We start from the raw sequence: 144,179 nt of genomic DNA on the forward strand, positions 1-144,179 counted from the left end.
AATAGGTGCGCTTGGAGAGGTGCGCTTCAAAACAGTTGCGCTTCGAGGAATACCTCCTGATGCCTGATCCGGAGCTGCGGGATTACCGGGGCTCCGGCTCGAAAAGCAGGAGTAGGAACGGGGTGGTTTTTAGTCAGTAAGACTCTGACACTCTCTCTCGCCTCGCCCAAAGCATGTTTACCCCTCAAAAAAGGCTACATCGCTACACTTTTTGGATTCATTACGATTTCTTACATACATGTTTACCGATGACTTTAAAAAAACTTTATATAAAATACTTAAATGTACTTGCATTATTCTCCAACGATTTTACTGCAACAATGTCGAATTTCCATCATCCATGTATTTTATTTAATATTTAGGTATGTATGACGCTATCCCAAAATTTCAAATGACTAGAAAACACAATCAGTTAACATAGGACGAATCCACAACACTGCGTTGCGGCGACGCATCGCAAAAATCTACGAGGCCGCGTATCGTGGAAATTTCCGATGCGACGGCGCGTCGTAAGGCCGCGAACGCACAGACGGGTGGCTTGCTTAGCGCCTAGTGTCTAGCGCGTCACCTAGCGAGTAGCCCAGTAAAACGAACGTTCTAAAATGAACATGGATGCACGCCAAGCGACTAGCTAGGCGCTAAGCGCGCAGTGCAGCCGGTCGCGTTCATTTTAGAACGTTCGTTTTACTGGGCTACTCGCTAGGTGACGCGCTAGACACTAGGCGCTAAGCAAGCCACCTGCCTGTGCGTTCGCGGCCTAAGAGTATGCGACGCGGCGACGCGCTAGCGTTCAGTGGATATCGTGGGTAGGTCGTATCCGATGAAATTTTTGCGTTGCGACATCGCATCGCATTGCGGTTCGACGTCGTTTTTGCGATGCAACGCCGCAACGCAGTGTTGTAGATTCGCCCTTCTACAACAGATTTCTAAGCGCACCAAGGTACTTCAGCATCAAACACATGTCTTGGAGGATGAATGGCATGAGACGCGTGGTGAGGTTGCGGAGATCCATGCAGCAGCTCACACATGAAGCTGATGTAGGTGATGGCCAGCCTCAGGGTCTCGATGCGGGACAGCCGCTTCTCGTAGGCAAAGGTCGGCACCTAGACAAAGATAAATCATTAAAAAAGCGTAATAAAATGGTGTTAAGTAGGAGAACTGGGGATAAAAGACCTGGTACTGGCCACATATAACCAATACCGTGTCGTGTGCCGTGTCGTGAGTTACATAGTAACCCGGTTATTATGGGAATAATTTTGATTGTTGTAGTAGGGACTCCCGAGCATTCTTTAAGACGGTTAGTACTATTGTACCAAAGTAGATTGATATACCTATCAAGACCAGAGAGTATTGTTTCCTCATCATGAGGTATCACTGTAGTCACAATAAGTGTAGTTCTTTCTACCTTCTGGCTTTCCTTGCACCACATTAACTTTTTTGAATCTTTATTTTTTTACAAGGTTCTTTCTTCACCACATTTATTTGATAAACTAGGATAGCTTAGCCGTTCAAATAATATACAATATATACAAATAATGTATTGATGATTCAAATATAAGCTATCAATTTTGCCTGGGATATGAACAATGAGTATGGCTTAAAACATTGACAAAAAGGCACTTACCTCTTCTCGCGAACGCTCAGCAGTAACTGGATGTACTGGTTAGTAAAAACATGCAATACAATGAGTATCAAGTACAAACCTTCCTCCGCAACCTATCGAAGCCCTCATTGAGGTTGAAGGTGCGACGTTGCTCGCGGATGTTGGCCGCGCGACGTTGCGCGACAGAGGCGACACGGTGCCGCGCCTTCTTGCCACCTGGCGACGACACGCATTCGTTTAGCTTAATAATCAATACCAACCTTCCTACGCAATTTATCGAAGGCTTCATTCAGATTGAACATGCGGCGTCGCTCGCGAATGTTGGCTGCGCGTCGCTGTGCCACGGACGCGACACGGCGACGTGGTTTCTTGCCGCCTGAAGGTACGCGAGCACCAGCGCGGCCGCCGCAACCCGCCGCCGACCACACTAGTCATGTTGATTGGTGGATAAAGTTATTATGCAATAAAACAACTGGGTATTCCTACAAAGTATATTAGAAAACTTGACAGTCTACAGCATTTTAACACAAACTCTTAAACGTTTCCTTATTAATGATCTACAGAACATTATTGAAGGAAAATCTTCCAGTATCGATGTACCGATGCGGTGTACGCACGCTTGAGGGTTTCAACGAAAATTAAATCTAGCCAGATGGGCAAGTCTGATGCTAAACCTAAATAAAATCAGTTTCATTTCAGTCAACATCTTCATTACTCTTATGGTGGCCATACGCGTTAGGTTTTGCACCACGGTTTTGCCCCTACATGCAAAACTGTACAGGCATAACCGATTTATATTGTACTGACAACTGTACAGTTTTCCCCATACACGCTAGGGTTTGCATGCACAGTTTTACATGTAAGGGCAAACCCGTCATGTAAAACCTAACGCATAATATGACTACCATTACAATGAAGAGTTTCATGTTGTCGAATAGTAAGCAGGTAACGCTCAAAGGTGTTAGAAATCCAATACCTTGTATACCGTATAATTTAACCAAAGTAACCGTAGAATTAAGGAAATAGTCTGACTGAAATTACCTAGGTCGGCCGGCGGGAACGCCAGGATGTCGGGGTACGGCACGGGTGCCGGCGGAGCGTCCCACAGCGGACCGTATGGAGACACCTCGCTACCCTGGACAGAAGAACAGCAAATAAATACAGATGAAGTTTGGGAGATCCATGCTTCAGCACGAATGGGCCGTTCGACCAGAGTGATATCAGAGCTTCACAGAAAACTGACAACGTTTTCATTGTGTGCATGAGGTTAGCGGAGGCCCAATTATCGCCCTTCTCAACCTTCCCAATCTCCGATTTCACAACAACTCTTCTCTCTAACGCCTCCGTCGTTCAGGGGCGGCGGCGATTGCTTACCATGAGGTGATCCGTCTGCTCGTTTACCGGGTTATAACATAAAAAAGAGAGATATATGAAGCTATGAAAGTACTGGGGTTGCAAGTAGATCACCATATAGGTAACGCGGCCCAGACCCGGAGCAGGTGTTGGAACCGGATGATTTTTAGTCAGTAAGAGACTTCTCCCGTCTCATTCAGTTGTCACTCTCACAAAAGAGTTGTCATTGATATATCATCTTATATTGGAATACTTATAGATACTTTCTGAGTCATTTACCAAGCCTTACGCAAGAGTTTTGAAATAAATGTTCTAGTATATTTGACCTTTTTTGTAGGGGAATTCATTGAAAATTACCAAAAAAAATAGATACTATTTTAAGATAATATGGAGAAGCAAGTACCTAATAATGATGAAGAAATATTGTTTTCCTGCATCATTTGACTTTTACCCAGAATTTTAATCATTCTGCTGGTCATTAAAATATTATAAACGTCTATTCCTAAAAAAAAACGCTCCACATAAAATGACAACGACATAAAATTACGAATTGGGACAGGAAATAAAGTATTCGACATTTTAATAAAACTAAGCAGATTTGATTTATTACAAAGACATGGAGTTATTTTTAAGGTATATCATATGATATTAAAAATTAAAGATAGTAAATCGGGAAGAAAAAAAATTAACATACTGCTGAGCTGCTCCAGACGTGCGGCGTCTCGCTGCCGTAGGACATCAGCGGGAAATGAATCTTGATACCTTTGCACAGACCCTTGGACAAAACTGACACCACCCTTCAGGCACTAGGGACCACTCGAGGACCTCACAGACCGACCACAACCCACGAAGCACCAAAATGAACTAAATCAAAATATATCTTCACGCTCTGGACTTGCAATTTTATTAATTTTACTTGCTTTACAATAATACACCCAAAATTTGATGGTATAAAGACAAAATTGCAATATCAAGGCAGAATTTCACCCCTAACCATAGTTGAAACAGTCTTCACGCTTCTGATTGGCTAGTTGAAGGGAGAGATGAGGGTGGTAAGTTGTGATTGGTCGCAGCAGGCGCAAGAGGCGGTCTGTATCGACCTCTGATTTCTGAATTCTGCTGTAAAATGTGAAAGCTGTGGAAAATACATGGCTGACATGGTACAGCATAGGTACAGTGATATAAATGTTAAACTATAAAACCAATAAAATAGTCAGTAATTTGTTAAACGTTTTGTATAAACCTTTAGGTAACTATTAGGTACCGTACTTATCTAAAACCTCAACCATTGAGTAGATACTTATATAACTTTATTTTCATCAAATAAATGATATTTCTTAACAAAATTTAACAACAGCTTTCCGTCTGCTTCAAGAACGTAGTTAGTTAGGTACTCCACAAAAGCTAACCGCGGGCCCACGATGTCGATGCACAGTATGTATTTTTGATTGGCTTATTGATATTTTTCATCTAAACTTCCTACGCAAGTGATCAAATTTTCTTTCACCATAAATAACAAACATCAAACAACCCGTGAAAGTCCACTGCTGTATTACGGGCCATTTGTAATCTCTACAAAAGAGGAGATTACCATAATCTCCACGTTTGGTAAACGGATTGGAGATCTCAGTTGTAAAGGATCAGGTTTATAAGAGTACGCTGCTGATGCCCGGTTACCTACAGTTAAATATTATTTAGTCGACTCTTAGAACGACACCCAAGACCAGAATACTCTTAGATACAAATTTTAATGTGTTTATTATGAAATTAAAACTAGGTAAGAACTTGTCATAAAATCTAAAGATACACCTGCAACCTGCTACTAATCGTTCCAGAGCTACGGACAACGTAACAGGTTACCGGGGCATCGGCTCAAAGCAGAAGGAACGGGATGGTTTTTAGTCAGTAAGAGTCTGACACTCCCTCTCGCCTCGCCCATGGCGGGAGACGTCATGGGATGAAAAAAAAGTTATTCGTAAGTATTAGCACGTATTAGCAACCGCCAATCCATTATTGAACTTACCTATCACATTACGAGTACCTATGCAAGAATTGGTAAAATTTTCCTTCAGATGCAATTCAGTACTTAACTAGTAATAAAATCAAAAGATGCACCTGCAACTAATAATATTCGTATTGGCTAATCTGTTATTGATCATATCGCATTAGCTAGATAGGCGTGACCGGGACAGATGGCGGATTAGCCACGCATGCATTGTCCTGCTGACGAAATTGACGATATTTGTCAACTTTGACACAAAATTGGTGCAGATTGGGTAAAGCTTTTCATTTCTTTCGAAGAGGGGTTGTATTGATGTGTTAATTCTTTTTGTCTGTCGCGTTGATTTCGTAAAACTGCTGCGAAGTCCTATATTTGAAAGTTTTATTAGGATTTTAACTCTCTTCTGTGCTAGCTCTGGTCGCTCTTGAGCTCGCTGTCGTTACAGCGGTAGGTCACCGCTCTGAAGAGTGGCTTGAGAGGCGCTATAGCGTGTTTACATACCGCCCGACGCAGGTGCTTAGGTACCGATCGGAAGCTGCGGACTATGCAGCGGGCTTGCTAGAGGCTCTGGCTCGAAAAGCAGGGTAGTTTTTAGTCAGTCAGAATTTGAATCTGTCGCCTCGCCCAAGGTGGGAGGAGTAATTAGATGATTGTCCCCTTCAGAAAAATAAAGCTGTGCCTGCTCTGGACTGATCTTCCATTATATCAGCAGAATTAAAGAGCGATTAACTACTTAGGTAGGTACATTCTCTTTAAGATATCTTTAACTAAATCTATACCTTCGTGCGCCTAACTTTTACCTACAACCGCTACGCCGTCGGCAGCTTTAGATACGTGTTCTCATTTCTCAGAGTCCGTCCACTAATCACTAAACCCAAACTCTTAAAAGATCAATATCTAACAAGAGTGTCCAATACAATACAAATCCGTGTCAAATTATGAGATTTAGAAAAACATGTCACCGAATTACACGCTTCAATTACAAAGGGTAGGGCTGTTATTAAAGTCAGGGGGCGTTGGAGCGGCCGCACGTGGTGCCGGGGGGCAAAATATGTTTTGATATGATAACTAATGCGTCGCTTTGTGAACTAATTGTTTGGGGTAGCTGCGTAACAAGGCGGTGATTGAATGTGATGCAAGTGCATCGCCACCGATGTGGTTTGTTGATGTAAATTTGTATTTTGTTTTAAATGGATTTTTGTATCGAGTTACTGTTTTGTCAACGTGATAAGCGATTCATGTTTGATCTACCTAACTATGGTATTAAATGAAATATTAGTTTTGATATTAAAGAAACTTATTACTTACTTACTTAAATAATTACCTAGGTACTTAATTTGAGGGGTGAAAATAATTCACTGACTTCTCCCGCCTTGAATGAGGCGACAGGGAGTGCTAGACTTACTAACTAAAAACCACCCCTACTGTCTTCGAGCTGGAGCCCCAGTGACCCGCTAGGTAGTCCGCAGCTTCGGAATACTTAAGTACTTTGAGACCCAAACGGCGAAATGAAAGTGCAACTGCAAGTGTAACTTAAAATCAATAGCTAGACCTTTCATCAGTGGCTTTGTATAACTAGCAAAAAGTATTGGTAGATCAGATAATACCTAGTCTAGTAGGTAACTATACTGCCAATGATTCTTTTTTTTATTCAAGTTTGGTATTAAAAAGTCAAATCGTAAATTGTATTTTATACTCTTCTAACAACCACACGAGCGTACAATCGCCTTTTCTACGCAAATGCGCTAATATGTTTTTAATAAATCGGAACCGAAGATAATGCCTCGTTTGGACACACTCACACAATGCGAGGATGACGCGGGACAATTATGAAGGGTGATCCCAAATGGGGGTGATCTTTTAATATTCCCGCGAGTTATACTTTATTGAAAATATTGTATATTTTTTTTATTCTTGACACAAATAACAGTGCTATTTCCAGTCAAGAATCAGGTGGTGCAGAGAAATAAAGCGGTTGAGGTGTATTTGTTTTAATTGGATAATTAATACTCATATCTAGTTTACATAATATAGGGCTTTTCTTACGGTTTAAATTACTTTTTTATAAAGAACTACGCCATTATGACTATTTTTATGGTATAAACGCCCCTAAACGAGGCTCATTCGTGCCGAAGCATGGCTCTGTCACACTAACGTATTATTCCAATGTGTATTAATCACTTGTATGTCGGTATATAAGACACAATAGAAAAAACATTGTGACTCGCGTAGATCTGCGTTCCGACAGACAACGGGTTAATCCGTGTTTCGAACACAACAAGAAATAAAGAATTGGGTAGCGAAAACGGTACAGCTATTCACTTGTCGTTACTAATGGACATCAGCATTCATCATGCATAGATATTTTCGATTTTACATGTATTTATTTTTCACCATTTGAATACAAGTCCACAGGAGCGGAGCTATAGTACCCGTTCTTCTTTAGTTCACTTACGACTACTCGATTATCAAGATAGGTTCATTTTGTATCTGTTTAAAAAGAAAATAAATAAGAACACGTTGTATATCAAAATGATCATTTAATATACTTCTTCATTATAATTAACTATATTAAAGTTGTCTATGTATTTATCTAAGGGCGTGAGTCGCGCGATATCTCGGACCCCGCGTCATTTGAGCGTCAGGAGGTTTCCTTGACCTTGCCGTTTTCGGGTGCCTTAGTCGTGATGCGTTCCATCACCTCGTGGTTATAGGTTGAATGTAGCATTAGGCCTAGGACTCCAGCTCTGTGGACAAAATAATAAGAGGATTAATAAGTTGTTTTATATGGAATCTAGCTGTTAATTTCTCTGTTGGAAATCTCGTTGTTGTCTTTGAAATAAATTGAAATTAATAATGATGACACCTTATTTCTTCAACGTTTGATTTTAAATTTTAATATTATTAAATCTGGTAGGTGTAATTTCTTTTATCACACCAACTTATCTAACAACTGCACCAAATTGGATAATGGTTAAGAAACCATATTCATTTATTCCAGGAATATTATATTCCAATACAAGTATATTTAAGCCTAAAATGTACAGTATGAATACCTATTATGAGATAGGCGCCAAATATTAGAAGCTAGGTATTGGCCAAACTATTCATGTCTGGTGTTGCGCAAACCAACATAGCAACAATACTAAACAGAGACATACTAAATTAACTAAAAATCTCGGATTTATAGTTAATACTAAACATCTGCTAATGGGCTACACTATACAAAACTTAAAAACATACCTAGAAGCCATAGCCAGTCTAATGCTCCTCTCTTGTTCCACTAGCTCATCCAACTTAAGCCACTGCCGCACTCTCTCCATGTCGATCTCAGCGCGCCGCAGTTTCTCCCACTGGTAATGCTTCAAGCAGGACTTCTTGGGGGCTCGGCAGAAGTCCCCCGTCGGCTTGAACACGTTGCGGACGAGAGGACAGCCGCAAACATCGTTGTCACCGACTTTTGGGTCTTTGAAGTGTTCTGGGCACATTACCTGGTGAAAGAGAGTATATTTAAAATAGTATTTAATATGAGACTAAACAAAGTTGTGGTGTATTGCTCTTCGGTTTACTTTTTCAATACTCTACTCTCTAGTGAAATGGTGTAGAGGTCAAAAGGTAGTATTATGTGGTAACTTTTGAAGCAAACATTATTACATTAATTGGCTTCCAATTTAAAATTTAGTTAGGTAAATATTACCCACGCAATGGTGGAATCTACGTAGCATCTATTTAAGAAACCTTATTAGTACTTAGGCTAGACTTGCTTTTCATCATTTGTCTATTTTATTTATTTTATTGACACGAACTTAACTTCGTATCGCTTCAAACATTGTTTTCTCACCTTTTAAACTTCCACAACTAATTCAAGACTATAATTTGGCGAATCGGTCCAGCCGTTCTCGACTACACGAAGTAGCGACTAACTAACGAACAGCAATTGATTTTTATATATTTATAGAGATAACAGTAATATATAAATGAAATTCCTCTCTCTTGAGCCCTGACCGCCGGTAGCTTGAATTTATCCCGTTACTGGTGGGCTACTGCTTTTTATATTTTTAAATGTTTTTTTTTCTAATTAAATATTTAAAAATGTAATGAACAAATAAGATAAATAAATAAATTATAATAGATAATAACACTCACCCTCAACCGCTTACAGTAGGTAGCATTAATAGGGTTGTAGTAGTCACAGAACATGCTCTGTCCGTCGATGCGCGTGCGATGCCTACTGCCGAACGACGCCTGCGCCTCGTACTTCACGAAGCATTTCTCCATGTGTTTGACTGCGGTGCGCGAGTGGATCTCATGGCCGCAAGTTATACAGTACATTGAAGTCTCGTCGTCTGCATCCTGGTGAAGAAATTATAATTGTAAATAAACACTTTAAAAGTAATAGAATATTGGATATTTAGGTACTAACAGTTAAGAGTAATAAAACGCGAAAAAAAAGTATTTATACTTTTTGAGGTTTTTTATGGTATAAGCCGGTAAACGAGCAGACGGATCACCCAATGGTAAACAATCGCCGTCGCCCATAAACACCCGAAACACCAGAGGCGTTACAAGTGCGTTGCCGGCCTTTTGGTGGTTATGAATTTAAGGTCTGCTAGAAATCGGAATTTGGGAAGATTGGGAAGGGGGGTAATTGGGTCTCCAGTAACCTCACTCACACAATGAAACCAGACATTTACTCCACGAAATAAACAATACAGGAATCACCTTAACCCTTAAACGAACAAACAAACAAAATACAATTTACAATAAAAATATATTATCAACCCTATTTACCTTATCATCGGTATGAACAATAGTAGCATTCTTCGCCCGGGCCACGATCGCGTCGAGGTCTGAGTGTTGCGTGTCGAGTGCACGTAGGGCAGCCTGCGCGCGCGCAATGCCCCCGCGCACCACTTCTAATGCTTTGCGATTCTTCTGCTCGGCCACGCACGAAGAAAGGGACCATTCTTGTATACGTTGTGGAAGGACCTGTGACGTAGAATACATGTTGAAGATTGTGATAGATGTTAAATTATTATTATATAATTTTATACATTTTGACGGAACTCTGGCTGCGCGAACAACGCTGCAGCGAGCGTCGCACAATGTTGCTAATGTTGTACTAGTTTCAAGCCATACATAGGGCTTGTAGTAAGTCCCATGTGTGGCTTGAAACCAGTCGAATTACCTTGTCCATCGTATAGGGTCACCATAATTCATTTACAAGATCCCACGAAAATTATAATATTAGCCATGGTTTCGTTTCTTTATATAATTATATAGAATTTGTGGTTGGTGTCTTTAATTTAGGTATAGAATTCGATCCTTACATAATAATAAAAATACTGTAAATATAGATCAATGCCACGACAGTACTATAATTTACACCTATAAAGAGTACCAACCAATACCAATCATACATAATGTATCTGTATTTGAGTATTTACCCTTATTGTTTTTTAGAATTATTATTTACTTGGTATATTTTCCCTTGTTACCTGGTAAATCCTAGCAGTAGCAAGCCTCATGCCGCACTGTGGGGAACAGTACTTGGACCCAAACTGCGCGACCCTGGTGCACTGAGGTCCATAGCACTGTCGAGCCTCGGCTGTTTGTAAGTGAGCAAGTGACTCCTCCGGCTCATGTTGCTCTCTTTCGTGGTGTTTCTTCTTGATTCTGTTGCTGCTGCTACAAGATTAAATGTTTGATATTCTTAAGTAGTCATAACAACCTAGACCTAGTAATTACTATGTAGTAAAACAATGTATTTTGTGGCTTAGTCCCTTTTCGGAAAGTTGGCCATGTAATGGACTTCTTCATTTTATGAGGGCGAATCCTTTAAGAGGCGCCTATATTTTAAACCACCCCGGTGGACACCCTCAGCACCTATAAAGCGCACTGGGTCCTCTAAAAGAACTGCTCTGGAACCCCCACAGTGCAACGCCTGTTACATATTCGTAGGGCGACGTGCGTGTCCCATGAGCCTCGTTGTGTTGCACGGCAACGCGTGGTCACTGTGACACCGTCTTCCCTATCTAATGGCCCCAATACACTATTCTTAACTTAACTTAACTTAGGGAATAACTGAAACCTCACGAGAATAGATAGTGTCTTGATATTCAACTTAATTGAATTCAATAGGATAAGTAAGCAATACTTGACTACAAAAATATACTAAAATTGTCGTAGAATTTCATCAAAATCAAGCAACATACAACACAAATGTATATTTACCTGGACTGTCTAGATGCTTTTTTACTCTTGATGCACATACGCATTTTACACTTCAACTTCACTTTATTACTGCTTCCATACTTGTACATATCCTCACAGACTTCGCAACTGAAACAAATATTTCATTAAGTCTCAGAACAAGAGTGTTACATGTCATAATATTATGTGCGATAATTAAATATTTATCTTTAACCATAATTGATTGTTATGATTATGTGCGAGTAACAATGCATGTTATAGGGCAGAATACTATAATATTATTATTATTTAATATTCCAGTCATTAATGGTATTTGACATTGAACTCTACTTCATAGGAGCTGCTTATGGTTTCGTTAGACATGTAACTAACTATGGATAGTAAGAAGAATGATTTATGTGATGCACTGCATTTACTAAGAACTAGCGACAGTGAAGCGTCCTGGCTTCACTCAGGGGCTACTTTCTAATATCCCCAATGGTAATTCCAGAATACACCGCAAATTACAGAGATGAGGTTAGTATCCTATACATATAAACACAATGAAATAGGCATTACTTTTATTTACCTTTAACCATTCAGTTAATATCAATTACCGTGCCCCTAGCATGCGGTTACAAAACGAAAAAAATCCCATTGTAGAAATACGACATCAGCCGCAGGGACACGGAACTATGTGCCACATATATGTGACAGAGGCAGTTAAAAAGCTGGTTAGTTTGTATTTAATACTCACTGTCCGCAATCATTAATCTGCAGACATCCCGGGCAGTCTCCGCAACCATCCTTATTGCTCTGTCTCTTCGAAGACTTGTTCTCTGAATGATCCTTCTCTTTCTTCTTCTTCTTTCTGTCTTCTCGGGGAGCTGAAGTATAATTTAGAGGTTAATCTTAAAATAAAAAATGTGATGAAGTGTATCTGATTACGAGAATTGTCAGACATTTCTCTGTAACTTTTTCAAAAATGGAAATATATTTCCCTTATTCTTTCCAGAGCTTACATAACAAAGCCTATCACCGAGTTATTTATTACTTTTTTTAAATAACTAAACTGTTTATGCTACATTAGTTGTTAATGTTGTCAATTTAACTAAAAATACCACAATAAACAAAAACTCACCAACATCTCCATCATTCTCCCTCTTCTGAGGTCTGAACCTGGTCTTGAGGGTAGGATCCTCTTCTCTGCAGCGATCACAGAAGTAGTTCTTAATGTATTTAGCTTCTCTCTCCGATATATTGATACAATCTCCGTGGTACCATTCCTCGCATGCATCGCAAGCTCTAAAATTGTTTAAATAATAATTAGGTTATGCAACACTAACAAAATTAAGCAACATAGTATAAAAAATCTAAATTAGGTTAAATTATTTGTCTTAATTGATTAATTCTATTCTTATATTTCCGTATATTGGCCCAGACACCACTAACAAATGACACCTGACAATAAACCTGAGTTTAAATTTCTAAATATTAGTTTGAAATCGCCAACCAGCTAAACCAGCATGTCAATGGGTTGTTTTGGGGTGTGTGGTGTTATCTATCCTTAGCCAGATGTTATAGGTAGAATAATTTGTTGTTTGGACAACCTATAATCATCCAACACATAACTATTTATGAGTAAATAATTGGTAAATATTATCAGTTAGAAGTACTAGTCACTTCACCGTGACAGCCCCCTTATAGTCAAATAATATACAAAATAAATAAAAGCAATAGAAATCGGCTTTACAACTCACATCATAAATCTTGAACTATCGGAAGATCGACATATGCAATACGCTTGTCCGGCTTGATTTAACAATGTCGTAATTTTAGATTGCCGCTCCGGTAGGTTAAATTGTTTAGCTATTTCTGCTTTCTGAAAAAAAGAATACTTTTTGTGAACCACATATTGATACAACAAATTTTATACTTTTATGCAAGCATTGTTGGTTAAAACTTACACTCTGTTTGTACTTCTTGTCACCCATCTTGCTAGAATTGTTTTTTAACTAATTTATTAATATTTACTGCTAAATAATACGATCTTTTGATAGCAACAAACAAAATCTCACGGACTTTCGTCCATTTTGGGCATTTTGATCATAGACAACTGACAACTTCACATTGACAACGACGTACGTCCACAGATAACATAATTGGTACAGATTGTTTATTGGGATCATAGACAATAATTTGTACAATGTTAGATCCGGGTGGATATTTATTTACTACATTATTGTATAAAATTAAATAAAATCATTATTACACATGTCTAAAAATTACTAAATAAACCATTCTTGGTTTGTGTATTCAAAATATTAAAATTAATTAAAGGCCAAATACATCCGAGTAATCTCAAGCCATATAAACAAAAAAACAAACTGTCATCTGTTGCCATAGCAACAAGAATTGTTTACTCGATAATTTGAGGTTATAAAGTGCACAATATTCTTACAAGATTACAAAGAAATAATTAATCGATTAATATAGATAAACATGGAAGAATTAGACACTCCCCAAGTAATTACACATATTGAACACAATATTAACCATTCCATATTCGATTGTAAATGGATTCCTTGTTCAGCAAAGTTTGTTGTTATCGGTTCTTTGCCGAGAGGAACTGGTACATTAGAAGTGTATGAAATAACGTCGGGTGAAATCAAGAAGATAAAGGAGATTGAGAGGCCAAACTCTTTTAAATGTGGAACGTTTGGCGCAAGCAGCGATGTAGAAAGAAGATTAGCAACTGGTGACTTCAAAGGCACTTTAGAAATATGGTAAGTTATTAAAAACCTTATAAAACTGTACTTAAAAAGATTGCAGGCCTTTGCCACCTGGCAAACGGTTATGCAGAAGTGGAGAAAGAATGCTATAATAGCTTAAAATAGTTTTTGTCATGCCCAAATAAAATGGCTATAAATAAATGAAAAAAGACTGTACTTCCTGTACCTCATTCTAATTATATTCCTTTTACAGGGATTTGGAGAAAAGTTGCCAAATGTATATTACAAAGGAGCATACAGACATTATAAATTCTATCGACGGGATGGGTGGGAATGTCAACAACTGCGGTGCTCCAGAAATCGTCACTGGCAGTCGTGATGGTAACTATTATCTCATCACTTCACAATTCCATATTAACTGCATATAATTACTTACATCCTTGCTTGAAACCCATCTTCACATTTTTCATAAGACTACCTATACTAATTTTATAATTTGCTGTGCCTGACAGGGTCCATAATTGTGACTTAAGACTGTATTTCCACTACCATTAAATACTTGCAGTGCCGGCTAGAGGGGGCGACAAGTTCTGGGGGCGCCGATACCGCTGCCGATGGGATCCGCAAAAAACTAACACTTGATATTGCTTCCCTCAAGTGGGCGCCACAATAATTTCTCCCAGGGTATCAGTGGCCCTTACGCCGGCACTAAATACTTGATTACACTATTTAAAATTTTCTGACTAGTCAAGAAGATCATAGTACTCAATCCTCAAATAATATTGTCACTCTGTTAAGATCAGTTTTATTTCAGGTACAGTAAAAGTATGGGACCCCCGCCAAAGAGGGAAGCCAGTAGCAAATATGCAACCAGTTAAAGGAGAATCTAAGCGTGACTGCTGGGCAGTCTCCTTTGGTAACTCTTTTAATGATGCAGAGAGGATTGTTGTTGCTGGTTACGACAATGGAGACCTTAAGATGTTTGATTTAAGGACTATGTCTCTTCGCTGGGAATGTAATTTGAAGAATGGGGTATGTAATCCTTTGTAAAATATGACAAATTTTTCAGCTTACTGCTTACAGTACAGTATGCATAACGGAGTTTCTGATTTAAATTATTTTTTTATTATTTACTCTCCTACTCTTTACAGGTATGTTCCACTGAATTTGATCGCAAAGATATTCCAATGAATAAACTGGTTGCAACTACTTTGGAAGGAAAGTTCCATGTGTTTGATGTTAGAACACAAAATCCTACTAAAGGTTTTGCTCAAGTAAGTCATTGCTAATCTGATTATGTGACCAATATCTATGTGATGTGAAATAATAATGTTAATTTATTTTAAGGTATTAAATAATGACGCAAAAAGTGGTACGATATGGGTGGCGCGCCATGTTCCCCAGAATCGAGATCTATTTATCTCATGTGCTGGCAATGGTCAGGTGTCTTTGTGGAAATAGTAAGTAAACATTTCATTAGCTTATGGCAATATAACTAGGTACCTAAAACTCCTATTACATAAAATAGAACAGGGGAGCGGAAGGCAGGGGAGTTTCTTCTTCATCCTCGCAATTTGGGTTGAGTTGTCTCAGGACTGAAAGTCTGTGGGATAATAAAGACAGATATGGATTGTTAAGTCAAGTTTCAGTATTGCATTTCTAACTTTATGTCAAAAGAATAAGGCTGAAAATCTGTTAAAAAAAAATCACAACCCAGTTTTGTCGTCATCAATGCCAGAACATGGTGTAGGCATGGTGACAAACTTCACAATACAACATTTTTACGAATTACTGGAGTCGAGTACTTAATGCAAGCTTGGATTAGGTTGATATTATACTCAAAATTTTAATTTTCTCTCTTCATTACAGTGAGTATCCTGAACACAGATACCATGTAGACAACCAAGGAGTCTCCAGCGGTGTGCCAGGGAAGTTGAAACGTTTGCAGCGCATGGTCGTCAGCTCCCAACCTATAAACGCATGGGAGTGGAACCGTGACCACCTTGGTTTAGCTGTCGCTACTGCCTACGACCAGTGTGTTAGAGTTCTAGTAACTACCAAACTTAATTTGCAATAGTTTAATGGAATATTAATTCTTTTAAGTTGTAAAGGTAAATGACTTATCAATTTAAGTTGTGAAAGGCCATAAAGATAGCTGCTACTGTACTTATTTACTTACTTATATACTTTATTCTTGGATTTTAGTGCCTTGTTTCATCAGAAATATAATTTAAGTTTTTATTTTTGTTATTAAGTTTTTTTTTTTATTTATATCAGGCCAGGCCTATACTGAAAAAGATTGCTGTATATTACTAAGTACTTGTATATTAGAAATATACATTCCTCAACAAGCATTTTACATTTGCACAAGTCTTTAATTTTTTATGTTGTATGTATGTGCGTGTGTATTTGTTCCACAACCGTTATTATGAGTATAACTGCAATTACTAGTTCAAGTAGTAACCAAATGATTAATTGCTGGAGTCAATTAATAAAAGATAATTGGTTTATCAATGTAAATTATTTCACTCGTTTGACAACTTTATAATAGCTTAATGGGGTCAATTGTTTTGATTGTAAGAATTTTCCACAGTGAATTTCCTGTAACTAGTAACTCGGGTTAGTTATACGAAGTCGCAGACAAAATCCCGCAGTTGTCTGTAGACCAGGATGTATAACCAGTGTGTGTTACCAGTGATGACGTACGGTATCGAGACATGGTCCCTAACTGCTGGACTTTTAGAAAGAGCGATTTATTGTCAGAGTCGCCCAGCGTGCGATGGAGTATCTTAGCGCGACAAAATCCGAATTATGGAAATTCGCCAAAGATTAAGAGTTTCAGACATAGCTCTCAGTTCTTATGACCACTAATGTTTTCCAAGTTAATTGATCGTGCGCGTCAAACTAAAGTCGTGTCGAGTTCATTATACCGTTAAATTAAGCTTAAAGTGTAGGTTTTTGGAGTAATTGACAATTTTACTGTGTATTTTGATTACCAAAATGCCTTCTATACTCAGATTATATTGATAGAAAGTGTGTGGCCAGTCAATTACTTGTCAAACCTAAACTTGCTTCTTTAAACAATTAGTAATTACTCGTTAAATTAAAATTTGCGTTTTCGCGTCCCACGACTTTAATATGCCGCGACGATTAGTCGACATAAAAGCGTGACTGACTACATTCTTCACATAACATCATCACCCTAACGAAAATAATGCTAATTAATTGAAATTCTTAATCAAAAACGCAACATTATAGTATAACACAGACATTACCATCGCTACAAACTTCATGTATGGTCCAGTATTCCGTAGCTTCCTTAATTATGCAACCACACTAATAAAATTAATTCAAAATCATCCCTCATTACATGGCTGATAACATTACTACGCTGATTTAAACGACTACATTATATCGACTCTTTAAATAAGCATTCTTTACCAAAATCTTACATTAATATACTAAACAATGACGTGCAATCCACTTGCATTTTGTATGTAGTACACATGTTAGTTGGAACAACACATTATGTATTGCGTCCTGTCTTGTTATTTTATCACTTGAAGGCAATATGTTATGTGTAACCCCTAACTAGTGAATTGTACAAAAACTAAATTTTCATACTCCGTAAGCTAATGTTCGCTACTTCTATAAAACTTACATTATTTTTACACTCTCATGTATGATGGACTTATTGTAATGATTTGCTTCTTATAAAGCTTATTCTGTTCATATCTTGAGATCGCATTCGAGCAAGCGATTGCATCTTTTGCATTGAGACCTTTACTAGATGGTAATAACAATAGATTGTATTATGGATTGTAACAACGTCCAATACACAATTTCTAGGAACTGATGTTTAGAGGTAAAACAGGTGGCGCACCAAATTGACTGTATTTTGTCGAAACTACTCAAAATACTCAAACGTTACTCAACTGTAGGAGTCTCTCTCCTCAGCTCATAACTCTCAATTACTTAATGAAACTTGAAATTGAGTCTCATTCAAGTATTTTGATCGCAGAATGTTTACTGACAAGACTATAAAGTGCGCCACTTGCCTAAGGCCTCAGTCTTCGCAAAGTTGTGTAGTCAACTGCGAAATTAACCAATATAATTATCCGATCGCCAAATACTAGTTAACCATAGTGTTCAGCAATCTTTGCACTTTCGTCGACACATATCTGTCTATGACTACACCAATATTCACAGCATGTAACATCAATCAACATCGCGGACATTGACCTCTAAATATTGAGACATAACAGCCATACAAACATAGAATATTTCACTCAAATACAAATCCTCTCTAAATATAACAATCCAATGTTTCCTTACAATACTTGATGATTATTGAAATGAAAATATAACTGCTTACGTTCTATTTATTTGTATATGTATCTTTAAATATATCCCAATATGTTGAATGTCAAGAAATGAGACCATATTGAAAGTATAATGTACCTTATTAAACATATACCAACTTATTGTTTGAAGCTAAACATTAGTAGTGTCTATGTGCTACTGCTAGAAGCTGGCTCGTACTTAACTATCAACTGTCTCACACGCTACGGAAAACCAACATAACTTACTTAACTATAATTATAGAAATAAACGTACATAGAATATTTACATTGGATTACCTTACGACAATAGGGCTGGTACTACACTACCGACGTGATCCGATAAATAATAGCAAACTGTCACAAACCATGCCGTCTGAACGTGTCTGGTAATGTAGTACCGAATAAAAAGCATAGGTGGATCCATAAAATATTGAGAAGCCTGTGCAATCAAAATTATTATAATCTAGATAAGTTTCGAACGAAACCTCTATTCATTAAATAATTCAGTTCATTCATAATTACAACAATCATTAATTCTAGCAATAAAATCAGCACGCAATGTACAAAGCTTTAAATATTTTTGTTATTTCCTGAATTTTCTCATCGCCTTAACGTATCTTACATGTTGTGTTCAACAAATAAATATTAATAGGTTATATCGCAAATGAACGATGAACATCAAGTTAACATAGACACCGAAACATGAAAGTAACATATTTGCGTACATTTAAATACATTGTAATTCAATTCATAGATAATATTCGATGCTAAAGACATTTAATTGGGGGTTAATATAAATAAATAGGTATTTGATGGTCAGGAAATGTTATAAATAAATGTATTGTCTAGGGGTGTAGTCGATGACATTGCGTAGGGTTGTAGGTGAAGCCACAGTATAGGGAATATGTTCGCACTGTGCTATGTAAGCCAGGGTTTAGTCATGCAGGTCCCTCACGTCGCGAGGGTCGCCATGAGCTCGGGCTGGCCGTCACGTTCATGTAACACGTCTCTTCATGCATTTTGTACGCACACGTCAATTTGCCGTTGGCGACCTGCAACAGATAATATGAATTTGGTATTACTTTCAAAAATAAATTAGGTAGCAAATTCGTAAAGAGATTTTGTGGGCTTTTGTAATTAAGATTTATAGAACATTTTCATACTATTATTTTATCTAAAACCTGTTCGTGAGGATATTAATAATGCATGTGTGTGTGTGTGTGTGGTAGGAAAATGTTTTTAATTAATGTGTATAATGCGTTTCCGTTTGTATGCGTTCAACCTTTATACATATTTAATTAAGTTCATTTACAATTTGTTTTGTTCATCTATAGTTACGTGTTTGAAGCTGTTAATGTAGTAATTACTTCTAGGTTGAGTTATCACTCAATAAACATAAACAAATTACTACTAGTCTAACAAAGAAATTACTAACTATATAGGATTTTATCATTAGATCATAGCAGTTGCTTATTTTCCCAAGGTTTCATAATTCGCTATCACTATGAGTATCAAAAACGTAAATATCTATTGGTATTCATTTTTTCTATAAATCCCCACTTCATATAAGCCACAAAACATGACACTGAATATAGACCTCCCTTTCAAATATTTGCCATTCATTTCAAAATGAAGTATGTGTCATTCCGTTAAATATTTTCATACCATCTTTAGTGTCATTGACAACACTTAGCATCTGTCTATTTACAAAATAAGCTCTACAGTGTCAGATATACTATTTACCTGTGCGGTTGTATCGAGATTCAGTCGAGGTTGTCCTGGAAGATGAGGCGCACGTAGCCGGGCGAGCCCTGCAGCGGCGCCGCGCAGAACGGGCAGATCGCGTGGAAACCGTTTGTACCGTGGGGAATGTCCACGCTAGCCCAATATCTGTGAATAAAGTACAAAAATGTTATAGTTATCAAATGACCTCTGGAAAAACAAAATGCGATAACAAAGAAAGCCGATATCTTTCAACAGGTAAAGTTTATGTAATGTATGCACTATATAGTATTGCAAAAGATAAAGAAAAAGAATGAAGAAAGTATCACGTACAAAGTATGACATGATATAATGACAAAGTAAAAAAGTACGATAAGCTGATCTACGCACTATTAAATGAAATGAAAATTAATCACGTACAACCTAGCTATCTCAGCTGACTGTACAACTGGCAGCTAGCTTATCAAGCTACACGAAGCTGGTTTTCATAAATTTTCAACATTTATTGTAATAAGTCGAAAATCTTTTGTATTTGCTGAATATGTTGACTGACAATATATTATGTTTATTGTAATCCAATTTATAGCCAGTGTTCAAAAGTTCATTTTAAAAGTTTCATTTTGGTTTGAATGTATGTTATTTGTAGGTATACTAACTTGACGGTCCTCTCGGAGGCCATGTGTCCGCAGGGGTTGAATGCGTAGGTGGGCGGGCCGGCGTCCACGTAGAATGCGGGTTCGATGCCCATACAGACGCGTACTACAGAGCCAGCTGTCAGACACATGGGGCAACGTCGAGATCCCGACTCACTGCCTTCTGCACCCCACGAATGTTCGCCTGTACGATAAAAAAAAAACATTATAAATTAATAAGATCAAATTAGCCTTTATGTAATATGTAGATGTAGATGCTCCCCATATCACACTAATATTAATTTGAAAGTTTTTTTCTTTGGATGTCTGTCCGTCAATCACACTGAAACTACTGAACGGGTTTTGATGAAATTTGGTATAGAGATAGGGTATGAGCTGATTTGGGTGATAGGTACTTTCCTTTCAAGGTCAACTCCTTTATCAATAGTATAGAAAATTTGATAATAAGAATAATTCGAGTAAAAAAACATTTTAAAGTAAATCTAATCTATTCTATAGCTGAATGATAAGTACACAGTCCCATTATTTGTTTAACACCACATTACAATATAACATTGCATACTGCAAAATAATAATGCACACAATTCTATAGTGATTGTTATCCAAAACAATTAGTTTATGTAAATGCTGTATACATTATATACAGACGTTACATCACATTACACGTGGCCACGTGGCAATAGAAAATGAAAGTAATTACTTTGTACATAAAGTTTCAAGTGCTTTGTGCTAAATAAAGTGATAATTCACTACTTCAAATGTTGCTTATCAAATTAGAATATTGTGTTAATACGTTTATATGTTAGATAATGTTTATTATTGTTTTGATGACGATGCGGTATTTCCTTTTCTCTTCCTACGTATCTGCGGTATCTCGGTGTTACAATTTTAATAGACAATATTTTGTAAAGGTAAAAAGTATAAAGTATGTTAATATAAAACGAAACGCATATTACTATCAATACTCAAAAAAATATATCGGAACCGATCTTCAAATCACCAAAGGCTATTTTTTTTTTTTTTAGGGAGGAAAATCATTCAATGACTTCTCCCGCCTTAGGTAAGACGAGAGGGTAAGAGTTAACTGACTCACAGTTTCGCGATTTTTATATGTATGTATTAATATGTGAATAAACGATTTAAAAAAAAAAAAGTTATCACCAAAGGCTGGTAACGCAATTTCTGATGTTGTAGGTCTCCATGGGTGGCGTGAATTGATCTCAATCGGATGATTCATCCATCAGTACCCTTAGCCCTTAGTACGAGTTTGCTTTACGTTTAACGAAATCGAAACGAGAGCGCGTTCGGTGCTCTAATTGGTTGGCTTGAATGAACCAACCAAACTAAACAACAAATATAAGAGAAAAAAAACTCGTGCCTGCCGCTTTAACTCCCAATTACCTTGTTCATTATATCACAACAAAAAGGATCTGACTAACGTCAGTAACACGTCATTTGTTTAATTTTATTTTTATTTGGATTACCAACCGCGACGCTCACCGTGGTTTGGTCATGTCCAAAAATTAGCTTGGAAAACCATAACTTTATGGTATTTCTTTGAAATATAGCTATTTTAGTGTTGCACGATAATCCGTTGGGTAATACAAATTACAAATGGGTTTTCCTAATGTCGTTAAATACCCAGTTGTTCAACTAATTACGAGTAGCTCCTTAAACACATGGTCATAACAAAATATCTTCACACTTAGCCTACATTATAATGGTGTAGGCAGAATAGAACGCCAAATTTAAACTGAACAGTTGGCGCAGTAGCTGCGTAACTGCCTGCTACAAATTGTTAGGCGGTATCATGGTGTAGAACCAAGTTAAAAAAACACGATTCTAGTGTACCTCTTTCGCTTAATCTACATTCATCACTCTCTTCACGCATGTTCACGTAAAATAATGTCAGTAAAACTAGGTTATCAGTGTCAACTTATTGACAAAAAACATTACATTTTCCCTAATAATATGCGAGTCACAAAAACAATATGTTTTTACCTTATCTTTTTATCTTGTTTTATTTAAATTTGCTATTAATTTATTTGTTTTATTCACACACAATACAATAACACCGCGTAGTACCTACATTTAAATTGAAACCTAATGTAAATAATATTATGTACATTACATACACTACTTCTGAGAAACTGCATTTGATATCTATATTTGAATTAATTTAGTTGAAATTAATTACACATAATTTTTTCCTGGACTTTCCGCAACAAGTCTTACTTTGGGTTTTAACCGTATTTGACTGCATGTTATTCACTCCAGTCTCCTCACTTTACATACATATTGTTAAGGCTTTGATTGCTTACAGAAAACTGTAGAGCCAGGTCAACCAGGCCTATAATGTTTAACGAGTTACTTAGCCGGACAGGCAGAACCATTGCCCGATTATTGACCTTAATTACTGGATCCAACGACTTAACGTGTTCCCAAAGCAAAGAAATACTAAACATGATTATTATCAACAACCCGTGAAAGTCAACCGCTGGACTATATGGATCCGGAGCTGCGGACAACTTAAGGTATTACTGTGATATCGTCCCAAAGCAAGAGTCTCACCCAAAGCGGGGAGATGGTTTTCCGACCTCAAAAAAAAGAAGACTATGTATGTACGTATATGGTCACAACTGTGCAAAAGAGGGATTTCGCTATAATTTCCACGTATGGCAAGCGGATAAACCAACGCGCTGTTTTGAAGTCCATATAAAGATTGTATTATAGTTCTCCGCAATTTCTTCCTCGTTTATCATTACAAAACGATATCGTATGGAACTTTGTCTCATTCTTTATAACGACGTAGAAGACTTAATAGGGACAAGTAATAATACATCTAATGTACTACGCCTACAGTAATTATCTATTGTCTGAACAATCTCTATTGTGTCCAGTTTTGATATCGATTCATGTCGATATCATTAAACGGGGATTATAGATAAGCAAGAATGGAAACAAAACAAATTTTAAATGGGGTTTTTGACATCGATATTTTGCTCGGGACTTTGACCCAACAACTTTCCTTCCCTGTAAGTCTAAATACAGAAGTGACCAACTGAGCAAAAAAGAGAAATATAATTTAACAGTCCGTGAAAATCTACACGTGGACTAAAGGCCTCATCTACAAGAGACGTTTGCCATAATCGCAACACTTGTCAGGCGAGTTCAAGATGTAATTTTAAAGGAAGAAGGTTTATCAAAAAGCTTTGCTGCCTGATCTCAGACATACTGTATATTCCCTCTGTCGCCTCTTACGTCACCCAGTGGAAGAGTAACAAATGTGTGGTGGAAACAAATGTTTTCGACTCTATCTTCACTACGCACCTTTACTTTCTATTTCTTTTTTTAAAAGACCCACACTAGGATTTTCTCCCATGTCGTAAGTACGTTTACAAACGTACAAGTTCCCATATACATGACACCCAGACCCGAACCAACAATTTATGAATCACACAGAGTTGTTCTGCGAGTCCGCTATACATTGCTCGAGAGTCTATTGCCAAGTCACCACGCCAACCAAGCAGTATAACAGCAGTTAATAGCTTGTTCTTAGCTTACCTTGTACATGTCCACAGTTGAGGTACACGTAGGGCTGGTTGAGGTCCTGGTGTGCAGAGGACAGCTTGCGCGGTATGACGAGCGTGTTCAGTCCCACGGGACACTGCGGTCGGCCCGCGTTCAGCTCGTCCACTAATGCTTCGAGATCGCGTTTTGTCTGAGAAAGGTACAAAAGTAATATTAATTAAAGACTTATATTGAATATTTCTATTGTAAATTTGATGGTCTTTTGGTACAATTTTGTGATGTTGTCTGCTCTTTTTTTAAACTGACATGGTCACTAGTAATATCCCGTAAAACATGGTAAATATCCCGTTTTAAGGTCTAATGACATTTGTTATCTACTCGTTACGAAATGTAGATTCCTATAGAGAAGATCATCGAGCAATCTATGACACAATAAAAACACAAACTTCCGACCGATTTGACGTAATTTATTAATAACAACAGGAATCTACACTGTTTCTAAATGTCACTAGCGGACGTCATAAATAAATGTATTTGTAGAAAATAGCAAATTATGACGTAAATAATATATTTATAAGGAAAACGAGAACCTGCCACAGGTTTTCCTAAAAATAAAACAATTTTACTTGGTATAGGTATTTGGCAAAATTTAAAATATTTATTTAATTTATTGCCTCGTTTGTCTTTTTTCCTATGGCGAGTTCAGGAAAAATACTAGCGTATTTTATGTATTTTTCGAAAATTCTCTTTATAAGTGAACCTGTCACCCCTGCTTTTTTTATGTTAAATGGGCCGACGTTTGGCCGCTATCTCGCCTGATGGTAAGTGATGATGCGGCCTACGATTGAGCACGTCTGTCCATAAGCAACCTATTCACTCGGCCTTTGAAGACACCCAGGTTATACCCATCAGGAAAGCTTAGCAGTTGTACCGGCGATCAGTCGAGCAAGGAGACAGCGGAGACAGTCCTTAGGTCCTTAAATCCTCAACTCCTCAATTACCAGAAAACTATAAGTGGCTTATAAGTAATTCACCCTCTGATTCAGAATTAAACTTTCATGTCCATTATCAAAATAAACAGTCAATGAATTGACACAAATTGTATCATTGAATCATCGCGTTTCGTCATCAGATACCATGTACGTACGACTGAATAATTTGGGAATTCTCAAGATATTATTCTTAGTCATTAGGTATATCCAACGCGTATTTTATCATCGACAACATATTATTGACTATAGCGATCATATCAAACTATCATTGAGTCAAAGTATATCATTGATTAGAGATAATGACACATAGTAATATAGTACTAGGTAAAAGCATTGTCTACGTCACGAAATATGGAATCATTACTAATAATCCTGCGAATTGAGTATCTGTTAAGTTTTTAATCATTGATAAGAAATTATCAGATGGTAGGTAGTACATGGTTTCCAAAATTACATCACACAAAATAACTTATTAATACAAGAAAAGTGTTTGTGCAAAAATAATATAAATGTGTTAATTTAAAACAACTAAACTAAAATGCTGAATTATTTATAAAAATATCGGAAACACCTGTTGTTATGTAATTAATTAAAATATTACGCATAGAAGTAGCAGAAATTATCATATTATACAACGACGAATTGATATACTTGCATAAAAAACTAAAAATAGTTGCAAAACAAAACAAAATTATATAATCTTATATTTTAAGCCATTTTATCGCAGTTAAGTGTATTTAATATATTGTCGAATAAGTTGGATTAATTTACAAGCAACTAGCTTCTGTCAGCGACTTCGCTCGCGTTCTCGTGCGATAAAAAGTACCCGAGTCAGATCATCGCGTCTGTGTACCAAATTTCATTAAAATCCGTTCAGTAATTTCATCGTGATTAACAGACAAACACTCAAACAAGCAAACTTTCACATTTATAATATTGTTAATGAATGGTTATAATATAGTTAAATAATTATTGTTGTTTCGAGATTTCTGTTATTTTCTTACGATTTATATTAATTATGTGTTTTTGTTAGGAGTTTTCGAGTCATTATGCCCCCAGAGGATGGCCTGGTAATCTGTATCACAGGTATTACCTATCGCAGACACCAGTCTCTATTAAGTGTTTAATAAGTATGTGACTCTATACAATTGATTATAGGAAAATAAATAAATTATAATATTCTTCAGTCAAAAACTTACCGGTGAGTTTTTAAGTCCTTCAGCGCTCCTCCATAGTAATGTAGCGCCACATAAGTCTATCATCGTCCCGTCTCTAAGGACATTTGTCTCGGCTTGACAGGGCAGGCCCTTTAAAAAACAAACTTAAGTTTATGGTCACGTCCACAGAATAAATATCGGCAAGTAAAAACGTTACAGAAATAAGATAATATATCCCAAGTGTGTTTCTCACGCGTGTTTTAAATTCCAAACGGATTCTTGGAATTTTTTATAGGTGTCTGGTTGAAAATTGAAAGGTTTCTAATTTAATTGAGTTTGAGGTGCATTCCTTTGAGTATCCCTATGGGCACGCGATTAAACATCTGCTCTATACTTTTTGTGAAGTTGGGTCAGAAATTAGATTGGGTTATAACGATTACCAGGTAAGGTACGCATCTTTATTAGATGATATGCATATAATATTTGATTTTTCAGAAGTTTAGCATACTAAATAGTGTATCATACTTTATCACCGGTAGACTCAAAAACTGTACACATCAGCAAAAATAAATTGACCCTTATTGTAACAACAGGTGTGCTGTTTATGACTCAGGTGACTGATTTTGAACACCTGTTTTAGACTGTGGATTGAAAACCTAGCGGTCCCAGCATACTAAACGATGACGTCATTAGTAACAGAGGCGTCAGGGAACTAACCACATGTCCAAAAAGAATGACCCTATTGCACTGATATGAAAAAAGAAACCAGATGTTAATATTTTGAACACCGGATATTTTTTATGATCTTTTTTTTTAATATCTGGTCATTCTGTTACCTTCTGTTGTGCAGAGCGGCTCTCCCTGAGCGAGAACACGGCGCCCCCGACGGAAGTCTCGCGCCACGGCCCACAGGTGGCGCTACCACCACAGAAGTCACCACGTGGATGCATGATCAACACACCATTCGTCGTAAGTCCATCTATTTCGTGATTCTCTGTCCATTTTGTCGCTTTTTCCTGGAAATTTTAATGATTCATTGATATTTCGTTTAAGGATAGTACAATTACTATCTAAATATATGTGGAATGACTAATAAGTAGTCCACATTCGTCATTTCCTGAAGTTGTTACCATGTCGCCAATATATGGGTCCCTTTAGTCGCGACGCGGGCATTGATAATATATAACCGCTTTATTACCTATTTTAGCATCTGATATTTAACCACACTCTCGACGCTCTCTATCCTGTTCGGAAAGAGCAGTGTTGAAAAATCAATCCAATCATAAGTGTAGCTTAACCCGTTGTATGTCAGAACGCAGATCTACGCAAGACACAGTGTGTTTTCTATTGTGTCTCATATACCGACAGACAAGAGGTGAAGTAAGTTACCCAAACTAAAAGCCCTTAATATTAATTGAAAAGCTAATAAAATTAAAAGAGCCTCTTAAAAGAGCAAACTGATAAGGCTCATCAATGAAAAAGTGGCGTGAGATGGGCAGTTATTGATTAAAGAGCCTATCGGCTTTAAGATATCAGATCTACGCACTTCCACCGTACAATATTAATGATCACAGATCAATATTAAGGCGTGGGTATTACGCAGCTGCCGTTTTCCTAGTTTCCTATAAATAGTACAACCCCACCTAACAGTAAATTAATACAAACTATTGTTTACCTCATACGAATTTCAAATGGGTTTAAGAAAAATACCGTCACTCACTACCCACGTAGATTTGTGTAGAAATACCAAAAATTTGAATGATTTTCGTCTTAAAATTCCATTCGCAACTGACAGGGAATGCGAATAAAGTGCAAAATTGCTTCAAAAACTCGTGAATGGCTAACATTAAAAGATCGCTGAATCTAAGTGGGGGCTCATCTCGAGTAAATGGCGACTAAATTATGGACATTAGTCGTTCATTTACGTGGAGCTAGTACGTCACGGCCGGCTTGGTGACGTCAGAGGCGAGGAGACGTTACAACTGTATAATGGATAACTGTATAAGGTTTATAAAGACTTGGAACATGAAGGCTGAGTAAGGTACCAGACTTGTTTGTGTCTTACTCAAGTTACAAAACATCCTTTGTATGTGTCCACCCTTATCATATCGAAATGTCTACAAGACATGTTAGATATCTCATGTCCACCTACGTTGAAATAAAATAAAAAGAGCTTCATAACAATCGACGATATTTACAAGAAATAAAATCGGTCCTGTTCTGTAGAATCAACAACCATTCAAGAACTATATTTCAGACATTTATCTGTGATAGCATTTTCATGCTTAACCTAAGAACCACCAGATTGTTACTGGTGAAATCTGCACAAAAAATGTTTAGCAGTTTTTGAGTTTATCGCAAACAGCCAGACACGGCGGCAAACAAGGATTAAAGGATATTTTGGAATTTTGTACAAAACAATTTGCGTCCAACACGTTTTACGGTAAAACTGCGGGTCACTTACCCCTAAAAATATATTTCTGGAGGAGTCAAAACCGGCTGCGTATATGCGGCAGTTGTTGACGTCGTTACGGTCTGCTATGATGCGGCAAGCGAACCGTGATATTGTACTCTGCAGCACTTTTGTATCGCCACTTTTATCGCCAGCCACTGTGTCCATCACCACGAAGTCTATCGGGGATTCCGATGATCTACCGATCTGGGGACAAACAAACAACAGTTGAAATAAATGGCAAATATAAATAATGGTGTTACAATTTGTATGTTAATGAACTAACTGTTCACAAGCGTTGCATTTCTAGGAAGATGTCTACTAATTAGCAATGCAAGTCTGTGATAGACGCAATTTTATACTCCTGAACAAGTTAATGGCACTGTATACCAAACGATACGGTCAGTAAGAAATACGTCAATCGAAACGACATGCAAAATAGCACTTGGAAATACCGAGCTATCAAAAAAGATAGTGCAAAATAAAATAAAGTTGAAGTGATAAAGATTTGGAATTTCCGCAACGCATGTAGGCAGTTTTTTATGAACGATAACTCTATAATGAGCTCATGTTTAATAAACAATATTTTTTATAACCAAAATATTTAATCTAGATTATCCTTCAAAATTAATTACTTAGCAACAACGATTGGCAGACATCGAAACCCAATTACTCGAGTCTTGATTTCTTAATGAAAAAAGTCGGGTGAAGAAATTGGACGTGACAAAAGGTTTTTTATTGAACTGAACGGTGATTAACGAGTATCCTCAGCTCAGGCATCAGTATCAGAGAAGTGTGAAGGCTGCGTTACGTCAGCCGTTCCAAAGAGTGGGTGCAGCGCTCTGATTGGTAATACCGAGGAGAATTCGCGAACCTCCTAGCAAATGCTCCTTAAAACCTCAAAGTGCATCAGAGGCCAAAGGAAGTAATATAAGAATTAATATTTCATATAAAATTATTTTGTTAGCTATAAACGATTCGCAACAGAGATTACCCGCACCCATCTAAAATTTGCCAATTAGAATTTCCTCTCCAAAACATTTCCACTAATTGATGGTAACTCTGAGTAGATTTTAGTTTTATAAAGTATAAGATTGTGGTTATTTTCGGAAAGCGGTCTCCAATTTGACGTTTTTATCTTGAAAATATTTAACAATTTCGTCAACGTCGTCGTCCTATTTATCGTTTGGCAATCATGCGCCTTATTTCATGAGCCAAATGGGACGTCAGCATCATTTTATTTTTGTACCACCTCCAAGCATTGTATTTACACATTTTAAAGTATTTTACATGTGTAACGTGTTTATTATGTTACTTTCAGAACTGAAAACATTCAAGTGATCCTCAATTAATGCTTGTTTGCACGGATCGTTCTCGAAGCAACCTGTTAATTCCCAATTACGAGAAATTGGAAATTCAATTTCTCTCCATGTTACGTAAGATGGAGTTCAATTAACTTATAATAACTTTAGGAGTTAACGGGCATAACGATTTTGATGGAAATATGTATTTGAACCGTGGCAACCATTAGATTACGTACTTGGTTACGAACAAATCGCTGAAGATAAGCGTTGAAGTGTAATAATCTAAATTACAAATTGATCGGGTAGGTTCACACGCGTGATCACGCACATCATGTTCGATCTGTCCGCGGCGTGAAGACAATGGGTACTGATCCGTCAACATCGGTATTTGTTGCGTTAAATGGTAATGTTTGCAATATTGTAGCTGGTATATCGTACTCTAGCATAAGAATGCAGATTAGCGTGATCGACGCCGCATTGCCGCTGTTGGGTAACTTGAGGCAAGCGACGAGGCATTTGCGTCACGAGCCCGCCGCGGCACAGGCCGACGCCGCATATATTACGAGTACACGAGGCCCTGCATTATGCACTTGTGAAATTAACTTTATGACAATCGATCCGATGGCCTTTAATTCAAGGCTGAATAGGAAATGGAAATCCTTAAGTATAGTAATTGTCTGGTTCTTAAGAATCGGTTATATGCTAGTTAGTATCGATTCTAAGCTTTCCAACAACAAGACATACTGACAAACATTCTTTAAGTCACTTTCCCAAAATGAATTCGAAGTTTGCAGTTGCATGAATCTGCTCCACGTAATACAATCGGTTGAGTTGCTATGCGAACTGCTATTGGCTAAAACATCATTACTTCAGTTTTATCGTGTCTAAATTCAATCGGAATGGCACGAACCCTATTGCACAGCGACAGCTGCGTCTAGGTTTCAATTGAGTAACGTTGAATATTTTTTCGTGTAAACCACAGAATTGGATCAGCGGGCGTGACGAGAGAATGAAGATGGTGGAGATTACACGCCATCCGGTTACCCATCCCGTTATATACTGCGAGTTGCGTCTAGTGCGTCTGTGGTTTAACACCAAGACTAATCTAATCTGACCACGGTTAAATATTAACCAAAACAATCGATAATTACATCTTGAGCAAAGAGATAAGAGCCGTATCACACACGGGTATAGGTCGTGCTTCGAATGTGTATAGTCCGCATGTTTGTGATTGCGTACCTAACTACGTACTATTTCTAATATTTTTATTGCCATTCCAAACGCTATTTTAAACTCATCTGTTAACATTGAAAACAGATTGGTGACAGATGATAAAAAGACTATCTATCGTTCAATATGAAGCAAAAAGAACATTGTTCCTGAATAAACGAAGGTCGAATACGGTCAAGGCTTACTGTCGGAACCGTGTTATGTAAATTCCGTTAACACTATAAACAATGCACATTAAACTACCTTATAATCAGCTATTCCGTCTTCCGAAGTGTTATGCTACGATTCGGCAGAACTACAACGAAAACAGTAGATATCCATTTACAGGTACTTGTGTATTATTTAACAGAATCAGCTGTAATATTAGAAGTCAGGCTGCCATATTGGTGTCTGCTATCAGTAAGGTAATGCAGTGGCCACCAGTAACTGATACTAGCTGACCACAGTCTGAAAAGTTAGACGCAACTACCTACGTAAGAAAACCACAACTAAGCGAGTTTCATTAGAAACATACTTTTTTAAATGATTTGACATATTTATTTTTTCATTATTCTTTCCGAAAGGTAGTCTAGACTAGACGTGACTGTCGAATTAAAATTCTACGTGGTTCTATAGAAGCTCGTAAGAAAGACTTATTTGAATCGTTTAGTCCTATAAGGTCCATTGTGCTAGAGTCTGGCACGTGCTGCATCCTTAAGATTGCTTCCAAAGGAAATTCGATTTCCTTCTACTAGATATTGCCTCCAGTGTTATTTTCGTCCAATTTCAGTCATAGTTTATGTGAAAAGCGTATTGAAATTGAATATTAAACTAAATTTTGTCAATGTGGAGCCGGTTTCTCCTCGTAAACAATTGAATTTACCGTTTTCAATAATGAAGCCATGTAAGGGGAAATAAAATTCCCCCTTTAAACAAATTCATAGCGACCGCAGGTGTGAGCGGTTAATACCGGGGGTTGTTCTTCAAGCCGGCAAGCAATGAAGCCTCCACTCGGAGGTAATTTCCTTTACATAAATTCGATACTGGCGTTATCACCACGCTTCGCTTACTTTATAAACTAATTTGAAACAGGGAAGTGGATATCACGCGCACGGTGAATGCCATTTGACTGCCATTATCATTGAAATAGACATTGTTTTTGTGGTGGAAATTTTCAAATAACCGCCTTCAAAAAGTGATACATTCTAAATAGAAAAACAAGATCATTATAAGCAGAAATTTTACTATATTAAAAGTGAAATGAAACAGCCTAAATTCATAAAAACGTTATGAATGTCCTGAACCAAAACAATTGCACAATTCTCGAAAATACCCTCGTTCTGTAGAAAGTACTGGCAGTCGTCGGTTGGCGCCATTTACCTGCCCGACGCCCGTACATTCATCTGCTTCCTGTTATTCGGCACTCGGCACTCAAAGTGGGGACAAAAACTCAGGTACAGAACAAACACCATTAAAGCCATTGTTCGTACAAAATTCACTATAATTTTTCGGTAAATAATGAAGAAACCGTACATTCCACCAGTTTTCTGAGGCGTCTATTTTGTTCTCGTATAACAACAGTTTTGAGAAATTGCAGAAGTTTTTTCCCCGTAACGGATACTCGGTCTACCGTGTAGTATCCATTCATATGTTACGATCGGCACATAGTTTTGACTTACGAAGGGATGCCAATGCTTGTTGAAGCGCCGTTCAACAAAGTTATGGTGCAGATTATGCTCGTACAATTCAACGCTTTGAAAGAATTCCCATTAATTTATTACCGCTGCAAATGATTCGGAAACGGTATTACCTTTTCAATGTCTGGCAATTTCAGAAATATTCAATTCATCTTGCGATTGGACATTGAATTACCCATCATTAATTTTCCGAAAGCTTTTTCCAATAACGTTTATTTGTAAAGTAATTACGTACAGCAACGAAAACAAATGCGTAATTGAGTACGAAATATATCAAGTGGATCCCTGGCTTGACAGCGTTCGAACAGAGCATTCGATCGGTCGTAGGCGGGACGTAGGCGAAGATGGAGGCTGCTACACGCCGCTATCTCCAAAACATTCAGTATACATAATTAAATCACATTATCTGAACAATGAACCTAGATAATTTGGCTTATTCTAATCCAATCTGCATAATTAGATTCGTGCCAAAAAGGAACGAACTATTATAGCCCCTGTATGATCCAGATTTTATCGGCTGTTATAAGCACAGTAGCCTGTTTGTGCTTTTATACGTCCAATTACTTAACGTATATGAAGTTTGCATTTACAAACACTGAACGTGTAGTCTAAGTTAACACTTTGAGTATAGTTTCGCAACTACATTATGTTCAACACAGCCAATATAAAGCTTGTTTGTATCTATCACGTAGTTCCTTGCATGTCACAAACATGTTACGGCACGTGTTCTGCTCAGTTCATCTTGCTATGTCGATATTCGAATACATTGGCCAACCTGGATTTTCAGGAATTGAGCTCCAAGCTATTTTAAGCTTTATACCTTACAGATTCGGTTTACATTTCACGTTTCGTATATTAATATTAAATAGCTTATGAAAACGTGAATAAAGGAAATTGTGCGGGGTTCCCGTTGTTCGCGATATGCCGCTGGCTGACTGTCAACTGTCAATAGACAGCTTCCTCCAATGGAGGACGTATGAACGGAAGGCTTTTTGAAAAGGTCGAAAGTGATTGACGTAAAATGTGAAAGATGTCGAATTTGTTGTGTAGAATCATGAGAATAGGTGGCCATCTGGCTCTTTTAGCGTGTCATGTCCATTACGACAATTGTGTCGTTTGATTGACCAACAAATATTCGAAAATAAATGTTTAGCTGACCTCAACCGCACACGGTTTTCATAGAATTCTATTTGCGTGATTTCTTATTAATCACTTCTTTTTGCTGATCGAATAAAAAATATACAAAAACAAGCCTAATTCTGGTTAGTCGACGAGAAATATGTAAGTACATACAATGTATCATCGGAAAACGTCACGTAGCGACCACATTGCCATCCTTGACACAAAGTTAAACCTACATAATTTCACATACATTACGAAACTGCGAAGTTCCGTTCAATTTTGAACCTGTAAGGCTAATGTCAATTGAATACTGCCTACACAGACATTATGCTGCACTGGCATGGAACATTCACCATCAAACAACCGATAATCAAGTAGCTAGGCAAAGTGCAGTGTGTGCCTCGGGGTATTGTGTGTTAGCTTGTCAAACAACTTGTTCGTTCAGATCGTATGGTGAAACTAACCATGACGTATCCGGGAAGGAATTAGAACTCAGATCAGATTCCTTAAATGATTTGACGTAAGAGAAACGGAATATCTGAATCATAAATTCTTTTGTGACGTAGATATCATCAATCAACATTTTTATTTTAACCAAATACAGAAAAAGTTACCGAATCTGTTTGTAATTGACCACTTGAGATTCTTAAGAGGAAAAGGTTTATTATGTAAGGAAATATGTTAGTCAAACTGCCATGCCTTCCGAATTTGTCTTAGCAGTTAGAAGTTTCTTACAGAAGTTACATTCTGGAAACTTCTGAGAAATTGCACCAGCATTGGTCAAGCAAGAAGCTAGTGTGGTACAATGCCAGGTACAGATAGATATTGGACGAATTCCGGCGCACAATGAGGTCGGCCCACGCGAATGGCGCGAAATGGGACATCCTTCGTTCTAGTTGCACGAGTTGCATTGTTGTTTCGCAAGCCACGCTCGTAGTAGAGCATTAATTATATTAATTTTGTTTACACAATGATCGGTACTTTCAGCAGAAGCACCTTGAATTATTTTCTAATTAAATTCTAGTTAACGAAGCGTTTGCAAAATAACTGTATTTGGTTTTAACGTAACTGGATTTCGAAGTGGAATTTTGTTCGCCTCTCTAGTGTTATCTGATCCTTACTGTAAAACTATTTTACCTCGTTAAAATACAAGTGCATACTAATATAAAAGTAAGTTTTTAATTATAATTACGTGAGATTCATGATGAAGTAATTTATTGGCCATTTAAAATAAATTCAATAACTCTTGCATAAATTATTTATAATTACATAGCATGTTAGTTACCCCGCACGACATTAGGGGAATACGTTACACACGACAGTGTGAACGTTCAATTTCCCTAATTAAAACCAGATAACATTTTTGGGTCTTCTACAATGACGCATTACCAAAAACCCAAGCGAAATGCTGAATCATGGAGTTAAATCTTTCAACATCTGAAACTGGTATTTTATAAATGCTTACGTATTTAGGAAAAGGTGATTCTTTAAGTCACACTTCATAACATTTACGAAGAAAAACAGTCAGACAGTTTAAATAATTATTGGGTAATCCTGATTTTTATTAAATCAAAAATAAAGGCTGCGTAATCTTATTCAGGAGATAAAATAAAATTAATTTTCCCCGGACACCATATTTTGTGGTTTAAGGTTTTACCTATAGGTAACTGAAAATATTAGTAGTTCAATGAGTACCTATGAGTTAAATTTACCTTCCTGACTAATTATAACAATGACGGGAAACAGGAATCATTGAACCTAAAATATCAAAAAAAATATAATAAAATGTATTCAGTATTTTCCCGATGGAATGGCGTTGGGGGATTCCAATACGGCTGGCGTGCGTTTACTTGAATATCTGAATATTATCGAATTGAATAAGTTTCGAGGCACCTGTACAATCCAGGGTAAAAATCTGTTATTTTCTGACTTTACTTTATGTGTGACATTTGATTTTATTCACAATTCTTCTATAAAAATGCTAGAAAAGTCTGTGGTATTGTTGTAATGCTGAATACAAGGTAGGTAGCCTAGTCAAAATTACTTTGACATGATTATTTGGTAATACGCATGGCGCACACATTATCTCCTAAGTATGTGTAATTTACGTCTCGTTGTAGGACATTAGATACCGTCGCGATCCCAGCATTGTCTTCCACCACTTGGCCTTAAGGTACGAGGGTCAGTACGTAAATTACCGAACACAATATTTAGTAGAAAAACCTGTGAGTACAATACCTACAAAACAAACGTCCTTTACAAAATAAAATTATCCTCACAATGATTTGTAATGAGTGGCTGAATGTTTATTGTCCACACATTCGCACATGTTCACGACAGACCATCCCAATTCTCGGCGCCATTGTCCTACGAACAAAGGCTATTTCCAAGATGGCCGGCGCTAAGTACAATCATATCCAAGTCCTTTACTTGCGATCTTAAAAAAAAATGAAATTGCCTGATGGTTTGCAGCGTAAGGAAGCGTTGGAAGATGACCCAATTTGGCGTCTCCATGGTACTAAATGGCCCCATTGTCGAACCCAGCACCGCGTTTCAAGTGTGAAAGTGCTTTGATTGCATTTAAACTTTGGTGTGCTCTTGTTATGTTTTGCTTTTAGTGAAATGAAAACGATTTGTCGCCCAATTAATTATCGGCCTGACATTTGCAACGCTTTCGTATGTTGGGCTATAAGCTTAAACATTCCAATGAATTAACTAAATCGTATAATTTACCACGAATCTTATTGAATTATTTTAAAGCCATCTTCGATTTAAAGACTGAATACAGCAAATGAAAATGAATTACACGGTAAATAATAAATCAAGCACTGTCCTAGATTGAAATGAATACTAAGAAAAAGTCAAAGTAAATGAACTTCAAATGCTCCACAAAACTTCGGGACGGTTCTAGGCTTTTATGTGTTCAAACATTAAATGTCGATGACATTAGTGCTACCTATTATAGACAACAAAAATCCTATGTTCCAAAATGACTACACAAAGTTATTATGTTACAATATTTAGGCTCTACGTGTCTATTGTACTTAAACATATTCAATATTTTGTCTATTGTCTGCTTAATGATTCACAACTTAATCAATAAAGTCTACACTACATGAGGTCAATAGAAAGTGTAAGAAATGTTTAATGGATCTACTGATCCACCGATATTAGGTAGACGATATTTTTATGCAAGTTGATATGTGCATTAATAAACTACAAGTGACGCCTATTAGGGAAGTCGATTCAAGTGTCAAACCGTTTTACAGTCGACCCACAAGGAGGTCAAATGCACAAACCTAACGGCACTCTTATAATAGTCTTCGTGTGGGGAATGAATTATGGACTATGGGTTGTTCCGTTTTTCACGCTATATCGTCCTTTACTAAATTACCGTCATCAGAATTCCCTATTGTTTTTTTATTAATTCGACATTTTGCATAAACGTCATTTTAAACAAGAAATTGTTTTAAAATGACGCTTATGCAAATGAGTATCAAATTATAGATGTATCGAGATAAAAATATCGATTATGCGGTCCACGAAACTGGCATTGGCTTGTAAACTTTAAAGTAAAAACAATTTGAACTTTGCAATACCATATCATTAACATTATGAACTTTCCGTGTAGTTTTTTGGGCATTCCATAACGGTATTTAAATGTTGGATAAGAAGTGTGATGTTGTTTTATACATTAATAATACTAATGCAATAGGGAAGATGACTAATTTTTATTTTAACGTCCGTCTGGTATACTATTTTAAAACATTAAATAGGTATTTTTTATTTTCTAAGGAAATATATTCTTTTGGCGATTTATCAATTCGAAATATCGCGTGTGACGTCAATTTTGTCAATTTTACGTGTGTTTTATACTTAGAAATGACGTAGTAAACCACCATTCCTAAACTTTGATTCATTTTATCCAAGTATTGTTTTCCTATAGAACAAAATAAAAAACTACGTGTCTAATATTTCTTTTATTACCTTATTGACGTTCTAAATAGATTTTTACTTTTCATACCCCGTCATCATGCCTATTGAGTATTGAACGAAACAAAATCAGTGAAGTATACATTCTAGGTGAATCATGTATCTGCATTCTACATTAATCAGTCTTAATGTTTACGGCAAAGACAATAGAGCGGTGTTTCTTTTTTCCAGCGTCTGTCTAGTGACCTAGAAGACGGTGATAATATAGAAACTATTCACTGAACCGTGCTAATAAAGGAAGGAATAGTGATAATAAGACAAGATCAAGATTACGGCCGAGTTTGTTGTACATATTTTCTTCTCAGAGCAATAAATTAGTGAACTGTTATTGTTATTAATTTTGAAGAACATATACCAGATACGTACATAGAAATGAATGAAGATTTTGAACCGTATTAAGTGATGTCAATTAAGAAAAGAATATGATCAAGACGAGTGTGTTCAGATGAGCAGTATCTTTCGTCTAGACGTGAGAGATAATGAAGGTGGAGCGTCGCGTCTTCTACTTATCCTAGGGTCCGATGAACCGTCTCGCCGCTGCCCCCTACCGACGGTACCCTTACCCACCCCATTGAGACATCTAGGTGAACAATCTCCCAAATATTAAAGTTCATTGTCTGTGAATCCGATACGAAAGGTTATTTTTTGGTATTTTATATTAATGTACGGTTAAGCTAATCACGGTTGAAATTACTTGGAACTCTCCAAAAATAACAAATTAATGTATTCGTATGAATGTAAAGGTTTATAAAAACGAGTTTATGATGCTCTCATTAAACCAATGGCTACAATAAAAGACATCTGTTTCAATAATAAAAGAAATTTCGCAAACGAAGTGTAAATACCGTGACTATTCCTTATTATAATCACGCTAACGTCCAAAGCAAACAGATTACTTAAATCTGTTTCATATAAAACATGCATTGTTTATTCAAACAACACGAGCTGTTTACACAATGTTTGACGGTAATTTAAAAAGTTTCCATTTTAAAACCGTATAAATAGTCTTTTGTGAACGTTTCTGGAGCTTTCTGGAGAGAAACACTTCATTAAAAGATAAAAGGGAAACTTAGACTGGAAAGCACTTTGTTATAAGAAAGTTTTGTTCTTAGAACAATATCGAAACAACCTCCAAACTTCCACTGGGTGAAGTATTGCTTCAATTTTAGTCTGCAAGAGAGTAAGTTATGCGGTTTCCCTGGGAGTAGTAGGACAGTATTAGGCTTGAGGTATAATGGAAAAAGTTTCAGTATACTAAACATGCCGCCGACGATGATAAGTATGACCCCGCCTTCGTAAAATTGCAGTTCCACGTTATTTGATTTGCTTTGTAATTTAAATGCACCTTAGATTCTTTGCACATGCAAACGGAAACGTGGTTCTTGCCGTGCGACTACAAAATTATCAAAAACCCAATGAGTTTCCAACACGGTATTGTAACTTATGTTATTACAGCCGTAAAAGTCATCCGAAAAGAATACTTTCGCCAGTATAAACGGGATATTTTCTGGACAGCGGCCAAGGCTGCACTCTCGATGATAACGGCGAGGAATTCTGCAGAGGGCTATTTTGAACTGTGATAAAGGTTTTGTTGAATTATCGGATATCCGAGGAGATAACTTCTTGTATACATTTACTTAAGTATAATAAGTAACAATTTGGGAAAGCATTTACTTAAGACAGTCCTTTCCATAATAGTCTCACTGTATTGCATTTTACTATTTCAATAGTACTAGAATAGTAAATTTTTACGTGACATAATTTAGATTAAATTCATGAGAACTAAAACCAGTTCTCTTCGTGATCTTGAAGGTTACACGAAGATAAGACATAAGTGAAAGTAAGTTAACCGGGGCGGGGTGAACACGTAGCAAATATGTGCACAAAAGAGACGGCGAACCACCGTTAGATAAATGGGCAAACCACAACATGATTTCCGAAGGAACCGCAATAAAATCTCCATCTACTAACATAATTTAACCAGAATCGAGGACTTTAGAAACTAACGAATGGATCCCCAACGAAACCCTACTATCGCATGAAACTGAAATTGCAACACAGGTCAGATTTACTCCTAAAATGCAAATAAGACTTGGTTGTAAAGCAACCGGTATAACCTTGAAAATTAAAATGTTTGTATTTACTACAGAACAAGTTCGGTGATGGACGGCTGCTGTCGTGTCACGTCGTATGCGGGTTTATTTAATAAGTACTTTGGGGTTTCCGAGACGTCGTGAGGCGAGTAAAGGGTACTAGAAGGTGGCAGTTAAGTACCAGTCGCAATTATCTAGATATGAGAATCAGCAGTTGATTGCAGATCGCGGTTGTCATGCCACGATATCGATTGCGGCGGGTGTTGCGCGCCGGTCGGCCCGGCGACGTCCTTGGCCCGACCACGCCGTCTCTTACTCCCACCCCTGGCCTGACGTCACAGCTCACACCCCACCCTCGTTGACATGCGGATCGGGTCATCTGTGACGTCACGTGTCACCCCGTTAGCACCACCAAACATGATGCATCACTGAATTTTTATGACTACCGGCAGCAATGTCAATCAGCAGTAACAGGGTTTTGTACAAATATTTTCACTATGCCCAGTATCGCGAGGAACGGGCAATCCATTTAGCAGGATCGGAATTTTTAATTTAATCGCTATTCCAAAATTTTTAGGATGACGAATTCCAAAATGAAATCAACGACAAGCTACTTCATATTTCACCCTTTATGGAATGAAAATAAATTACATTTTCCAACGTTAAGAGGTTAAAAATTATGAATTTATCATCGCACGCTGAATTTATAACGTCGGAAACTCATCACTGGCTCGTTTATCGGTATTCATTTCATTCAAGCCGTTCTCAAAACTTTGTGGAAAGAAGCATTCAGTTTTTTATTGAAGTTAAGTGTTTTGCAGTTATTTATGTATGAAAAAGCATTTAATAAGTCATTCCTCCGTTTAAGGTTTACACACTTATGAATGACTCACATTTTATAGACTTTTTTGCGGATATTGCATATCATAAAATAAAACAAATATACTTACAAACTTTACATATATTTGTTTTGGCGGTGTTTGTATTATTTAAGTATCAAATATTGAATTTGTAATAATATTTTATGATATCATCGGCCTGTGAAAGTCATATTTTAGTGTTATGTTTTCCTTAAGACGTAATTTGCAGAGAAACATACCTAAAATACGGACATTAAAATTAGCAGAACATATTTTTCTAACGCTGAAAAACAATGAAGCATTAGTTCTGTGTCATTAGGTCATTAACCCGTTTGTTCTAGAGGTGTGGCACATAAATCCATCGCAAGATGCCGTCGTGCACCGTTCACCTCGACTGTATTATGAAGGAGCATTAGCATATTTACAAAAACTAACGAGACCTAGATCTCAGGCCAACGAACTTGGAGACACACAAACTATTAAAATACTGTAAATATAGCTTATAGTAGCATCATGGATGGAACACGGCCAACGTCTGATTAAATATAATCAGCAACCCCGGTAGAGATTGTAAGTGATGATAACTTTAAATGGTGTGGCTGTGAATACCCTTGCCTTTATGTGATGCTAAACATCAAAGAAGTTTTAATAATTGTTTAAACAATTGAAAAGATTGTATCTACAAGATTTAAACAGACACCAAGACCTTGTCGAAATCGGTCAATGCTTATATACTTCGTTGTAGTTTGCAGATAATAACAAAAGCCTAGACTCAGTAAGACGCAAAAACCGTCGGTAATGCTAACAATTTATTTTTTACAGTCGTAAACAAGTTTTGATCGATGAATTCTGTTAAAGAAATAATCCAGATGAAATACGGCGCAGAAAAATATGTAATGGAACAAGATTACGAGGCTCGTGTTGTGATCTTATTGAATATGGATGGATTTTTTCCCGCGAAATGAAGGATATCATTCACGACTGTTAGCATTAGTGTGTATCTAGGCGTAAACAATGACGCGCTATATGCTAATGTTTTGATCACTTCCGGAGCGCAGTATGCCACTGGTCACTCCAAGCAAAAATAAATATTTATTTTGGTGTTCGGATATGATTTTACGGCAAGTTTGCAATGTGTAAGTGGTAGCAACAATGGAAATGGCGCTCAATCAAATGAACAGGATGTGGAACAGTGCGTCGACCGCGGCGGCAACGAACTTCAACGCTCCATAGAAATTAGCAAGTGCGGCTGCGTCAATTGCCAACAGATTAAGGTTTTACAACAACGGTTTGGAACAAACAACCTCGTTAATATTACAGTGGAGGTGAACGGTTTCAAACAGTTACAGCTGTACAAAAACAAGAAGATCCGCAAACAAAGGCCAAAACTATTAAACGACGCTTAATTTAACTGCGGCCAATCTTACTCGGTGCCTTTACTTAACTAGTAATAACGTTAAGAGAAAATAAATATAGATATTTACAATAGAGACAGCTGTCAAGATCTACGCATCACAAAATCGTGAGCAAATAACGTTATCATAAACTATTGTTGTTGATCAATTTCACTGGACGTTATCATAGGCGAGTGTTTACTACATGGTGTGATAATGTGATTGTGGCTCTGCATGGGCTCAGCTCATCAATGACGCTCGTAGGGACCAACGCATTGTTCTCCCGGGGGGCACTAACCCATATGCGCCGATTAGATATGAGACGCCACGACACGCTGCCGCCGGGTAAACACACTGCCTCATGCGCAACGCGAACGCGAATCGTAAACAACACGATTTATAACAACAAACACTCTGACACTTTGCAAATAATTTTATATTAAAAAAGGTGGGACCCTTGTGGCCCAATTTCGATGCCCAATTTAATTATTCAGAACGTTACAACATTAGGCCGTTGACGTTTCCATTTGAGACGACATGATCGCAGCATTTATTTTGGCACCAACCCAATTCTTTTTTCTTTATAAAATCTTGTTTTAATCAAAGCATTTCTCATAGAAAGGCTTCGTGTTTCTACTAGCGCATTGCGAAATTTTAAAAGCGTTTCCGAATCGAGGGTGTTATCCATACCGGTGTAGATGAAATACGCGTCCCCATTTAGCAATCGCATATCAAGGCTCATTGTTTGTGCTCGTGTACCACATTGTTCTGATGTTTTGTAGTGCAAACAGACATCGTCTGGTGCCCGATAAGAGGAGCTGACACGAGGGGATCTTGTAATATAATTTCGAAACCAAAAGCTATTTCAGTGCTCCCTTAATGTTGCAATGTGTATAACAAACGTGTGAGAACACGTAGGTGTGTGCCCATTCTCCAAGGTGCTAGAGAGAAAGTATTTACGGCCATGTATAGCCTGTACTAAACTCGACGGATCAATTAAATGTGCGTAGTAGTAGTAGCTCTCAGCCTACTACCTACTACCCATTGAGTAAGCGTACGCCATTTACCTCAAGATTAACTTGGAAAAACCACAATTGTATAGCGGACAAAGGCAAATCCTGTTGATATTATGTCTTTAGTCACGTGGCTCAAGTATGGGACAGGTATAGTTTTTTTTTTTACTTTTAAAATCAAAGCAAACAGTGAAATCATTCGGGCCTCCCATAGAGTATTAATGAGAGTCAAAGGTCAAATAAAATTGAAATGTACTCTGTCACATTTTAGAAAAACAAATGGATCTGCCCAGCAACGTTCACTTAAGATTGTCTCGCACCTAAGCGGGCCCTAAAATATTCTTCTTGAATGTCACTGAATAAATTGAGACGAGACGAAACACGCAACTGCCATTAGACCGAGATAATTTGACTTTCTCGAAGGTTTATATTGGGATTTGAAAAATTAAAATTGTATGACATACCTGGAACATATCCGTGTCTGGGTCTTCTGTGTATTCGACGATAACCGCTTGGCTGCGGCTGAGTGTGTAGGATATTGAGTGTTGGCTGGCATCGAGGATCGCCTTGCTGCTGTGGGGAGTCTTGACAACATAGTGTTTGGACCGCCTCACACCATTCGCAGACGGTCGTCGATACAGCACGAATTTGCTTCGACGTCGACCTCGCTCTCCGGCTGGGAGGTATCCGTTGTAACTGAAATAATAACACTTTCTTAATATTTGAAGGAAAATTATAATTATTTACAGTAAGTTATTTTCATCATTGGAAAGTACCAACTTTGAACCGAACCTAATTTTAGCAAGAAAATGAAAGGAAAGGGTTACATACAACTCGGGAAGTTATTTTGAGACTTCCAAAGCTACGAGATTTTTCGGCAATACCAAATGCCATTTGTCGTCAAGATCAGATATTATCAACAGATGTATTTGGCAATGACATTGGAACGATGACCTTTAAATGTAATCTGTGAGAAACTACGTATTACGTATATTCCTGAATGGAATAACTTTGTCAAACTATCTTCTATTCATAAATGATTCCTGAGGTCAGTATCAGGTCTCAATTACAACAATAAGTGTTTTACGTATAGTTTAGTTATAGCAATTATATGCATTAATAGTCGATGGGAAAGGTTAAACTTCCGTGAGAATTCAAATCGAACAATCGACGCGTACTTTGTATCTCTGGCTTCTATTCCCACAGAGAACAAACCAAATAAATCTAAGACTTTATTTAGATAGTGAAAATGTTTAAAAGTTAAAATGGAAGTAAGTTTTAAATTACATCATTTACATAAATATTTACAAATCGATTGTTTATTTACGAATTCCAATAGAACAAATGACTGTAGCAGTTTCAAGTTCACATCGCATTTAAGACAGGAATGACGTCAAAATTATTGTTACGACTTGAAATGTAAGTAAGCTGCATACTTCAGTAATTGAATTCGAGTAGTTCACGGTGGTATGTAGAATTTTTATAAAAGTGTAAGAAATCAGACAATGTTGACGGCTCGAAGCATGGGAAGCTGAACAAGTGCAAACCTTTGTGTAGTGTTATATAAGTCTGCGTAACACACTATCTGACATAAGACGTTTTTGTTAAAAACTTTATTCTCGCGGATTCCCATCAGATAAACCTTGTTTCCGCACGCATACTGAGTTATTTTCACCTTAGACAAATATCTGTATAGCAAATACCTATTTCCACTCATTATCGTTTGGTTAGTTTTTTCTGAATAAAATTACTTCTCGATATCAACTGGGTTTATCCACCAGTAAATAGATTCGAACTGCTTACATCATTATGTGAAGAATGTGGTTAATAAAAATTGTCCTGTACTTATACATTATTAATGAAATTGGTTTCTTATGGAAAACAATTTTCTCATCAAGTAAAATATTCAAAGCAATCCAAATAATCAAAGGGAATCTCGGAATTCAATAGTACCTAATGTAACCTTGGTATTCGAAATAGAGGCAATCAAAACTTCCCCGACCTATGGTTTCACCCCGAGGCTACTGTTGTGAAGGAAAATTCACGTTGTATTCAATATAATTAACCACATTAAGGTCTCTAGTCTACAATTTGTGGTTGCTTAGTGACCAAATATAGAATAGAGAGGTTGAATAGATTGGTACAAACACAGCTATTATATGAATGAATGCCTAAGAAAAACAAGAAACAAACAGAGAGAAAGCAATGAATTATGTCCGAGCAATAAAACGGTTAAATTGAGTAAAAGCACTATTGTTCCCGTTAACAGCATTGGCCAATCATAAATCGGTACAGTTACACAATACCTAAACGATGGTCGATAGGTTTGGACTATCTTTACATGTGTACATGGTGTTCTATAATTCGTACACGAAACATGTAGAAAGCTGGTAGTTCACATGTTTAAAATAGAATAGTTGCCACATTGGTAGGGCGTCGTCGCTGGTAGGAAAATCCTATTATGAATAAATCGATCATGACGGACACATGAGTCCTCAGCACCCCTTGTAGGCAAACGATTGCATTACTTAAGGCAGTAAGAAAATAGGGATGGTATAGCGTTTCACTGTAATGGAATTAGTGCGCTCGCATGCTTGTGGTTACGCAACCTGCAGCTAGGGGCGATCGTACAGTACTATATTGAATAATATATCTTAATTATAGACAAGTTTGTTGTAGATTGCAGCTCGGAATAGAGTTCATAATATAAACATGGTTTAATACAAAGTGGCTTTATGCAAGCACTAACGAATTGCGTGTTTGTACAAATGGTATAAACACATTTTGCGCGATTTCTTTATAATAGTAGTAGTAAAAAACTAGTATAAACCAAATATTGAAAGGCCTGGATCTGGTCAAACAGGAAAATCTATTTCGACAGTACTGAAAAGGGATAAGTACATACGATATTTTAGATCAACAAAGGATAAAACAGTATTGATTTGGAAAGTAACGGCTGACTACCGGATTACGTATTATGATGCATCGTTTTCGTCCTTTTTCCCTTCCCTGATATGAACCCGAGTTATGAAAATTTTATTAGAAGGAATCTGTGGGATATTACGAGCCCACAAGGGGAATGATGTATTGAAGCTCTCGCTTCATTTCATTCACTTGAGTTTGCTATATCGTAGGGAGGGTAGTGAAATCAAAATCATGTTCTTCGAATCGAAGTAAGAATTTGAGTGTCTGGAAGATTTTCAAAATATTTGAATGATTGATTACACAAAGGTAAATTGGTAGATTTTGAGGTTAATCAAGTACTAGTAATAAATTGGAAATCACTTTACTATATTTTGGGAGAAGGAATCTTAATTTTCTTGTGCTAATCATATCTGGATTTCTTTTCAATGTGGAGAATCCCAACAAATGCAGATTTGATTACTTTTCGAAGATTCCGTCGTGACGCAACGGTTTTTGGAAAATTTGTTTTGATGTTTCATACTATGGGAAGAACCGCATCCTAAAATGTACCTAATTTATCACCACTCAGTTATGAAACGCTTTACTGCTTACAATAATCAGTGTACAGATTATTAGGAATACTGACTGAGTCAAGACAAGATAAAGAATAAGATAGATTTGAAAAAGATACAAAAGTTTTTTGATGAAGTGAACATACCAATCAAATCGCCCACAGTATAAATCATGACGTTATTTCCTTTGAAAGGTACACAGCTCTATTATAGAAAAGAAAGTGATATCAATTATTTAGACTATTTTAAGAACAGTGTCAAGATAATTGGTAGGAAGACGAAAGCGATCACATCGGTCGATTCCAATTAAACCCAATTGTATCTTAAAGTCGAATGTCACGGGTCAAAGAGTAAAAGTACCGCATTGATTTAATAATATTGGTTTTCTCGAATTCGTTACGAAATATAAGTGTTTTACTATTTTATCGTTCTCGTGGAAAGTGATTTCACGCTCGCGTTATTACATTTTAGTGAAGTCAGCCACTTTCGAATACCTTGAATTGTGCGCAAACAAACCCTAACGTCTATTTTTAACCCCATTTTTCGCGAAATTGTAGTCTGAAATATAGGTACGCCCACTCTTCGCATTTTATATTGTTAGACCTACGTAATAGGCGAGGATATTGCCATAAATAACTTGGGTTCAAATACGTACTGGGTACTACTTGAGAATATGAATACCGAAAATCCCTACAATACTTGTCTGATCGATATATCAACCGTACGACAGCCAGACTAAAATGATAGACGTATTGGAAATAACGTGCCATCAAACCGATTTTAATCACACCTAATCTGTCAGCTAGAAATATTCCGATGATGCGGTACAAGTTTTCATTTTAACGTTTTTATACGTTCATTTTCATTGTTAGTTTGTTGAGATAACACTTTGTCATGGCGACGACAGAGATGAAGCACGCTAATCTCTAACACCAGGCTGATGACACTGAATATAAATAAGATTGCAATAACTGGGTTTTCTATGGATATTCCTAAATATTGTTTACTTCATAATATTAACAAATAAGAGTTGTTTTGTTTCTTCTTGGTACATAAATCACCTATTCCGAAAAATCCATAATCTTATGATAAACTAAAAATGTTGGTAACGAAAGTACAAACTACATACTACTCGTATAACTAATTTAAATATTTTTATTACATTTCAAATACCAGACCGAATAGTCCGCACGTTTTCGATATCGTGAAAAAACTTGTGCTCCATGCACGTGATCGAATACTGTGATCAAAATAACTGAAAACAAAGGCAACGTTAGCACAAGCCAAGCGAATTCGTTCGACCTTTGTGCTCAATTAACTGTAAATCAAAACAAGCTAACATCTAAAGTTTCAACAAACTTAGACTTCAAACAATTAGTACTGAAAACTTCGTAACAAAACCTTTCACAGCTCAATCAATAAACTACTTGGTTTAACTCTGGAAGTGAAGTCGGTGCCCGGTGCTTCACAATATTTTCGGCAAAATCGAAGTACATAATTAAGCATCCGTTAGACGAAAAATGAATTAGAAAACGTGTTTTTCTGTCTACTGTGTACGGAACATGCCAAAGGAATATTAATAGTACACGAATGAACGGTTATGCACATGCATACAAAGATATAAAGTAAATTATTCGGTGCCAAAGAAGCGACTGCGATGAAAAATAGCTGGGTTGGATTATTTTGGAATAAACTTAAAGGAACTTGAAGCCCTGAAGATAATGGCATCGATAACTCCACATTGAAATATGGTGTTTAAACATTTAATTGACCTTAACGACACCTACGAAAGTTTACAAAGTATTTCTGGACGACCACACAGCACCATGATGTAATAAATAACAAGAAGCGATTTAGCTTGTTATGATTTTAACGCATAGACGGCGAGCTATTTTGGCAGCATCGCCCGTCTCGCAGAGTTACTTCCGCACCACACATCACATCTTGTCTGATACAAAGAAACAAGTAAAGCATCCAAATTACATCAGTCGGCTGTAAACCATACGGGATGTCTACAGTAATGGTTACAGCATTTTACTACAATAATAAAAAAATACTAGTAGCGCCGTTCATAGATACGTGTGTGTACATTAACAGAACATTAAAACTGGCATACTAACCTATTAATCTGATAAATTTGTTGCATTTAATAGCCGATATTCGAGAGAATATGCTCGATGATGTAATGGTTTAATTCAAATTCAGAATGCGCGAGCGGAATCTGTACGGCAGCGTGAGGCATATCATTAACATTGAAAATGAACAGTGACTTTGGCAGTGGGCAGTAAATATGGCAAAGCGAATACGTTACCAAACACTTAACAATCCCAGTACACAGAAAGTTCGTGATGAAACGAGAAAATAGCGTCTGCGCCATATTCGTTTGCGTACATAATTAAAGACCGGAGTTACGTTTCAGCAATGCGAGCCCCGTCGCTATTTCCACTCTTCCTCTCACATCAAATTTAAATCACACATGCCTTGTGTCTGGCTTGTGTATTTGGGTCAAAAAACGAGCCGTAACGAACTGGAGGTAAATTGCTGAAACGTGACGTTGAAGAGAGATGTTCCATGTTCATGACCTCTACATAACATGAGAAACCAAGTTTTGCGGTCAGCTGGTCTTGAACTCGATATACTACGATTATTATGAATTCATGTCATGACCGTGATTATGAGAATCCACATGCGTGCTGTAGATTACAGAAACTAAGTGCGTTGTTTGTTATGATCATGGCGATAATTTATGCAGCTATTCGATGAATAAAGGTGTTAAGTGTTAATATTAGATCTCAAAGTTGTGTGTACATTTCGGTGCAGTAGCAACAAAAGCACATTTTCCTTGAAGACGACAAAGTCATGGCCTTTCATCAGATGATAATAAATGCAATAAAATAGAAAGTGCGGCATTAATGCTGTACGTGTAAGATATTGTAAACATTCTTCAAAAGGCAAGGCATGCACGATAACCGCTGTCCCTGAAGATTAAACAAGACAACTTTGTCTTAGTGATGTCATCAGACAGACCATCCACACATAAAGTAGGATGTCTGATTGGTTTATAGCCAGAACTTGTATAGATAAATTGTCATTTAACTGCAAATACAGTATATTAGACGGTTATAAATGTATTCGCTATGAATATGAAACCTGGAGAACTCGTGAAAATTTTGTATCAGTGATAAACATTTCCATATTTATTCATAAGAAGACGTCGGAAGTTTCCAAAATTCGATGTGCATTATGGCAGGGAAGGGACTTAGGGGTCTTTTTCTATGTCACGGAAATATATGACAAGTATTGTGCACAACCCTATCTAAGGGTAGTCTAACTTGATCGAGTGTCAGTCAATCACAGTTTGAATGTTTTGCTACTCAGGAAACCCCTTTTGCTTCAAGTGTCAGATACGTCGGTAAGGGCCCTGATGTACAATGAAAACCTCTTCACTAACAATAGAGTAATTTAAGTTGTGCAACATTTTCTCGTTCAACGACCGATAGCGTAGTAAAAATCTTGAGAAGAGACGCAAATGCTAGATAAACAAAAATTTCACCAAGAATGAGGTTTTCTTTAGCGGTACTGTTTAGCTCACCGGCAAAAATATGATAAAAGGTAACAAAGGTTCTTTGTTACTTTGAACATGTAAGTAATAAGGACAGAAGCCAGTTTTGTGATTGGCATTCGTTTCCAGCTGAGGAGATTCTATTTAAAGACAAACAATCAACCGCTGTTGCGATATCAACAAGAGCAGAAGTAGAAAAGACAGTTGTATTATTATGATACATAAAGATGAACGTATAATTACTGAACAATGGAATGTTAATATAAATCATTTCGTTTCAAACAATACGGAAGTAATGGTAAAATGTATGCAGAAGTGATTGTTTTCTGGGTTATTGAATATTATGAAGATGTTGCATGAATAATAAATAAACGACTTTGTATGAAATGGTCAATGTTTTGTTTAAGTTTCTTTTGTTTAGTTGTTCTGATGTCTATCAGATAAACTAATTCTATCCAGTTTACAATGACCCATCTTGCTTTTGGTTTTGTTAACCTTTACCACACATAAAATGCTTCGTCATCTAATTTTCTTCTTGACTTTAGCCTTGCTAAAGTCAAGAAGTTGTTTTTTTTATCTGATAGGGAATTGGCAAATCATTTTGCAAGACAATCTGGACTGTGTCGTAAAATTGATGTTGATTTGCTTTATTTCTGTTTTATTATTGAAACGGAATGCTTCGCTTTTCTCCTTTTGTTTTAAAAAGAAACCGTAAAACGTTTTATGAGTCCTTTCGAATAGTATTATTAGGAGGCTATTAAATCTATTTGTGATTAAAGACGAGATACATATATTATATTGATTAATGTTTTATTTAGTATCAATTCTAGTTACCATAAGCACTTTTTGTGGGTAATCGTGGCTGTTGAGTTCGACATCAAGAAATTATTGCGACATTTTAACCCGTAAGGACTCGACACGAGTAATTTTGTTCGACGCGGTAAATGCAGCCGTAGGCGTAGAAAATAAACAATCGAGAGCAAGACGAACAAAGGAAACTCAGATAAACAATAACGTAATTACGTTTATCAAAGCTCTTATCACAGACGCCTCAAACCATTAAATCCAGACATAGTCGGAACTCAAATCAAATTGAGACCGGAAACATCTGTAGGCTGGCAATAAAATTCGTTCAAGTGATATAATGTTGCCAACATTCATGTAGGTAATTAGGTATTTAATGCAACTTTGTGGTTTTTAAGGCAATTAATCACTATACAGTTGTGACTGGTCTGGATTTCCAAGCTTTTATACGAGGTGACATTAACAAAACGTGGTATGTATCATTTCGAGGTCAAAAAGAAGATTACCGTAAATAATATCCACGGTTCTACATGCTTAATGGATTATATTGATTAGATTTATTGCTTGCGTGCAATATGGTTCAGAAAAATAATGTTTCAAATGAATTCGGGGATTCCGGCCTTTTTTGCCAATGGCTTTTCGTGGGTAAACCGAACATGACGAAACGGGATTTTCTGGACTAAACAAAGTATTATTAAAGGTAAATCGACATACTTTTTAATGTGCTATAGCTATCAGACTTCGTATTCATAAAATTAAAATATGTTCAGCTTAACATACTTTAATGACATCGTTCTACTTTTTTGTAGTGATATGTTTATTTTTAGCATTTTTATAAGAACAAAATTAACATATTATGTAGAGAGGTCTTATAAGAGTTCTTCTCGACAATAACATGTGTTGCCTTACAAAAACGATCGCCCGAGAATAAATCTCGTTTCACCGTGCATTGTGATTTCTGATTGTATTATAGAGTCTGGAATGAGCAAAGTGCAGGACACAGAGTAGAATCCAAATGGAGTAATAATCTTTAACGATTGTGTCGGGAATGACATAATAATAAAAGCCACTGCAAGCTTCGATCAATAGTTATTGAAGACAGCAATCAACTAGTAACTAGTTTCGTTTGTGTGTATTTGAATGACCGAAAATTATTTATATTATCCATCTTGCACGTCAACCTACTGTAAGATCAATAAAATACCTCAAACTTTACATACAAATTGCGTAAGTTTTGTTAAGGTGTTAATACATGATGGATTATTTATGAATACTCCATTAGGTCTCTATTCCGTGTCGTGGTCTACCATTATTGTATAGGTATTACATAGTTATGTACTAGGTCAGGTCTTGCACTCACACGCTAACCTTGTTTGTTCTGTTTGTACATGACCGGACAAAGGATCATCACTTTAAGTGCCTATAATGACTTATGATGACTAAATCAATGTTTGATTAGTTGCCTTAATTTGATAATTAAAAAAAGAAACAAAACACAATAAATAATACTGATATGGTTTGTATACAAAAGTGATAGTTGAAATTAGTACTTAGGTACTTAATGAGTACTAAACGAACACCTAGCATAATAAAACGTCTTCAAAATACAACAGACGTTAATGAATACATAGAAATCGGTAGACAACCATATAACATGGCACCAATCACCGTATGTGGACAAGTAAACAAAATCAAAGAGACCCTTCTCTTTACGTACAAGGACCATACTTCCAACGCATCGTACCATATTCAAAGCAAGATAATTGGAAGGAGATTGGAAACTAACTTCTTCCTGATATTGTATTCTGATTTCAGTGATTAGTTGCCTTATTCAGCGTGTTGTCAGCTGAATGTTGCGACACAACAATTTATATTCCTTATCAAGCGGCTAGACGGAGTTCTCAAAGGGATCGCAATACTATACTCGTACAAACAAGAGTTCGTTGCCTCTTAACATCCGATTAGCATCTTACAACATTATTGGGTCTTTATAAATTTTCGGGCGCGCTTTGATAAAGAAAACAGGGCTTTAAGAAGCGTGGAGACATGGGTTCGACACGCAGCGCCTCTCTCAGGAATTTTAATATAAAATGGAAGAGGGGCATTAACAGACGCTTTCTACTGCGGAACTATACACATACAATATGGGTTGGCCCCAGTTGGTCCCTAGTGAATTCGAGAATTGTGTTGCGGGTTAGTTATTTATAATAAACTAAATGATTGGGTATGAGGAAAAATACTTTCAAGTATTAACTATGTAGCCTTTCCGGAAAGCAAACATAATGTTATTTTCTTTCTAAGTTGAAAGACAAAAGATGACAACTTACCCGAGTATAACGAGTTCTCCATATTTGATGAGAGGCTTTGGTTTCTGTTCCGAGCCGCTCTCGCCGGCCTCCTCCAGTATTGGTGAGTCCGCACTGTCCGCAGCACTGAAACAATACAAAATATTATGTAAACAATTAATACAACCAAGATTTATTCAAGTTAAAAAGAGAACAAGAGAAAGATTGGTAAGTTAGGAACAATGTTCATATTATCTCTACGCACGTCTAATACAAACTAACATCAGCTTAACAACGTAAACAATGTCATGGTTATGAAGGGATCATGTTTTAATAAGCCAAGCTTTGTCGGGCTAGTCATCAACAGGATTACCACCCACAAGTTTTATTGAGTATGCGTTCATGTACTTCCGCCCAAGAGATCTCATTGATATGACGGGTCAAGCCTTTGCATCGGGCCCAGAAACTGGTTCGAGACAGCTGTGGGTCAAGATTAGTGGTAAATTATAACCACGCCCGTAGGAACTGGTTGCGTACGATGCACCGACACTTATGCAAGCCACATAAAGCTAACAATTACTAAAGTTATTAAAACAATAAAACGTTCGTAACCCTTTATTTACGTCTATGATGTAATTAAACGATGTCTAACATTTTGCAGGCATAGGATACACTTTGTCCTGAACCTAAAGGCAATTTTGTGTGCTTTGAGTGCTTTATCGATCGCATCGACGATAAGTTATCGCCTGCCTGCGAACTAGGCCACTCTATCTTCGAACATATACTTTCAGCAACCATGTATGTACCTGTTGTCGGCGCAGTTCTACTATCGCTTTTGTTATGATTTGTGACCGATTATTGTTTGTATGTCAATGCTATAATTACAACGACACAAAGAAATGATATGTAATGGCGCCGTTCATAAAAATATAACAAATTGAACGAAGCAGAGGATAGCAAGGACAGCGCCGGCCACAACGTCCCTGATTACGGGCACGGGGTCAAAGCCCTCATCTCCCGCCACCCCCTTCTCTCCTGACTCGACTATAGGACACTCATCTAATGCCGACCCACAATTACTGCGGCCCAACATTTAAATAATAACACTCTCTGGACGGTCCATTGTCGATATGGAATATTAAATCATTTGAAACAAAGGCGGCGAGATTTCTATTGCTCTAATAACAATCACCGCTTTTAAATTGAGTCAGATAATCTAGATTATAGTCATTCGTTAGCAATGGTTCCTAGTTAAAGTATTGCATAAAAACGCGGCGGTTCATTCCGTGACACTAACAATTAACTTCATTTGCATGTCTGACTATAATATTTTCCGCACGATTCTTCCGCTTGTCTCACCTTTGTCTGGTGTTACAATTTTTGATCCGATTTACATATGATATCTTCTTTTTGTGGAAAAAGTGAAGTGGCAAACAGAAGGTAACAATGGACTAACTTAGCGTTATCGTAGTAATATTTCTAAGAATTACTATAGAGGTGATTCACGTCATAGTTCCTATCGACTACAGCACCGACTGTTCGGCACACTAAGCACGTGGCGATAAAAGGCTACGTTGCATCCGGTTTTGCCGCAACACACCAAATGCGTCGAATGTGGGAACGCCGGAAGTTTACGAAGAATCACTCCTACACGACGAGAATTCAGTTGACTCATTTCATAAAAGACAAACGCATGGATATAGTAAGCAAGATGATACAGTATGTACACCTACTCAATGTGGACGCAACTTGATCATGGATCCAAACCAGTTTTTTACGTCCTCGTAGTTTCAATGAAGTTACCTACTCTCGAAATTGAACGAAAATAACATTGTGCTATTGTATCCCTTGTTGTGCTTGTACTTTCACCATCCGTAGTCACGATTTCAAGGTTTAAGCTGTCTTGTAGTCAGATACAAACACTTTTACCTCGACCACCGACTGGGCTTTCCCAATCACCGGCGATATTATCTATGTAATGGTCGGAAATCTAATAATCGAATTAGAGTAATTGATTTAAAGGAATATTATTAGCCATTCACAATATTCTCTTCATTAATTTTACGATAATAGCTCGTTAGGATATCCTTAAGAAGCATAGTATTTTAAACAATGCAATAAACTAGGTACATTACAGTGAACAGGTATTATATTCTACTTGTAATTTGTGGCAAAGGTGTATAGTTTATGACTAATTGACTCTGCATAAAAACGATATTATACGGTAGAAACAACCCAATGTAAAATGTAAGGAATTTACAAATAAAAACCAGTCAAAGGTAGTGTAGTCAGCCACAAAGTGTAATCAACTGCCAATGGGCAACGGTCGATGATCCAACGGTCATTTTTTTATAAGAGGCGGAAATTACTTCGAATCGACGCTCTATCCGGACCTGAAGCGATTTATGTCTGCTTCGGATTTGATGACACACCTTAGAACTGATCGCAAGTGGCTATAGGTACACCGGCTCAGCTACGGAGTTTATTGCTTATCGTAAAGTAAGACCCCCAAAAGGCCATAAAATTGGTTATATTGCATTTGATCGTTAAGGTTGAATATTGTGTGCGAAATATTATTAGGCACATAAAATATGTCAATTCTCAGATGATTTACATTGAAGCTACTGCAAAAAAACAACGGTCAGAGAATAAACCAGTGGGTATAACAGTTACAAAACTTTGGTGTTTTGCAAGAAGACTTTGAAGTCTATTTTTACAAATCTAACATTTTCCTTATTTACAACGTGCAAACGGAATACAGAAGATGAATGACAATGATACAAGAACGATCAACATTACATTGAAATGGAATATCTTTGGTAATCGAAACTTCTGATGCTATAATTCTTATGTAATGGTAACAGGATACAGGTAATGATACCAATCAGTTTGTGAATAAATGGCATTGATTTGATTCCGAAGTCAAGATCGACTTTACTAGTTACTTCCTCCGATAGTAGTTAAATTGGATTTTTTTACAATCTAAGGAAAATAAATTACGCTATAGACACTGACGTCCTAAGACTCCCAAAAACATCATACAGTTCTAACTATGCCTAATTAAAATCTTGGATTCTCTTCACGAGTTTTCGGGGATATACGCAACTTTTATTTGATTTGTAGTTTAAAACAATATACAGCACCTGGTCACAAGCAGGTTCAAAGTCGCATGATATAAATCATAAGAAAAAAAAAGTCCGTATAGGAGAAAATTTGATGTTCTAACTTAGTTATCCCAATAATTTGTGATAAATGTAAAACTAACAAACGACCCACGTTTATGACCCGTTTTCAATGCATAGTGGACCGTTTGTAGCGGTTCATAAGAAGGTCGGCGTTCAGTAGTTGACGTTTAAAGACTGATAATTACACAATGACGATGCAGATATTAAAGAAGAATCTCTCATTGATTCCCACGAAATCCAAAGTCAAGTTCAAAAAACCTTTTTTTAAGGGGGGAACATCATTCAATTACATACTTCTTTCGCCTTGAGTGAGGCGAGAGAGAGTGTCAGACTAACTAAAACCCACCCCGTTCCTACTTCTGATCTTTGAGCTGGAGCCCCGGTAACCCTCTAGGTGGTCGGCAGCTCCGAAAATTTCAGAAAACTTGAAATAGGCATTTGATTATAATACATCTAGTGGTTGCAATTTTCCAAAGCCAATGGGCCATAAATCAGTAATATGCTAGTAAATACAGCAATAATGTGTAGGTGTTGGCTCAAGATATATGATGTCAATAAACGCGTGATTAACGTTGAAATTGTGACCTAGTAGTTAACCTTCTTAACAAAAACCACGTACTAACCAATTACTATGAAATCATTGGAAAGTAGTAACATATTTGACGCTTCTATAACTAGACAACAAACTTCTAATATTGTTTTAAAATTGGATTGTAAACTTCTAATGTTGTTTAGTGTTAAATATTTTTAAGATTAATTATTTTTTCTTATTTTCGGATAAAATTAAATACTTTCGACGATACATTGATTTGAAATATTGTGTGACGTCAAGATTTACATTTTATAGGGTAACGTGACGTAACGACCTTCCACTCCTAAACTTAACTTCTTTTTTATGACAAAACTATCAGAGAATAATAAAATAATAGTGAGTGGCGCATAGCATTTAATAAAACTACAAACGTCAGTATTGTTTTCATATTTTATTTAGATGACAGGCTCAAAATAAAACACGAGTAGATTAGAATTACATTCCCACCGAATAAAAATCTACCGTGAGACTAGGTAATAAAATATCCACCGCCTTTCAATAATCACTTAATTTGACACATCTTAAATTACCGTCAAGAATAGAAAAAATTGGCAATACTATGCAATGAACGAGGCCAAGTGATGCCATGCGGTCAGCGAACCGTAACATGTCGGCACTCGTATGCGGCCATGCGCACACGCAGCGTTCAGAGGTGACCTTCCGAATAAGTAACCAAATTCAATCGAGTAACTGATCACTAAATCATCGGGAAAATACTGACTCCCATAACAGACGGGATCGCCAAAAGCGCATGGCACGTGCCCGTTTAAGATCCGAAAGAGGGGTGCATTAAATTAATCGGTCGTTTAATAAATTCAGTGCCGACCTTTGCAAATGGCAGCTTTGAACTGACTTGTTTCTATGTTCAGAAATAGCACATTTCTGTTGTAGGAAACGGGGAAGAGCCTCTTTCTAAGGCAAGGCGCACACATCTGTCGAGCAGGTGTCAGCCAATGCAATAAAATAAAGGCAGGTGTCGAAGAGCGGCGGCGTTAATTGTTTATGAATAGAATTAGAAAATATTCTTATTTTTATTTCTATACAATAATAAAAAAGCTAGATCAACAATTGTTTTATTTTATTAAACAACTTTTTTGTCAAACAATTTTAAATTGAATAAAGTATATGTTTCCAATAAATTGCCATACAAATCTAGAAAGTTACGTGTACGAATTCGTGTAAAAACATGACCCTATTTTTGTTTGATTTACAGTTTTCCTTTTCTTATTGAATCATTGCTTGGAACCGTTATCTCGGCTTGACAGGCTAACCGAGGGGTTTTACGTGTTCAATGTTTATGAGTAAGCTTTTAGCTTTAATGTACATTTTTATTAATCTATTTTCAGAAGTGTTTATTTGCAATGGAATTTCGGTGACATTAACCGATTCGTTGCGGATGGCACGACAGACGTGCCATCCAATTTTTTTACATATGGCGTATGACACGCGTTTCGTGTCATTTTTAAATGACACGAAACGCGTTTGACCGTTTACTTTCGATTTTGGAAGTCGACTGAATACAATTCAAGGGTAAACAAGAAAAAAGAACATTTTATTCTGTACATGGCTGATGGCACAATAGGCGTGATATCAACTGATATGGCGCTTGACACGACTGTCGTATCACGAAATATTTGTTCGTCGCCACGCATAAAAGTGCACCAAAATGGGCGTCGCAACGAATCGGTTAACTATTAATGTTAAAATGTGAGCGTCTCGTTTTTACAAGATGAAAAGATTAACCATGTGTCTGTGTCATTAAAATAGACCCGCTTCCGAGATGCGCCAATAAAATATTGCTACAAACAACAACTGGTTGTTTGAATATGTATGCAAAATATGCGTGTAGATATATCCTAGACACCTAGTTATATTCAGAAGAGTAGAGGAACAGAACGCGTGCCGTACGTGCATTAGTTTGATAAATATAATGACGTCTAGACATGGCTTTAACTCGGCTCAGCTTGCAAAGTAGCACTCATCCCATCCTTCGCGTCTTGATTTTATAGCGGTCTAACAAATATAGCATAAAAGGAATTCCGGTCTTGTACATTTCGCATAGAATAAATGTATTTTTTTTGCAATAGATGGGTAATTCACAACCCACCTATTGTGAAGATGTGTAAATTCATATGGATCAACAAACAGCCGACGATGTCGAGTAACCTGTGGGGTCTGCGATTGTGAAACAGGTATCAACCTTCTTGGAAATGCCCTTAATTTATTATAAAGCAATGTAACGTTACTTAATAATTTCTGGTGATTTCAGATTAGTCATTGGCAATACCAGCAGTTGTTGCAAAAAGTTAAGTAATGCACCATGAGACCGGAAATGACTCAGCTAGTCCTTTGATGCCCCTTCGATGAGTATCTATTTTCTGAGTAGACAGTATCTAGTCTACTCTGGGGAATTGATAAACTAGTACACATGTCGTAGTCGTCGCGTAGGTAGTTCATTTACTAATGGCTTCTTGTGAAGTCTTGCTTTATTACGTTTGGGAAATATAGGTGTATGTAGGTGTTAAACATTTAACGGAGTCGTTTTGCGACACATTTCGCACAATCAACTAAGCGAAGCCTACTCATGGACGTAGCCCCTGCTAAGATGAAACTTTAATGAGCGGGGGTTAGAAGAGGGCTCCAAACAAACGCCATTGCTTTGTTCCTCATATGGAATCTGTTATAAATAAAACAATTTGTTTTCAAACGTCACGTTTCAAGTAGTTACCGAACGGTTATGTTTTTGGGCAGTCAATAAACGTAAACAGTGATTGAATTTACATGTGTTTTTAAAGACTTGATAAGACTCTGTGGATTCCTTTGTTTGGTTATGGACCACGTTGACGTACAGACAGAGGTCGTCGACAGGCTGAGATAACAACGTAAGAATAACATTAATGGCTGCCTGTACTTGAATACTAGCGGCGTAATAGAGGCAAGCAAGGCCACGGCAGACGCAAGGATCGACACGTTATTAAATAAGTTCCTAAATAACTATTGTTATTGAGGAAACTGTACAATCTCGATTACATATTTAATGAGCTTATTTTTTAAATATTTTTAAGCAGGCAGGTACTTGAAAGTAAAGGAAACAATACACCGGTAAACAAAGGACGTTGTTAGAATGCGAAGGTTTTATACTTAATTTTATCGTGATAAGTATTTTGTTGTACCAAATAAGATCTCTTTTATTTTAGTCGGACAAAAGGAAAATAAATAATATAGCGAAAGTTGTGCGTTTGATAAATTTCGCAACTGAGGATTATTATGCGGTCGATAAATCGTAATAATGGACTTTCCGATACTCCATGCCGTGAAACTTGGAAAAACCGTTTTTAGAACATCGTATTAAAGTTGATTTTTCTCTATCCAATAACGATACGAATGTTTGACTATGCTAACTGCTTATTTTTACTAGGGGTAAACAGTAATAACAGAATACAAATACACAAAGAATGATTGATTAAACCATCTTCTTGCTGCACGAAGCAATAAGGAATAGAATGGCGTGATTTTTCGCATTGAAGTGGTCCATAGGCCAGAGGTCAAAAGAGGTTAATTGCTATTAAAGAAAAATGTCCTATCCTCCGGTTCAATGAGAGTTCCATAACAGACAATGCTTTGGAATGAGAAACTAACTTTAGAAATAAATTTATTGTTTTACATAACACAACATTACGCTTTTTAAGCCATGAAGGGACAGGCAGAGATGCTGTTATTTCGGTGCTGATTGTAATCTTAAATTCATTATACTTATAAAATTGTATTTTATAAAGTTACGAGTCAAATGTAATACAGTTTGAACCTAGTGCTACATATTTTTATTTAACTATTGGATATTTTTTTTTATATGGAATAGGGGGCAAACAAGCAGACAGGTCACCTGATGGTAAGCAATCGGCACCACCCTTGGATACCAGAGGAGTCACAGGTGCATTGCCAGATAATACATTTTAAGTAATCTTAGGTATAAAGTTTTAAATCATTTCTAATCAAACATAGCTTTGATTGCTAAGTAATTAATTATTGACACCGATTACCAGTGGACCTAACCTCGACCCTGTCATGACGATACTATGTTGATAACAAAACAAATATATTTTTACATTTTTTTTTTTGTATTTTCTTTATACTTAAGATATTTATTAGGGGCCTGGTTAAGTTTTTGCTAATGTTACTAGCAGATAATTTGATGTATTGTAGATATTAATGCTGTATACACATTTTTAAGTGAGAAATTTGGAGCAAAGTGGTGTCAAATCTAGTGAATAAGTTGTTGGTGTATCTTTAAATAAATAAATATCTAAATATGGAGTGTATCCAAATATGTGGAGTGTCAGTCATCCGAATTTAACAGACATTGCAGGCATTTAAGAAATGAATATTTTATTGTTATCTAACCACAAAATTAATTGGCTATTTAGTATGTTTTATGATTATGATTTTTATTATTAATAACAAATAAATTTTCCGACATTTATCTCTATATTAATGGCAATTTGATTGTTAGTTTGAATGGTTTGTGTTTATTTGAAACCACTTAATTAGTCATTAACGTATTTGTATTTGCTATCATTTCCTTGATCTCTTGCTTGATCTAATTAATTTTACTACAAATAAAATACAAATGTAGGTAATTAAGTTTCCTGTTTCAAGTACTTAATTATTATGAGGATATCCTTTAAATCTAAAATCGGTTTAAAGATTGCATGAATCCATTTAGAATATATAAAACATTTTATATGTTTAATAATTATGTATGATTTGATTATAAAACTAACACACTAATAGAATTTTAACCTTTGCTATACCATTACTTGTCTAACTAACTTTGTCAATATTTTAAGGGTTTCCCTGCATTTTTCAGCCAGTACGAAAATATTATTCTACCGAGTTTGTTTTGGCATAAAAATCAACCTTATTTTAAAAATGTCTAGTCTATGTTGCACTGAATGAAAGAAAGATAATGAATGATAGAAAAATAAACATTTATTTGTTCTTGAAGGTAGAACTCATTGTCTGATCTGCATGTTAATTGACACACAAACCTGAATAACTAATAATAGTGGTTTGAATCTAGTGTTACAGTTATTCATGTCGATTTCCAGTTTGTTGAAGTGTTTTTTTCTTTATGTTTAAGTAAAAATCTCAATAAAACGAATGTATAGAAATGAAACACAAAACATACATGTTTTGCATGGCCCAAAAACGTGTTTTGATAAAACTGTGTATTCTAATAAGTCTGATAAGCTTTTAAAACTAGAAATGAATGTTCAAATTTCGAATTAAGAATAAAATACGACGGAATTTAGAGAACGAATTCACGATTTACAAGATCGATAATTTTGACAAAAACGCATCGTAAGCATGTTTGCATACGAATACGTGCAGTAAAACGCATGGCCTGTTACATTACGAAACATTTGCACACTGAAAATAACGAAATCTTTCATATACTGCGAATTGCTACCAAACATAAACAAACAAAAATATATATCTATGCGCCTAGCTTTACCTATATCACACATTTGGTCTACTTTGTAGCACATAACATCCACCCATGAAACAAAGCATTTTTACTTCGATGCCCGTACTGATTGATACCCTCATTTATATGAATATGAAAAAATGTAATACGTTGTAGATAAAAACTTACCGTTTTACGACCATGATAGAATCCGTCTCCTCGTTTGTGGACCCTATGATTCGAACTATACTTTACAAACTGCACTAACAATATCGGAAACACCATGAATTTTATTATATCACCATCAATTCAATTTACGAAATACACACATCGCTAAATAGCGATAAACACACTTATCTTCATTATTTCACTAACATCCAATAATACGCACTGCACTTTAATGAACATCAAATCTTATAAACACAAACTAAAACTAAATGTGTTTTTAGATTACAAGTACAACAGCGCGAACTTCACTACAGTGTGCACGCACCGACGAAGAAAACATTACAATGTTACCAACATCTGCACAGAAAACACATCAAATTATTTTTAAGTATGAAACACAGTTAATTTAGTAAAAACAATATATTTGATTAATGAGACAAGTTATTATAATGCACATAAATCCATAAACTTTCATTATTTGATGAACTTTTCTAGTAAACAAAGTCTGAACGACTACTTTATTTCGAAGTTTGTGGCGTCATTGTAGCCAACCTAACAACATTACTCAAACCCAACTGATATTCTCGCTGTGCTAGCAACCGAACGTTCTTGTCATACATAAAGCGGCCCATTCATAAGAAAATGGAATAATAATTTAAATATTATTTTTATTGGTACATTATATTTAATTTTGGTTTTATAACGAAACAGGAGGAATCAAGAGACTAGGACAGAATTTGTTTTCTTTTTTTAATATAAAACGCTGCTACGCACTAGGATTACCTATGTCATGTGTGCGTTTACAAACATAAAATTTCACAAACATATGACACCTAGACCTGAAACAACAATCTGTGGATCACACAAAGAGTTGCTTTGTGCGGGAATTCCTACCAATGGGTATACGTCGCCAGGTCGCTGGTTGCTCAGCCACATCACGTCACGTTAGCTCTACATGTCAAGCCACGTCAACCGTGCAGTCTTTCGACTGCACTTAATATAAATGTCATGAAAAAGCAATCAACTAATGTGATTTGTACGAATGTCGTGCAATGGTGGTGCAGGTTTGATCCCCACGGTCCCATGTCAGACAAAAAGAAAGAATAATTCAATCTAGATCTAGAGACTATTTTCTGCTGTTCCAGAAATTATTTTCAGAATTGTTCTCTTAGGCATCACTTCTATGAGGAAAAATAAAATGGATAAATAAGCAATCAAGTTCAAATCTTAAAACGTAAAACCCTGATCAAATATATATATTTTTTATAAGCAATAATGTTATTCCACAAATATTAGTAGAAAGTCGAGAATATCAGTAAAAACAAACATAATTAACTTCCGTTCGCGCGTAAATTAAAAAACAGTTCTTATTTTATTGTTTTTTAAATATTTTTACGGAATATCGACTGACTTAATTGACATTAAAATATTTAATGAATTTAGTTAAAAACAAGGAAATGTTGATTTGGGATTATTTAAAGTAATTGCTGTTATAAAAACAATAAAATATTTTCAGCAAAGCATCTATATTTATTGAATAAACTTTGCGAAAAAAATATTAGATTTTCACTAACTGCCTTAACAACTTTGAAACCATTAAATGACTCTGAGTATGGCGGTAAGAGAGATTTATTATGGAATAAAAAAAAAATTAAAACAAAAAATCTTCAACTCACCGTTTCAATCGTCGTCTAATGCTAGCATCCATCAAAAGTCGCAAATAAACAGAATTAATGATGACACTCCCGGATTTAGTGTTTACGCAAACATATTTAGCTAACTTCTTGGCTCTTTCAATGAGTTTACTTTTTGAAAATTTCCTTACTTTGTGTTCTTGAAGTTTGCAAAAGAAACCCATAATAAGTTAATAAATAATGTTCAAATAATATATTAACTTTGATTTATCACTTAAAATACGACTAGAATGTTTTTATTTAGTCTTAGTAGCTATGTCACTGCACTCTGCTTGGTGCGTAATAATTTGATAGCGAACCAGTCGCTATAACTTCGCTTCGCATTGAACGGGCGGTTGGTCGTGTAGCGACATGTCGCTCGCATAGTGCTGTTCACATGGGCCCAAGTCCATCTCATGCCAATCACAAACACAATTAATCAAACTTTATCATTTATTTATAGCTCACAGATGACAAGATATAAATAATATTATGTGGTTATTTAAACCGGTTTTTAGTACTTACTAACTTTGGTATCTTTGGTATTTTCACTGCTTTTTGGATCCTAAAATCTTGGCGGATATAAGTAGAATTTTTTGTTGCACTTGACGACCTGTGAATTATAAACAAAGTTTTTATGTTATGCAACTTATGTATCATCATCATTATATTGAAAACAATTGTACATACTAAGTATACCTTTACAAGTTAAGATAGCTCAGGTCAAGGCATTTGAATTATCTTTGAGCATAACATAATGTCCTACCTTCACCTAACACATGAACGCACCTACATAAATCTATATAATAATATACTAACAACCTAAACTAGAACCTAGATAGTCCCTACATATAAGAAATGACCTGTGTTATACTTACGAATATACATATTCCCGCCAATTGCACCAAGTGGAGCAAATTGAAAACAAAGGAATGTCTATCTATGTAATTGACGGCGCCAAGCGGCTATCTCTGTCTGTACCTATTTCAAAGATAGATAGCCACTGTATTTATAAGACATAAAATATTAGTTAACGATTGCGGCGGAGTCATAAGTCTCTTAACATGTAGAACAGCACTAAAGGAGACTAAAGTTTGTTTTGTTGAATGCACTTTTGCCATACTAGTGTACGTTTATAAGCTAGACACGCTGTGTACTGTGTACATAGTGCTAACACAGTGACGCATAATGCTTAAACGTTGTAAAAGCGTGTAGACACGCTGTGACTCAAATTCGCGGTAGGAAAACGTCACTCTATGCAGGTTTGAACTTGTCTGTAAGTTTGTATTATCATTGCGGTGGCGGGCCTGTGATGTAATCAGTTGTAAAATATTTACAATTGCATCGCATTCCGGTCCGGTTTTGTGGTTTGTTGGCATTAACTTGGCTTGGGAATACCCTATCTCCGTGATACAATTAATTATCTTAGTATCAGTAGATTACAGTTATGTATCTATCTATTGTTTATTCAATGTTCCATACTAGTTTTTTTTCTTTTTAAAGAAACGTTGCCCCACATTAGGATTTTCTCCTGTGTCGTGGGTGCGTTTACAAACATACAAGTTCACATACACATCACGCCCAGACCCGGAATAACAATCTGTAGATCTCCCAAAGAGTAGTTCCGTGCGGGAATCTAACCGGTAACACGTTGCACGGCAGCCAGTAGCCCAGCCACCGCGCCAACCGTGCAGTCATATACTTAATGATTTATTGTGAACTGAACAGGTGTTTCTTTTTGTCTTACTTTATTATTACTATCAACATAGTACAAAAATAATTAAAATTCATGGTTACATAATAAGTAAATAAAACTTTTTTTTAAATAAAAGGCTTTAAATTTTTACCGCCTCCATTTTCTTAAGTCAAATATATCCCTAAAATACTATGTTGAAAACCGCATCAAAATCAGTTCCGTCAAACGCGGGATAATCGCGCACATACATACATACAATATACAGGTCAAACTAAGAACGAAATTTTATTTGAAGTCAATAAAAAAATAAGAAAATATAATAAACACTTCCTTTATTGCTTTCGAGTTACATACACTGTTAAATATAATAATATTTCGGTGCTTATCAACATTATTTTGTTTATGTTTACAACCAATTACCAAATTGTGGTCTAAGGCAGATCATAAGACTATTGTGTGTACAATTGATTCTATATAAAATATAATAGTACATCTCTTAACAAATAAAGAATAAGCTACATGTAAAGAAGTACATTTAAAGGCTAAACAACTCGGTTCTACTATTTCACCCTTCTTAGAGCACAGTCGATTAAAAATGTGGCGTATATGAGAAATAAAAAAAAAAAATATTGCCATCAATATCTTTTAAATTGTAACTTAAAATATAGAGAATAACATTTAAATAATTACGAGTAGATACATGTATTGACTCGCTGCTTTCATGTTTGTGCGAAAAGGTTCGACCTCGAAAGTCGGGTAAATCCTGATTACATTCAAGTGTAATACCAACAAGCAAAAGTTTTATTTAATCTTTCATGTATCTACATGATAATCCTACTAATATTATAAATCCGAAAAATGTTATGTTTGTTTGTTACTCATTGACGTAAAAACTGCTGAAGTAGTAAACAAGTAGGTTATTTTTAATCCCACAGGAACGCGGACGAACCCGTTAGCAGAAGCTAGTATTATATAAACGAATAGAGAGAAATAACCACATTTTTAACCAACTGTACTTTTTTTTAATAACCTTTTATAACTTTAATTACCTAGTCATATATTAATATAGAGTTCTCATTATGAATATAAAGCACTATAAGACAGATAGAAAGAGAATAAAAAAAGAATTGTCTTTGGAGAACTTAGATAATCTGTAGCTCTTAGTTGGCGCCAATTGTCTATATAGTTTGATTTAAAAATTTCTCTGTGTTTTAAAATCATGATGAAAACTTTATAAGAATTGGAAATGAAACTGCATTCAAACGGTAAAATCCATAGCGTTTTGTACCTATAAATACTTTTTACATTTTAATAACTAGCAAATTACTTGTTGCAAGTTTCATAAATTACTTTCCTAGCACATCACATCACATTACAACATCTACGTTAAAAACAAACACTAGCTGTCTTTTCTACATTCTTTATTTAAATATTAGATCTTTCCCTACGAATTGCCTTTTGGTAACGGCATAAACGGCAATTTCTTCGAATTCCTAAGCGTTAAAAACATTTGTCAATGTGTCTAAAACATAAAAATTAAAACTAAATTTACAAATTTTTAACATGCCGTAACATTTTACGTGTATTTTAAATAAAATAATTAGCACTTTAGTCTCTAGATATAAGGTGTTTTAAAATTATCTGCCACGGCTTTAATGGGAGGTAGAGTTATGTTTGAAGATTGCAATATTGAAGAAATTGTGTACCTCAGACCAGTTCATTCAATTTGAGAACATAAAGAAGTTAAACAAAACGATTACTTTACGCATGTACAAATACAGAAAAGAAAGAGACAGTTTTAGTAGCAACAAATTTTGTATGGAAAAAATAATACTGACAATTAATTAATAAATTTATAATTACTATTGTAATCGTCAAACCCAACACGGCCTTACATTAAAGCCGTAGCAAATACATTTAAAACTCCTTATATTGTAATAAATCCAATAAATATCAGTCAAAAGCGCCATAATATCAGTTTTCTTCTCGCTATTCCTTATTTCAATAATATTCGGTGTGATTTTTATTAATACTAGAAACCCTATTATGGGCTGGTAAATATACTTATGTATCATTATAGGGGGGAAATTAGAGAAATTGGCAAAATTTACACATAACTGAGCCGTCTGATTGAAACAAAACAAACAAATGTGTGTTTGTGAATTCACAAGACCCACAGAAATTAGATTGCCCAACTAATAATAATGGATTGAGTTACATTTCTAAGTATAGAACGATAGCTCAATATTCTGAGAAACTGATTCAACATTTCATAACAATCATAAATGTGTCAAGATTTGAATTATGTGCTATCTGCATAGTTTTTTTTAACGTTGATAAGTCTGCGTTTGACCACCAACCCACTTACTGCCAGGACGGCGAAGCGAAGTAGATAGTTTCACATTCTGTGTTCCCTTAAAATAAATAACACATAGACGGCTCATAATAATCAAATTAAAACAAAGCAACCATTCCAGCCAAACCCTAACAAAAATAAAAACAAATTGAGATCTAATTCACAAATTCCAGATTGCGATTCTAATAGTAATAGGGATCAATTTTTACAACCAATAAAATTATACTAAGAATTAAGCTAACTAAAACTACATAAGATTAAAACCTAATTTCGCTACATAATATTAAAATGATACAATAATTATTATTATTCATTACTAAAATTAATCTTCAAGTGACGACATACCATGACGTCATTTCAATGCGTCATATTTTTGAACAGTAAATCGTGACGTCACCGTATTGCTAAGTCCATGATTTCGTAACAATAAGCAATACATTACCCTGCGTGACGAGACTTGCTGTAGCGCATATACAATTATATTTGCATCTCTTTCTTATATACTAAGAAATAAGAAGAGCGACAAAGACAAAACATCTACTCTAGCTCTGGCTAAACAACATCCAATTTACATAGAAAATCTTATTCTTTTAAAATGTAATGTAAACAGTATCTAATATTTTAAGAATAGTGTATCGATACGGTAAATAACTATTAGGTATGTGTCTAAAATTTGGTGTTATAACATTAAGAAGTTACAAACAAGTAGCCTCATTAATATTTCTATATCAATTTTAATAGGTTATTTTTGCTCACCAGATGGAGATAGTATAAACCTTTACTTTTTTGCCCAATAGCGAATTAGCTAGTGTCACACCATTGGACGTTTAGTATTTGACAGCTGCAGTGATTGGACAAAACATTTTGTTGGCCAGTTAGTTATTATAACACACAATAAATTATTGTGCACAAAATATGCACAGGATACAGTAAGTCAATTCATTTGCTCATGATTAATATACATATACTATGCTAGTTATACTATAATGTATAAATATAATATATAATTTATGAAAATTACATCATATTTAAAACTATTTGCTAACCGAGCCTAAGCCCAATAGCTATAATAAAAATAACTATGTATTTATATTTTATCGGTAAAAAACATAAGTAATATGTAATACATCTATTCTTACATATAATAATAGTTATAGAATTTAAATCGTTACGTAAGTATTGCATTTAGAATTCAGTCTACTGTAAAATAACATGTATTAGTATGTATTATGAAAAGCTTTTGAATATTCTTATAATATATTTGCGAGGGATATATCTTATATGTAAAATATTGGCATACAATCATATATTTGTAACATGTTTGCTCTTTCAGCGAATTCCGTATCGCTTGTTTGACTTGTGTCAAAACGTATGGATATTTTTTCTTTGCGCTGTAGTAAATATAATAAATATCAGTATACTTCATTATTAATGTGTCCAATTTGCAAAAATCTGATCAAGGTACATTAAAAACTGCATTTCGTTAACAAAGATACAAGGATCAACATTAGGTCAACCGAAATATACCCAGAGGACTTAATCAGAGTTTTCTTTTTTTTGTTTACTACGAGATCGAAACGAGACCGCATTCGGCGCTGTGATTGGCTAACTCTAATGAATCAACCAATCAGAGCGCTGAACGTGATCTTGTTTCGATCTCATTCGTAAAACAAACTCGTACTAAGGCGCCAGCAAGTAAATATTGCATTTGTACAAGAATAAAAACTTTGGGCTAAGACTGTCTAATGACGTCACGCCTTTTTGGCCTTAGTCAGCACGACAGCGCTATTACGAAAAGAGGGCACAATCACTATTCAATTACGACAAGAGGGCAAACGTATAACTATTCTTCCTGTTATCAGGACCGAAACACACATTAACACATTGCCCGACCGTTTTGCAACATGGCCGCTAGAGAGAGCTCGCCGCCGACGTCCACTGGATCCGGCTCCATCTCGTCATCGTAATCCTCTGCGATATCTGTGAACATAATTGACATTTAGGCAGAACTAATAGGTCCCATGTTAAAAGGGATGAGCCTATTGCCATGTGTACTGGGCACAATTCCAGACTCCTGTACCACTGAAAACTTTGTCGAAAAATAGAAAAAAGCCCAGTCTACTTTGCCCTCTTTGAATCGAATTCGAATCCTAAAGTCGCACTTGCGACCACTTGACACCAACGAGGCAACGTCACACCCTTTATCAAATATGTATAAAGTCAACTATTTTTTTTTTTTAATAACATCGCTCAATTTGCTATACGCAGGTCAACCAACTTTTCCGTCAAATTAGTTTTTTCGATTTGCAACTTTATTGTTTTGTGATAAAGTCGAAAACACGATGAAAAAAATCTGATTGGAGTAGATTGATATCATTTAGTTTTGATTACTTTGTAGACCTCCTAAATACAACTTGAAATCATCCATTTAAATTATTACATTGTAATTATTATTATCTTACCAACAACAGGTTGCGGCGTAGGTGGGGCAGGAGTGGCGGGGGTGCGAGGGGAGAGGTTCGGCTGTATCTTCCTCTTGCGCTTGCGCTGCACGGGAGATTCCGGCACCACCGCTGGCGTTGCGGGTTTGCTACTGTAATAGGAAATGGAGATGTAATAATCAAAACAATCTCACGTCAGCGAAAAAGTTCCATGCTTTCGTCATCAAAAGTGCCTTCCTGGTCTATTTGAAATAGATAATTTTGACTTTGACTTTGAGTTGAATATTTTTAAATGAAAAATGATTTATAGCTTAACACTACGAAACTTTTAGTTAGAAATCAAAAGGCAAGTGTAAGCATAAAACTTCATACTATCTCACTTTATAATAGCGTGAAATCATTGTAATAACTCATTTTAAACAAGAATAAGACAATTTATACTGTAACAATTTGTTACCATAAACAGAAAACGAATCAAGCCCAACCCTCCAACATGATAACAATACACAAAAAAGATCCACTTACTCAACAGTAGCTCCTTTAGGCGTGGGAGGTACAGGCGTACCGGGATGGTCCAAGCTTTTCAGAATATCATAATTTATCTTAGAACTAATTTTCTTCTCAGCTATCATTTTCTCAATAGCTTCTCCCGCGGTCGCAGCGTTACACGGCGTCCTCTTCTTGTAGGACCCCCGTAGTTTCTTCTTTTTATCCTTATTTTCTTCTCGTTCCTTCGCCCGCAATTCTTCTTTAACTTGAAACATGTATAACTACAAATTAAGACTATATTGGATGCGAATGTTTTTCTAATGGTGAAAAACAAATTGAGGTTCAGACGAAAGTATTAAAAATTCCCTATATCTGAAATTCACAGGGTTTTTTTCAGTGGGTGGGGCCATCCAATAGCTGCTCTCGAAATTCTCAGTAGTAGAACTAATATCCCAATTCGCATTAAAAGGAGCTGCAACGGCCAACTTCTCTAGTATTTCAGGTGTTTATGAGCGACCCCGATTGCTTATCATCGGGTGATCCGTCAGCTTCATGGTACAAGTATAAAGAGATGTCATAATGTGATTGTGCACTGTGACAAAACAAATGGGTCCTGCCCAATGATATTATAAGTAAAAAGGCGTAGATAGGTTATAAGCGATCAGATAATGGCACATTAATATGTGGATAATTGGCAACGTGTTTGTAGTATGGAAATGGGACTACATGATGTAAAATAGAGAGGGGCAAAAAATCTCCTCTTTGTATTTGCTTCACGGTCAGCCCGTTTGCCAATTTATCCCGTAAAAATATTAATAGCATAATCTACAAAATTACAACTAAAAAACTTACTTTTCTGTTCCTTCAAATAGCCGGCGTTGATTTTGTTCCAAAGTAAGGCTTTATGTTTCATTTCCTCGTCCGACATGATCAGAGAACTGATGTACTCCTCGTCTTTCTGGTCCAACACCAGCTCCTCAGCATTGTGAAGATCCTTAGCCGTTTGTTTCGGCTCCGGCCGAAGGAATTTGTCAGATTTGTCCTCTTGACTCGATCCTGCTAAGCCTATTACGGCTAAGTCTGGCCCTGAAAGGAAATATTTGTAATAAATTAATTAGCTAAAATGATTTCTAATCAATAAATCTTATTAAAAATGTGAATCTCAAATTATAAAATTAGGATGATTTACATTCACAGGTAACAAAAGCACCTTAACTTGTGTAAAGTCTAAGAGAACTCCTATCCTATGATAACTGGAAAAGATTTTTTATCACCAAGATAACTAATATTCAAGTTGCATTATAAAACTTACAGTTTGAAAACAGACACAATAAAAGTTCCCAATTTTTAAACGGGTCATATAGCTTAACCATGCTAGATAATAATAAAAAAAATAACATAAACTTTACATTTCTTAATTTAATCTTTATTAATACGTGATGCCGTTCTTTGGACCCCTTTTTAACGAAAATTGCGCGTATAGGAGCATAAAATTGGGTACACTTTATAGTTTATGTGTAGGAGAAGTGGAGAACGCTAATATTTTTCAAAAATATGCTGATAAAGTACATTAAACAATAAATAAAACATTACACACACACTATCATGCATAAATCGTATATGGTCGAATTTCACCAAGGCGACCACTAGTTTTAAGTAAAAGAGTAATTACCAAGTCCTTTCTCCTGCTTCATCTTTTCACTCTTAGTGACAACTCCATCCTCCTTGGTGGTGACGTCACTAGCGAGCTCTCCTATGAGGTCCAGTGCATCTTCAGCCGCAAACCTGGACGCTTCTACATCTTCCGATGTTGTTTCATCTGAAATTTTTATAAAACTAAATTAACATTTTAAATCGGGTATCCGTACACAAAAGGTCCATTTTAAAAGTATTTATTTTTAAATATGACTGCCACGTTGGTTGAGTGGTCTCACTATGCGACTGCCGGACAAATCGGGTTCGATTCCTGGGTCGGGCAAAGCACTACTTTACGGCTACGGCTTTTTTCGGTTTATCGAAAATTTCTCAGTGATAGCACGGAGCCTGGAATTGTGCCCAGTAAAGTTAATATGTACATGGGACGTATAACACAAATGGCGAAAAGGGGGTTTACATTGTACAATGGAGTACGTGTCTTAATGTGCACTCTTTAATTCTTCGGGGATATGCGTGAAACTAAAATATTATTATAATACACAAAGTTAACTTATTAAAAGTATTTTTAAACTATAAATGAAAATCGTACATAAAAAACCATCCATCTTACTCTGAGTCATTTAATGATTACTTAACCCATTCTTTGGCTATATCTATTAAATTTTCGGAACAAATCGTTACTAAGGAATAGTTTAAGTACCTAATCATTAAATTCTCTGAATACGGTAGTAAAAGTAATAGTAAGCAGGGGTCGTTTACCTTACAATTAAGGCTATTTTATGTAAATCAGACTTTCAAGTTCAATAGTAGGTACCTAACTTAGTTCCGGCTTCAATACCGGTATTTCCTAGATACTAATCTAGACTAATAAATAAAACTGGAATGTCTGTTTCGAGCGGTGAACTGACAGAGACTGACGGACAATTAAATTTGACGTTTCAAAGTGCCTAATTTAGGATTAATTGAAATAAATGCTTTGACTTGACTTTGACTAATATTGAAATAAGCGTTATTTACTACTTGCATATGAATATATGTACATACGATACATACATCAAACAAATCACTTACAATTTTTGTCTGTTTGTTCCGGTTAATCTCTGAAATGGCTGGACCAATTTTGATGGGAATTGGGGGGTAGCTGATGTACTATGGAGTAACTTTTATTTTCGATAAAATAAAAAACAAGTTGTAGCCGAACTCATTATTCTACGTGGGCGAAGTCGCGGGAAACAGAGTACAGAATATCAGCAATAAATAAATAATAATTATACACTATTATTATATTGTTAATGGCTACTTCGATGATGGTTTAGGTGCTTCCCCACGTTAAGGAACTCTTAGTTAAGTGACAATTTAGGTGCAAAAAAGCAATAAAATATTATTCTATTAAATTATTAATTATAAAATCTTACCAATGCCCAAAACATTTGTGGAATTGCCAATCACAGCGGCTACTTTTTTTCTTTTGTTGCCGTCTTTTTCTAGTTGGTGTTCTATCTCTTTCTGTAGTTCTGTCAGTTCTTTCTCACCATCTTCCTCGTCCATTAACTGAAAGTTATATAGAAATCAATTATATAAAAATAAGTCGGGTTTTCCTTCCAACGCTATAATAAATAACGCACGAACCGATTTCCACGGAAATCATTCAAAGGTATGAGGTTTATAGCAAAGAAAATTCATTTATTCAAGAGTAAAGCAGAAAATTGGGAAAATCATCTGGTGCCGAAATGAATTCGCTGGGTTTGCTAGTATAGAAACATTTTTTTTTTGGGACAAGCCCGCCACAACCTCCCATACCGTTGCAACTCCTGTAAGCCAGGATCTACAGGAACAAACATGAAAACACCGGAACACTGAAGTCCGGCGCGTCCCAGGGAAATGAAATTCTTGGATCCCGCAACGAAACAAATCAGAAGAGTAATAGAGGAGAAGAAAAGAAAACGATAGTTTCCACTTACCATTAAGGCTATTTAATGCAGGAGACAGGATTTAAGCCTTAAGGCACAAAAGAGACTGCACAACTGGGAGAAGCCCAGTCGCCAAGCACCACGGAAATTTTACTTAAAACTAAAATATTAAATGCTAATACTAAATGGGTCCTATGCGTGAGCTGACATACTTGCTTCCAATAATAGGTATGGCAAAAGTGCCTAAACGCACGGAAATTGAGAATCCACAAGGTCCGTGTAATAAACTACACCTGATGAAACAATTAAATTTCCAACATAGTTGCAGATTGCCAGAGACCACACTCCCAGAGTATGTGATGGGCTGATTGCTCATGTTGCAATCTCTCGAACATTGGCACCTGGTGAATCAACGAGTTTAAATGAGAACAATTTGCTTTTGTCGCCATGGCCAGTAAGAAATTGGGCAACACATGATCCACCTCCAACCATGTCCTCTCCAGACGCTCATGCACGGATGGAAAGAATTGATAGAGGTGGCGGCCCTTGGTAGAAGATTCCCATCAATTGCCACTCAGTCAGAATTCATCCAATACGTCCGTTAAAGGCTTAGCAATTATCAATTTTGCTTCGATCACGTTGTGCTAGAAAGTTTGCGGAAAAGTTAGGTCTCATTATAGTACATGGCAGCACGTAGCTGCACCTCAAGATCGACTGGAAGTAGTCCCGCGAGCACAGGTAGGGCCTCTGTGCTAACCGTCCTATAAGCCTTACCAGAAAGATCAAGGCTAGACACCTTGGAGAAGCTTTCGCCGTACCGCGCCTATTGTGGCCCTATCAGCCCACACTGGTGCCTCGTAGCACACGCATTTCAGGTAGGTTGCTCCGTAGATGGTTCTTTCTCACCCCAGGTAGCCTTCGAAATTCCGTGAGCGCATAGAAATTGTTTTTGGAAACTAATAGTCTTAATATGTTCAATAAAAGAAAAGTTTTTTTCTAGGACTAGACCGAGATAGCAAACCAACTCCTTACGTTTGACGGGACGTTCTCGAATTTAATTCCCGGCCATGATTTCAAATTTCCTTTAAGCAATAATTGATAGGTTTTATGGGGGCAAAAGTTAATCGATTGTTGCCCCATCGCGAGATCCTACTGAGGCAGTCCTTAGCTAAATTCTCTAGTCCGGCTCGAGTATTTGATTGTATAGCGGCATTAGGTACGTGCCGTAATGCGCACCTCTGCCTCTGCATCCCCTTCGGGGATAAAAGGCGTGACGTTGAAATTAAGAATAAAAATCGCCAATCCATCTTTTATAAGAGATAGGTAAGCATGTAGACGGATCACCTAACGGTATGTGATCGACGTTTTTTGGACATCCGCAACATCAAAGGAGTTGCAAATTAAACAAACCCAAATGTTCTTGAGTTCCATTAAATTGATTCCCATTTGTTTATGGACCAAAAAATTGTTTACAATATAGTTTTCGTGAAACAACGCTTGCGTTGTATGAGTGAATTTACCAGAGGCCCAATTACTGCCTTTTCCAATCTTCCCAATAACCGATTCCCCAACAACCCTTTAATTCCCAACCCCCAAATGCCGGCAACGCATTTGTATCGCCTCTGGTGTTTCGGGTGTCCATGGACGACGGCTTACCATCAGGTGATCCGTCTGCTCGTTTACCGGCTTATACCATAATAAAAAAAGTTTATAACAACAACAAACAAAGTACCTCTTCAAGTTTATTCTCACATTCTGTTTCGCCTAAAAATAAACTCAAATCAAATAATACGAATCTATTCTCACAAAAAACAAGTTATAGTATAATTAATTATTTCCTACTAATGACGATATGACGTGTCTATAAAAAAAATCTGTATGTATATATGTATATACAATAATAATAATATAGCAAAGATACGGAAGAAGCGAACGTATAAACTGGTTTGAAGTTGCAAAAGATATACATACATTAATAAATAAATAATACATTAATATAATATATCCTGTCGTAGAAAGCCAATGTTACGTTTTAATAGACATTAAAGCGATTTCGAAATTAAAAAGTTTCTCTCAGGATTAGCATTTCATCGAAATTTCTATTTTTATTTAATTTTTACGTAATCACCTTGTAAGGGTGATACGAGTCTACGGTGTAGTCGCTTATAATACGACTAGCTACTTCCGCGCTAACACAAAAATTATTATTCAAATCTGTATATTTATCTCAAGTGTAGAGAAGAGACAGAACGTTAGTTACTTTCGTATTTATTTAATTTTCAACCCACTGTTCCGTTACTATTGGTCATAGCGTGATGTTTTATAGCCTATAGCCTTCCTCCATAAATGCACTAACAAACACTAAAATAAATTATTCAATTCGGGCCAGAAAGAATCCATAAATACATTAGAACTATGTAAAGTATATCTACATTTCCTACATACCTCTGCACCTAATATATTATTTTCAAATACCTTATATTAAATGCAGCACTAGTTTAAATATTTGTTTTAAATCTAAGACGGATTTTGGGAAAATCTACCTGTATTTCTAGACGCATTAATTAATGTTGATATAAGACTATAGGTAGGTATTAGGTATATATTTAAAGGCTATGTAAATAAACTGAGACGGTAGAACGCTAATGGATTACATAATATGAATACCTAGATGATTTTAAGAATGCGGAGTTATAAACGAATACTTATAAGAACTTATGTTGGCTTATAACTCAAGAACGGCTGGACTGATTTTCGTAGCCTCTGATTGTTGGACATGTTTAGAATAGAAGAATAGCAAAAATATCGTAATCATTTATTGTATCTGTATAAAAAAATATTACGAATGAGTTTTTTTTAAGGTCTCAAGTCTTAACTCATCTGCATACGATATATACATAAATATGTATTCGGTGTACCTTATGTAAGTATAATATTATAAGTTCGTCAACCTCAGCGTGGAAAATTCTAACAAACCAAGATTAAAAAACCAAATTTTATCACAATTTAGCATAAAGCAACCTTGATACCGAATAAAGCACAGAATATTTAAAATTTTACAAACAACACAAAGAAACACGAAATCCTCATCGTTGATCAAAGGCTTACGTGATGCAGGAATTATAAATATGATTTTTTCATGACAATTATTTTAACCGAACAATACGTCTACAACATTTATTAATAAAAAATTAAAATTAAAGTGTTTCTGAACTACATTGTTATAAATAAACATATATTTAAAAGTGTTACACTTCCGCCTTTTAATACAATGAAGTAAATTTTCAATACAATTTTTTTTTTTTAATAAAGGTCAAACACGCAGACGTATCACCTGACAGTAAGCGACCAGAACCTCTCCTTGGACACCCAAAACACCAAAGGAGTGTTAATACAAAAATCACGGTTTACTTACGTATGCTAATGAAGAAAAGCTCTACTAGTTTCGAGTCACACAGGGACTCATAAGCAACGTGCGCAGACTGATTCTCTAATTCTCTACGGACATGAAGGACTATCTTGGATCCCGCAAGGAAATTAATCAGAAGATATTATTAGAGGATAAGAAAAAGAAAACGATAAAGGAGTGTGTTGTCGGCTTTTACAACAATAAATTCAACATTACCTTCTGTAACCTTTCTTTATCCCTCTTCCTAGCTGCTCTGAAGGCCGGAGGATCCTGTTCCTCCTCCAAGTCCACGGTCATGAACTCCTCAAGCGTCAGGGCACTGGACGGTGTGTCTCCAAACTCGAGAAGTCGTTTCCGTAGTGTCGACTCGTGGACTTTCACGATTCTCACGACATCGGCTGGTGTGCGGTTGAATTCGTGTAACCTTGCTGCTATAAGCAGAGCTGGAAATTGAGAGACAAAAATGAAAAACTATCTATTTTGATTTTTTTTTACGTTTGATGGGTCGACGTTTGGCCGCTATCTCGCCTGATGGTAAGTGATGATGCGGCCTACGATGGAGCACGTCTGTCCATAAGCAACCTATTCACTCGGGCTTTGAAGACACCCAGGTTATATCCAACAAGAAACACAGACTCTGGCAAGGAGTTCCACTTCCTAGCAGTTCGCACAAGGAAGCTTGAAGCGAAGCGAAATAAATTTAAATAAAAAGTAATATTTGAGCTGAGCATTCGTTATTTTGGTTTTTGAAAGGTAATTTTGCGTTGAATATTCATGGTGGATCATACAAAGATTTTTATTGCTCCGTGTGTGAATGGAACGTGCTATACGTTGCACGGCAGCCAGTTGCCCAGCCACCGCGCCAACCGTGCAGTCAAAGTTGAACTATAAAGATTTAGATTTAGATTTCAGCCATGATCGTCCCACTGCAGGGCAAAGGCCTCCCTACCCTCCTTCCATATAAAAGAAGATACAAAAATATAATAAGTAGAGAGATTATTTCTCTACCTGCCCATTACAATAACCTTGCTTTTAGTTCTCCAGATATTACAAGGAAACTTTTCAATCAAGATCAAAGAAATACACTTTAGATAATAAGGAATTACAACGAACTAACACCAGGGTCATTGGTGCGGATAATTTTTGCTTCCGACACGAAGCATGTTTGAGAGACGGACATATTAATGTCCGAGACACTTTGTTACATAATTATTTCTTCTACATTAACACACACTTTATACATAGAATAGAATCAGGCGTTACTTTGCGGAAATCCATGCTACACTAACAATACAGTAAGATTTTTTTAGTTTTAATTCCGCTTATACATGTAACAAAAAAATCTTACTGTATTGTTAGTGTACACACTTTATATTCAAAGCATATAACACTGAATCATTCAAAAAGGAAGATTATTTTATAAACAGATCAGTAGATAATATAAATACCTAATAGGCAAACTGGTCTACTAAATATTTAACATTTTAAAAGTTAAAACACGTTACATTTAAAAATATACAAAGTCTAAAATTCTAGATCATTCGTCGGAAAAACAAAGAACATAAAAATGTAATGCCCGTATTTTTAAAAATACTCAACGACCTTTATAATATTTACCGAACTGTGTTGTATTGAAAAAAATAATTTATAGGTACATAAAGGAGTGAAAAATGTGTCAAGGAGACCAGATGTCAGTATGCACTGGAACCTTATAAAGAAAACGTGTTGCAATGAATCGAAATTTACAGCTTCGCAAATTCTTTAGTTTTTATTCTTTTGTTACGAGTATTTTACAGAGTCAATGTCGTGGTGGCCCGGAGGATTAAGACGCTCCTCGTGCATGAGGGTTCGATACCTACCAACAGCGAGTAGCAATGTGACTTTTCCGATTTTTACCCGACTGCCAAGGAAGGGTTATGTTTTTCGCGCGTATCTTGTATGTATGAGCCTAATATTCTTTATTACCTCATTTCTTCGAAACAGCTTGATGGATTTCGACAATCAGGGTATCGTTGGATTCGTCTTAATTACCCAAGTGTTCTTAGATATGTGACGTAAAACAAAAACCAACATGGCGGCCGTGAGGCGCCCTAGATAGGAGTAAAAAAAAAAAACCTTTTTTATTTGCTACAATATGGGTATCTAATTAAAGAGCTCATCATGAGGATTCCAAAATGGTATATCACTGACATATAGAAAAAAATACTATGTGCAATTATGTTCTTTATTATCCAAACTAAATACTCGTATAGGTACTACGCGAAGCGATTGACTAGCGGTGTCTGAACTTAAAAGTGAAAAGTGATAATAAAAGTACGTCTTAACTAAATTATTTACAATGAATTTATTTATAAATAAAGGACTAGCGACCCGCCCTCGCTTTGCTGAACGTTAAATAAGGAATCTATCTACATAGTCGTTTACCTATAGCCCATGCGACGCGTCAACTGTAAAGACCGTTTTTTGTCTAAAACTAGTAGAAATTTTGAAACAGTGTAAAGAGCATATTTTATCTTCATTTAATGTAGAAAATTAATAGACTATTTAAAAGGATAAGGATTAATACTATTACGGACAAAAACCCCTCACAATAAAAGATCCAAAAAAAAATAATTCAATAGTCCACACGACGAAAATTCTTTTAAAGAATTAGACCGTTTACGAAATTTGTAAATAGTAAATTTTACTGCCCTTAATCCTACTTCTTTTTCTAATTCCTTTACTCTCTTTGTGTTACGCAATCAATCTAAAATAACTGGATCGACGTGTGTTATTTTTTTATTATCTTGGTATTGGAAGTAGTTCTCTCGTGTCGCGGGTGAAATCTTGAGAAACACATAGCCGTATTATAACTAACTAAAAAGTGTTAAATAAAAATAAATAAATTTAAAAAATTAAAAAACCCGACTGCATAAAAAACACTTTAAATAAAAACTGAAAAGTAAAAAACAAGCTTAGTCTAAAAGTGTAGATAGCAATGCTATTACCACAAAAATAATATAATTTCATAATCAATACACAAAAAATAATAATCTTATGCGAAACATAATTGAGTGTAACAGTCGGGACCCATTAAATAAACTAGACTAAAATCATTCAATATGGGTCCCGACTGTTGCACTCAATTATGTTTCGCATAAGATTATTATTTTTTGTGTATTGATTATGAAATTATTTATTTTTGTGGTAATAGCATTGCTATCTACACTTTTAGACTAAGCTTGTTTTTTACTTTTCAGTTTTTATTTAAAGTGTTTTTTATGCAGTCGGGTTTTTTAATTTTAAGTAGGTACATTTTAAGCATATTTAGATACCACTGACAAACGGCGAAGGAAAGATTCGCGACGAAAGTTTCAAAACACCAACCCGTATTGAGCAAGCGTGGTGATTAATGCTCAAACCTTCTCCATGCGAGAAGAGGCTTTGGTCAGCAGTGGTCACTTATAGGCCATGATAATTTTTTTTTATTTTAGTTTATTGATATGTGTATTTTGTATTTTAACATTTTTAACTAATACAAGTAGCTCACTCACCAGCTCCGCAAATGCCAGACGGTCTGCGTCCTGAGTGTATAGAATCCCTTTTCATTCGTTGTACCAATCGCAGCGCTGTCATACTGACTTCGTGAGATTTCTCTCCAAACTGCAATTGTGATGAGAACCGCAGAATGTACAAACAGGGATCTGAAAGAGAAGATTTGAATGAGATCCAGTGTAAATGGTGATGCAGGGAGGTAATGACTACGAATTAGTGTAACACTATTTTGGGCTTAAAATGCCTTCAAGTATGGTAAAATGAACAGTGCTATGTTATCGCCTAATTATAATTTTATTTCACGTATTTTGTACATTCCAAAAATGATCAGAATCTAGATAAAAGCATGTGACTACCTATTCAACATTTTCGAAATCTTTGAAAATCGCGTTTAATCGTGTCAAAGTCATACTGCCGTAATCATGTAGATATACAACGTGTAACAAAAAAGGGGTATACATATCAATTGCAGGGCTTCTAGATAACATAACAAACGATACGGTAAGGGTTTTTAAACTCATGTTTTCATGGTACTAAGTTATGAATTTTTCAAATGGCACCGCCGCGTGATTCAAAATGAGGTAGACAGGTACTAGGCGATCAGATTGACAGAAGAAATGTTTCGTAATACTCGCGAGTGATCCATGTAGTGTTGTGACATGTTTATATGATTTAAAATCAAGAAACATGCGATACCAAGTATTTGGTACAATTTTTTTAATCGTATTTTGAGCTGAATCTTCGTGTAGAGACTCTATTCAACCTGTATTCATCAGCGCTTCTTGATGTATATAGGTATTTTGTTACACATTGTATAAGCTTATATATTATTTTTGTAATCAAATCTACGCAGGATGCCTAGATGAGGATTACATCAGTTGAACAGGAAATTCTCACGCAATATTGCCTGGGAACATTACAACATCTTATTGTTTGATATGAAAAACTTTAACGTATGTATAATAACGTAGAATGAACCAATGTTTAAGTACCAAATATGGGTTAAATTGGTTAAGTCAGGTATAATTAGAACAGTTTAAAAATAACATCGAACATAGGTATGTACTATTACTTTTTTTTTAATGAGGAAAATCGTACAACTATCTTTGGCTGGAGGGAGTGTCAGACTCTTACTGACTAAAAACCACCCTGTTCATACTCCTGCACTTTGCACTTTGCAGCTCCGGGTTAAGTACTATTACAGCGATCGGGTATAAAATCTCCTTCAACTTTCCATTGCTCTCTTTATAATACGCTTAATTAGTCTCAAGTGCATGTACATGTATTATATTATTCTGTAGCGCTTCTTCACCCCAGGAAACCATTTGCTAACACAGCGCCCTCTACTTCTAAGATATTTTCAAATCTTAGGCACGGCATCTAAAACATACCTTCTTCGTGTACATAATACCGTATATTGCTTCACAGTAATTAAAGTTAACATTGAAATAGTCGCATGTAACTGTTGTTAATATAAATTGCTCTAATACCTTAAATACACAGACCACGTTGCGGTGACGCAAGTCAGACTGCGCTGTGATGCTATAAAACCGTGTGATTCTGATTATCGTCTACTGCTTGGTGTATTATGGTTTATTAGAATTTTTATATAAAACGTTGCACCGCACTATGATTATCGTGGGTGCGTTTACAAACATACAAGTTCAGTCAGATACACATAACGCCTGTACCCGGAACAACAATTTGTGATCACACAAAGAGTTGCTCCGTGCGGAATCGAACCCGCTACACGTTATGCGGCACCCGGTTACCCTACCACCGCGCCAACAGTGCAGCAAAATTGCCTATCATGTTCTGTAGTTACTGTATGAATATGAATTAGTTAAGACTTATTTTGATATAAGTATTAAAGAAATAATGAGTATTCAAATTGTGTTTGTTGGATGAAGAGGAAAAGCCATGGTTATCTGAATGAATTTGTTGAAACAATTATTCTGACCTCGAGTCAATCTCTGTTATTTCGTTAAATAGATTTTTAAAAAATAATAATGAAATAAAAAATGATCTTAGACAAAGAAAAGACGATGGTAATCGCAAAAAGGCAATACGAGAAAAATAGAGGTAGAAATTGTAAAACAGGTTGAGTTAGCTTCAAGGAAATTCTAAAATAATTACATAATATATTGGTAGACTAGATCTAAAAAAACCTATAAATACATATGTTGAAGTTATCACACAAGCTCGACAGCTATTGTTCTCACAAACCGGACTAGTAGGGTACATCATTTTTATATCTAATTTTCCTGTTGGTCGTCGCATGTATGTCAGTAGGAGCCACTTACAACTTAGGTACCTACACAAAAAGAACTAGAAAATCATACCTAATGTACGAACTAGCTTTTGCCCAAGGCTTCGACCACATTCCTGTGGGATAGAAGGTAACCTAGAAAATCTTACTAATATTATAAATGCGAAAGTTTGTGAGTTTGTGTTTATGTTTGTTACTCAATCACATCAAAACGGCTAAAGGGATTGGGATGAAATTTGGAACAGAGGTAGATTATGATCTGGAATAACACGTAGGATACTTTTTATCCCACGGGAAAGAGGGTGAAGCCGCTGCCAGGAGCTCCTTAAACATAAAGCGTAGTCACTCCTACCTAGTGTTTAGATGGCTTATATGTTTCTGAAATACAGCCGAAGTGGCAGTGCAATCAATTGCCAATAATATATGCATACGTAGCTACATTTCTCATAAAAATACGACTCCTTCAAAAGCCCCCTTAAAAGATGTTGAGTAAAAGAAATGTTTATATGTAGTAGGTACACATATAGTTTGCGCGTAGTACCGTGACGAAGCACCCACAGAAGGTACGAAATACCACATTAAAATACTGCTTAATACCCTTCCATTATACCATAAAACGATTGGCACAGGCTCCACAAAATGGACTTATAGGCACTAATGTAATTCATACTCGTAATAAGCATTTTTATGCATAATAAACATTACATACATAAGCATTTCATTAGTTTTTTTTTTACTTTGCTCAATATTAAAGCGATTTAAAAGAATAATGTTTATGCTACGTATTTTCATTAAAATTTATTATGCATTGATTATAATATTTTATTTTATTGTGGCCCCTCGCAGTTGCTTGCGATATATTTGTTTATTAAATAAACTAATTAATTATGTTTCCATAAAATTTTGAATTTAGGTATTAATTTTCAGCCACGATCGTTTTACTGTAGAGTAAAAGCGTTCCTATATTATCTTCCTAACATTCCTCTCTGCGCAAAGTTTTCTGCGAATTCATAAAGCTTTTTTTTTAAGGGTAGGAAAATCATCCAATGACTTCTCTCGCCTCGGGCGAAGCGAGAGGGAGTGTCAGACTCTTACTTTTAATTTGGCCCTTCTTTAATATATCGCCAATCTCATCGGTGAACAAACTTAGACAAAACATTTAAAACTAATAAACATAAACTTGCTAATCAAACCGTTCTAGCGGTTTTCTGTCACTGATACTTCCGTATATGAATAAAATAACTTAAACACATCTTTATATTAGCATAACATGACTAAATCTGAGAGGAACAAAAGATAGAAGAAACCGGTAAACCCAAACCGTAGATGTTTACTTACAAACCTAACAAGGATATCCTGATCGGATAACGAATGGCTTCCTTGACACATATAAGGTTAAGTTTAAGACACAAAATTCTAACAAACATTACGTGAATCAATATTACTACGAAAAATTCGTAACACACGAAAAATTCGGACATTTTCGCACGCAACGTTGCTCGTAAATTACTTCCTAGTCGAGTAAGTAATCGATATGAAAGAACTCGATTTCAATTATGTATTAATCGATTTGTAAAAATGTAAGAAAAGACAATATTTAAACTCTGTGTATGTATATGTTTATTCTCGCGTCAGCTAGAGTCCAGTGATAAGCCATGAATATGATTGGTGAATGCCAAACGCATCCATAGCAACGTAGCATAGCACAACTCTGGTGATCCGGGGCTGCGGACTACCTAGCGGGTTTACCGGGGCTCCGGCTCCAAAAGCAGGAGTAGGAACGGGGTGGTTTTTAGTCAGTAAGAGTCTGACACTCCCTCTCGCCTCGCCCAAGGCCGAAGAAGTCATTGGATGATTTTCCCCCTCAAAAAAAAGCCTATAAGTGCAATTGTGATGGAATCTGAGTCCATTGTCAAGTCCTCATCTTGGCCCGTGATGGAGTGTCCCTATAACCTTGTGCTTGACAATAGCATTAGCACTTATGTTTTCAACTACGCTTGTCTGGTAGCTGGTTTTTCAACCCACGAAACCCGACGTAACAGTCTTTTACCTTCAAGAATTCGGCGTTACGTCACATCACATCTATATTAGTCATGCACGGAACTATTTTACATATAGGAGATTTTAATTGATATTATTTACTTTTTCGTCGACGCGACCATTTATGATCAGTTTCGATATAAAAATAAAGGCATCCGATTTGCATACTATGTATATATTTAATTATCATTATGGTCGTTGGCCTTAAAGAAGAGTAGTTATGGTATATGACATCTTCAGATTATTATTAACAAGGTAAGAATGAAGAATAACAAATGAACGTTATTTTCGCAGGCAGGTAACCAAGTCAAAACTCAGGTAAGGTCATCTACCTTACCTGAGTTGAATATGTTATATAAAAAAAATGTGATTAATTAAGGGCTTACATACAAGACTCTTAAAATAAACTTAATACATATTCGGTTGTTTTATGTTAATGACAAATAATTAATTAGCAACTCTGTGCTATTGTATAGAATATTGTATTAGTACTTATAAAAGATAATAAATATAAATAAATTATAAGTACTTATTAATTAACATTTTTCTTTTGTGTAAATATTTTTAAATTAAATTCCTAAAACAAGTGCGATTCGACTAGGCTGCGCGACGTCGCCGCGTCTGCGCACGCTGCTCATGATGAAGAGTCCTTCTGTGACTCGAAACTAGTAGAGCTTTTCTCCATTAATGTACGTGAGCAAACCGTTATTTTTATTTAAATTCGTAAAAGTTTTAATACAAAAACATATAGGCATAGGACATTGCTCTTGGCAATTTGCTTGACAAGGTAAATTCTGCATATAAAACTAAGGAAATTATCACCAAACATTTAAATGTTTATTGTCCCATATAAATAAAATCCACAGCTAGAATCCGCATCAATTAAATCGTCAATAAATACACTAAACACGTTACAATGCAAAACAAAGCAAACGCCGCCATCTTGTTTATATTACGAAACTGCAATTGGCGCCAAAACGAGCTAATTTTAATGTCTCTTTAATTAAATTACATTCTGCATGCTGTATTCGTATCTGTGGTCTGAAGGTTACGGCAAGGGAAGATATTGTGCAATGGCAACAAGAATATTGTCTCCGTCATAAAAATACGAGAAAATATAACCCGTTTCACGTGTTGCGAAATACAAAACGAGTCACCCAAAATGTATCCAGTTTCTTTTTTTTTAAAGGTGAAGGATTAGCATACACACTTGGACTTGGAGTGGCAAGCACGAAACGCAATTGTGATTTAACTCTTTAAAAAACTATATTGTATTTAAACATCAAGCTATGTGCTAATTGACAGCCAAAATAAATAAGTTAAAAGTTAATGATGTTTTCGACTTGGTTCGATAGGTACTGTACTGCTACAAAAAATTGTTTATAATCTTACTGTCGTACTCAGAGTTATTTAATGATTACTTAAACTATTCCTTAGTAACGATTTTATTCCGAAAACAATTGCTAAGGACTGGGTTAAGTAACCGTTAAATGACTCTGAGTGCGGCGGTGCGAGAAAAGGCATAAAGGCTTCTTTAAGGGGGAAAATCATCCATAGGCTTCTACTGCCTTGGATGAGGCGGACTCTTACTGACTAAAAACCACCCCGTTCCTTCTCCTGCTTTGAGCTCAGGATCGGGAAGGCATAAAGGCTTGGTAGGCAACTACTACAGAATCTACCGTTACTAAAACCAACAACATACATCACGTACACTCAAAAGCCTTGTAGCTTCTAAAGTTCTAAAGCAAAATACATTAAAACTATCACTAAAGGAAGTAATGTTTTGTATGTAAGTCTGACCGAGTAGCCTAGAAAACTGATAGAGTGCGATTGTTAGCTAACCTTCACCTTGCTAGACAACTCGTTTCCGACACTACGGCCGGTTGGTGCATTGCAGATTGTAGATTAACTGCACGATATGATGTAGGTAAAATTTTCTATAGCTATATAGAACCATTAATCTAGCTTACTAGACTGAAGCATGTAAAGAAGTAAAGTAAAAGACATACTTTTCGCTTAGTTATCACTACATATTATAAAACAAAATCGCTTTCTCTCTCCCTATGTATTGCATGCTATTGCTTATTGTATGATTTAATGTTCAAAACCACTCTACGGATTTTGATGCTTTTTTAATAAAAATCAAATTGAAACCATATGACCACAGATATTACCACCAATCCATCACCACTGAATGAAAACCATAAATGACCTGAATCACGAATCAAATGATGAGGAAAATGAAGCCTAGATTAAAATTAACCCATTGCGTTACTACTCGTAGCACTAGAATGACCTTATAATCACGAAGATAAAGTTAGGCAAATGTTTGTGTTTCTCTAAATTTACATAATTTCCAACGTCTACATTTCGCCACTCCCACGTTCATACGCATTAAATTCAAAGGTCATATGATTTCCACAATACGGCCGATACAAATATTATCAATTTCTGACAGTTCATGGCTGTTACTCATGTTTTCGACACCTGCGTATCTGATCAGGAGAATGTCAACGGAAATATGGATGTTATTGTAGGGAAACGTCTCTACCTCCCCAAGGGATACAGGCGTGAAGTGATGTATGTAGGTACCTATGTAACATACATAGGAAAGGTAAAGGTAAGGAAAATAATTATGAAAACCTGTTCTTCTCCTTAATTCATCATTTAAAGGACACTGCCATCTTTCTAGAACACCTAACCGTTGAAGCAAAAAAACTTATTCGCTTCAACAGTTCTTATTCCTTTAGAATAATCCTCATCTATAAAAATTGCAATGTCAGACACTTTAATTTTCCCTAACGAATTGAATGAAGTGATTAAAGATATTAAATCAGTCATCCTCCCATATATGTTACACAGTCATCATAGCGACGCACAAGGATTCTCCAATGACTCATAAACTGACCATGATAACTTAAGTTTAACTAGTATTGGTCCAAAGTACGGTAGAAATAGTTAGAGGTCGTCAAAAAAAGTGCAATGAATTAACCATATCAATTTGAAAAAAACGAATAAAATGAAAAAACAACGAAGAAAACAGAACGATAGATAAAATGTACATTACAACAGAAATTCGAGACAGATTCGCATAAATGATGAAAAAGCACTCAAAGTCAAAGTCAAAACATTTATTCCAATTAAACCATAAATAGATACCGTAAAACATGGCAACTTTACCATATTTTAGAACAAAACCCGAAATATATTTTTAACCATAAGACGCATAGAAACCAAAACTATATATTTAGAATTGTAGTCTATCTGGCTCACTTTACCGTAATCGTCATTAAATACAAACACTTATTTTAGCCGTAGTAAAGAAAAAACAACATGGGTAAAGATACCAAATTTTTGGCAACTTTACCTACGCGCCGTATTCATCGTGTATTGCATATTAAAGAGTTGTTGAGGTACAGAGGGCTTCATCTAGGACCTCTTCGTATTATAATGCAAACAATATGAGGAAATATATAAAGATAACGGCTACACAGACATTAGGGAAAGTTGCCACGGGTTTCATCGTAATTTACATACAAATAATTTGTTACGCTCGGGGTTGTCAAAAAAGGAGGAACTTTTTTATGACATGTATATTTAAAAAAAAAATTAATAAACCTTAAACCTAAAGTAAAAAAACGCACATATTTCTAACATAAATATTATTCCCTTTTAAACTAAATTAAGTTCTAAAATTTTAAGTATTTATGTTTAAAATTGTAAAAAAGGCTACAAAATAATGTTTAATCCTTGACTTTTTAATTTTATGACTTCACTATCTCCATAGCTAATTATAACATCACTTCCGTATAATTTTTATAGTGTCTAGCTCAAAGTTTTCTGCGGTTTTGTTTCATGGGAGCCATTTTGGCTGTAAAACAAAAGGTATTATTAAATGCATTATATCTTATCATCCAGGATATTCACTATAATGCTGTGAAATTTAGGTATTCGAAAATGGTTACATACACACAAACAAGAAAAAAACATTTATTGCCAACCCAAACTGTAGGTAAAGTTGCCACAAAGCAGGCCGTGGCAACTTTACCTAACCTGTGTCAACATTACCGAAGCGATTATTTATCAATAAATTAAAGAAAAAGCAATTGCTGACATTACAACAGTAATCCCAACTATAATATACATACAAGATCAAAATTTCACTCACCTGTGACAAATAGTTAAGGCTCTGTAAGCACAATTTAGGAACAACTAACTTTTAGCTCATTTTCACGCATACATTGTGACGGCCATTACTGGCATAATAGCAGTCTTACGTCTACGCAAAATATAGTAAATATTTCCTTTTAATGTCTAAAAAATACTTCTATTACAAAACTGAATTCTAGTGGGTAGATTTTTAGATAAATGAGTTTATACCGAATACCTATAGTATGGTAAAGTTGCCAAGGGCCCGGTAAAGTTGCCATAGTTTACCGGTACTTTTGTAATGTTAACAAATAAAGAATAGTCTGTCAGTCAGTGAAGCTAGGTGTTCGTTCCAATGTGTAGCTGCGAATGGAGAAGAACGAGGAAGAAACTCCAAACCAATACAGTGGGTTCAAATATCATTCTTGCTGAAGCTTACCTTTGATACAAGAACAGATAATGAAGACGATAAGGCAAGAAAACACGGAAGGATAATAATCAGCATTCAAAATGTAGAACTATGACGTAATTTACGCACAGACTTCCTGATCGGATTAAAAAAAATCGTGGTACGAAAACCAAATATTAGTTAACAAATATCTCTTATAGAAGAGGACTTTCAATTGGCATGGAACCGTCAACATCAATAAAAAAATATAAACCCTAGGACCTACCTGACAACAGCCTACACCATAACGACAATGATATTGGGGAGGTAGAAAGGGCAAGGTAAAGCAGAAACACCATTGTACAACGAAATATTTTGGAGACACAGTAAAATTAGAAAGCTTAAATTGTGATTTAATGATTTCGGTTCGGATATTAAAGAATTATACAATGAAACGATCCGATTTTGTCTGTCTGGCGTAGTAACAGAGCAAGTCGTGCCGAGTCAAAGGTTCCTTACTGCGATTTTTTTTTATTATAGTTACGTGTTGTGTGACTTGGCCGTTGAGTTGTACCCACTAAAGTATAAAGAATGTCCAACAACCAGTCAAACAACATCAACTTTAATAATAAAAAACGCAATAAGGACTTTTTTAAGGGGCGAAAATCATCCAATGACTTCTCCCGTCTTAGGCGAGGCGAGAGGGAATGTCAGACTCTTACTGACTAAAAACCACTCAGTTCCTACTCTTGCTTTTTGAGCCGGTAGCTCCATCGAGACCTGGTTAGTTTTTCACAAAAAGTTTTTGTTGGGATCTTCTTATTATGATAAAGTTATCATAATCATAAGGAAAAATAACGCGAACCTATTCTTGGAACAAGTCCTATTGACCTCCGCCTCAACAATGCTCAGCTGATGTTGTTCAGTTTTCCTATTGTCGTTTTATGTCCTTATTGGTATTTGTAATTGAAATCACGACGATAATGAGGATCGTTTGTATTCAGACAGATATTGTGCTATAAGTTAAGGTTACATGCCTGATAAGGGAACCAGTAGATATAGGAGTTGTTATATTTTTGCATCACGACTAACTTTTATCTGCTCCTTTAAAAATGTAGTCTAAATTCTAAATAAATAAATCTATACTCAAGTTATATGTATTACAAAACATCGATTATACTGTAGACGAAATGTATTAGCCTTTTTTAAGGGGGGAAAATCATCCAATGACATCTCCCGCCTTGGGCGAAGCGAGAGGAAGTGCCAGACTCTCACTAACTCAAAACCGCCCCGTTCCTATTCCTGCTTTTTGAGCCAGAGGCCCGGTAAACCCGCTAGGTAGTCCGCAACTCTGGAAATGTATTATCCTAAGGCCTATTTAAAGTCATTTGAATGTCTGAAGAAATATTGGCAAAATTTTATAACAGTTTGTTTCTAAGACAGTATAAGTTACAGTCCCGTCCCTTTGCCATCATAAAGAGACAATGGTAATTCAAACACTTATTACTCCCATTGTATTAGAGGACAAACTGAATGCTTGAACGAAACTGTTTATAAAACAGTCACCCCAATATCTGATACCATATACCAGTCACTACAAGCTGTCCTTAAATGGATAGAGTATAGGACGCTCTTTTTAAGGGGCGAAAATCATCCAATGACTTCTGCCGCTTTGCCGAGGCGAAAGGGAGTGTCAGACTCTTACTGACTAAAAACCACCTCGTTCCTACTCCTGCTTTTCGAGCCGTAGCCCCGGTAAGCCCGCTAGGTAGTCCGCAGCTCCAGAAGAGTATAAGATACTACCATCACGAGATACTCGTAAAAATGTAGAGCTATTTAAATCTGTTTTACAATCGAACATAACGGGCCGGCAAACAAACGTGTTTGATACGAAAACAAAGACGATCTTAGTCGGCAATAGCATGTATATGGTCTGTTTACAGGCTGCGTTTGCGTGGATAGAATGCCGATAGCATTATATGCCACCCGCGCTAACCTCCTTCGTCGTATGAATATGAGGTGTGAATTAAATAAACATAAAAATTCACATACTCAAGTGATGGTAACACGGCCTCGGTTGGCTTTCAAAATCATTGGGTCTTGAGCTAAATGACTTTGTGAAAATTAGAAGGACATGGATAGGTGCGATGTATTACAGGGTTATATGGTTGATTGTTTACATTAATTATTAATACATAAATCAATACAATACATATGTATAATGAAACCATTCGTTTACTGGTGACTGACAGACAGACCCCGGCCGAAACTCTCCTAAAACGGAAGTACATTGAATTTTTGGAGTGTAAGAAGGAGGATTTCGGCCGAAATTCTTTCGCGAACAGGAAAATCGTGGATCTTTATGAGGAGGATAAGTAAATGTCTAATCTATACTAATATTATCTATATACTATACTAATATTATAAAGCTGAAGAGTTTGTTTGTTTGAACGCGCTAATCTCCGGAACTACTGGTCCGATTTGAATAATTCTTTTTGTGTTGGATAGTGCATTTATCGAGGAAGGCTATAGGCTATATAACATCATGCTATGACCAATAAGAGCCGAGCAGAGCGGGTGAAACCGCGCGGAAGTAGCTAGTCCTAGATATAAGCGTTGCTAACAACCCAGAATAAGTAAAGTTTTCCATTAAGTAATAGGTATGGATCACGGTCTCGTCACTCGATTAAAAAAATATACTTTCCATTAAACGTTACGTTTGCGACTTTGCGTATATTTATGTATAATTAATTTATTCAGGTTCAGCAACACATTGAACTTGTTTTACTTAATTATTACATAACATTAAGAACTTAATTTAAAAAAAAAGCTAGCTTTGTCCACATTAACGTGTGTTATTCACCAAAATATTAAGAAAATTTATTCTCAAATAAACTTTGGCATTTCCTTTTCCAATAACCTGAATCGAGTTGAATAAAATAATAAGCAATCACATTAATCAATTAGGTACCTACGTCCATATTTCTACAGCTAAAAATAATTTTGGAAGTCAAAGGAATGTCGCAGTAATTAACTTGCGTTGTAAACAAATACATTTTACAAGGTTGTTAGAAACAAAACACCATTAACTACTGGTTAAAAACGATAAAAAATAACGTTAAAACAACATGAAGTTTGGTAATAAGAATAACTACTAGGTGACACAAGTCAACAAAACTTTTTTGTAACAATAAGCAATTAGGCTGAACACACGAATGCCTTCGCCTTCCAAGGCGAAACGACATAAAATATGTACCGTTTAAAATTAAAAATAAATGTGCTACGAATTCACGTAATCTTTTGAAATACTTTATTTTTATTAGGAATTCAGATTGTCAACAAAATATTGCGTGTTTGTCGAGTAATTTCATATGAGACGATTTAAAACTGGTCACTCTATGGAAGGGGAAAGAGTTCATCAAATTTACCCAAATATTTTTTGCCGTCGACCTAATTAGATTCGATCAACATTTTATAAATGTTCAACATGGTTTAGCATTCAACAATGTCACATGTTATGCAGCTAATTTAATCTTGATGCCAAAGAAATATTTTGTTTTTGCCTAAAACCCGCAGTTACTCTTTTTCCATTCTTTAACTAGGCAGTCTTTAACTTACTAAATAGATTTATAGATTCGGTGGATAACAAAAAAGTTAAACAACAAAACGCGTTCTGGGGCAACCGTATAAAAAACCTGTGTAAATTGTTAGCACAATACTATTTTTGGTAAGCCATTCTAAATTTAATATTCCGTTTTGTTGATACAAGAATTTCTTCACAGATACGGCCACTTTGAGAATATAACGGTTTACCACAGACAAACAATGACGAGGGAAAAAAATATTAATATCTACTTTTATAGTCTTTTAGCAGACTACACCAAACAGTGCGATTTCAAAACCGATAATGATACGTGATGATTTTGAAAGTTAATGATCAATTAAAAACAAACGCTATCTAAGAGAAATCAAATAACTGGAAATTAAGTGTTTTATTATCTCTCATGTCGCAATTAAATGGAGATAGCGTGTAAAAGAAATAATTAACAGAAACTGCATTATGCCCTGCATTGATAAACTGTGACATCATCTACTTTCCCAGTCCAACTCGAGTATAGAGGCAGGTGTCCCTAGTGGCCTTGCGCAAGAGTGGGCCGGCGTGTTCGTGAGCCGCGCCACGAGATCGGGCGCAGTCGATCGAGCGCACTGGCGCGAGCGCATTCATTTACGGAAAAAAATACCGAAAACAGTTCCGTGGTTAAATAATTCGTTCTTCGTTAACTGGTGTATTATAAGATTTATAAGTGAAGTGTTGTGTTCTTTAGTTTGTTGACAAACTGTGGTCATGTTGCAAGGGCTGCGGTGTGCTGAGGGAATGAAATGAAGGGGAGGAGCTCCAGGGCGCCCAGTAAACTTCCCGTGGTGCTGGGGAAAGTACTCCTGCGCTGGCTCTTCACCAAAGCTGACCTCGTGTTCTTTGTTTACCGGTTCGTTGTTATCTATGATGTAATTTGCTTCCGCACTCCAAGTCTGATTGAACGTACTGGCTTCGTGTAAATAAATAAATAATGTATGATATTTACATCGTGTATATATCACGATGTAAGTACACGAAGTTATTCTTTGAGTAGTAACTACTTCATTATTTAATAATGGACCTACATGGCCATGTAATGTACAGTTTAATTTTTTTTCAAGCGTCAATATGATAGCGAGATATACATAAGGAACTTGATTTACTTCCTAGTCAATTAATAAATAGATAATTTAATGTTAAGTAGTTCCATAGCACTATTTTTGAACACCAATCTGCAATATTTAGCTTGCTTATCATCTTAGTAAAAGACCGCATGATAGGTCAAAATTTAGGCACGTCTCACGCAGAAAAACAAGGACACAAACCAAAAGAAAGTTAAAAAATCTGATATCACAGAATCGAGAAAGATTTGTTCCATAAATATTTGCACAGAAACATCATCGATCTACAATTTTGCGAAACTGGCCCAACTGGTATGGAACATAAATGCTAGTCGGCGTTAAAAAAATGACATTCAAGTTTTATAACATATGCATAATAATATAATATTTATGGCGATGGATTCAACAGAATTTTGCAAATTATTATCTTCCTGTCTGTCAAACTTTAGGCCATTTGCTAGAATATTACAAAAAGCACTGATTAGGATCTTAGTACATAATAAGCTCATACTAGAAGACATTTTAAAGAAAATTTATGATATCTTGAACTGAACAGCTTTTTAAAAATGCAGTAGGTACAATAATATTTCTTAACAGAATAAATATAATACTTAAAGGAATTGAAACAACTCTGAAGACACTGTATTTGAGATGGTCAGATAGGAATTAAGTATAAAACCAGTAGAAAGACCACGAACAAAAAAATTGTTCTAGGCAAACCGTCATTTTGAGTTAGCATTGAAACGCTAATTTCAGTGAGTTTCTTCAATATAACTACATAAATGGAATACATAAGTTTTTTTTTTATTTGAGCATGGATTATCATCCGATGACCTAAATACTATCTAACATTCATTTTCACAATTTAATACGGTTACGATCAACCATTGAAATAAATAAAATTTCGTTTACATTAAATTCTATTTGCTAGGTTCCCCTAGGTTTTTTTTTCTTACTAAAAAGTGACCTAAAAAACAATAGTTAAGTACAAATTAATTATTCCATTTCAATTAATTCAACGTGTGTGTATAATTGGGTTCTTGCTTTAGTTTTTTTTTTACTAATTACCAATTAAAATATTTAAAATAATGTCAATTTCATTCATTGAATACTTACGTAATTCGTTTTTGTTTTTTTTTTCTGTTTAAATTATTGAAAATACGTAATGCTAGTAGACGTAAGATTCGAAAGACGTCATCAACCAGTAGATAATTAGGTATACCATTCGAAATTTATCAAAAAATCGTTCTTGTTTCATGATATTATATTAAGTAACTAAGTAAGCATCGGATATCCAATTAAGTATATCGACTATCCATCAAAGAACATCCTATCACCCACGTTAGTTAATACCTTGTCTGTATACGAAGCATCAAAATCCGTTCAGTAGTTTCAGCGTGATTGACAGACAAACATCCAAACAAACAAATTTTCCAATGTATTACATTAAGTGTGATTCTAATAAGTATCGCCAATACGGAAATATGGGCAAAATTAAAAACCTAGCGAAAATGCGTCCTAATATACAAATATACACGTGTAATATATGTATATTTGCAAATTAAATCCATTTAGAAAAACAAGTTTATTATCAAAGCTATTTTCGAAATATAGGAAGAGAGGAGACAATACCGCTTTTTGAGCTAAACTTGTTATTAAGTTAAAATCATCCGCATATAGTTATGCGGCATACAATAATGTAGTCATTATTGTTGTTATTTTTAGCAAATAAACGAGTTTTAAAATAATTTACCAGGTGGAAATTAAAGTAAAAATTAGTCATCTACCCAATTCAAGTTATACATAGTGGGACCTGTGCTAATCTGTCACTGTATAGTCGTGACTAAATACTTCAACGAATAAATGGCATTAACTGGCGACATCGTGATCTATAAATTAACATTGTTAGTATTCAAGTTACATTTCATTTAAAGTAGGTATACGATTATATGCAAAAATTAATTATTATGTTATCGGCTTACTCACGTACTGTTTTGACGAGGAACTCGACTAGTTTCAAGCCTTGCTAGAGGCTCATATTCATGAGCAGCATTCCGTGACACACGACGCGGCGATTGTCGCGCTGCTACACTGCTCAGTAGCAGCCGATAACATAATAATTAATTTATATGCAAAAAATACAAAAATTGCAAACAGAAAAAAGTTTTAATTAATTCCGAGACCCGTTTAGGCATCGTATAAAGATGAAGAAGATACTATGGATTAGGTCTCCAAAAGACCCTATTTCGGAGACCCTTTTCAGTGGGATGTGGAAGCCTAATAATAAATTACAGACATTTACTAAAGCGATAAAATATGATCAATTGGTTACAGAGGAAGATGGAGCAAAACGTTTTACAGTGTAAGAGAAAATTAAGTTGAATAATAGAAGAGGTTGCATTAATAGACGGTTACTTAACTACTCTAGATAGATACTATTAGATAAAATATAAGAAGTTCGAAAAAAGACCTTGGGCGTTAATAACTCCCGGAGCTACAGACTACCTAGCGGGTTTACCGGGGCTCCGGCTCGAAAAGAAGAACTATTAACTACCACGTTTCTACTCCTGTAGAAACGTGGTAGTTAATAGTCAGTAAGAGTCTGATACTCCCTCTCGCCTCGCCCAAAGCAAAAAAAGGCATTAGATGACGTTCTCCCCTTAAAAAAGGCGTTCATAGCTTATGAAATCAGTAGAGTTTTTTATTATCAAATTCTTGGCAGACATGATGTTTCAAAACGGTAATCACATTCACAATCATCATAAATGCACAGGTTCTCTCCACATTCGGGTCACAAGTCGTTAAATGCAAATTAAAAACATATTCTTATCGGTGTCCCGTTGCATTTTATTTAATTCCAACTTTCTTTTCAATTATGTTAACCAGAAAATGTTATTACCAAAAACGTGATTAAAGTGCTCAAGCAGTATTTTGTTAACAGTAAAGTATTTTTAAGAAAGCATAACATTACTTCGCGGATTTTTTTGAATACGTGTATAATAAAAATTCTTGATTCTTGGCTTTTAAGAGGTGATAACTACAGATATCTTTAAGAATGATAGTAACTATACCACAACTTTTTCTTTTATTTCAAAATCTTTACGATGTAGCTTAAGTTTAGTACTCGCATTCGCCTTAATACCATTTATATGAGACACATTTATAGCACGCTTGTCATACGGACTGACAGTAAGACATATTGCTGAGCGAAAATCATATTGTAGTTACGACAAGCGGCTAGCACACAAAAGCTCTTCATTGTACCATATTGTACTTGATCTACTTTCATCCAAACACCTATCGATCATCGTTAAGACCTGTCACAACTGTCTTCTTCAAATTCTAGAATTTTCGCAATAGGATACGAAATCATTTAAATAGGATGCCTTCATCCATACAATGGGACAATAGATAACTTAACAATCCTGTTTACATAAACATTGACCTGTGTTTAACTGTTTCTTGCAAAAATACGAATAAATCTGAGTAAATATTCCATTATACAAATTCTTACGCTACTTGATTCCGACCGTATGCAAAGATGCTCATCCGGAGCTGCGGACTACCTAGCGGGTTTACCGGGGCTGCGGCTTGAAAAGCAGGAGTAGGAACGGGGTGGTTTTTAGTGAGTAAGAGTCTGACACTCCCTCTTGCCTCGCCCAAGGCGGAAAGAGCCATTAGATGATTACCCCCTTAAAAAAAAGGTAGGTAAATAAGCTTATTTTCCATGAAATACCCCTTTTCACCAGTTGTGTTATGAGACCTTCATGACTCATGTAATGTAATATGGGATCCACTCCAAATATTCGTACTTATGTATTTTTTAAAATATTTTAAACATAAATTAGACCATATTCAGTTTGAAATAGATTTTAGAAAATCAAAGTCGCATACCTATTCCGTGAACAAATTATCTCAATTGAGCTATTACTAACGACGACACTTCCCAGGAAGATTTTTAAAACGATTTCCCGTTCGCCGTGTAAATTATAACAGGTCTACAAACGATGAGTCAGTCAGTGTACCCTACATCTTGCATGCCTTACACATCTGTACCACTAAACACTGTTGATCATTGTAACTTTTTTTTTTTTTTTTTTTTTTTGAGGGGCAAACATCCTATCATTTCTCCCACCTTAAACGCTTCTGGTGAGAGGAAGTGTGAGATTCTTACTGACTAAAACAAGATTCTTACTGACATCAACAACAGCTTAGACGAAAATACCTCTTCTTATACAAATGAAATGAATGAAAATCATCACGCTTACACAAAGCGGATCTGTGATTGAATTCAATAATTTCTCTCTTAATTTCTTTTCATTCCAAAGTTATTTGGGAAGCACAATCAGTTTCCATTCTCCCAAAAAACTCCTACTCACGAAAAATTTAATTATTCTTTTTGACTGCCTATGACCCAAAAATGCTCGCACCAAATTAGGTCACATTGCGATACTGACCTTGGTTACATCAATGAATTGATTTCAATATTGACTAATACTGAATACAATAGTATTATTTACAGCATAGTTTAATCGTATACATTATTGTAGGTTTTTAAAAAAAATCTCAGTATGATACTTAGTAGGTGTGGTGGATATGGGAACAGTTGTTAGTAGGTAAGCAATCAAACATCTATCGTATACAATATTGTCTATTGTATTTTACACTAAAATAATTATGCAAATTGATTAATTACATTGAATCTTCCCATGTTCCCATTGAGTTTTCATATAGGTATTATAAGAAAAAAATGTCCAATTATAAGTATGTAGAATTCAATTGTGTTTAACCATCTAATGTTTTTATATGTGCGTACGAATGAATTAGCAATATTAAATAATGAAAATAGGTACCTTTAATACTTTTGAGTATAAACGTCATATACGTAAACTTTCAATAACGCTAAAGACAATGAATGTACATAATTTTCTAATTCATTTGATTTTCAGAAATAAATATTCATTGATACGTAATTCAATAATACATTATTATAATATTTGCAAATGAAACACGAAATAGAAATACCTAAGTAGTTTAGTATTAAATTATTATTTTTTTTTTACAAAAAGGAAAATCACGAAATGCCTTTAAATTGTAACCTTAGTATGAGTTTGCTTTACGTTTAAATTAATCGAAACAAGAGCGTGTTGGCCACTTTGATTGGCTGGCTCGAATAAACCACCCTATCAGAGCGCCGAACGCGCTCTCTTTTCGATTACTTAAAACATAAAACAAACTCGTACTAAGGGTAAACAGCGTCTTCTGCTTTTATTGGCGCCAAAATTATAAAACACGTAATAACGTCCAAACACTAACATACAAAGCTAGTAAAACTTTTTAATTAATGTAATGAAGCTAATGTTAATATTATTTTTTGTTTTATTTCAGTTTTATTGGGTATGCGTGTCATCTACACGTGCGATCCTCGATGAATAGCAGCGTGGATTTCTTTGAAAGTCTCATCGACGAAGATGGGCGTTTCGCGGAGTTAAATTGTCAAGAACCTCGACAGGGATATCGGCCACGGCAACGACAAATAGTTCAAGGTAATAAATATTGACGCATATTCAATGTAACAACAGCTTTTCACCAGTCGTGTCATGAACCCCATCAGTCCCATGTCACAATGTGGAGATTCAACTTTAATAGCTAAATACAGGCACAATTTCAAACTCCGTGCTTTTACCGATATACTGAGAATGTTTTTAGAAAATCAGGGAAGACCCCAATAATGCTTTGCTAAACCTGAGAATCGAATTATCAAAACCTTTTGCTCGTCTGTTGCACTTTGCGATCAAACATTCGATTAACGAGCCAGTTATAATTGAGACACCATATAATATCAACTTTGCACGACCCGGAGTCACACTGGACTTCACCCAGGAACACATGGCAAAAATACCAGCTACAGTATGTAGAAAATGTTTAATCAAAATGAAAATTAGTACATATTCAACTTTACACGCGATAAGTTGAGTTTGAAGAAGAAATCAATGAGACAAAGTTAAACTGTTCGCAATATTTCCGAACGAACGACAAGATGTCATTGGATATTCTGTGGCATGCGCGACGACCGGCGCGACCTCGGCTGTATATCAGTGTTGCTATGAATAAAACAAAGCTACGAAATTGTACTTTTTAGACTTTAAAAAAAAAGTATAGCACAAAGACTCCTTTGTGCTATAATATGTAAATAGTTTAAAAAAATTTACCTTTTAACATGATTAAAAATTCATTATTTAATATTAACAGTCAGTCATAGATATTTTCCCATCCGAATTCATTAAAAATTTAATATTACGAAAATAATACGATTTGCAGGTACAAATCGTAATATTTTTATAAAATAATTATGGATGCATTTTTAATTTATTCAATTAAGTTCGTGGATACATATTATGACAGCTATATTCTTTAAATAAAAATAATAACGAGTGTGTATCTAACTCATTTTACTAAAAACCAAATTGTAACTTCAATCATTTACGTAGAATTTCACGTTTAAGCTTTGTATGTTTTTCACATTTATATTATGACAACACCATCTTTTCCGCCTGCCAGCAAACAAAATGGCTGACGTCAGTGCCTAGAAGCTCGCGGCCTGAATGTTTGCGATAGAATTTTAAAATATTGTGAGGTCACATAGTCCACTATGTTGAATTCGTGTTCGAGAAACGTTTCAAAACCTCAAAAAAGGTTACAGGACAGTATCCCTAGCATGTCCGTGGCACAAACCAACGCTTGGATGAATGGTGAGCTTGTAATGCATTGTAAATATTGATTTATTCATATGTCAAATTACCTTAGTGTTTTTAAATGAGTGTAGAGGTCAACAAATAGGTTAATTGCAGCTGTTTCTTTTAACGAATGTAGTTCTGTGTCATGGTTCCCTAGATTTAATTTAGCTCGCGGCCGAAATTCTAGTGCCTGTGATATTTTTAACTTATGGTCTAACAATATGGGTTTTGTGCGTTTTCAGCTGAGAACATCAACAATGGAGGAAGTCTGTCTCTATCCCCGCCGCACACGGTATCGCAGCGTGAGACAGGTACTCAGGTGTCTCAATGCTACAGCGGGCCCCCGTCTCCCTGCGGGTCCGCGAGTGCAACGCCTTCCCCCACGACCTCTCCGGCCCCTCCGCCTGGCGCGGCCACTTTAGACCCTAATTGGCAAGCTACTAAACCCACTGTGCGGGAGAGAAATGCAGCTATGTTCAATAACCAACTAATGTCAGACGTCACATTCATAGTTGGAGGCCCTGGTATGTATCACACTTGTTTTTATTCAAACCAGTTTACTTAATATTGTGATTATGTTAATAAAATATACCTATTGAGGAAAATATTTACATTTACTACAATGTATTATCTTTACTTGATAAAATTTGACTAATTGCTTCCTTAAACAAATCAAGATTGTTTACATAACAATTAATGTGTTGTTTATGATATTTCAGGCCACTCCCAGATAATTCCCGCTCACAAATATGTATTAGCGACTGCCAGCTCTGTATTTTATGCCATGTTTTATGGAGGATTAGCTGAATGCAAGCAAGAGATTGAAGTTCCTGATGTAGAACCATCTGCATTTCTTACACTTCTTAAGTAAGTGAGACACATAAATCAAAACAATAGCACATATTTTGTTTTTACCTATGAATATTAATATTTTTAATTCTGTTTTAGGTACATTTACTGTGATGAAATTCAGCTAGAAGCAGATACAGTATTATCAACTCTATATGTTGCCAAAAAATATATTGTTCCACATTTGGCCAAAGCTTGTGTCAATTATTTGGAAACTAGTCTCACAGCAAAGAATGCATGCTTGCTGCTCAGTCAATCCCGATTGTTTGAAGAGCCAGAACTGATGCAGAGATGCTGGGAAGTGATAGATGCTCAGGTATGTGAATCTACAGAGAATCTCGCCACAATGTGTCTTGAACCTTCGTCATCCTACAGCAGTCTTTTGATGGAACTATCAGAATCGTCCAGTCGAAATTTCTCTAGTCCAGAAAGTATGGAAAATGTACATAGCATTTATAATTAAGAAACCTTGTTCTATTTCGCCTACAATCGACTGATCTCCCTGACCAACTATATTATTTATATCCTATACATTGGAAATTCTTATATTGTGAAAATTATTTTACAAATAACTCTTTAAACTCTCTAAATTAACAAAAATTATGTACAAAATTTATATCATATTTATATTTATGATATTTTGTGCCACAAAAATGCATTTGTATACTCAATTTTAGGTTGTGATTTTAGGCTTAAGGGTGAAATGCTGTTATGGTTTACTTTTATTGTGTAAATAGCTTCTAATATTAACATTCCAATAAGCTCTCTTCCTGTGTGTGTATCTCTAGTCATTATAATATGAGCTAGACTCCGCTAGATTAACTGCAATACAGTTTGCTTGATTAGTATACAATGTTATGTTGTACATACTCTTTGTATGCTGTGTAATGCATGTAATTGTTGTTATGGCAATTTTGTATTATTCTCGATGTAAAATATAGATCTGAATAAACTATTGAACAAATTGTATTGCAGTTTCAATAATCCTTCACCTTCTATATCAAATATTGTTTTATTTTAGGCAGAGATGGCCCTGACTTCAGACGGTTTTGTTGACATAGATGTGTCAACACTAGAATCAGTATTAGCGAGGGAAACACTCAATTGCAAGGAAATCAACTTATTTGAGGCAGCTTTAGCTTGGGCACACGCTGAATGTGTGCGCAGAGACATAGATCCAACACCAACAAACAAAAGAGTTATGTTGGGAGGTGCCATATATTTGATAAGATTCCCAACTATGTCACTCGAGGAGTTTGCTAACAGTGCTGCTCAGATTGGTATTTTGACCCCACAAGAGACTATTGACATATTTTTACATTTTACTGCATCAAGCAAGCCACAATTGTCTTATCCAATTAAGGCAAGAGCTGGACTAAAGGCTCAGGTAATTATAATTCTTAACCCAGTTACAAAGAAGTTGTTAACAGAATGCAAGTTATAACAAAGACTTTTTATAATGTTACAGATCTGTCACAGATTCCAGTCATGTGCCTACAGGAGCAATCAGTGGAGGTATCGTGGCAGATGTGACTCCATTCAGTTTTGTGTGGACAAAAGGATATTTGTTGTTGGATTTGGACTTTATGGATCTTCAAATGGAGCAGCTGACTATAATGTTAAAATTGAACTGAAACGCCTTGGCAGAGTGCTGGCAGAGAACAACACAAAATTCTTCTCAGATGGATCAAGTAACACTTTCCATGTGTACTTTGAGAACCCAATACAGATTGAACCAGAATGCTTCTACACTGCTTCAGCAGTACTTGACGGGAGTGAATTAAGTTATTTTGGACAAGAAGGCTTAAGTGAAGTGTATATGGGGACAGTGACCTTCCAGTTCCACTGCTCATCTGAGAGCACAAATGGCACAGGAGTACAAGGGGGACAAATCCCAGAACTGATCTACTATGGACCCACAGTCAACACTTCAATGGCCAACACGACTACTAATGAGGACTGACACTCGAATAGATCTCGCCCTTTTAACTATTATTCCGTATAATATGATCGGAACACTTAGAAACTCATTAATATTTCATCAGAATCTAAATTAAAAATTTATTATAGGTACTTAACCATTCCCGAATGTTAAATTGTTATGTTGGAAAACTTTAAAGTTCTTGTGTATATTGTTGAACTTTACTAGGAATTAAGATACATACCTTAAGATTGTGATATGGGTGTCGTGAAAGCTCTCTATAAATCAGTAGGTTCTAGACCTGCCCTGATACAAATTCATTGCAATATATTATAGTTATTACTTAATAAGGTTGTTTATTTTTCCTTTCTACACTATTGATTAAAAAACAAAGAATTTAATGTGTATTGCCAGTTATGCAATTAGTCCATAACACAAAGGACGATATGATTACACTACCGTGAATTTCGAAATCGAATCCCGCTTTACTATGAATTGGACATAAAGACACCAAATCACCAAACAGTATGCGAAAAACAGAATGAACATGTATTTTTGGAATACAATTTATGCACTAAGAGTTACGTCCAAGACGACGTTGCCACTTCGTAGAAAGTTTGCTTGCTCAAATGCTTCATCAAAAGACGCAACATAGACAGATACCCGGTATAGGTATATATCATTACACATGTACCCATTTTTTTAAAGGCATATAGGTTACAACATAGATGTAAAAGTAATTTTTTCACATTATATTATGAAAAAAATATTTTAAAATCAACCATCACCTCTTAAGAATCATGAGGGTTCTCTTGATCAGAAAACTTATTTGTGACCACTAGACTTAAGATGAATATAAAAATAGCAAATTAAAACTAGCACTTACCGGTAGGAGGTATGTTGATGCATAGTGCTCTCGACAACTTGAAGTATGTGCGTCCAACTTGATAGCAGCAGATGGGAACAGCGTCGCTTACATCAATCAACAGATCTGTATCATTTTGTTCAGGCAATTACATGTTTCAATACATCACCTTTAACTATATGAATAATTCTTATGAAATAAATATAAATTCGAATATCTAGCTGCCATCGTACCACTAGTGTGCGACGATCTACAATCGAAAAAAAGCGTTATAAATACCGTGGCAGTGCGCAAAGGAAAACTTAACTGTGTAAAAAAATTCAATTGGCGCAATGCCTGAGCAACAGGTTACTGTGCGACAACTGCAACGTGTCGCAGGTTCGATTCCCGCATGGAAGACTTTTTTGCCGGATACACAAATTGTTATTCTGGGTTTGGTTGTGACGAGTATTGGTTGATATACTAAAAACTTTAGTCTATTTTAAATCTGGGAACTTGCAAACTGAGTAAGTATAAAATTGTATCCACTTAAAGTATTTTCATATTAGGCCAATTATAAGAAAACCAAAACCTAATCTTTTATGAAAAGGATACGGGCTGTGCCTTCTGTCCTGCATGTCATATAAACGCAAGCTGCTTGTGTGTGGCTGGACGGTCTTCCAATGGTGAGATGTCGAGACAGAGCCATCTTGTAGAAGTTGCACGCAATATCTATGCATTGTTGGTTAAGTCGCAACTGTTGGCAGAGGGCTGTGATGCCTTCTCGGGCTTTTCTTAATGTCACCTCTCTGGATTCTTGCCCAATACCCGCATTGAAGGCTGTGGAGATAGATTTTAATATTAGTTAGTCAGTAACTAATCGATTAATTGTAAGTTATAGTAAAATAAATAAAATAAAGAATGTAAAATTCATTCTGTTTTTAATCTAGGTAATAATGTTGACAAGCGGTCATGATTTGTGGGCAATCCTTACTAAATCACTGTTACATTGTAAGTCCATCAATTTAAGTATATTTTAAAGTACCTAGTTAATGATAGAGAACCATAGTGATACCATTAAAAACAATAATACTATGTGACAACAAGCTAAACAGTAACATTAACATTTGACTTATTTTCAAGTAAAAAGTAATTAATATGGCCTTAAAAGTAATATATACCTCTGCCAAAACCGGTAGCTCCTCCTTTAGTCTCAGCAGACACGAACTGTCCGATGGTGGAAGCCCCGCCATGGGCATTTTCTTGAAACTCGATTTCAGCAACAATGATATTGTCCTCCAGCACAGACCCACAGTTTGTGCACACCGCGTCTCCTCGGGCTGGGTCCACTTCGATGTCCGAGGACCCACAGTGCTTACATTTCTTCCCAGACATTTCGCTGTTCACAAAAATTAGAACATAAACATTGATAGCGATATAGGTTAGGTTGAGTGTTTCTCAATAATTTTATGTTTTACTGTAACATAACAAAGAATGCAGTAACTGGAACCTTAGATTGACATCTACATTAGTCGTATATTAGTATTCTACTAAAAAAATATCAACTTTAACTGTAGGTCAATGCAAAAACATAAAGCATTGTCGTCTCAATCTAGCCTACAGTAAAAGAGTATAAAATATTACCTTGATCTTTTGATGAATTACTTTACAATAAAAATGAACGTTTCTCTATAAATATAAAGAGTAAATATACATATCCGTTAATGTTAAAACAAGATACAACTTTTTCAATGCTTGAAAACCTTACTGAAATGATAACAATTTTGACTTCGCTTGACACCAAACAAAAAATACCACGACTGACAATCAGCTGCAGCACGACTGACAGCTGATACACTGACATTGACTTTTGAAGAGATGTAGGCACGTTACTAAAATTTCATTTTTAGTTTGTTACTAAACTTTTACAACTAAATAGAGAAATAAATAACATTAATAATGAATAATAAAATTGTCGAGCTGAGATAAAAGGCAAAAGAATAATAAATATTGCTGCTGATGTTTATATACTATGATTTTGACGACAAATTTTATTTACTAAGATCACTATACCAACGTTTTTATATTTTATCAAAAATCTAGTCACAAAATATTATATTATTAATTGGACAATAGGTATACCTAATTTCATTCTGCATTTAGCTTATTTTTTTAATACCTTATTTTTACGCATATGGCATACCATAACAGCAAGCAAAAGGGTTTGATTTGGTATGTAAAAACAAAATATTAACAAAAACTCTTACAATAATTTTAAAACTTTTCACTTCACTCGGCTTTAAATTTTATGTAGGTACATTTTCCTGATTTATTATCCTTTTAAATAGTAAAACTGTACAAGCAAATATGTACAATCAGACTAATTATTTGGCATGTAAGAAAATAAAGATTGAATTAATTCAGCTAGAGATAGTGACTATTGGTTGATTACTGAGTTACAAAGAAATTATTTCGCTAGAAACCTTTTAATTTAATGTAACAATAGCTACTGTCTCTTTACTAACATTATTAATTCATGAACAAAAATTAAAAGTAAAGATAAATTATTGCCTAGATTTCTTTATAGCTGATTAACGCTCAATGTTTTCTGATTTTATATTATCATTTAATATCTCTTAGGAACTATAAAAAACTTTCAACAGTTAAACTCGATTTAGATTCATACGAATTTGAAGCGAGTTTTCTTGGTACCAGAGAACCTTGTAGAGCCAAATTTTGTGACGACATTCGAAAGAAGCGTTGCTATTGGTCGAATATCACGCTACCTAGTATTTTTAGACGATGAGATCACCCTTTAGTTTCGTTTGGGTTGAAGTATTGCGAGACGTCCAAAAAGTAATTTGGTGTATGATAATATTGGGCGCTTAAGCCGTTTCGTTACAGAACGTCAGAATTTCTAAGGAGAGAAGGGCATCCCCAAACTGACGACTACGTCATCGTTTCATTCGTTTGTGTGCAAACTGCAATGATGAGTCATCATTGTTGTTCTCTCGTTGGATAATCTTTTTCAATTCGAGGCGCCTTATTTTGATTCCGTTCCTGTCATTAGTGAACTGTCACGAGAAACTTCGCAGCATTTGATAGTTACGCGGAACTACAAACTTTGTTTGAAGTTCGAGATCGCATTGATAATACGCGTTGTTTGTCGAGTAAATTACGTAAAACGTATTTCGTGTTGAAACTTGGACATAAGTGAATCTGAACTGATGACGATGAAGCTAGAAATCAGTGATAGTCAATCAAATCAATCGGACATTTCCTGCGACAGTCAATCTTCGCAGGACTCGTCTACAAATGATTTTGTTTCGTCCGTCCCGACCTCTCGGTCCTTACTTACGGTAAGTAACTCGATGCTCATGCCTCCCACATTCAGATAAATGGTGAAAGAAAAGGTTATATCAACTTTAAAAAGTTTTGGTACTGGGTTTCCTATTCTAAGAAACTGTTACTAAGGTAAAACAGGTTTAATTGATTAAATGAATACTAAACTTAGTAGGAAGTCCTTTATGTTGGCTGACTTCCTGGTATTTTAAGTATTTTTAGACAAATTACTTGAAATAGTATTGTTTTGTTACAAGTCCTTGTTCATGAATATGTAAGTAACTGCCCTACCTCAAAGTTAAAGTATGTGACAGGAGCAGAGTCTATCTGTATGGAATAAATTAGATAGGATTTCAATGATTTTGAATGAATACATACAAAATGATCCCAATGGGCTCCAATTCCTGTGAAAGACTTGTAAAGCTTGTTTACTAGACAAACAAATTATTGAAATCAGCACCACTTGACTCTGTACTAAATTATAATATAAGGAAAACAAACAAGTTCTTATTGTACCTACTTTGAGAACATACAGATTATTAAATAAATGTAAGCATAGACGCTACCACATTAACCTCCACAAATCAGTAAAATTTTTCCAATAGATTTTCAGCTTTATTACAAAATAATAAAGTTTTAAATTCAATGAATAAATTGACAGATGTAAAAATTAGCTGGGTAAATCCGCTGCTGTCTTAAATTCAATACTGGTGACGTCTGTTCAGTGCACAGTATCTGTAGATTAGTCTAGAACTCGACGAACAGTTGATAACTTCATTTTGTTTACTTGGTTGCAACTGTCTGTGCTATGTACACACTTATTCTATAGATATATTTTAAAGCACAATAAATAATATTTAATAGACATTTTTTTCAATTATGGAATGCAACTAGACAATTACTTCTTTTTTTGTAAAAGTAAAGTAACATAAAAATATATATATTATTTCTATAATAAAATTTATCTTTTAATTTCCGAGCAAAAACTTAATAGATAGGTTAATGAACTAAATAGTAAATTATAAGTAATTAAGGCTTCCAAGTCAAGGCAATAATGCTGTACTTGTAATTTATATTTAACTAATGAGTAAGATAATTTATTAGAAAAAAAGGTTTTATCAAAAATGGTCATACAGTCATCGCGAATAAAGACTAAATTGTTATTTTTCTTTAAAAATCGACATAGATAAGATACTTACAAGTGCTTATCTCAAATCTCCTGATAACGTGGATTTGTACCTGCCAGTATTAGTCATTGTCCTTTAAAATAGTCGCTGCGTCATAGCAAATATTATAACACCTCATTTTTGATAAGATTCTCAGAATTTCCGTGGGCCTTTTCACAAACGATGTACTTAAGCTCGATAATACTTATTATTTGCTCAAAATCATAATATTTAGATTATCAACTACAATAATTTGTTGTATTTTTATCGAATGAATCACATTAAAATTTTTGTTGTACAAAATAACAGGAAAATACTTACAAATATTTTGTTTTTATCTAGTTTAATAAATTGATAGGAAATAAAGATTTCTTATTATATAATAGGTATCACTATGCTGTGTTTAGGTGTCAGTAATCACTTACTGTATTACCGAAATAAAACATATTTACATCCATAGTGACATACTTAATACAAATTTATTATTAAAATAACATTATCCCTAATAAAATAACACTTCGGTACTTAACATTTACAGGAAAATAGTAAATAAACAATCTTAATTCTATTTATTGTCTGATAGTAGTACCCTGTATTAATATATATCGCTGTTCTATGCAGGAAATTACAATATGTTTAATTTATTGTCCTTGTTTGCGGGATATCTATTTATAAATATTCATTTAGCATTAATTTTACTGTATACAGCTGGCATAACAACATAGACAATATTTTAAGGTACTGACAAACTAAGTAATAATCCTTATATGGCATTCCATAAATTAATACTTATTATTGACTATTAATTTCCCAGAAATGGTTTGGGAAGGTTTGTAATGAGTAATTTCATTACATTACAAATATTAATATTAAGTATTTTACACTGATTCTACACTTTAACTATAATATTAGGTGTTACAGTAGATCTCCAATTATCCGAACTCCGACTATCCGAATCGCCGATTATCCGAATCACAAAAATTGTCAAAAAAAGTCTAAGTGCGCTATTATTCTCCCCCCCCCGCGAAGCCAGTGTTTGTGAAGTCTTGACTTGACTTGTCTTAACTTGCCGTTGTGCCTACACTGACTTCCGCCGCAATTTAATTCAATAAAAAAATACTCTTCAATGGCAATTTTTTTTAAAAAAATCCGATTATCCGAATATTTGATTATCCGAATGGGTCCCGGTCCCCATTAATTCGGATAATTGGAGTTCTACTGTATTGTACTGAGCACTAAACATCTAATATGACCTTGTACCAAACAAGTTACCAGACAAATTATTTAGAACTTGAAAACTTGAATATTAGTGTATAACTCCAGTAAGAAGTGAGTAAAGATAAATATGTATTGAAAAGATGCACCTCCATCCTTCTGTCCTCTTGGGATACGTATTATTAGATATACTAGTGGTCGCCTAGTGGCCGAAATTCGACCATATATGATTTAATTTACAATACCACTTAACGTACGTTGAAGGATAATTTTTATTTAATTCAAACTCTTTTCATATGAGACGTGAGAATATCATCGCAATGTCTATCGATTTTGACGTTTTGTCAAATACGATCAGATACTATGCATGTGTGTGTAATGTTTTATTTATTGATTTAATGTACTTTATAAGCATTATTTTTGAAAAATATTATCGCTATGCACTTCTCCTACACATAAACTATAAGTATACCAAATTTTATGCTCCTACGTCCGCGCAATTTTCGTAAAATGTGGTCCAAAGTTTTTGCATCACGTATTAATATATAGATTTTAGAACTTCTCAATAGTTACTGCCTTGTGGCAATATTTCCAAAACTTTCACAAATTACTGGGTAAGAGTTTGTTCTCTTTTATATATATATATTTTTTTTATAGCATATCTTTTGGGTAGGTAAACCTATTCAAAAACCAATCGGAAATAATGAAAAATGTATATAAACCAAATTCAAACTCAAGATGTATTTCAATAATTTCTGGGTGTCTTAAAGGCCCTAGTGAATTGAATCGGTTCCATCGTAGACCGCATCATCGCTTACCACCAAGCGAGATAGTGGCCAAACGCCAGCCCATTTCTAATATAAAAAAAAATATCCTAACAAAAAGAAATTCCTCCGATCCGAAACAAAAGTATGGCGTGATTAAATGAAAAATAAGACGTAATTATTGTGATTGTTATTTCTTTAGCCGTGTTTTGTTAAGGGTACCACACGTGTAACAGAACCATGTACCAAGTTAAACAAATACTATAGAGTTATGATAACAATTTTGTTTTGAACAATGGTGTTTCCTTAATTGCGTAACATCGGCTTTAATTTTCCAATATGTAAATCTCGGCGTATCCTTAATTATAATTGCTATGCAGTATACATATGGGAAGGAAGATCATAATATCTGTTGCTATTTGGGAATTACTGATCAACATAAAATATGTTTTTTTTTGTGGTTAGTCCTCCTAGTTCTTAGTTACCATGGCTTTGTCAAAATGAAAGGACATGAAAAGGTCTATTTAATAAAGTTAAAATTATTAGTAATCATTTTCGGGAGACATCACTGAAATATTTTTTTTTAATTGGTGCCACGAATAAAGTAGTAGAAATCCCCGTTAACGTCGTTAAAGCACATAAAATGCACAAGTAAAATAAATAAATGCCTAGTCATTGTTATAATCATAATCCATACCCACATACTATGTATAAAATTATAACTAGTCTTTGTTTCACGTTAACACTAACTTAAGTTTCTCATAGAACCTCCCTCGGAGCCCTCACAGTGCAACGCCTGTTACGGCACATCCCTAAGGAGATACGCGTCTCCTTTGAGTCTACCTACCTACAGGCTAAGATAGGTATCTACAGGCTACATTTTACCTCATGGTTTCTCTTTTGTCTTGAAAGCGTAGCCGTAGGTAACAAATAGTTTCATATACATATTTTGAAATAAGTGTCTATACATATTTCCCCTTACTTTTCCGTTCTAGAGTTGTTTGTTCCTTTATCGTGGTTTTGTCCTGCTGAACCATTGTGGCAAATAGCAGCAATTATACAAATATATAATTCTATTTTGAAAATAAAGTAATTTATTAGGTACATTTGTTCAAACGAGGAGGGATGAGGCTAGCCACAGATTTGAATAATATCTGTTCGAACTTATAAATTCCTTACCTATTTAACGGTAAATAAATATGGCGTAAGTATTCCATTCATTGTAAGTAACTACTCCAATTTTATCCACATTGGTTACATCGAAGCTGACTGCCTATTGGGTTACCGAGGCTCCGGCTTGAAAACTAGGAGTAGGAACGGGGTGGTTTTTAGTCAGTAAGAGTATGATACTCCCTCTCGCCTCGCCCAAGGCGGAAGAAGTATTTGGATGATATCCCCCCCCCTCCCTCAAAAATGTTCTTCGCTGAAAATAGGTCAAAGTCCTATCTGTTACCGGATTTATATCTCAATCATATCAATAAACCTGTGAAAAAGTAACCAACTAGTTACATTGTTGGTATATACAATGTCCAAAAAGCCCTACATAATAATAAATATAATTAGCTACATCTAATATTGGAATTGGCTTTCGAAAATGCGGAATTCCATTGAATTTTGTTAGTTATGAATGGGGGTTTTTCATGCGGTTTGGTAGAGGTATATTCCATATTCCTTTACATACTCGTATTGTAATTTACTAGGAACAGCATATACGTAACAAAATACGGAACGGAATACAACATACACATACAAATTATGAGCCCAGCAAAGGCGATTGTGAGTGTACGATAATGGTGCCTAAAAATTTTGGGTGTAGTTACAATGTACATGTTGTTTTAAGCCTCCTTTCCGACGTTGAACTTGAACGTTCTAGAAAGGCTAAGTACCTACTTTATTACGTAGGTACGTCCATTGGAATTCCCATTATTTCACGTGTATTTTTTAGCCTAAAGAAAATAAAACAGGCTTTGTCTTTACTCATTTTCTGGTTTCTTTTTGTGATCTTTCTCTTGTTAGAATTACTTCATTTGACGTCACAAAAGTCTTCGTTTTATGCTAATTGACCATTACAAACTATCTACATTGCACGTTATTGTACATAAATCCTTTGTTATAATATTGCTTTGATATAAAACCACTAAGTTTATTTGTCTGTCTACGGTCTGCAAACAGTTTTTGCTTGGTACTGATGATTGAATACATGCGACAAAAACTCATGGCATGCTTAGCCGCCGAAGTGAACGGTCGCTTCGTCTGAGTTGAACCTAAAATTATACAAAAAAGAGCAGTTGTCTAAGTTGACCACAAACTTTATGCTGTTTATTTGCTAAATGTTTACATGGATCTAAAAATTTGACAATGTTTTATTATTTAAAGCTCATTGTAAACCCCAGAATTGATTAAATATATTTTTCTTATACAGTATTGACATTGTTTGGTCGGTAAAAACCATTAGGAAGGTACTTTACCTTAACAGTAGGTTAAATGGGTATTAAAATGTAATGAAACCTTTTGAACTGCTACACGTTTGAAAAGGTTGTAGCAGGAAAACATTAAAGAGTGGCGATGACCGCGCTTGGCGCTGACGTCAGCGATTCGAGGAAAACTCGGGTGTCGGGCCCACGCGTCGCGTGCGCATGTCTACCAAACAGCACTCACGAAACAAATGAACGTAAATTGAACGGACATCATGTTACCATTGACTGGACGTTGGAACATTACACTGGATATTGTTCCATACCTAATATTATCATTAAAACTCAAGACAAAGTTCGTGGAATTTGCTGCTACGATTTAACGGAGAGACCTTGAACAGTGGCATGTGTATTGGCTCAAGGCGACGCAGTGTACGTACACCAAGCGAACAAGACGACCTACAAATGATTGGCTTTAGTTCACTTGTTATGATCTGGAAAACTCTGGGAAATCTGTTTACCAATTAGAATAGGAAAACCGATAATAGAATGAGAATAGCTAGAGATGTTTCAATCTCAGTGCTGGCAGCAAAACGTATTCATTCGAAGACGTTAATGTACTAACGTTTATAATAAAAGCAGCCTCGCCATTTTATGAAAATGTAAGCAAATGATTTACATCAAGAATAAAGAAATAAACAAGTGAACCGTTTCTATTTTGCCAATGTTGACGTTTGGCCCGAGTGTGGAGCTAAATGACCCATTTATCTAATCGTCTATAACTTTTGACATGAGTAATAAAATGACGTGTTTTTGAATTAATTAATGCACGATAGTTCGTCAGTAGTTATTTATTTTGATCTTTAAATCTTTTATCTTTTGTTCACATTATTGACCTTCATTTTTTTTAAAACACGTTTCTGTTCGGACGAAAATAGTGTACTGATTGTTTTTCTGCTAAATAGGAATTGAGCATCGAATTGTATCGCATTAATGGGCAGTGCGCAAACGTTGATTAGCAAGTCAATTAACGCGGGTTCAGGTTGGGCAAGCACCTCACACCTCCGCAGTCTCAGATTTATTGTTTCTGTAAATGATTCCAAGATAGTCTACTTAGATAGTGTTGTGTACTTCCTTTTGTTCTAGTTAGTACTGAAATGGATTTTGTTTGAACTGAGATAGAGTAATTCTCATTTATTTACTGTTAATTTACATTGAATTGGAATTCTGCAGACGACTTAATCAACTAAAGTGATTTAAGTTTTTTATGGTATTTTAAGCCGTTAAACAAGCAGACGGATCACCTGATGGTAAGCAATCTCCGCCGCCCATGGACATCTGAAACATCAGTGGCGTTAGAAGTGCTTTGTCGGGCTTTTGGGAGTTGGGAATTTCAGTTTTGTTGGGAAAATTGGGAAGAAAGAATTCAATTGGGAAAAAAGAGGAAATTCAAAATCTGATGTTAAGAAAAACCTAAATGACCCGACAAAAGATTTTTAAAATTGTCACTTTTAATAACTACACATATTAAAATTGGGCCTACTAATTCTTTACAGTTCAGCCTTATTGTTAGAACAAAATACAAAAAGATAATTATTGAAACCTGATCAAACAGAAACATACTTTAACTATGACCTTTACAAAACAAAACGCTAGTACACAACCATTTGAATACACGTGAAGGAATTAATTCAAAAATTCTAATGAAAAACGTTATAGAAATGGTCAAATGCGATGTGCTATCGATATGAGAACATATTTATTTCAAACTATGACATCGACGGTTTTCGTGGAAAATGGGGCTGAACTATTGGAAACATTTGTTTGCGTGACTGCTAGTCAAGGACGGGCCCTTGAACCGTCCGGGAGTTGAACGACTCACACTGTTACGATCTCGCACGATCTAACGACAGGCACATGCTTTATGGTAGTCATGATTTGTACGTTGATTGGTGCTCAATTTTATATAATCTGCATCGATCTAATGCTTTACATCATTATTATATTTTGTTTCTGCACTCATTTTAGGTTTTTGATGACTGGATTTAGTTTTAGTTTTGAGAAAATTGCCCTTTTTAGGATGTCAAAATGTAAGGCTTTTTCGCCCTGAATACATACTATCAATGTCCTGTGTATCTATTTGACCCACATAATAGGGCGCAGTTCTTAAAAGGGCACAACTTTAATTGAACGTTTCTTAGTAAACCTGAACAAGTAAACAATTAATTTTTCTATGAAATTCAGGTGGATATTGACTGTTAAGGAAAAATGAAACTATTTTATCAATAGTACGTAGTAATTTGATTCGGCTGCTACAACTTCCCATGAATTTGATAAGAACGGTGTGTAAGCTAGAGTGGGTGACGTCATGTTTATATCAGACCATCTTATGTAATGACCAATCGTGTTATCAGACGGCTTGGTTCCTTCCGTACGATATTTACACACCATGACAATGAATAACGTGTCATAAGACTCGATCATTGAGTAAATAGACCGTTAGAATGTTGCATCGCCGTCGGACAATAGCAAACTCCTGAGAAAGAATTTGTTACATGACAAAATAGCAATTTTAAAAAATAATTAAATAACATACACGTGTTTTTCGGACTTTTTGATAACCGTAAAATTATATCATTTTTATTAATGTTATTATATGACTTATATCGCCAAAACATGCACTATCATCATCAGCAAAAATACGTATATGGTAAGGTGTCTCACATTGAACCAGGTAAATTTCAAAGTCTCATAGTGGGCTGGATTTTCAATCAATGTCTTTAATTTTTTGTGTATACTTAGCAAATTTATCTAGCTTTAATTTTGTAAAACATTAATTTCTCATATTCCTTTTAGTTTCAGTGTAAACAAGGTTTTCATGAAAAATTATTTTTGGTTCAATGAGTACTTCAGGTGGTACACATTTAACCAGGGTATGGTCCACATTTAGCCACCTTATTTTTATGTATTCTAGTTCCATTTATAAGCGAAATCAAAGCGAAAAACTTTGTGAGAATAATAAAAACAGGAATAGTGAATTATACAATTTTTATTTATTATAAAACAAACTATTCAACAGTCTCATAATCAGCCTTATATTTAATTTTATTAAAATCACTTTAAATCTTATACGAATACTTTCACCTGTGCAGTTTAAGGGCTTTAAGCATGTTGCCAGCCAAATGCCCACCACTTTTCTTGTTAACACTTCGTTTCGCACCATTTAATAACAAATTAAAAACATTTCTTTAAATAAACTCATTTAGTGACTGGGATGTACGTAATGTTCCAGGGCTCAATGTGAGGTGGCTCACTGTGAGACACACCACGTTTTGATAACTAACTTCAATATTTTACCGGCAAATCAATCTCGTAAAAACACGATTTATAGCGCTTTTAATTGCTAACTAACCATAGAAAACAATGTATATATAATTAAATTGATATTATTTAATTAAAAAAGAATTGAATTTGCAAAAAGACTTACTTTTTGAGTCAGTTTGCTTTCGAATGCTCCTCATAAAAACACTTTGCTCGCGATCGCCACGTAAACTAGTGGGCAGGGATGGAACGTAAATACCTCTCTTTTACTCATATTAGCGCACTTTAGCAATGTCACATTTTCGAGATTCGGCGGTGGTTAAATGTAGCTGCCTGGTTCAATGTGAGACACCCGACCCTACCTCTTTTGGGTGCGGTATGTTGTACACTGCTTGTAATCAAGTCTTTAAACTTCTCTGATTATGAGAAAAGATAATGTCATCCACAATACATATCATTTTATAATTATATTTATGATTCATACAATGTTTTCGTAAACATACGAGTATACGGATTACTTCACAACATCTAACTTTAGAAACATTAATGATTACGTTAGCTGATTGGAAGTACTCATTATCTTAGAATTTATTAATTTTCGTGAACTAATTTGTAGTCAGCTTTCCTTGTTCTTGGTTCTAGTATGCGTAAATTTTGTTCGCAAATGCCGTTCTAAATATCTAAGAACAAATCGATTGGAACCTCGGATAAGTTACTTATTGCTCCAGCCAGCTGCAGCTAACTTTGTATACCAACCTCATTATTTCTGATAGACATAATAGTATTAATAAGTATTATTTGCTAACCGATCTTCGGTGCAAGCTTCCGACTTGTCAATAATTGCACACAACAGCTATTGTGCTACTTAAATATGTATGTAATTGTAACAGTTCAAACGCAATTCAGTGTTTTGTTCCAGTAGATGATTCATTAAAATGTGATTGCTGGCTTTGTGGCGGCAGTATTTAGTACCTAACCCTTTATTTGCTATTCCACTGCCTCCTATCTAGGGATAGTAAATGACCCACTTAACCATGTTCGTCCATCTATAACAAACAACTTTTGTTTTAGTGTTAACTACGGGTACGGTTTACCGAAAAAATCTTTCGCGCTAACTGAACTAAAAGAAAAATGGAAATCCCTAATTTTTTAGTCATTACGATGATGTTTTGATTCTTTTGCCAAGTAATACTGTTTAACTGCATGAAAATATTTACTTCACGTGTCATAGAAAAGCTATTCCCTGAATCATTGGAACATGGCTTCATTCAAAGAACCGTAAAAAAATGTATTTGGCTCGGTTAGCGAATTGTTGAAATGCTTGGAGATACGACGTTTTGGTTCCGAGGCGGTGTTTGCGCGTGCGCCGTGCGGCCGCTTCGTATCATACAAAACCGGCCACAAGCGCGCCAACTGACTCAGTCTGATATAAAACATTCTAGCTACGCGTACGTCTACAGTTTGTAGAAGCCTTCATATGACTCATACTCTTATCATATTGTGAATTGACGCGCCGTGAATTTCGCTAACTCTTTGCACTGTGAACTTTTAATTTATAACCCTTGGTGGATAGTTGATATAGTTTGAACAATATAGTGGAAAGTGGTCTTCATGTCTCAGCTGGTACCGTACCACCTCTACAACGGCGAGCAAGACGATAGTCTGATGTTCGCTACCATGTTTGACTACCAGGCAGATGAATATAAGAAGCCAATGGTGAGTACTGCAGCTATGAACACTTTGTTAGTTTGTACGTCCACGGAACCAAAGTTTTGCGCGACACTTCGTGAAGTGACTTCGTAAACAACTTTCTCAACTTGGGGACAGTTAGTTGAGTGTGAATGGTGCAATATTTTTACTTTTTGTCGTCAGTTATAAAACTTTTGGTGTTGTATCCTTGTATGCGAATGACCTTGTGGTTATTTAATTGGCGTCGCCTAGCTCTCACTACTAGTTCCTACTACTTGCAATAGTTTCGAAAGTTATTACATCCTTGTTCAAAGTTTGTTCTACCATTGTTAAATACTTTATAAGTAAGTACTAATATTTAAACAATATTGGGTACTGTCGTAACACCAATAATAGGGTCCCCTGTCACTTGTAGCTGTCTAGAACGCTATTGGTCCGTTGTTTGTGCGAAAAGGACGAAGATTAGATCAAACGAGGCTTGTATCACGTTTGCCTATATTTAAACTTTTACTCTTATATATTTCACTTTGAATGTCTCTTTTAATTTGGTATTTTTAATGTTATATTTACGATTGAATAGTATAGAATATTCTAGAACTATTCCTAGTTGGTGACCTATCAGCTGCTAATTAATTAGAAGAAATTAAAAGTATTGATACCTACGTTTGACAATATTTACGCCAATAGCTTCCAGGACTTGTTTGTCTGTCATTCCTGTTATTACAATAATTTATTCCTATTATTAGACAATGACGTAACCTATTGGCGTTACCAGCAGTGTGGTCGTGCACAATAAAATTTATTGTAACATTTTTTCATTTAAAGTTACTTACCGTCTCTGAAAGTTCATTTGGATTTCGATAGATGGCGCTGGCTATAGATTCGCGCGCTTTTATCAACAGATATAACGAACACAATATACTGTGATAATGCTGTAGGTAAAGATAACAATATCAATATGTTCGTCGCATTTCCATCGAAGCAGGAAAAAATAAACTAAAATACGCCATAAACATATTTTTACTATAAAGTCACGTGCGATGCAGGTTTTCACCGTTTCGTGTTAAGATTTTCACCTTATCACTGCGTGCTTGACGTCACATATGGTTCGACTGGGTGACGTCATGCGATGACGTCATCTTGCCCCACTGCGCAGTGCGCGAGTCTTGAGAAGTTCCACGAACTCGTATCGCTACCTGAACCATTATTATAATGTAACGACTGTACAATTTTTACTTTATTTTATTGATCACTTTATAATCAAAACGGTGTTAGAGATCCAATCTACCTTCTAAAGTAGGTATAAAGTATTGCCTGTTACTTCGAGGAAGTTACAGTTTGGTTTTTACCCAAAATCTTCCTTGTAGGGGCTGGTGTTGAAGACAGTCACGTATACCAATAGTGCAAGTAGGTACCTAAGCTATTTTTTTAACCTCAATCCAGTTTCTACTAGTGACTCATCTAGTTTAACAACACGTTCATAAGGTGTATAGGCATTTCATAATCTTGCGTGAGAAAACTACAGCGTGTTCTTTCTCGAAATACAGCGTTGTTTAATTTCCCCTAATATTAAAAATAAATGTATATTTAATATTCCCACATTTATTGGAAAAACAGGACAAATAAACAAAAATAATGTCCTTATCAAACGACGTCATAAGCTAGACTTGTTTACTTACAATATGCATGAATGAAATCCTTGGATTTCCCCAACACTCATAACTTAATATTGTGTGTATCACCTACAAGTTTTATAGTTTAATAAGGTTTCATGCCAATCGATAAATATTATACCTAGGTGTATTATGAAAGAGACGAACCTATAGCATAGCAATGTAATCTTCACTTAGCATTGCGTGAGATTACCCACGTAGGCGTGGCGTAGCGAAAGTGGGGATATCTTATCCCCTCCTCTTTCGGTGATAATTTCAAATAATTCCAATGTTCAAAATCCACAAGAGTTCCTATTTGATCATAATTAAATTCCGAGTAAGTCGTCGAAACAACTGATCTTTTAGGATCTGATAACCAAGACTATCAGTTGCGCAAGCGCAACCGGATTTGTCGGGCGGCGGGGCGCAGGCGCAGCGGTGATGGTAACCTTTGCGAAGCGAAAACGTCAAGTCCGGCTGACTTGACCCACATCGCGCGCTTGTGAAATTTCTCCTGCGCCTGACTGCTTCCAAGAACACTGCTGTTGTTGGGGAATCCCTGCATGCTAGAACGCAACACGCAACGATTTACCTGCCTTGCACAATTGCAATTACTATTACAGCATTGACCGTTACATTAATTACCATTCAGATCATTCGACCTATGATCGGTTACACGTTTTGACGTCAGGCCTAATTTACTTAAACAGCAGATGCATTGTCTACAGTAATGTAAACTGATTTCAAACGGCGATTGACCCCGTTGACTTTAGTCAGCAGATGTATTTTATTGACGGACACCTATTAGTGTTGTAGTCAATACGAGCCGGATGTGGACAATTTGTTTTAATTGTAATCAACTCGGAATCGGGTCTAGTTGAATATTGTCAAGGAAAACGACTGTGTGTAATTTCTTGTGTGATCTTAAATAATGAAACCTAATTCTTTGTAGAATGTATAGTAAATTATAAACAGTATCGTAAGTATCGTGTAGTCACGGATTAGATAATCTCCATTATACTAACACACGCAGAGTTTTCCAAGAATATTGTGAATCATCGGAAGTAGGCAAGCCATATTTTTTCATACAGACATGACAAATACTGTACGATTAGGTACTGGTTAGCATCAAATATGCCATAATTTACAAGTTTTATTTTAAAGCTTTTAGTTTTTTGTCGTCGAGTAACCATTAAATTGGGCCAAATCATCATATTGACTTGTTTAACGCGCAACACGGCCAGATGTGTGAATAAAAAATAGGTAGGAATCATGGTTCTATTTCCTTATATTTATTATTGCAAATGATTAACACTATTATTTACAACTTTGTTACTTAGACTTCTTTTCTATTTTATGATAATTTATTGCAATGGGTGTTCTGATGCAATTCTTTAATGTAGGTAAAAAATTGTAAGCCGCACACCTGTGCGCACTGGCAAATGACGTCACCCATGAAGCATGCGGTCGTAGTGTCTATGTGAAACTTATTGTTTATGTGCAACAATGTTAATAGAAAATTACCTTATTGGGAAATCTTCCTTTCTTTGTCTTTTGACTTGGTCTACTACAATTACCACGTGTTCTAAAGATTATCCTAGAACCTTTCAATTTCAACCGGTACCTGTTTAGGCTGACTCCATTATGCCGTAGTAGACACGAGACAATGAGATATTACGTAGTGATAGCTGTACTGGACAAAACGAGCTTTTATGCAGTTGCACAAGTAGCAACGTACAATAAAGTCCGAAGTTGACTTCTTTATTACCTTTAAAAGATAACACGGCTGCGTTATCCGCACTGACCCATTACATAAAGTGTTTTCCATTGTCTCCTGCCGTTCATTGCTTTCGAACTATGGCCGCTTACAAATCTCACAAAGGGAACAATAATGGTAGGATAGGGAAAAGATTTAGGTGCATACTTCATACTGATATTTTGTGGTCTTTTATGGCCGTGGGTACAAAAGTTGAAAGCAACAGTTTATTGTACCTAGCCTTTTTTTTAGGTAGCTCCCACAATATAATTTTTAAGTGATTTTTAAGGACACTGATAAGGAGTCCTTTTGTTTGATAATGGTTATTGCAATTCTGGACTCGTCTACAATCAGTATAATGACTTGCAAATACAGTGTAACCATGAAATTATAACTCAAGGCAACTTAACAATAAAATTGATGTAGATTTTATCGTGTTTGCCTATGATATTATATTGTTCCCGCCAATCAAAGTTTAACATTTTAATTAGTCTTAGCTTACTTTTGGTGTGATCTGATGTAAAACATTATATCAAACATTCATTAGATCATTCTAACCTTCAAGTTATGTTGATTTTCGTGGTTAATTTATGTCCTTTTCTATTTTCTCACCAAATGCTCCTTGTTCAAACGATTAGCTATCTCGGTCACATTAAGTTGTTAGACCATGGTAGCTGTCAGCGCGGTGCTAAGTCATGCGGTCCGGTCTTGTCGCACCATAACTACCCATAACCAACCACCCACGTTGTACAATGTCATGTTGACGTTTATCCATATCAAAAGCATCGTAAAGTTCAATATTTGTCTGCAATTGAAATGTATATTTGTCAGCTCAAACTGTTTGGTCTATTGAGCTTGAATTGTTTGGGAGAGATTTTTGGAAGATGCAAAATTTCTGTGCAATGTCGTAAAACTAGCTTAATATGCGTGAGAAAAATATAAATCCCACAGGTATTAACAAGCTCATTATCTAAAAACAAATTTAAAAATTCCTGGAAACAATCTTTTGTGTGACATAATGGATATTTCGATGAAAAACTCGAAAACGATACTTCCCACACAGTACTGCATATTTCGTGAGAAAGTAAAGTAAATGTCATACAAGGTCACAGGTAGATCTTGAACGGACAATTTGCTGTATTTTAATATAATTCAAAGTCCACCGTGGCCTCAGATGAAGTCAAATGAGTTCGGAGAATCCAACTACACGAAATCGCAGCGAAACAGGAAAACGTTTTTGTCTTCAACAATTATGTTACAAATATGTAGATATGGGTTAATAAAGTTAGAACTGTTATAATCCGTCCGATATTAAAATTTCCTGTTTGTTTAAGCATCAACTTTATTATAGAATGTGATGATATTAAACAAAGTCCATGTTTATTCTAATTCCTTATTCAGAAACTTGCTTGTTTGATATGTATTCACATACTTTTCATTGTACAACAAACCACCTGGAGGAGAATTATACTGATTTATTCTAACAATAATTCACTAAATAGGGGAATATTATTATCGAAACTTGATGAGAATTTATTGTAGTTCTAAAAAAATGACACTTAATAAAGTCTTAACACATTCCAAATGTAAATGAATTCTGAAAGCGACGGGTGATTGATGCACCCCATCGCTCCTTTCGTCATGGCTACTTATGGTTGAAAAGCCAAACACGCAACTCGACACAAAATAACTACTTAAATAAAAAAAGTTTTAATGTTGTTCTGTTTATTGTCTTCTGATCTATTGTTGATGTTACAAATATCACCAAATGCAATTGGATGACAACGTGATACAATAATATTTCGGAGAAGTCTATTGACAAATGATGCCGCAAAGCCTGCCGCTTGAATTTTCCTGGAGTTCTTTTGGGAACTGTAGTAGGTAACGGTGCAACAATAATTGCATCGAGGTCTGATTGTGCCGGGGACCCGTTAAAGGTAGTTAAGGATCCCGACGGTTGACTTGGGTACCCAATGAGTCACCCGTTTGGCTCGCACGGTATTCCGCCGGACATTCTGACCATACCGTTTTATTTATCTTGATCGTGGGGCGGGATTATGAAGCTAGGTTGCCGCCACAATTAAACATTAGTACAAATGCAATAAGTTTTATAAATTATAATTCTAAACAAAGGTTTCTTTATAAATTAGCGAACTTAATTTTCTTTGTTCCACGAAGCAACAATGACTACGTCACAATAATAAGCATGGAGCTGATATTTACAACAGCTGCGGAGTCCTTGTTCCGATTATGGGCAAGAATCGTGCTTACCGCTCCGTAGATTACTGACATTTTCCACGTTTCCGCCTCGAGTGCCTTATTAAAAGATGTCATACTAACCACTGCAGGCGAATTAATTGCATTAGATCATTGTTATAAATGTATACGCATGTTGGATTAGTCCTTTGGTATGTTCAAGTATGTTGGGTTTAATTCCATAAAATGTTTTATTTCATTTAGTACAAGACTTGGCATTCCAACTTGGCATTCATTAAATTAGTATGATTAAAAAGCCAGCGTTATGTTTTTACTACCGAATAAAAAACAATAGACTGCCAAGTGCTAGGTGAACCAACAAATATAATTCAAGATTCCACAGTGGCATACCATTTGTGTTTATTGAAGCATCTTCATACAATTTGTTATTATAGATCACCACATCATCTGCATGATAATCACTATTTCCACCCTCGACACTCTTCGAATAATAGGGCTATGAATTGTAGGCAGTCTGCTCCCGCCCACAACAAAATTCGTGATAGACGGCACAATAACCGCACTACCAATACCGACGCCATTATTTAATGAACCCTCGTCAGATGAAAAGGTCAAATTATTTGAAAAGATTAATCTCGTAATTTATGTGGGCCTAACGCGGCTCGACAGATTTCTCGCCTGACGGACTGAGTTATATGACATTGATTTTATATTTTATTTATGTAAGTCACAAAGAAAGGTATGGGACTCCGTTTTTTAAACGTCTCGAAGAATACGTTTTTTGTGCTCTAAATATTTTGATCAGTCAGCCCTGTTTGCTTTCTCAGTCTCTCGGGTATCTTGGTAGTGTCGTGTTATAAAATTAATCAACAAACGTAATTCTCCAATGTGGTATAAATTGTCGGATGGATAATTTGCACCGGCATGCCAGTTTACTGAGAGTAATGTACTCGTAAATGTTTACGACTGTGGCTGCGTTTTCAATGTTATTTAAATCATTTTTTTGAGATTCCTCCAGCATGTTATATAGGCCTCGCCATTACGGATTATCGGTGATAAATATTGAACTTTTATGGCATTCCATTGAATTTGTGTTAAATTTTTATCGTCGTGACCTTCAGAGAGTGTGAAAATGCTTATTTTTTGAAAAGTAAAAAAAAATTACAAAGTATTTTATTCCCCTAACTTAACATTCAACTTTGAATATTTGCGATTGTTATTATTTCAACTCTCCGCTCTTTTGCATTCGTCCAACAAATTGTTTTGATAACATGGGATGTCGGTAAATAACTAAATTAATGGGTTTCGAATGGCTGCTTATTTGCCGCAATTCTTCGAATCCAATTTTGTATTTTACTACACCTACGCAGTTCTTAATTCTGAAACATTTGCAGAAGGTCACATGTCATGTAGTTACTGAATCGTTTTTATTCGCTTTCGAGAGTATTAATGTTGGTTTGATGTGGAGTTTATAGGAACTGTTTGCCTAGGCATGATTTTCATCACTTTGTATCGCATACAAACAAATGACGCAGTTGATAGTTATCTACCATGTAGGTACTACACATACACTGTACCACGTCACAGATCATTGAACTTCTGCGTTTTGATGATGGGACTTGAAATCTGTTGACCTATGATCACCTTGACTAAGTTGATGACTAAAACTAATAGCTCTCCTTTACAAACAAATGCTTTCTTTACGTCACATTCAACCAAAACAAAATACCTAATTAATTTAATTTTCCTCATCCTTTCTTTGTCTGTTCTTCCCATTTTATGGATCATTACTTGTGGGTGCGAATGCAAACAACTCCAGTATAAACCCATACATGCTTTCAATACAGGACATTGTAAATTGTAGAAAGAACCTTTCAACATTAATCAAAAAGCACGATTAACGAAAAGATAGATTCTGCTGACGTTATTGTACGATGGATAAGTTCACAATCGGTAGGTTACTTTTAACCAGGTACCTGATTGATAGGTAACTGGAGTACGTTGATGATCAAGTCTATATTGTTTGATTATGCGTCGGTGGCGGTGGCTTGGCTGCTCGTGGTTGACATGCTTGCACTAATTCAATTATTCCGTTTATGTGGTGCACCGATCGTGTTGCATATTGAATTCTGTCCGACGCACCACCAGCCCAATTAGGAGGATACTGAAAAGGTGCTGCGTTTGTTTGCGCTTCATTGTTCTCATCGGTATCTGGGCTGCCGCCATAGTTTCGCAACTGGCAAGTCTCTGTTTCCTCGTCTTTTTAAGGAATTGAAAGTTGTTGATTTTCTGCATCGCGGCGAGGTGCCTTGCAGTTGTGAAATTGTGCGTAGGTGCGGTGCATAATGCGCGGGGGCCCGTCTGGTCGGCGGCGGCGGTGGCTGCGCCACCGGTGCCGGGTGCCGAGGGGCGGCCGGTGGTGTTTACGATGCACCGGTGCGGCGGCGCCGAGTGGGGCGTAGGCGTCGCCGGGGGGCGTCGCGCCAGGCTTATCAGACGGTGGCGGGGCCGGCGCGCGAGCCTCACTCCACGTTCTACCGCTGACCGCGCGTGTCGTGCACGCTCGCTGACACCGGTTTTAGATAACAAAAACCTTTGTCCAGTCGTGGCAATAATATTTACACACTGCGTGCTTTGCGCCGCGTAGTTTCTGAGGGGTTTTCCGACGCCGACCGACATCTGTCAGCCGATTGTTTTCGTTGCGCGCACGCGGGAATCGCGCTAGCTTGTATCAAGTTACGACAAGTTTTTAAAGTTTTTAATGAAGTTTCCTGTTGCTTTGTGAAGTGTGTTTATTTGGATTGCAGTTAGAGGAAATCGGTAAGTGGTAATCGGTTTTATAGGCCAAGTTATCGCGAAGCTGGATGGGGATTCCCGAGTTGTTTCGATGACAATACAACACAGATCATTTTGTTTGCCATTATCTGTTTTTTATTGCATCAGCTTCGTGATTGGTTTCATATTATCATAATCTTAGCTAAGTTTTTAATACTTACGTGAAACAGCAGATCTCATTTTGGGTTATAACAATGATATAAAGACCTATGTAATGTATGTCCTCGTTTGGGGTTAGTGAAGTTTGGTTTCTTGGGATCTGACTGATGTTGAGATGGCCGTCGCGGGTGTTGGAGGCGGTTCAGTAAAGGCGCGCATGTGACGCCGCGACGCTGCGCGCGCGCCCCGTGTCATCGTTCGCGGTCAGTTGAACGAACCCTCCGACGACCGACGTCAACCTTGCCATAATCGCGATTATTTGCATCGCCATTGTACACACTGTGGGCTGTAAGTGAGCCTCTAATTGTCTCACCAAATGTACGGATGAGCTTATACACGTCGGATCAAACCACATATTAATTTTTGGTCGCCAACTTAAAAAACATGTATTTACGTATGACCGAGGTAAAAATATGCGGTCGTATTACAATCATGATAAGAAAACTGTGGAACATTGTTTGCTTTCTATTTTATCGACACTGCTGATAATTTTTATTGAATGCCCCATCGTTCCTTGATTACGCTTACACTTCTGAAAATAATCATAATCATGCAGATACGTTTCAAATGAAATTTCAGTCATAAATGTTGAGAATAATACTGACGGAACATTATTAAACGAGGATCACAATGCAGATGTGACTGGTTCATTCATCGATCAGGAAATATTGATTCTTTCAGAATTCACATATTTCTGTATAACATACCCTGAGATGTTATTGGTAGTTTGATGAAATTATAGATGTCATTACTAGTTAACTTTATGGAAACTGAACAAAGCAATATCAGAATAAATGTTATCGGGTATAAAACTTCCGTGTGTGTCGAAAACAATATCTAAGCATTAGATATATATCTAAACATTAGATTCTAAGGTACCAGACCTATCAAGTGTAGACGTGTAAAAGATGTTTAGCATGAAATAAATATTAATCAAAGTATTTTACGATAAATGTGGGGACATATAAATGCACAGCAAGGCATCCTGTTGCGCTATTCAAATTAGTCTCTTACACAGGAGCCATTATTCTCTCGGTCACATAAAAATGTATAAAAATCTATTTTATGCGGGCTTATTATTCTTTGTGTGTCGTTTAAATGCGTCTCCTCCTTTGATGACATTCATAAGGACTATCCACAGTGGCGTGTAGGCAAACTTTTATGACTTTACATGACAGCATGGCCAATTACTTTTTTCTGTTGCTTTTCAAAAGTACCTATTACAGCGTCATTATTATTATTGTTACATTTTATTTGTTTATTAAGATTATTTTGTGTGTGGAATTTGTGAGAGAATTTAATCAAGTAATCAATAACAGACTGGTATTATCAATTGTACTTATCGCGAAACGGAATTCCTCGTAGCGACGACGTATATTTAAATATTTCAAAAGCAACATAGTTGCCGGTAGAATTTTCCAAAGGTATTGTTGTAGCGAATAATGAAAGAGTGGCAGTGGCTCTTGAAATACATTTTCCTTTCACGAAGAAAGCGTTGAACACAAATTATGACATACTAATCGGTTAACTGTCTGCATTGTGATACACGGATATGAAGTACGTTTGACAAAACCTTGGGCTTCTGCCAAGCTGATGTCAGTTACACGATTGTACACTTTGCTTGATGTATTGTAAACTCGTAGCGACGCTCGCGCTGTATCTACATCTACACCCGTAGCGAGTACATCTGAAATTACGTCTCATTCGTTATTTACGCAATGAATAAGAATATTAACTGATATACGATGAGTTCCAAGTTGACTTGAAAGCTAGGATTTATTTTCAGCAGTGGACGTCTTGTGTCTGTTGTTAAAAGTTGTTGAACGATGTGATAGCAAGTTCTTTACGTAGAGATATAATAAATATTTTAATTTGAACGAGAATCTTTAATAAATGCTTCTACATTATTTCCAATGAAACAACTTTTTAAAAAGAAATTTTAAGTTATAGAAAATATACATTTATAATAACATGTAACTCGAACCAGTCCCGCTTCATCGGTATTTTCTATAGAAGAGCAATTGCGAAACATTTTGCGATAAGTACAAGTGTTTGTGGAGCTAAGTGTTCGTGGAAGGGCGATAAGCATAGTGCCGGTGTGTGCAGGCAGCGATTGGGATGCCGCTATCTCTACTGATAACGATGGGACCAGTCCTGCAAATTGAGACGCAACCCGGACAAAACATACAGATGATAATGTCCACATACCTACAACCAATATTTGATGATTTCGAACACTAAAACTCAATAACATGTGTTGCTGTTTGAAGTTAAACGATTTTTTAAAGACCGAGATGACATTGCTTTGACACTGCAATAAATATTCTAGAAGTGTTTGTTCAAAACTTTCTATATTCAAGGAAGATTACATTTTGGAATTTCCACACCTTTTTTATGAATGTTGAAGCATAATAAAAACCATTTTCCTTGAACGCACGAAATGCTGTGTGACGTCAGTTGATGGGCGTACAATTATCTCGTCGGCTCTCGGGTGGTGCTAGGCGGTGCCAGGGCCACAGCGAAGTGGCGGCCTTTCCGCACCCAACTGATAAACCGAAATGCTTTCAACTGCGCACGCGCAGCTGAGCCCACTTTGTAACAGATTAACGGGATCCTTTGACAACTGTTGTTGCAAGGATTTTGCAGTAATACAAATGTTTTATAAGGTTGCATCATGATTTGTTTACCATATAAACGGAATTTTCCACGAAACTATTTAAAGCCTCGTAATAAGTGCAATTTTTCTCACAAATAAGAAAAGGCTTTTTTAATACGTCTCAGGCGACAGTTTATGCGTACTTATTTAATATTCATAGCTAGGTATCGGTTGCACGGTGTTATATTTCGTTAAAATATTGCAGGTAATAAAGCGTTGTGTTTGTCCGCAATGAAGGCTCGAAGTGTACCTCAAAAGAAATTAGCATAAGTGCCGCCAAACACAGCGAGCACCGAGACAATGGCTTTGTCTGTCTATCCGTCTGTACGTCGCCTACTATAACTGTTTCGTTATGTTTTACAATGTTACTTTAAATGTGCACTGACAAAGTGAAACAGTGGTCATATTTTTGCATAGCGATCCAAAAATTACTATGTTATTTGACTGTATGAGTTTCATAAACTTTGTTCTCAACATGTAATGTGGCTCGTTTATTATCTACTACCTACTACTAAAGTACCTACTGGCGGCCAGTTATGGTTGAAAGTAATGCCTACATTGACTGCATACTCTTTATCTGCTTCGCCTAACCTTTTAGTATTTTATTTTAAATGCCATTCCACATAAGGAGATACTTTATTATGCACGTTCTGAGTCTTTAATTCTTCGTTATTTCCAGGAATTAACTTGAAACTTTTTAATAATGCGAATTTGCCTTGCATTGATCGTTGAAGTATATTTAAGTCCAAATGAGCTCCTTAAGAACAGCAAAGATTTCTTTGATGGCCATGTAGGCGACGCAATTAAAAAAATGAATAAAACAAGGAATACATTTGCGTAGGCGTCGGTCTGAAGCCGGCAGTCGCGACTCGGCGACGGGTTACTGAGATCCCCGACTAATAATACGTGGTATACATTTAATTCACTGCTTTATTAGCTATACTCATCGAATCTTTCTGGACGGATTTATCGTCAGAAGCGTAGGTATTTCTATCAAGAGATAACATTGTACCTAAATACTTATTTTACCAATAATTTGTTGATAAGAACAGTACAGGACAAGTACAAAATACACGCTAAAGCGATTTGCCTATCTCACTGTTTATCTAAACGACCAAAATAATAATAAGGTTTATTGTAGTGTAGATTTTGTAGGATAATGTTATTTACTTTTATTGTTGTTGCTTATGGTTCGTCCGGCCAACTGCCGTTCAAAGACATTTAATGGTTACTTAAACTATTCCTTAAAACCTTGTACTGAAAACAATCACTAAGGACTGGGTTAAGTAACCATTAAATGACTCTGAGTACGGCGGTTAGTGCACTTTATTATTTACTTTACATTTATTTCGTAATTACGTCACTCCTTCCAGTAAATTAATTCGAGATTATGCTCACAAGTATAACATGTTATCTGAACAACGCGAAGAGTCACAATAACCATTAGCGTGCTGATATAATTTGCATTGCCATTTAACGCGTTAGGATTATACCTCTTTGTTCTACCGCATTCGTGCAGCTGCTTGTTCCTTATCGGCGTAGAACAATAAATACCGATTTAAAACGGTTCTCACTGTAGATAACCCGTTATGCCCTTCTGTAAAATTCAATCTTAATTACTTAACCAGGCCTTTGTCCAAAATATTGCACACGAAACAAAAGATGACCTAAAAACCAAAGTGCCAAAGTACACTTTGTGTTCGGAAGAATAATTTTATTGAACAAAATGTCTGTAAAAAATCGTAACTTTTTCGACAAGTGTGCGGTTAGCCGTCGGCGCCGCGCGGAATGTTCGCCATTTCCGGACGATATCCGGTCCTTGCTTCGGCGCCATACGCAGCGCTTTAGATAACCTTATCTTTCATTTTAATAAGTGACGATCCAGAACCTTTGTTACTTAGTTTATTGTCTTTATTCATTCTGTACACTTTTCATACAATCTGCAATTAATGCCAGTATCTAGCTTGTTATTTATCGCTTCCTTATTGTCAATCCTTGTATTTTCTTTCTCGGAAAGTGGACATGTTAATAGGGATTATATTTCACGCACAATAATGTTATTCGTAATACACCTAGTTATTGCAATCCGTATTTGTTACCTAACATAATATTTTTTAATTTTCACCAATGTCACGCGATGATTCATAGCTCAGAATGAATCATTCAACGTAATCGAGTTTTTGAATTGAGCCGACGACGAATGTAAATACGCGATCGTAGTGACCCGCGATAGAGAGCGAGTGACGGTGAGTCATGCGGGTTTTCCGAGAAACACAGAATGGAGCAGTTTTCGTGAAAACGAAGGTCGATTTCGGTCGGGCAGTCGCAGTAATGACTACCTCTTTTGTGCCAACAAAGATTAATCTTCTTATAACTCTGCGCTCTGATATTCAAGTTTTAACTACTTCCCAGAAAAATAACCGCCCACAGCAGGAAAAATCAGTGGGTTTATTTAAAAAGTAACCCCATGCCATTTTAAATTCCCTTAGGTATGAAGGGTGCAAGTATGGAAAGCGACAGTGCATCGATCGCCTCGTCCGTACAATCGCAAATTGTTCAATGCTATTTAGTGCTTTATTCATTGCGGGCTAGGTACGAGTTCACTTTTCATGGTTTACGTGTTTGCAGCGATGGTTTTTGTTTGAGCGTTAGTTTAGTACAATAAAGGTAAAGTGAAGGGACGTTGGCACGGTGCCAGGGCGTCGATTTATTTTATTATTCGCTTGGTGGCGGTCAATGTCGCGACAGGCCGTCGGCGGCGCCACATATCGGTTGCATGTGTTGCTCTTATTATTTCTACACTTTAAAATTTTATTATTCTTATTACTTTCGAGTTACATGTCTATCACTGTAATCAATCCAAAGTGTGGTAACCGCTATGTTGTGGATTAGTTATATCTAAAAAGATTTTTGCCTAGGTCTTACTTATTTCAACTTCATTATTAGCATTGTAACTCAAATAATGATCTAACGGAACCTTGGCGTGCACCTTTCGTTTCCGACCGAACAATTTATCAAGGATATTTGTTTTTTATTCTGCACTTTTTGACACAGATTTTAAGATATCCATCTAATTACAATATACCAAGATATGAGTGCCTACTAATTCAAATTACATACAGTTCTTAAATCAAATAAAGTGCCCAAGATGTATAAAATAATTCAATTTAATTATGCGCAGTAAATCCTCTTTAGATAAAGTAGTGCAACACAAGCTGTTCTCTATTTTATTTAGAAGCAGTTCAAGGAATTTTCTAAGTTGCCAGAGCGTTGCTATTAGTATGAGCAATTAGCGTTCTGTTAATGAGCTCTCAGACAACCGACAAGATACGAAGAGGCTACTATAGAACACGTCTTAACGGGTAGTGGGGCGTTTAAAGTTGATGGGGTAATCGCTTCAGAGTGGTTTATGGCGCCTTTGGTCAGGGATGTCAATAAGTTCCGTATCTCCATAGTATTGAGGTTACTTTTCGATAGTGTCCGACCGAAAGTTCGGTTTCGGTTTCGGTTTCGGCCGAGTTTCGGCCAAAAATCAAGTTTCGGCTACAATTTCGGTTTCGGCCAAAATTGGCCGAAATTTTTGCCGAAACCGAAACTGATTTCGGAAGTTGTCGTGCACGCTCCCCTAACTTCGTTTCTCGCAGCAACGCTTTGGCGGCCATGTTCGGGAATTGTCGTGCGCCGTAATTTGATTATTCATAACTAATAAACATTTTGCTATGACAACTTTATTTGAAAAAATAATAAAATTATTATGTTCTTTACATAATCACGGGACCACAAGGTCCCGGACCTTTGGAAGGCGTACGAGGAGCCGAAGCCAACTCGCAGAGGCCCGTTGAACAATTTTAATCTAAATGTAATGGGACATCAGCCGGCGATTATCCCTGTATGCACTATGGAAGTACACCAAAGGATAATCCCCGGTTGATGCAGGACTATTGTGAGATGTGGTAAAAAGAAATGATAGGGATATGGGTGTGGGTGGCTGTGGAATAGTTAACCGGTTAACTATGGGGACTATGGCCCCTGCCCCTGACCAATATTGAAAAATACGGATAAACAGGCAGGGGGTGACTCGCAAACTCAATAATGGGCCCCCGGAAACGGCCGCTAGCATGGGGAGCAACATACGTTGAGCTGCTTGAGGAAGGGGAGGCATCCCACGGCTATCAGAGCAATCCCGGAAGTACGGTCAAGACCCCTACCAGCATCTTACTGGGATACATCCTTCCCCCAAGTGGAGCTGAAGGCAACTCCACTCTTGTGAATCTCCACTCAAACCAGCCGATTAAGGCAAGAGTGAGGTAGGAGAGGCCACTCCGGATAGTCACGAGTACTAACCGGAGTTAAAAAGTAGGGCCTCTCCCGGGAGTCAGGTCCGTGGGGTCGCCACTGCCCAACAGAAATTATTATTAATATTTTTCTATATTATATTAAATAATAAATCATTACAACAAAATTAATATACTTACTGTGTTTCCATTTCATGTCCTAATTAATAATTAATGCAGAATAATCGATAAAATGTACCAAATTTCAGTATTCCACTTAATTTTATACATGACCACGTGAGTTTCGGTTTCGGTTTCGGTTTCGGCCGAAACTAAAGCCACGGCCGAATATTCGGTTTCGGTTTCGGTTTCGGCTGGAAAACCAGTTTCGGTCGGACTCTACTTTTCGAACAGCTCGGGAACAGTTGCATCGTGCTAGGAATTTTACATAATTATTATGTAGGTTACTACATACTACATACATAATGCTACTGTGGAATCTGGATATCGAATAACTGTTTGAGTGTCTGTGTCGTTTGTTTTTTTTTTCATTACAATCTCTACTTAAAAAATTCAGCCTTTTAATTTTGTCATATTTTGTTTTGTATGTTTAATTCTTCATGATAATTACCTTTTCTCAAAGTTTCTTAAATAGCATTTCTAATGATTTCTAAAATATCTCTTCTATCCTAGTACCTAAGTACAGCTCTAACCTCATTACAAAGGTGACCAAATATTGTGTGCGGTGGGCGTGCCTCACCTGTCGCATCACGCGGCCGCCACGTGCGCTTGCGCATGTTCCATGTACGCGCCACGCATACCGATCCTGAGCCTCGTAGGATTAACACGTATTTTTAGCAAATAGGCCAAATTTTTAGGTTTAATAACCAGTTGAAGAATTTTAACCCCTATTTTTACTGGAACAAATATTTCCACCAATATCAATAGTTTATAACATCATACGTTTACTATTACTACACCTTAAATGGTTTGTCAAGCAGCTAAACAATTTTATTTAAATTTTAAATATTACCATCCTCTCAATTCAATTCGTGTGCCTTATGATGTATATCTATAAAACAATCACGAGTTCGAACAATATTATCTTTGGAGAATATCTATCTTATATAAGGCCACCCTGATGCTACACAAACAACAATACATACATATAAAACACCGCGGTGCCGTTTATGTATGACACGATTGGTTTACGAATACTAATTTCGCACTATTCTAAGGGGTCATGCACCTTCTGAAGTTTGTTATTGTCAAATACGTCGACATATGCGTCTTAATTCTCAAAAGTTGTCCTCTATTTTTCTTCTGACCTAAGTACGACTTGGAAATTAAATTTGCATTGCCTTTCATAGAAATTACAGTTTTATAAGGTTTAAATGTCTTTCTCTGTAATCAAACATCTTGGCTTATTGCCAGTCTTAATTGTATATGAAATACTGACAAATAAATTAGATTATATTCCTACTGCTGACATCGTGGTGTGATGATGTGGACTTTGTTTCTTACTTATGGACATGAGATATAAAAAAGAAACTGACACAAAATGAAAAATCTGCAAAAAAACTATCTTCACAACTTCAAACCGTTCTGTTTCCGATCAATGTTTCATTTTATTGTTTACCGGATAATGTTTTTATTTGTTTTGTACAATAAAATGTATAACAGTATGCAGATGTGGTATCGGACATCGTTCCCGGATAGCCGGCGCGAACCCCGATTCTGATACAGCGCTAAATAAAACTCTGACGACTCAGTTCGGAAAACGCCGCGACAACTAGTTATATTTTCAAATGAGGAAAATATAAAATTCACTTTCTTGAAGCACTTGCCAATGATTACCGATACGATAACTATTAGGTATCTACCTATATCTGTTAAGATATACAAGGAAAATGATACGCATTACCGACTTGAAACGATGTCACTAGGAGACAAGATATTGTTTACTACGAAAAACGTTTTCAGCAAAGTCTGTAGTTCTAATCATCTAATCAACCAACGAATATTTCCGTTATTTAAGCGACTGAAGACAATCTTCCGTGAAACTCGAATGCATGTGGACATTGCACACATGATTAGATATATTGCATTATGTGGGAGGGCACACGTGCGGATAACGGTTCGCGTTATCAACTGAGCGTACTAACCTCACCCAGTTTTGCTGGACAAAAGAAAATCCGTATTTCGCAACCTGAGTAGACGATGTCAACACAACACCTACTCGAAAAACATTGTGCAAATTATACACGATAATATGTTTACTTGACCTTAGACATTTTCATTACATTAATTCATTGGTGACTTACGATTTCTCGGAAAGTTAGCAAGGAAAGATGGCCGATCTTTGTGTTGAAACTTTACATTAGTTTCATGACGTAAACAAAAAATTGTGGCACAAATAAATGGCTAAAGTGTAACAGAACAAAACATTAGAGGAGAGCTGTATGTGCATACGTCACAACTAGATATAGCGGTGATCTCATTGGCGTGCTAGCAGCGATAACACCGCGTACTACGCTCTCTGAGAACCCTCAAGGGCTCCGCATCGGGAATGCTTCAGTGCTTCCAAGAAAATTTGAATAAGGCCTAGCGTACAATACACAGTAATGACGCACTCGGTCTATAGGTCAAGGTAACAATTTCTTTATACGCTGTGACAGTAATATAAAATGAGAGGTCCGAACACAAAGAAAATAACGTGACATGCTTGCAAAATCCTTTGTCAGTACATGATTTACAGAACGGTACAATCGAAACTTCTCGAATAAACGAAAGTCAAGTGAAATGCGAACAAGGATACAGACGCCCAAAAACGAGATTACCAAGACTAACAAGCAAGAATGTGATAATAAAGCGGCGGTTAATTGTTAGGTAAAGCACCGTGACCAATTAACGTTCATGTTAGCTATACAATGCGCGCGCGCATTTGAGACGAATTTCATTTAAGCAATTGTAGTAATTGACCGGGCAGAGCGCCTTCCGGAGCAACTGCCGCCTGCTTTGTCTCCTGCACTGATGCACGAGGTCGCCAGTGTCGCACTATCTCATACAATTATTTATGTTTCTTTAGTAGTTACTTCTAATGTAATCTTAGCAAAGCTCGTTCGGAATTTTAACAAACCACTAATGACTATATTGGGTTGTATATTGACTCGATATGTTCAAAAATGATTTCTGCACTTTTACAACGCTCCTTTTAAGGTAGTATTGACGCTCGTCTATGGCCATAATGAACGCGCCCACGGGTCCAACGCGTCCTTGCGGCAAGGTCCGACCGAGCCTCCCGCCCACCAATGGCGTCACCGCTGCTATCATAAATTTACAATAGTTAATCGATACCACTATATAAAGCTCGAAAACCGTAGACCTAACTGTCCACCAAAATGTGATCTGACTTCTTAGGAAGCAAAATTGAAGTGTCTCTCCGAAGACACGAAAGCTTTGATGCCGATGATTGCACGAGTGGCTTGCAGAGGCTTTGTTTTGAGTACGAAGCGTTACCTCAGATAAGTAACCATCGCCGCGTGCGATGCGAAATGATGCGAAATATTTCCGGAGTTAGAGGAGTATTCTATTAATAAATGATTCGACGTCGCTCGTGGGCGAAGATTTCGGGCGAGCGCGGGCGCGGCGTTCAGTAGCGCGCGATCCGCCGCGGCCGGCCGCCGTACGCGCGCGCAACGAACGAACGACCCGCACTCCCGCGCACACGATACTCCACGCGATACTTCGCAACATACGACCTACGATCCGCCCCTAAACACGCGTTACCGCGACCCCTATAAGAAAGTCCCGTGTTCTCCAAACTCACCGGTGCACAGACGGATCGACCTCACGTAGTATACCTACTGCACTTTTGCGAGGGCGGATTATAACGAACAAATCGACTAACAAACTCGAACCGCACGAAGGTGTCGCGTCGCAAAAAGCGCAACACAATAGAGTAAGCGTCTAATTATAAACGTGGTTGAGTTAGCACCGCAACATGCAGAACATTGATCCTCTGGAGATCGCCAACATCCTCGCCACGGAGCTGTGGTGCCAGCAGGTATATCTCCTACCGCCATATTGCGGCTGTGTTCTATGCTAGGCTAGACCCACACCCAGAGTGTATAGATTCCTCTTGGTTATTAAGGCATCTGGCTGTTGCTCCATTTCAAAGTGTCACGACTGTTGAGTAAAGGTGTCTTTCCGCGTTCGAATCATTAACAGCTCGGTATAATGTACCAAAACTAGAACAACACTAATTTATGTTAATAAATCGTTATCACAAGTAATTTGCAGCGCAAGTAACGAGAGCAGTACGTTTGTTACTAGAACATCAGTTTTTAGGTGACAGATTTATTGGTCGGCTTTCAGCGAACACGCCATTAGCGTACTCACTGAACTTACGCTGACTCGCGAGGTAAACAAAGTCATGGAATAAAGAGAGCCTTTAAAACACCATAAAATTATTTACATTTACGGAAGAATGTTTTAATTAACAATTTGAATATGTAAATAAAATTGTTATTTTGTTTATGTTGTTGATACGATACACATGTTGTGAAAATATTTTGCTGATAAATTGTGATCGGAATGTGGAAGCAAGCAGTATTCGATCATAACAATAAATATTGCATAACAAATATATCAATTTTGCAATGAATTATATTGCAATGTTACAGATATTATATCAGTTTTAAAATAGTTATATTGTAGTCAAGCTTCTGCGAATAATTCGGTCGGGTCCATGTTTTGATGACGATGCATTCGGCGTCTGCCTACTTTACTATTTTGTTGTTCTCGAATTTTGGAAACAAGTTTTAACAGGTTGACATTCAAATCTATTTTAGATTATTCTATTTTTAAATAATTTGACAATATTGCTTATTTATTAAGTGATTCTCTCACTTGCACAAATTGGATTTATTCAGTACTACTTACCGAATTATTTATTAAATATCTATCCTTGAAGCTAGTAAGAGTATCTGAAGATATGTAGGGTTTATAATAACAAAGTATGACTCAGTTGGCCTAAATTTTCTACATCAGCTGTTCGGAACATTATAGAAAGTAGAAACTATGCATCTAAAAACGTCCAAACATTGTTTCTACCACTCACAAGTTCGCAACTCATAGTTTCTTTCTGTTGTTTCCAGTTGGCAAACCTAGAGGGCCTCCAGTCGGGGGTCCCGACCCGCACCACGGCCACCATCACGCCCACCCAGCTGCGCAACTTCGAGCAGACCTACATCGAGCTGACCAACTGCCGCAGCGAGCCCACCACTCACGCGGGCTTCGTACCACCTTCAGTCACGCACGCCAACAACTACGGTACGTACCACATTGTCTTAGTACAAGATTTCTTTGGAAGTAAAAAAAAGCTGGGAATGACCACCATAAGTGGTTCAAAAGAACTTACTTTTTTATGAATATCAGAAAAATATAGTTCAATATTAACGATTTCTTTTCTGCGATTCCAGGCATCCTGAATTCGGTGGGGTACTGCGACTCGGGCCCGACGACGGCGCTGCACGTGTCGCCGGGCCCGCTCTCCGCCAGCGGCGACAGCAGCAGCAGCCCTGGTCTGCCCACCCCCAAGAGGCGGAACATGGGCGGCCGAAGACCTACAAAGGCACCGACTGACCTTTCGCCTGAAGAAGAAGAACGCAGGAAGATCAGAAGAGAAAGAAACAAGATGGCCGCCGCTCGCTGCCGCAAACGTAGATTAGATCACACCAACGAACTGCAGGAGGAGACTGACAAGCTCGAGGAGAAGAAACAATCTCTGCAAGAGGAGATTCGCAAACTAAACCACGACCGGGAGCAGTTGGAATCCATCCTGCACACTCACATGCTGTCCTGTCCTCTCGGCAAGCGGTCGACGAGCCCCCCTGACATCAAACCCTTCCAAGAATACTCGTACCCAGAGATGCCTGAAGACGGAGTCCGAGTCAAAGTAGAGGCTGTAGAACCTGTTGTAGACCCCGTCCTGGTGTTGGATAATATATTTACTTCGCCGGCGAATGACAAGAAGTAAGTGTGCTTTGTTTTCTTCTGCGTTGTATAACTAGTAGTCGTAATTTATGAATATTTTTGAATACTGTCTCAGAAACCGTGATTTTAACATATTATTAATTTTGTTTTCCAGAATAATGTTGTCGGCGGCCAACCTTGCCGCGGTGACGAGCGCTGCGCCTGCGACCCTGGACACGCCCCCCGTGCTGTCCCGCCCCAATAGACCCAACTCATTACAGGTGCCGCTTACCCTTACGCCCGCACAGGTAACTATCATGTCATTCACTTTGGAGTAAGAATTTTCCAAACATCCCATTGAAGAGTAGACGAATAATTTATCCTTAAAAAATTTCCACACGAACATACATGTCATGATTAGCCTTTGCAATGCTTCAATTAAAATACGAATTCCTACCGAAAGCTTACATCGCATTAGATGCACTTAACTAACAGTCTGTTGTTTTTTATTCCAGTTACATAATAACAAAGCTTTGGGCAACAACAAAATAGCGGGCATCGAGATCAGCACGCCCAGCAACGGCATCCCGTTCAACTTCGAGAGCCTGATGGAGGGCGGCACGGGGCTGACGCCGGTGCACCCGCACCCGCACCCCTGCGGCCAGCAGCAGCGCGCGGCGCCCGACGCCGCCTCGCCCGACTCCCACAACAGCCTCGTCAGCCTCTGAGCCCGCGCGGCCCGCGGCCCTCGGACATTGTTCGTCTTCTAAAGACTACAATACTTATTTATTCGACTCTTATGGACATCGGCAGCGCCGAATTTTCTCTTTCCTGTTCTCTTCCGCCGTTCGGTGTACTGTGAGACGATCGGTTATTTCTATTCTCTTTATTTATTGAGAGCTCTATTTTAAGTAACATATTGCTCACTCGTGCTTTGTATTTATATCGTAGTCTTGTTAAAGTTAGTGACGGCCTAGCGTTGCCGGCCTACTCAAGTCAATTTACGAGCTGTTTTATAACATTCTAAAGAAAATATTTTTATAAATAGATGTGTATTTCTGCAGAAATAATAATTGTGATCGAAAAATTAAATAAAACAGAGTTTTATTTGAAGCATTTCAGGGATTTATTTTCGTGTTGTGCTTTGTCTAGCGAGGCTAGATTAGATGGTGCGTTTTATATTGTAAGGTAATATGTAAAAGATCTCTTTTACACTGTTCATTTCGGAATATTTCGGCACAAAAGTATTTATTAAAACGATCCTCAAAGTATCTTGTCATAATAAACCTCGTGCCATTTACTACGTCTACTCTCAGGAATACAATAATTACGAGTACGAAATATTTAGTTAACCATAAACTAACAGCAATATTACTTAAAGAATAATTAATATATTGAATGTAAGTTAGCTCAATGTTGATGTAACGTCTTACCGTTCCATTGGATTAGGTACTGGTAGTGTAAAATTATTGTTAAGCCTTTTGTGATACGTCCAGTGATTGTGAGCGTCCGCGGCGCGAGTCGCCGGCGCGCTTGTCTTATGTATTGTGTCGTAGCTCATGCCATACATTGTAATCCTCGAACGTACATACATGCACTGACTGCATTTTATACTCACATTGTCTAATGTTACTACGTGAAATTAACTATTTTCTAATTGCAATTGTTACAGTAAACGAAGTATTTAAGTCAATTATAATATTAATGCTATGTTAGTATTGACCGTGGCATGAGTTCCTAGGATGTCTTTATTAGGTAGAGACCACTGGAATAAAATAATTTAGTTTAAGGCAATAATTAGTGTAAGGGCACTTAACGATTTAATTATATATTATTATGCATAACTTAGACCAAATTATTACTTCATGTGCTTTATCGTAGTTGTAATTAAAATCTAAGCCAAATATTGAGTTTATGTCGTTACTTTAGGTTTAGTTATTCCCGTTAAAGTATTATGGTCTACGCGCAGAGAGCGGAGAGTATTTATTTAGTGATGTACAGTACGACGTATCGTATGAACCAGCATGGATTTATAATCTAGTGCAATACTGCAACGTTGCCTACGGTTTTATAAGCGACAATTTTTGCTATGAACTTATTACTCATTCGAAATATTATAATAACGCATAATATGAACATCTAGGTTTAATAAGAGATGTAATTTTTTCTAGACGATTTTTCTTAACGCAATTGTAGTATACTTTTGTATTTTTTCATGGAAATTAGCAAAGCAATATATTTGATAAAATTATTGGAATTTATAAGCAGATGTAGTAAAATATATATATATGTAAATCAGAAAATATAAATTTGTTTACATACACCTGAATATGGTTTTTTATTTGGACTATCGTACCATGCAATATACCTTTTTATTTGATGACGAGGGGATAACTACAAAAGGCGCCTAGCCTTTTGGTGGTGATCTTCAGCACCGATAAGGGGCACCGAGATACCTAACTAGACCTGGTCCGGAGTCCCTATGGTGTACGCCTGATACGGCACATCCCTACGGAACTGCAATATGCCTAGCGTGAAGTTGGAATTTTGAAGTATGTGTTCATAAACCTCTTGACTTAAAAATACGTTTCGTTTTTTTACAAGTAAGGAATATAATATGTATATATCTAACAATTGAAATACATTACACAGGCAATACATACATACAATTTAATAAACATTAAAAGTGTGGTTACAGACAGTATCCAAGTAGATCTTAAAAGTAATA

At 36.2% G+C, this 144,179-nt stretch overlaps 7 protein-coding genes across 12 annotated transcripts; 3 read left to right on the forward strand and 4 right to left on the reverse strand.

Annotated features, from left to right (window-relative positions):
• Positions 1 to 757: 757 nt before the first annotated feature.
• Positions 758 to 3,832, reverse strand: LOC118275683 (protein Fer3). Of its 2 annotated transcripts, none has more exons than XM_035593745.2 (4): positions 3,651 to 3,832; positions 2,645 to 2,738; positions 1,704 to 1,819; positions 758 to 1,103 (listed from the first exon to the last, which is right to left on the reverse strand). In XM_035593745.2, the coding sequence occupies exons 1-4, from the start codon at positions 3,693 to 3,695 to the stop codon at positions 927 to 929; spliced, it is 432 nt and encodes a 143-aa protein (XP_035449638.1). In that variant the 5' UTR covers positions 3,696 to 3,832; the 3' UTR covers positions 758 to 926. The 2 variants fall into 2 exon arrangements, with proteins under 2 accessions (XP_035449638.1, XP_035449637.1); XM_035593744.2 differs by lacking the exon at positions 1,704 to 1,819 and adding an exon at positions 1,864 to 2,030 and having other exon boundaries at positions 3,651 to 3,831.
• A 3,646-nt stretch (positions 3,833 to 7,478) lies between these two features.
• On the reverse strand, positions 7,479 to 13,282 carry LOC118275290 (CXXC-type zinc finger protein 1). The gene is made up of 10 exons (XM_035593200.2): positions 13,118 to 13,282; positions 12,911 to 13,032; positions 12,292 to 12,455; positions 11,908 to 12,037; positions 11,193 to 11,300; positions 10,457 to 10,646; positions 9,750 to 9,947; positions 9,105 to 9,311; positions 8,202 to 8,449; positions 7,479 to 7,705 (listed from the first exon to the last, which is right to left on the reverse strand). Exons 1-10 carry the CDS (start codon positions 13,142 to 13,144, stop codon positions 7,600 to 7,602), a joined length of 1,500 nt encoding a protein of 499 aa, XP_035449093.2. The 5' UTR covers positions 13,145 to 13,282; the 3' UTR covers positions 7,479 to 7,599.
• Positions 13,283 to 13,421: 139 nt separating this feature from the next.
• On the forward strand, positions 13,422 to 16,132 carry LOC118275292 (dynein axonemal assembly factor 10). The gene is made up of 6 exons (XM_035593203.2): positions 13,422 to 13,936; positions 14,136 to 14,263; positions 14,697 to 14,914; positions 15,034 to 15,156; positions 15,230 to 15,342; positions 15,752 to 16,132. The coding sequence occupies exons 1-6, from the start codon at positions 13,653 to 13,655 to the stop codon at positions 15,957 to 15,959; spliced, it is 1,074 nt and encodes a 357-aa protein (XP_035449096.1). The 5' UTR covers positions 13,422 to 13,652; the 3' UTR covers positions 15,960 to 16,132.
• Positions 16,133 to 16,625: 493 nt separating this feature from the next.
• LOC118275291 (protein pellino) lies at positions 16,626 to 64,936 on the reverse strand. 2 transcript variants are annotated; one of them, XM_035593201.2, is made up of 10 exons: positions 64,633 to 64,936; positions 53,587 to 53,691; positions 43,882 to 44,113; positions 28,745 to 28,939; positions 27,117 to 27,296; positions 26,323 to 26,430; positions 24,165 to 24,321; positions 20,604 to 20,784; positions 19,969 to 20,115; positions 16,626 to 19,277 (listed from the first exon to the last, which is right to left on the reverse strand). In XM_035593201.2, the coding sequence occupies exons 1-9, from the start codon at positions 64,812 to 64,814 to the stop codon at positions 19,989 to 19,991; spliced, it is 1,467 nt and encodes a 488-aa protein (XP_035449094.2). In that variant the 5' UTR covers positions 64,815 to 64,936; the 3' UTR covers positions 16,626 to 19,277; positions 19,969 to 19,988. The 2 variants fall into 2 exon arrangements, with proteins under 2 accessions (XP_035449094.2, XP_035449095.1); XM_035593202.2 differs by lacking the exon at positions 64,633 to 64,936 and adding an exon at positions 62,978 to 63,504.
• Positions 64,937 to 70,557: 5,621 nt separating this feature from the next.
• Positions 70,558 to 107,849, reverse strand: LOC118275929 (transcription factor IIIB 90 kDa subunit). Its single transcript, XM_050695649.1, has 12 exons — positions 107,660 to 107,849; positions 107,197 to 107,414; positions 106,631 to 106,855; positions 106,058 to 106,162; positions 82,120 to 82,269; positions 78,803 to 79,029; positions 74,683 to 74,818; positions 73,284 to 73,430; positions 72,464 to 72,697; positions 71,648 to 71,876; positions 71,144 to 71,274; positions 70,558 to 70,661 (listed from the first exon to the last, which is right to left on the reverse strand). The coding sequence occupies exons 2-12, from the start codon at positions 107,408 to 107,410 to the stop codon at positions 70,558 to 70,560; spliced, it is 1,902 nt and encodes a 633-aa protein (XP_050551606.1). The 5' UTR covers positions 107,411 to 107,414; positions 107,660 to 107,849.
• Positions 95,133 to 105,521, forward strand: LOC118275931 (BTB/POZ domain-containing protein 6-B). 2 transcript variants are annotated; one of them, XM_035594063.2, is made up of 7 exons: positions 95,133 to 95,453; positions 101,053 to 101,210; positions 102,644 to 102,925; positions 103,121 to 103,268; positions 103,350 to 103,566; positions 104,272 to 104,637; positions 104,719 to 105,521. In XM_035594063.2, exons 1-7 carry the CDS (start codon positions 95,347 to 95,349, stop codon positions 105,211 to 105,213), a joined length of 1,773 nt encoding a protein of 590 aa, XP_035449956.1. In that variant the 5' UTR covers positions 95,133 to 95,346; the 3' UTR covers positions 105,214 to 105,521. The 2 variants fall into 2 exon arrangements, with proteins under 2 accessions (XP_035449956.1, XP_035449957.1); XM_035594064.2 differs by lacking the exons at positions 95,133 to 95,453; positions 101,053 to 101,210 and adding an exon at positions 102,200 to 102,416.
• A 992-nt stretch (positions 107,850 to 108,841) lies between the features above and the next one.
• On the forward strand, positions 108,842 to 143,780 carry LOC118275925 (transcription factor kayak). Of its 3 annotated transcripts, none has more exons than XM_035594054.2 (5): positions 108,842 to 109,374; positions 140,635 to 140,809; positions 140,959 to 141,511; positions 141,627 to 141,759; positions 141,967 to 143,780. In XM_035594054.2, exons 1-5 carry the CDS (start codon positions 109,243 to 109,245, stop codon positions 142,177 to 142,179), a joined length of 1,206 nt encoding a protein of 401 aa, XP_035449947.1. In that variant the 5' UTR covers positions 108,842 to 109,242; the 3' UTR covers positions 142,180 to 143,780. The 3 variants fall into 3 exon arrangements, with proteins under 3 accessions (XP_035449947.1, XP_035449949.1, XP_035449950.1); XM_035594056.2 differs by lacking the exon at positions 108,842 to 109,374 and adding an exon at positions 119,655 to 119,953; XM_035594057.2 differs by lacking the exon at positions 108,842 to 109,374 and adding an exon at positions 139,122 to 139,541.
• The last annotated feature ends 399 nt before the right edge of the window (positions 143,781 to 144,179 follow it).

The sequence above is a fragment of the Spodoptera frugiperda genome, chromosome 8 (assembly GCF_023101765.2).
Source record: "Spodoptera frugiperda isolate SF20-4 chromosome 8, AGI-APGP_CSIRO_Sfru_2.0, whole genome shotgun sequence".
Lineage (NCBI taxonomy): Eukaryota > Metazoa > Arthropoda > Insecta > Lepidoptera > Noctuidae > Spodoptera > Spodoptera frugiperda.

Excerpts from the sequence above, each read along its gene's own strand:
- LOC118275683 (XM_035593744.2), bottom strand. The coding sequence starts at position 3,695 with ATGTCCTACGGCAGCGAGACGCCGCACGTCTGGAGCAGCTCAGCA. Across the intron at positions 2,739-3,650 it reads ACGTCTGGAGCAGCTCAGCA|GGTAGCGAGGTGTCTCCATA; the intron begins GTATGTTAATTT and ends TCTTCTGTCCAG. Across the intron at positions 1,104-1,863 it reads TCGATAAATTGCGTAGGAAG|GTGCCGACCTTTGCCTACGA; the intron begins GTTGGTATTGAT and ends ATCTTTGTCTAG.
- LOC118275292 (XM_035593203.2), top strand. The coding sequence starts at position 13,653 with ATGGAAGAATTAGACACTCCCCAAGTAATTACACATATTGAACACAAT. Across the intron at positions 13,937-14,135 it reads AAAGGCACTTTAGAAATATG|GGATTTGGAGAAAAGTTGCC; the intron begins GTAAGTTATTAA and ends TTCCTTTTACAG. Across the intron at positions 14,264-14,696 it reads CGTCACTGGCAGTCGTGATG|GTACAGTAAAAGTATGGGAC; the intron begins GTAACTATTATC and ends GTTTTATTTCAG.
- LOC118275931 (XM_035594063.2), top strand. The coding sequence starts at position 95,347 with ATGAAGGGGAGGAGCTCCAGGGCGCCCAGTAAACTTCCCGTGGTGCTG. Across the intron at positions 101,211-102,643 it reads GCAACGACAAATAGTTCAAG|CTGAGAACATCAACAATGGA; the intron begins GTAATAAATATT and ends GTGCGTTTTCAG. Across the intron at positions 102,926-103,120 it reads ATTCATAGTTGGAGGCCCTG|GCCACTCCCAGATAATTCCC; the intron begins GTATGTATCACA and ends ATGATATTTCAG.
- LOC118275291 (XM_035593201.2), bottom strand. The coding sequence starts at position 64,814 with ATGGGTTTCTTTTGCAAACTTCAAGAACACAAAGTAAGGAAATTTTCA. Across the intron at positions 44,114-53,586 it reads GGAGAACTCGTTATACTCGG|TTACAACGGATACCTCCCAG; the intron begins GTAAGTTGTCAT and ends TTATTATTTCAG. Across the intron at positions 28,940-43,881 it reads CAGACACGGATATGTTCCAG|ATCGGTAGATCATCGGAATC; the intron begins GTATGTCATACA and ends GTTTGTCCCCAG.
- LOC118275925 (XM_035594054.2), top strand. The coding sequence starts at position 109,243 with ATGACGATGAAGCTAGAAATCAGTGATAGTCAATCAAATCAATCGGAC. Across the intron at positions 141,512-141,626 it reads TCGCCGGCGAATGACAAGAA|AATAATGTTGTCGGCGGCCA; the intron begins GTAAGTGTGCTT and ends TTTGTTTTCCAG. Across the intron at positions 141,760-141,966 it reads TTACCCTTACGCCCGCACAG|TTACATAATAACAAAGCTTT; the intron begins GTAACTATCATG and ends TTTTTATTCCAG.
- LOC118275929 (XM_050695649.1), bottom strand. The coding sequence starts at position 107,410 with ATGTCTGGGAAGAAATGTAAGCACTGTGGGTCCTCGGACATCGAAGTG. Across the intron at positions 106,856-107,196 it reads AGCTACCGGTTTTGGCAGAG|CCTTCAATGCGGGTATTGGG; the intron begins GTATATATTACT and ends CTATCTCCACAG. Across the intron at positions 74,819-78,802 it reads ATAAAGAAAGGTTACAGAAG|TTAATGGACGAGGAAGATGG; the intron begins GTAATGTTGAAT and ends TATAACTTTCAG.
- LOC118275290 (XM_035593200.2), bottom strand. The coding sequence starts at position 13,144 with ATGGGTGACAAGAAGTACAAACAGAGT. Across the intron at positions 13,033-13,117 it reads ACAAGAAGTACAAACAGAGT|AAAGCAGAAATAGCTAAACA; the intron begins GTAAGTTTTAAC and ends TCTTTTTTTCAG. Across the intron at positions 12,456-12,910 it reads GATAGTTCAAGATTTATGAT|AGCTTGCGATGCATGCGAGG; the intron begins GTGAGTTGTAAA and ends AAACAATTTTAG.